The sequence below is a fragment of the Mytilus edulis genome, chromosome 11 (genome assembly GCF_963676685.1).
Source record: "Mytilus edulis chromosome 11, xbMytEdul2.2, whole genome shotgun sequence".
Taxonomy (NCBI): Eukaryota; Metazoa; Mollusca; class Bivalvia; order Mytilida; family Mytilidae; genus Mytilus; species Mytilus edulis.
Genome location: NC_092354.1, coordinates 14,475,153 through 14,619,331, shown reverse-complemented (window position 1 = coordinate 14,619,331; position 144,179 = coordinate 14,475,153). Strand labels below are relative to the sequence as shown.

Here is a 144,179-nt window from a genome sequence, read left to right as displayed (position 1 = left end):
AGTGAGGTCCAAAGGGGCCAACTGAATTAAACTATGTTTGGAAAAAAAATTCTTCGATGTATTGGTTTCTTATAGCACTACATGTGCATTAAGTGATAACCTTTGCGAGTCAGATATGTCTTCGGCGAAATTCAAAATATCAGCATCAATATCTACATTGTGCCATAAATTAGAACATTCATTTGTCTTACCGTAAAACCAACATGACCAATATTCCTGATAAAAAAACGTAGTCAAAATGGTAAAAAGTACATCCATCCAACGACAGAAAAAAACCAAATGTATAACTGTTTGTTGAAATATACTGATATAATAACGCTTTGAAATAACATAAACAAAATATTTATGCACCAGGGTTATCTAAAATTAAATGTTTTCTGAATATTGTCCTAATAACAACAATCTTCACCCTTTGATATACGTTGACACAACCTCATTCTTATGCCAGCAGAACATTTCTTCGTCATTTGTATCCAATGTCAAATAAAATTCCTTGTTTTTCTTAAAATAATAAATATTGAGAGACATAAATATGATGATTACACAATGAATATGTTTTATCATAAATTTATGATAAAATAGTGATTTTTGGAATACTTGAAATAAGTCAAAGTGTTTCACCATTTATTGATGAAAGTTACTGAACCATATTAATCTGTATAAGTAAGTAGTATGCTGACCTTAAGCTTCTATTTGAAAGGGTTGGATGTATTGATGTATGTTGTTTTTGCCTATATATAGTATTGTCATCAGTCAATTTCTTCCAGAGAAGATTGAAATCAATGCTTGTAAAAGGTGGCATATTTGATCAAACGGCATAATTAAGATTCCTTAAAAGGATTGGGAAAAGATGGCCGTGTTTACACACAAAAATTCTTCTATAAGCTCAAACAAACTCATTCCTTTGGGAAAGTTTTTCGACAATGTAGAACCTAGATATATTTTTTTTTTTATGTAGATGATGTTTCATGTAGTTTAAAAGAAGATTTTGATGTGCATTTTTTCAAGTCTGCAACATATAATCAAAGAAACAAGCAGTGACATTTGATACGGTTCATGCAGTTACACAGTATAAATAACGTTTTATTTGAAAATGTCTATTGTCCATATAATTCAACACTACTCGCAACATTAATTATAATAGGAGACTTTTTTAAACATTTTTCAAAACTTAGTTTATTTTTGGCATCTTCTGCAGGAATAAAAAAAAGAAAAGTAAAAATCACGAAAATTATATTTTTCTGAAAAAATAATATGCATTTAAAAGTTAATCCTCTAGTTCCTGCAATGCCTTAAAACTTTCAGGTGCACAGGTCTATCTGTACGGTGAGCAAAATTTTTGATGTAAATAAGGCCGTATTAGTCAAAAGGATATGATGAACCATTATGCAAATGCATTATTGGAACTATACATACGATATCATCTCTAAGTCCGAATTTCACAAAGTAATTTATGTAAAAGTTATCTTATCAATGTTTGCTTAAACAAATTTGTTTTACATATTTCAACCTCAATTTCTAGCAAACTCGTAAGATAGCAAGCAGTTCAATGTCTATATAAATATATAAACATACTTTAAAAACAGTAGAATTACATCTAATCCCGGCGAGGGAATAAAAAATTGGCTGCCACATTTTCCAAGCAGATTTTGGTGATGAGTAATTATGAATATAAATTGTGTTTTCAGTGCTGTACAACTTTGTAATTTTTTCGCTTTCGATCTTTTATATCTGGGCGTCACTGGTGAGTCTTGTGTGGACGAGGCGCGTTTTTGGCGTATTAAATTCATTAATCATGTGTTTCTTTGTCTAATACGTTTTCCTATTTATTTGTATTGTAGTCCTGTAATATTATGTTGTCATTTCTATGTTATATTTAACATTGCCATTAAAGTGCGAGGTTTGGCATGCCACAAAACCAGGTTCAACCCACCATTTTTTCCTTTAAAAATGTCCTGTACCAAGTCAGGAATATGGCCATTGTTATATTATGGTTCGTTTCTGTGTGTGTTACAGTTTAACGTTGCGTCGTATGTTTTCTCTTATTTTTGAGTGTAAATTGACATTGCGATAAGACGTGTCACGGTACTTGTCTATCTCAAATTCATGTATTTGGTTTTGATGTTATATTTGTTATTTTCGTGGGATTTTGTCTGATGCTTGGTCCTTTTCTGTGTGTGTTAGTTACATTGTAGTGTTGTGTCGTTGTTCGCCTCTTATATTTATGCGTTTCCGTCAGTTTTAGTTTGTTACCCCGATTTTGTTTTTTGTCCATGGATTTATGAGTTTGAACAGCGGTATACTACTGTTGCCTTTATTTCTCCGTTATTATAAGGTATATGCTTCGCTACTGACCCCATACAGATCCATACAGGGTTAGTAATATCCTATGGATTTGATACATCCTCTATGGTCCGGAGGGGGTCAGTAGTTAACTTTATTACGAATTAATCGTACGCTGGACTTTTTCTGCTGTGTTTTGTTGAAAATTTAACAATGAAACACATCAACATTAATTGGTGAAGTAACCATTAACAGAAGACGTCATTCACCCCCTACGGATGCATAGAGGGGTCACCACATGACGGCTTTTAACCAATCAACACGTGATCCTTGACCCGCAGAGCAATAACACCTTATATATTGATCCAATAGATGGACCTGTCGTAAAGTTATCAGAGTTTAGACGTACCTTTCGAATGACTATTTATGTGACTGCATCTTACAGACAGTTAATCTGCAATCCATTCCATCAAAATGCCAAATTTATCATAAACTATGATACAAATTTAGATGTTACTGACAGGGATGGGGTAAATAAAATTATCATGTTAATTAAGTGTAATGTATTACAGTTTTCCATGTAATTGAACGTAATGTGTAATTGAGCATTTGTTTTAATTACATGTAATGGTAATTCAATTAAATATAATGAAAAAAGCATGTAAAGCATACCAAAATTGTTTGCTTAATAGTCTTAAAACTTTTGAAAAATGTGAGAATCATACATTGGTGTTGTTTGGTTTTTATAGAAAAATAAAATTATCAGCTGTAAAAACAAACAACAATTAATAAGATTTAAACGTGAAATAACAGGCTTGGGACATGCCATGATTGCGTGTATTTTATTTAACTAGCAAAATATTGCTAATATCTAAACATTATACATTGTTTGACCTGAACATTATTGTCAATCTTGTGACAATAATATCTTTCAATATGTGAAGAAAAAAAACTAGGACACTGTTTTTTTTTATCTATATTTTCTTTATTTATATTCTGTTTAATCAAATGGCTTCATTTCTGAGTTGTCAAAATACCCCTTAATGTATTAGTAAGTTGATAGGAACAAATTCCCTCTACTATCAACAAATCGATCTTATGATTAAGCAATACCTGCAACATCAGATCCTGACGACACAGTGTTCAGACCAGAGAGATTCAGACTAAAAGGCAAAAAAAAAAAAAACTAATGATAATCAAATGCAATGCCAAAACTATGGTGTAAGCTTTGATGTATATTTTACACATGCTACATATACATGATATATATTGTTTTAAAAAAAGTTATGAAGAAATGTAATGTGTAACCTAATTAATTACTTTAGTAAAGTAATTGTGTTTTAATTAATTCCATTTCAAAAACTGTGTAATTAGAGTAAATGACCATTTTTGCAATGTTATGTGTAATTTAATTAATTACATTCCAATGTAATTGACCACAAGCCTGGTCACTGACGAGGGAAGGTAACACTAGGCCACCTAAAGCAGAATTTCTGTGCATTCTTGGGGTAGATATTTTTAATAGCGCTGGATACAGTTCAGGCGATATTGTCTCGACACCACTATAGCACATGTAGCCTGACTCGATTTCTGGCGAAGGAGGAACAAAAATTTTCTACCGCGATATTTAGAAAGTTTATGCATATAGATTTTAACTTATTTATCAAGTTTGGGCAACACTTTAGATTACAGTACCGATTTGAAAATTATATTTAAAACATGGTGAATAGTTATCAAAGGTACCAGAATTATACAATAATACGCCAGACGAGCGTTTCGTCTACATAAGACTCATCGGTGACGCTAAGATCAAAAACGTTATCAAGCCAACGAAGTACAAAATTGAGGAGCATTGAGGACCCCGAATTCCAAAAGGTGTGCCAAAGACGATCATACTAAAGAAAAACAAATATCTTTAACAAGATCTAACATGATTTAAAAAAACATGTTTGCATTATATTTTGTACAGAATTGAGACTGAATATAACATAAATCTCATCGGGTATATCCCGCGAGGGATCAATTTTCAAGTTACACAATGGGAAATGGATGAACGGATTGATGTATTAAACAACAATTTTTTTCCGGAGCAATTTATGTTGGCAACAGATTTATTACACATTCACGAACAAGGAACCCAAAACAGTCCATTAGATTGCAGCTTGTGGTCCGAGGGAGGAAGTATGATAGTTGAAGTGGTGCTTCTCCCCGTTTAAGGGGGCTCCTGGGTATAAATGAATTTTTTTTCCTAATATAGGATTTCCCTATATTTTTTCATAAATGAACTTTATCATATACTTAAAGGAAAAATGAAATAAAAAAATGGGGTCACCGTTCATTCAAGCTAAAATCTGCCTCTGGAAGAAGCATACATTTTTGTTAATGTCCTTTTTTTCTGTTGAACTAATAGGAGAAAAAGAGGAAATATCGAAATAAAAAAAGAACCTAATATAAGAAATCGCTTAAATTTTACAATTATTTAGTTTATGTACAGCTTATTTGAAAACAATAATAAAAAATATAGGTCACCGATGAGTTAAAAAAGATATTTCAAATTTAAGGCAAAAAAATGGCATTTTCGCACCAAAGGGAGATAATTTGGAGCTTTTTCAATTTTAAAAGTCATCTGGGGCCAAACCAAATCAATTTTTTGGGTTGTTTTTTTGTACCATATCATAAAGTGACAACTAATAGTGTATAAAAAATAAATTTGTAATGAAAAAATAAAGGTTTAATTTTTTGCTAAAATTTTTGTACCCATGAGCCACCTTAAGACATTGGTCATGAATATTTCCAGTACAAAGCAGGAGTCAGATTTCAAAACCAATGGAACTTCTTTGACATTGACATTGCATCGGTATGTTTTTTGTAAAGAATAACTAATTTTTAACTGTGAATTCATATGTTAATTATTGATAAATTCATACAGACGGTCCTTTGGGAAGACTCACCTAATACTTTTATTACTCAGGTAAAGCGCCAAATGTTGGGCAACATTAGTTCAATAAATGCAGTTAAAATCACTTTTATGACAATCTTTATGGCATTTAATGTGGAGTTTAATAGTCTAGTGGTTTAATACGAACTACTGTTACAGTATCACTATAAGGTCACCAAGATTATGTGACTTCTAACTTATTACGTGGCAGGTGTATTGAACCTTCTCTATCGTTCTTAATCACTGCATTCACACTACGTTAAAGATAAAATCGGTATAACCTACATTCCCGTAAAACTGTAAACATTTTGTAAATTCAAATAGAAATATTTTTTTAATTCATTTTGCAATGTTTTGTGTGTAGATACTGGAACAAACACTTGAAAAAAAAATAAAATCATTGTATCTCTTAAACATATTGAATCACAATAGGTTCAAATTGTAATGCTGGTAATCTGCAGTTTTCTTAAATTTTGAAATCAAAGATTGTAGCAAGGAAGTTACATCACAAATAAATACTGTGGATCCCGGAAAGAAGAGACAAAATTCGAGGCAAAGCATATTATTTTAGTTTGTTTTACTTGCCTGTTCATAGAGAAATGTTGTTAAAGGCCGTACCTTCAGTATAATGGTTTACTTTTTTAAATTGTTACTTGGATGGAGAGTTGTCTCATTGGCACTCATAACACATCTTCCTATCTTATCTATTAAACAACGAACTACCGATATATGTATATACAAGGATGTGTAGTTTGGCACCTAAACATACGCTTAAACTACTTTTGATTAAAGGGTACTAGATTCAAACGATCTTTGCGTTCACATTTAAAGTAAGATCGATTAATTTTTAATCGATTAAAACTAAACTACCTAATTGCACCTGTCCTAAGTCAGGAATCTGATGTACTGTAGTTGTCGTTTGTTTATGTAATTTATACGTGTTTCTCGTTTGTCGTTTTTTTTTATATAGATTAAACCGTTGGTTTTCCCGTTTGAATGGTTTTACACTAGTAATTTTGAGGCCCTTTATAGCTTGTTGTTCGGTGTGATCCAAGGCTTCGCGTTGAAGGCCGTACATTGACCTATAATGGTTCACTTTTATAAATTGTGATTTGGATGGAGAGTTGACTCATTGGCACTCACACCACATCTTCCTTTTTTTGTACCTATTTTGTTATTGTTTTTGTTTTAAAGGATTGAAGATCGATTCAAAGCGTTCCCGTTGACCCCTGAATCGATATGAAGTTAATCAATCTAATTCTAATCGATCTTAATGTCCTCGTGTGAACTGGGTCTTATTTGCTTCCTTTAATGCATTTTATACATTTGTTCCTTTCGATCAATAGATTGCACCAGTCTAACGGAGTTTTTATAAAAGTCAGACACAATCCGTCCGTTCAGATTAATGATTATGAGGAAACCAGTAAATTTAAACAGACATTCCTACGGGCAAAAAAGGATTGCATATTTATTGATATTTATTGATCCTATTCTAAACTCATTTTGTCACTAAATAAAATTTCCAGTTCAGTCACTTAATGGTGCTTATGAAGTTCATTTTATCTTGAAAATGATAAGTTCTTAAGACGAAACAAATGTGTGTTGTCTGTGAGTTTTGGGTTGATAATATCAGTTATATAATCAGCAACATGCTGGAATTATTAATCCACAAAATATTTGTTGATTTTTGTCTGATTCACAATTTATTGTTCTAACATTATCGTTATTGCATGAATGATATGTTTTTAAAAGGCTATTTTTTTATTTTATTTTTTATTTTTTATTTTTGTTAAACATCTCTTCCACGGCAATTTTCGCAATAATAAGTAACGTTGTAAACATTTATGGTGATAATGTATTCATTAAGTAAAACATCGATTACCAAAAAAATAAAAATTCAAACAAATCACTTTGAGCATGTTGATAAAGCAAATATTTAAATTGGATTTTCAAGTTAAAATTCTAAATTATGGCCATTTAGATTTAAGGGAGACCGCCATCTTGGATTTACAATCGCTGTTCAATTTCGGTCTAGTTATTTGCCCAAATCTGCAAATTTGAAAACAGATTTGCAATTTAATGGTAAGACTGTTTTATTATATAAAGAAAACTTGGTGATTTATTGTATTATTCAATAATATCATTATTTTTTGTTATTATAATATTTTTTTCCAATGAGTTATTTTAGGGGAGGTAACTCTTTTAGTAAAAAAATTATACTGGACTAATAGTTTTTTTTATGTTTATTTGTAGCAAGAAAACAAGTTCGGTGACACCTTTTTTTTTGTATTTTCTTAATACATATAATAAAACCTATCTTCTCACACTTTATTTCAAAATTCCATCTCATAGAAAAACAAATTATGCACAAAAATGGGTTTTTTCATGAAGAATCTAACCAAATTGAGGCAATTTTCAACGACTGATAGCTTGATAAACATCACCGTGACCCATACTTTTTATTATATTTTTGAAAAAAAGCAAAGTAAAATCTTCATTTTGGCAAATTATAAAAACATTCTGTCTCAAAAAATATATACTTATGATCTACATTATTAACGATGTCTGATGTAGAACTTGTATATTTAATATTTAAAAGGTTGTATTTTTTATGCCATATTCTGTCCATTTAGCTATTTTAATAGATGATTGGATGTATCCAAAACTATAAACAAGGTATATGGCTATTCAATGAAATTGGCAATACGACCGACACGAAAATATACAAAAAACATGTTTGGTTGAAAAGTGAAAAGTCTGAAATGACAATGAAGATTTGAATGACAATCGAGAAATTGATATATAAAGGCAATACCCGACAGGTAGGTTGCAGTCGGTCCTCAGTAAACCGTTCGGCTAACAAACATTTCGGTCACATCACTCTATTAAGCCCTATCAATGTGTTACTGTAAGTTGAAATTTAAATTTCAAAATGACTGAGTGATCTTTCTTCGACGTACTGGTCTCCACGGTAGCGAATCACATAATCATTTATATATTACTCGTAAATACGAGAAAATAATATAAGTAAAGAATAATGTCGCATTAAATATACGGAAATCGGCAAGATTAAGAAAATTTAGTCATTTACAGTCTTATTTTTTTTAAAGTGCAGGTAAAGGAGGATAAACATTGTAAAGAGATGTCAATAAAGCACATTCAGAATATAATTTCTTATTAATTCTTTATCAGCAAAGGAAGTCGAGTATTTGCATGCACGGACCAAAGAATAATGTCACAATTCAAGAACACGCTGACATGTTTGAACCCCAAACCTTTCATTTGTATTTTCAGTTATTAAAAGTAATACGTTGAATATAATTTAAATTGTAAAGATAATGAAACTGAAAACAAACAGTAAAACAAAAGATTGACGTTAAACAAATGGGTTAACATCTGTCAATAATAGATAGTTATCTTTCACGTAAAGGTAAATAAAGGGTTTTGCTACAATATTCAACTATAGCCTTAACAAAAAAAACGAATAACTCACACGAGATAACAGACTGGCAATAGTTATTCTAATGCAACAACGTTTGTAACGTTAATTTTGATTGGATAACATCACTTATTTACATGGCATCAATTGACAATTGATGCTATGTGACGTACGCGCAAGCGCAGACGGCATATGACAGAATATAAATACATGTTTTAACGTTGTTTTCTGTCAGTTTCATTAGAATTTGATAACAATATTGTATTTTATGCTCCGACGGCATCAATTGGGGATTTGATGGTCGCAAATACCCGTTTACTGTCTCCGCTAACGTGTCGCCAGTAACCTTAATTTGCTACCATCAAATCCCCAATTGATGCCGTCGGAGCTTAAAATACAATACAGTTATCTCCTAATTATGATATTCTACCTCAAAACTACTATTGCATTTATGTCCTTTTAATGGTTATTAATTACCAATCACCAGCCCAATGCTAATGACTTCTGTTTTCATATGAAGTATTATTAATATGTTCATAATAATAAACTACCTGACAACAAGATATATTCATTCAAAACTGTTACATTTGCGTTAAAACCAATTGCCGCTTTTTTGTCAATAACTAAACTGGTAAAAAAATTGTAGCTGTGGTTATGCCATTTATAACAATGTCCTCGTTTAATATAAAATTCACATCTGCATATGAAATCTAAACATGGTTCCCACATGAAGAAAGTCATAAATCCCTTTAATCAGATTTGATGACAAAATCTTGCTTTTCGGTAAAAACAAAACCTGATGTCTAAGTTCGTGACTTGCCCATCTATTTAGAACAAACCTTCAACATTTCTATTTATTTGCTTTCTACCTATTTATATCAAGTAGTTTCTGTTTACTCTGTTTTTTGCTGACCTTATTCTGTACCCCTTCCATTAGTTAACAGGTTTCTTTTTGCACATGTCTGTTTGTGACTGGGTTTTTTGGGGGGTTGTTTTTAACAGGATCTCGTTTAATTTCATTCTAAATTACAGAAACTTGGGTTTGTTTACTTCTGATATGTATCTCCAATTTGTCCTTCACGTTCTATCTGTATTATTACGTTGTCTTTGTTTTAGCAAAAAAACAAACTTATGCGTTTATGACATATGTTTATAATAACTGAATATTCTTGCTTGCGGAATGACGTGTAAAGTATGTTTCTCCTTGTGTTTCAGTCTCCTTGAAATCTCGTTCTGGAATTATTTCAAAAACATTTCACACAAGTGCAAATTATGAATTAATTTAGAAATGTTATAATCAAACTTAGCTCGGTGAAAATTTTGTGTATTTACATACAATTTAACGCAACTGAGACAGAAATGAAATTCAACTAAACGGTAACAACAGGCCACCGATACCTTTATATAGTTTTCGTGTTGTGTATTGTTTGTCTGTTTGTCTTTTTCATTTTTAGCCATGGCGTTGTCCCTCTTTCAGTCTATGTGGCCAAGTGGTTTAAAGCGATGGACACAATGCAGGCGATAGTGTCTCGAAATCCCAATAGAATGAGTTCGAATCCTGAGAGAGAAGAACATTACTGTGTTGATATTCAGTTTATTAATTCACACGAACAATTAGCTTGATCAGGCGCATACAGCTATCCGGGTTTGTTAATGTCCTTTAAATATATTTTTGCATCTTATTGTACATTGAGATTGATAGATTCAAAACAAATACTATTATTTTATACATTATAAATATATATGTGTATATAAATATTCATTTATTTAGGCATATCCAGCTAATACAAACAACATCAAACGAAATATAGATGTAAATGAAATTGGAATCTTTAAAATTTCAAACTGCCTATTTGAGTCTCACTTGGATTTCCAAGTCCCTGTTTCCGTTCAGTTACCTTTGGAATGGATAGATAGAAGGGACATAGAGGAAGAAAAATTGGAGTATTTGATTTTTAAAGTAAACGATGACTGGTCTATAGAATTTGTCGACACCAAGGTGGTAATGAAAAAAGATATAGCTACATTTACAATTAGTTCTTTCAGTGGGTAAGATTACTGTTTCTCAACCTAAATTTCTGTAATAATATGATCAAGGTGTTAAAACTGAAAAATAAACATTATGTATTGATATAGGTATGACTATTCCGCAAACATAAATCTTGAATGATACACCACCATTATAAAGGACACAAAGCAAATGACAGGTCACAACAACATAAACAGACACCCAAATCTTCAAAAACATAAATTGCAACAGTGAAAGAAAGAGAGACAGACATAGAACACTAAAGGGCCCCCTAAATTAATTAAGTCAAAAAAGAACTGACAACGTCATAACTGAAAAGAACGAACAAACAAATAAACAAAAACAAACAAAACACAATTAATAGAAAACCGGAAAATAAGCAACATGAACCAACCGGAAACAGGGGGTGATCCTGCTCAACATCCTGTACCCGTGACTTATTCTTGGTTTTGTAAGGATAACAGTACTAGTCGTTGTCCATAGCAAGCATACCATCAATTTATATATGAAACAGACCTATGAGAATGACAGCTATCTAATGATTAGCTCTTCCGTTACACATATCTAACAATACAAAATAATTTCACATTCAATATATTTCGTTTAGAATTACCAGAACTAAGAGGTAGTTTGACTTTGGCACTTTTTCTATGACTATATCTCGGATTGGCTTTTTGAAATCTGTATTATTAAAGTTGTAAATGGGGAACACTTAGGTTACAGCCAGAGAAATCAGCTTCAACATGCCATTTACTTTACTTTAATAGTTCTACTTAGATCTGGATGTGACTCAAGATTGATATACATACAAGTAAATATGTAAGCAGGTGTTGATTAGAACTACAATAGATGTTTGTAATTAAGTAAGAGTTTTTATGTACATATTGTGATGTTCAACGTTGTGAGTATGGAAACGCATTTCTGTCGCGTGCCAAGAGGTTTCAGTTTGTTATTTGCAGAAGTAAAAGGTAAATCCATGTTCAAGAGTTCTGTTTATGAATAAGTTGTTAACATGATTACACAAAACAAAACAGTGTTATTCTCCGTTTTGTAACACAAATAGAGAGGGAAGTTTGGACAGACATAGCCAGTAGCGCAACTAATTTTGTGTTTTGCATTCTTTATTTATTTCATTTCAAAGTGGTAAGTATGCCAACTCAATAAAATATTATTTGGCATCCTTATATTTTACATTATAATGCAAAGTTGTATAATAGCTTATAAATCATGGAAGAATTTAAAGTTATAGTTGATGGTAAATTTGTTAGAGGATGTCCATTATGCATGTCACTATATAGACATGTATCTAAACAAAGACTATTTTGTGCAGCCATTTCACCAATATATTTCGATCTGAGTGTCACTGATAAGTCATATGTATATGGAACGCGCGTCTGACGTAACAAATTAATTATAAGCAGGTTACCTTAATAACTATTGCCGTGGGAAAAAAATAATAAGCATTACTTAATGAAAAACTTGGTTTTTGAAATATAAAGTCGATAAATATACAATGTATATAAATAACCCAAAAGTCAGCTGTTTTGAATTGCCATGGTATATCATTGATCTGGTTTCTTCTGTAATTTTTCTATTTTCTTAAGGTTGAATCATGCGAAGCACTACAAGGTAGTGATTTCATTGAATTTATAACAGCAGTTTTGGAATTTGTCGGTTATACATGTTTTTCACTTTGCATTTTATTTTGACCCTTATTGATGTGATTAAAGCGGCACGTTTGCCTCTGGGCAAGACAAAAAAGAAAGAAGTCAAAATCACAACTCCGAGGAAAATTCAAACCATAAAATCCCTAATCAAATGGCAAAAACAAAACTTAAACCCATCAAACGAATGTATAACATCTGTCATATTCCTGACTTGGTGCAACCATTTCGAAATGAGCGTAGCTCCCGCGAAGTTATCGAAATCTTCTAATCCCTTAGCCGCAAAATATAACGACGTTTGCGGTCAAATAGATTTATCGAGTTCCAATAGTTGGAGAGCAAAAAACAAATCGTACAGAGAGGCAAAAATGCAAACAAAACATAATAAACAAACAGTTCATTTCAATTACATTTCTTATTTTTTGCAGTATTTGTTGTGTTGCCACAGCTCCATTACGTCGAAATGTGCAAACAACATTTCAAGCCACACACATGGCAAAGACGGTATGCAAAATTCTCTTTTTTGTTCAAAAACAAAAAGAGTCTAATACGCTGATGATTATGCTGGAGTGTGTTAAATTTGAGAAAGTAAATGAAGTTATTAGCAAGCGAAAAGAGAGTTACAATTTCGATGTTGTGAGAGAATGGACAAGCAAGGATGTATTTATGATTCCTGATAAGACCATCATTAAAGTTGACGTAGGAGGCATGTTTAGTATGCCTACGGGAGTTAAGAGCAGATCACCTGCAATATCGTTTAATCCAAACGTAAACGAAAACTTTAATACATTTCGAGTTCTTGTTTCTGGGAGATCTGGCGGTCCATTATTTGGAATTTTAAGTATGAGAAATACCAAAGGACTTATCTATGAAATTAGTTTTGACCCTACAACATATTTCCATCATAAATCACGAAGACAAACTGGTGGAGCTGACAAGAATAAACACAAAAAGAAACATTAGTTGTGAATAAAGTTTCAAGGAGATGAGGTAGAAAATTGGTACGTTTTCGTTTAAGTAACTCGATTGAAAAAAAGACACTTCAATTTATAATAAATATACAAACATTGTTTATTTGTCTTTTATAGCTGACTATACGGTATGGGCTTTGCTCATTGTTGAAGACCGTACAGTGACCTCAAGTTGTTAATATCTGTGTCGATCTCTTGTGTAAAGTTGCCTTTTTGGCAATCATACTACATCTTCTTCATCTTTTTTTTTAGTGTGACAACACATATTCATTTTTCTATAGCAAATACCATTTTCTTCTAATATTTCCATTTGATAATTTCATTGAAATGATTATATAGAATCCCTTATCAAAAATGTCAACTTTGATTGAATGACCTGTAGTTGAATGGTACGAAATTAAAACCAAGGGAAACACATCGACAATAAGATGAAAACAACAAAACAACAGAAACACTGAAGTGCGACAAAAACAAACGACATTGCAACACAAAAATAGAAACGAACTAAAGTCTCATCGATACCATATTCCTGACTTGGTACAGCACATTGTAAGTAAACATGGTTGATTGAAGCTGGTTTTGTGGCTAGCAAAACCTCGAGCTTTGTGGCAATTATCAATATACCGCTGAATTGACATTATTTCATGACAGGAATACAATACAACAAATGCAAGAACACTCAGGTAAGTTTTATTTTTCGATTTATTATTACAACTATTACTATAAGAATTAAACTCCGTATCTTACATTTTTTTTATTTAGTTTGTCGATTTCACCAGACGAGGAGCGAATTGCGTATAGGACCTAGCATTTGAAACAATAAATAACACAGGATGTAAATAAGCATTATGAGCAGCAACTAAACAAACATTTATGTTTTTATATAATGTATGAATGCAACAACCATATATTTAAATATGAAGAAGATATTATGATTTAAACTACTACTAACACATATTAACTTACATCAAATTATATCGAACAAATATATGTTGTATTGGTACAGGGACTGTCAAACTAATTAAAATAAATGGTGATAAGGCATAGATCAATGTGTGAATCATGATCGTCATTTCGAAAATCATCCACATGTTAACAAGCATGTACCTTAAAAATACATACATGTATTTGAAAATTATGACCAACACGTAGTCATATATTCAGTGAAAAAAGCTATTCATGTAATTGTTTTACGTTAACTTCAAATAGTTATATCAGCTGTAAATAAGCTACTGGTACAGCCATGTAAACAGTTCGGGACATTTTTTCTACTTGTTTGCCTTTGCTAGAAACATTGATGTAAAAATCTGTCTTCGAATGACTGTTTCTTACACGTCAATTATTTTTACAAGAAGTCCATATCTTTATTGTAAAAATCACTTAAATGGGTGTTTTCTCTTTGTTTATGTACGCTCCTAATTTTTGTAATTCTGGTTGTGATAGATTATTTTTTTACGCAGCCTAAAATCAGCTGAATGATAAAATCATATATTAATATTGATATTTTCTTACTATGTATTTTTTATGAATTACGATTATTGAAAAATTTATAACACATTTATAAAAACATTAATATGCTGATTACTAGAAAACCGCGTTTTACTTCTTGAAAAATCATTCGTAAATATAGCTCAACATGCAGACTTCTTATACGTTCAGGTATTTCACATCCAATTTTTTATGGAAATATTCTTTATAAAGCACAAAGGTGTCAGTATTCACCTCAGAAACTTAAAAAACCTTTGAATAGACTTATTAAGAAGGGATATAATTACGATACTGTTGTCAAGTCATTAAAGATTGCATATTGTGGCGTTAATATTGAGTCACTGATAAGGTCTTTGCGTCGGAACTAAACACATTTATTCTAAAAACAGTTGTTGGCATGACACGGGTTATGTTCTTCTCATATAAGTTATGATGGTATGATACTAAACCCCTAACGGGACGGATTGTGCCTGATGTACATATGATGAAATCATAATCTTTCAGTCAGTTTAATTGAAGTCTGGAGCTGGCATGTCAGTTAACTGCTAGTAGTCTGTTGTTATTTATGTATTATTGTCATTTTGTTTATTTTTTTTGGTTACATCTTCTGACATCAGACTCGGACTTCTCTTGAACTGAATTTTAATGTGCGTATTGTTATGCGTTTACTTTTCTACATTGGTTAGAGGTATAGGGGGAGGGTTGAGATCTCACAAACATGTTTAACCCCGCCGCATTTTTGCGCCTGTCCCAAGTCAGGAGCCTCTTACCTTTGTTAGTCTTGTATTATTTTAATTTTAGTTTCTTGTGTACAATTTGGAAATTAGTATGGCGTTCATTATCACTGAACTAGTATATATTTGTTTAGGGGCCAGCTGAAGGACGCCTCCGGGTGCGGGAATTTCTCGCTACATTGAAGACCTGTTGGTGACCTTCTGCTGTTGTTTTTTATTTGGTCGGGTTGTTGTCTCTTTGACACATTCCCCATTTCCATTCTCAATTTTATTCCAAGTTATTTAGAGTGCTTTAATAGTTAACTTTGTTTATTGTGATTTAATTGATTTTCTAATTATGCTTCATTTAACTTTGTTTATAGTTCTTTTATTAACAGCTAATAAATAGTTTGGAATAGTTTTTATGTTAAATTCGATATACTTTGAAATTACCTGATATTCCTAAAACACCAAGAATATGACAGTTGTTATCCATTCGATTGATGTGTTTGATGTGTTTGAGCTTGTGGTTTTACCACTTTATTAACATGATTAAGGACTTTCCGTTTTAATTTTCCTCGGATCTCTTTTGTGATTTTACTTTTTGGTACATATTAACGCCAAAGTGTACGATATGTTAGTGGTAAGAATCGGAAAGGTTGTCATTGTAATCATTATATTTGTGATAGATTCCTGATTATCCATCTGTATCACACGAAGTCAAATATCAAGATATGTGCAGCCAGTAAGAGTTGTTAGTGTCCGTAAACTATTTTTTCGTCACTGGTTCAGACGTATTAATGGTATATTAATTTCTGTGACTGCATCTTACATTAATTGTAGGATCCTTAACAATAGATAATTTAGCTGATATGTAATAATTCCCTCTGCATGGCTTGTATATCATGTACTGTGTTACTAGGCTAGATTGAAACTGACGAGGAAAGGTACCCACAGCCACCGAAAGCTTTATTTTAGCAGAGCCTAGTTTGTTGAGAGGTCTAGGGCGTTTGTACATAGTGCCAGACGATTTAGTGCCACGATATATCAGTACATGATTTCGACTGCCGGGAAGGGAAGAACAAAATATTTGCGAAAGCAAATTACCAGATCTAACAATGTTGAGCTGATGTTAGGACGAATTATATGGATATCAGATACAACTAGTCACTGAACTATTGGTTATAGATTAACAGGACATCATCAACATATGTGAAAAGTGAAATCAAAGAAATCCTCTGTATACTTTGGGTTTTTTTTTTTTTTTTATTATTATTTGATGAGGTCTATGTTTCAATTTTGCCTTTCAAGTACATAAAGCCAAGTCGGTCAGTAGGAACGCTAAATCACACCCAATAGAATTAAAATCTATCTGTTTATCAATCCAACGAAATCAAGATCTATGTAATCGTTAAAAAAAACAAAATGTCACTCAGCATGTGATAGAGTATATTAACACCCTCGTATTATCCCATCAAAATATTGCATTTTAACATGAAGTATAATAAATTAGAAACATATAACATATAAATAGTACAAATATTTCAAAAGCATGTCAGTCTAGTAAAACGGTATCTGAATGAAACTTCCGTGATCTGATGAATAATGTTTTAGCTCTAACTATTATGTTTCATTTCCACACCTTTCATGTTTGACCATCAGAATTGAGCAAGCCTTTTCATTGTTATGTGACACTTTGTATCATGTTTGTGTTATAATGAAACTGTAACCACATAAAGTATTTGGAAATGGAATAAAAACTAGAATAAAATTCTGCTAAACAAATAAAATAAAAAATGTGTCTTTTTTTCTGAAAAAATCACGTAAAAAGAAAAAAAAAGCTCGTGTAAATTTATACCATGTATACTGCAACTTTGAACTTTTAAATATGTTGATGTATGTTATGTATATATTTCTGAATGAGATTTGCTAGATAGTTTCGAATTCATTTCAATGACAATCAATACAACATATACAGAAACGTATTAATTAACAATAAAACTACCAGCTTTATGTATATGATGACATTACATTTCTATTATTATTATACTTATTTTGATAGACATATAGATTAATTTAAGAAATACATATATACTATAGCTATGGACTTTCCGATTTATCATCGGAGATCAGTATTTTTTGTTATTCTACTTTTCAAGTTTCTTCGTAAAAAAATGAAAGCGACGTAAAATGACTCAAATGGACATTGATATTACTAAGAATAATATTTCTAATATTAAACTCTTTCTTGTTAAAAATTTCTCAAAAGAATACATCATGTTAACTTTTTCGTTCATGCTGTTAGCCCAGACATAATTCCAATTTTGAGTTTTTAACACACCTCGCTCATAGCAACCATGGAGACATAAACATAAAAACAAAGGAACTTTATATTTCTAGGGAAAATATTTAGAAAGAATTTGAACTAGGTTACGATAGATGTTTCTACAACGGACAAATGCTTGGTAAGAGCAATATTTTGTTCACATACTTTTTCATCTACACACATCATGGAGACCTTTTCCAGTTGAATGCAAGTGTTGTATTTTATCAACCAGTGATCGTTGATCAGCTGAATTTAATGCATCTATCAACTTTTCATTTTTTTTGTCGTCTGGTTGCCGATCAAGTGAAGTTTAATTCAAAACATGTTTATTCAGAATCTTAAGCATTTGAAAAATTCCTAAAACTTTGATTCATTTTGAATTTATGAATCTCGGCATCATAAGACCTCACAAGAATCAAGTTTTTTTAATAAACAGGAAAAAACAAAACGTCACGAATATTCAAGTGAATTGAGTGAGTCTTTTTATAATATAAGTGTGTACATTTGAATGAAGCAAGAAAGCGCATTTTTATATACAAAAAAATCTAAACACGATCAACTTTTTAACAACCGCATATTATATCTACTATCATGTACAATAAAAAATTACACCCGGTATATATTTGTGGCCTTCGGCTGTTTTCTGCTCATTGGTCGGGTTATGGTATCTTTGCCACTTTCCCCATTTCCATTTACAATTTTACACTTACCCAGAAAAGGAATTTGCCGAAAAAGAAGCTGTATTGTTTAGTATGACTGGTCTTATATCAACAAATTCAAATGAGCCATCATCATCCCACTTAAAAACCCTGTAGTCAAAGTCATCCTCGAACGGTCTGGAACCATATTGTAGAGGCAGCTGTATTTCCAAAGACTTTTTGAACTTTCTATGTTTTGACGAAAGGCCATCTGTTATCGCGGAAATACAAACTTCGTCATCATTGACTTGCGTTTTTCTTTCTGATAAACATGTCATGTCAACCGGATGTATCTAAATAGAGAAAGGGGAGTAATATTATTAGATAAATACGAAATAAAGTTTTTATCCTACACACACAAAAGACTCATCAGTGACGTTAGAATCAAAACGTGAATAGGCAAAAACCAGTACGAAATTAAAAAGCATTGCGGACCCTAAAATTGAAATTAACATCGGAATAAAAGAGTGACGAAAGATACCAAAGGGACAGTCAAACACTTAAATCTAAAAAAAAAACTGACAACGCCATGGCTAAAAATGAAAAAGACAAACAAACAACAGCATACATGACACAACATAGAAAGTTAAAGAATAAACAACACGAATCCCACCAAAAAACTAGGGATGATCTCAGGTGCTCCGGAAGGGTAAGCAGATTTTGGTCCACATGAGGCACCCCTCGTGTTGCTTATGTGATAACAAATCCGGTAAATAGTCTAATTCGGTAGGTCACATACATGAAAGGGAAGGGGGTTGTAGTTAAGTGAATAAGATAATGTTGTACGTGCAGTTTTTCTAGAAGAAATGTATATACCATTAAAATTATTGAAGAGAAGTTACATATTAACTCAATATGAACAAAATATTAAATTTTTTTTTTTACAAATGAGCACGTAGTGTAAGCGTAAAATAGCAATATGAATAGATTACGTTAATGCTTACCTAACGTAACAAACGTGACAAGATTTTTGGCAAGTAAAACATATATCACTCCACCACAATATTTGAATGTACAATTGCATGTTATCTGAAATGTGTGTTGTTCGGTTGTTTTTTTTTTGTGCCTTTTGACAGAGGAGTCAGTTGTTGGTTGGTGTTTTCTGTTTTACTCTCAACTAATTAAATAAAGATGGTATTTTATCTTGTGTATTATCTATGTTCATAGTACCTGAAAACAAATCTTCTCCTCTTTGTCAACAACATTCGAAGGAAAGTCTACTTGTATTCCATTGTCGATTGGGCTGATAAACCGACTTCCGAAGGGAGAAATTGTATGTCTTTCTTCTGGTAGAATGGATATAACACAAAACGATTCAACGCCATCGACTTTAAAAGCAATATCTTTATCCTGATAAAATGAAGTTAATACAAATGTATATAATGTTATCCTGATATGTTTTAAACTTGTTCCAAATAATTTAAGGAGAAAAGATAACGGATATTGAAATTTAGAGAATAGACTTTAAACTTAAACACATGTCAATCCCGATAAAGCTGAAGCGATTTACCTGTTACGTATATCATTTATTTGCTTTCTTTTTTTGACGTGATTCTATAAATTCCATCAAGCAATGCAAAATTTGTCTGGATTAAATAATATAAAAAGATGAGGACATGAAGTGTTTTTGCTAAACTACCTTTCAAAGTTAAATTAGAAGTGAGTAATTGAAGGCCACCTTACGGTTTTCAAAAATGAGTAAAAATACATACAGTATAGTCAGCATACCTGATGCATTAACCTCTATTGCTACTTTGTACTCGAGACTTCAACATGTATGAGGAGTTATCCTTTTATCATGTTTGTTGTTATTTTGTTCTTACCTGAAGCGTTAACCTTTATTGCTGTTTTATACTTTATGCTTCAACATACCCTAGGCTCAAGCAATGTCCAGGTGTTATTAAATCTTACAGCACCTTTGTATTTATAATACACATTTGCATACGTTTTCCCTTTTGGTATTTTGGCTGTCAATAACATATTCCCAGCCGGAATTGTATTTCCATCCAATGGACCTCCAGTTTTTGAGTTTTTTACAAAGTAGAGGTCCGTTTCCAACGTAAATCCATCGGGGAAAACATTTGTGTTTATAATGTTCAACCGTTCATCTGAAGTCCAGGGTACAACTTCACATGTAAAATCTTTAGAAAATATTCCTTCAATGATAATTCCTTGCCCAGTATCAAACCTAAAAACAGAGCAAATGAATATAATACAACACTGAAAATTATTAAAAGAGTTACAAAAAGGTTGCTTTTGAAGAAATTACGGAAACACACACATGAATTCACCCAAGTTCATGTTGCTCAATTTTAAGCTTTCCTTCGGGTGAATTGTTGAAATTTGTTCTTTGTTTTGTTGCTCGGAACCTTTAACTTCTTTCATTTTTGAATTTCAGTACTATAAGGATTATAATGACTTTCATGTTTGTATTGTGATACTTTTGAGTATAATCAGGCATCTAATATAAATTTTAACAAGGGCCTAAATTTTATTTTCCCAATACAAATCGTAACATTCACAATGAAAACCTAGAAATAGTAATCTTTCTAACCTGAACTTCGGTTGTTGTCTAATATAAGAGTAGCTATAATTCAAAAAAAATAACATGAACGCTTGGAAACCAAATCAATTAAGGTGGTACCTAACACTATAGGGAGATAACTCTGTAAAATCAGCTAAACGTTTTTATTACGTTGCGTTGTAAAGGGAATATCAAGCTTCTCAATGATCAAACTTAGTGTTTGTCAAACTGCTATATAACCAGTGTAATTTTTCTGATAAATTGGTTGGTTCAAATGTTTTGAAATTTTGAAATTTTTATCAAAGGGTCAAAGTAAATACTTTGTCAAAACTTTATGAAAATTAAACGAGCCAAATACATTTTGGTACCACCTTAAGTAGATGTTATACGTTAAAAAAATATAATAAAAATGACCATCAGAATTGAGCAAGCCTTTTCATTGTTATGTGACACTTTGTATCATGTTTGTGTTATAATGAAACTGTAACCACATAAAGTATTTGAAAATGGAATAAAAACTAGAATAAAATTCTGCTAAACAAATAAAATAAAAAATGTGTCTTTTTTTCTGGAAATCACGTAAAAAGAAAAAAAAAGCTCGTGTAAATTTATACCATGTATACTGCAACTTTGAACTTTTAAATATGTTGATGTATGTTATGTATATATTTCTGAATGAGATTTGCTAGATAGTTTCGAATTCATTTCAATGACAATCAATACAACATATACAGAAACGTATTAATTAACAATAAAACTACCAGCTTTATGTATATGATGACATTACATTTCTATTATTATTATACTTATTTTGATATACATATAGATTAATTTAAGAAATACATATATATTATAGCTATGGACTTTCCGATTTATCATCGGAGATCAGTATTTTTTGTTATTCTACTTTTCAAGTTTCTTCGTAAAAAAATGAAAGCGACGTAAAATGAATCAAATGGACATTGATATTACTAAGAATAATATTTCTAATATTAAACTCTTTCTTGTTAAAAATTTCTCAAAAGAATACATCATGTTAACTTTTTCGTTCATGCTGTTAGCCCAGACATAATTCCAATTTTGAGTTTTTAACACACCTCGCTCATAGCAACCATGGAGACATAAACATAAAAACAAAGGAACTTTATATTTCTAGGGAAAATATTTAGAAAGAATTTGAACTAGGTTACGATAGATGTTTCTACAACGGACAAATGCTTGGTAAGAGCAATATTTTGTTCACATACTTTTTCATCTACACACATCATGGAGACCTTTTCCAGTTGAATGCAAGTGTTGTATTTTATCAACCAGTGATCGTTGATCAGCTGAATTTAATGCATCTATCAACTTTTCATTTTTTTTGTCGTCTGGTTGCCGATCAAGTGAAGTTTAATTCAAAACATGTTTATTCAGAATCTTAAGCATTTGAAAAATTCATAAAACTTTGATTCATTTTGAATTTATGAATCTCGGCATCATAAGACCTCACAAGAATCAAGTTTTTTTAATAAACAGGAAAAAACAAAACGTCACGAATATTCATGTGAATTGAGTGAGTCTTTTAATATAAGTGTGTACATTTGAATGAAGCAAGAAAGCGCATTTTCATATACAAAAAAATCTAAACACGATCAACTTTTTAACAACCGCATATTATATCTACTATCATGTACAATAAAAAATTACACCCGGTATATATTTGTGGCCTTCGGCTGTTTTCTGCTCATTGGTCGGGTTATGGTATCTTTGCCACTTTCCCCATTTCCATTTACAATTTTACACTTACCCAGAAAAGGAATTTGCCGAAAAAGAAGCTGTATTGTTTAGTATGACTGGTCTTATATCAACAAATTCAAATGAGCCATCATCATCCCACTTAAAAACCCTGTAGTCAAAGTCATCCTCGAACGGTCTGGAACCATATTGTAGAGGCAGCTGTATTTCCAAAGACTTTTTGAACTTTTTATGTTTTGACGAAAGGCCATCTGTTATCGCGGAAATACAAACTTCGTCATCATTGACTTGCGTTTTTCTTTCTGATAAACATGTCATGTCAACCGGATGTATCTAAATAGAGAAAGGGGAGTAATATTATTAGATAAATACGAAATAAAGTTGTTATCCTACACACACAAAAGACTCATCAGTGACGTTAGAATCAAAACGTGAATAGGCAAAAACCAGTACGAAATTAAAAAGCATTGCGGACCCTAAAATTTAAATTAACATCGGAATAAAAGAGTGACGAAAGATACCAAAGGGACAGTCAAACACTTAAATCTAAAAAAAAAAACTGACAACGCCATGGCTAAAAAAGAAAAAGACAAACAAACAACAGCACACATGACACAACATAGAAAACTAAAGAATAAACAACACGAATCCCACCAAAAAACTAGGGATGATCTCAGGTGCTCCGGAAGGGTAAGCAGATTTTGGTCCACATGAGGCACCCCTCGTGTTGCTTATGTGATAACAAATCCGGTAAATAGTCTAATTCGGTAGGTCACATACATGAAAGGGAAGGGGGTTGTAGTTAAGTGAATAAGATAATGTTGTACGTGCAGTTTTTCTAGAAGAAATGTATATACCATTAAAATTATTGAAGAGAAGTTACATATTAACTCAACATGAACAAAATATTAAATTTTTTTTTTACAAATGAGCACGTAGTGTAAGCGTAAAATAGCAATATGAATAGATTACGTTAATGCTTACCTAACGTAACAAACGTGACAAGATTTTTGGCAAGTAAAACATATATCACTCCACCACAATATTTGAATGTACAATTGCATGTTATCTGAAATGTGTGTTGTTCGGTTGTTTTTTTTTGTGCCTTTTGACAGAGGAGTCAGTTGTTGGTTGGTGTTTTCTGTTTTACTGTCAACTAATTAAATAAAGATGGTATTTTATCTTATGTATTATCTATGTTCATAGTACCTGAAAACAAATCTTCTCCTCTTTGTCAACAACATTCGTAGGAAAGTCTACTTGTATTCCATTGTCGATTGGGCTGATAAACCGACTTCCGAAGGGAGAAATTGTATGTCTTTCTTCTGGTAGAATGGATATAACACAAAACGATTCAACGCCATCGACTTTAAAAGCAATATCTTTATCCTGATAAGATGAAGTTAATACAAATGTATATAATGTTATCCTGATATGTTTTAAACTTGTTCCAAATAATTTAAGGAGAAAAGATAACGGATATTGAAATTTAGAGAATAGACTTTAAACTTAAACACATGTCAATCCCGATAAAGCTGAAGCGATTTACCTGTTACGTATATCATTTATTTGCTTTCTTTTTTTGACGTGATTCTATAAATTCCATCAAGCAATGCAAAATTTGTCTGGATTAAATAATATAAAAAGATGAGGACATGAAGTTTTTTTGCTAAACTACCTTTCAAAGTTAAATTAGAAGTGAGTAATTGAAGGCCACCTTACGGTTTTCAAAAATGAGTAAAAATACATACAGTATAGTCAGCATACCTGATGCATTAACCTCTATTGCTACTTTGTACGTGAGACTTCAACATATATGAGGAGTTATCCTTTTATCATGTTTGTTTTTATTTTGTTCTTACCTGAAGCGTTAACCTTTATTGCTGTTTTATACTTTATGCTTCAACATACCTTAGGCTCAAGCAATGTCCAGGTGTTATTAAATCTTACAGCACCTTTGTATTTATAATACACATTTGCATACGTTTTCTCTTTTGGTATTTTGGCTGTCAATAACATATTCCCAGCCGGAATTGTATTTCCATCCAATGGACCTCCAGTTTTTGAGTTTTTTACAAAGTAGAGGTCCGTTTCCAACGTAAATCCATCGGGGAAAACATTTGTGTTTATAATGTTCAACCGTTCATCTGAAGTCCAGGGTACAACTTCACATGTAAAATCTTTAGGAAATATTCCTTCAATGATAATTCCTTGCCCAGTATCAAACCTAAAAACAGAACAAATGAATATAATACAACACTGAAAATTATTAAAAGAGTTACAAAAAGGTTGCTTTTGAAGAAATTACGGAAACACACACATGAATTCACCCAAGTTCATGTTGCTCAATTTTAAGCTTTCCTTCGGGTGAATTGTTGAAATTTGTTCTTTGTTTTGTTGCTCGGAACCTTTAACTTCTTTCATTTTTGAATTTCAGTACTATAAGGATTATAATGACTTTCATGTTTGTATTGTGATACTTTTGAGTATAATCAGGCATCTAATATAAATTTTAACAAGGGCCTAAATTTTATTTTCCCAATACAAATCGTAACATTCACAATGAAAACCTAGAAATAGTAATCTTTCTAACCTGAACTTCGGTTGTTGTCTAATATAAGAGTAGCTATAATTCAAAAAAAATAACATGAACGCTTGGAAACCAAATCAATTAAGGTGGTACCTAACACTATAGGGAGATAACTCTGTAAAATCAGCTAAACGTTTTTATTACGTTGCGTTGTAAAGGGAATATCAAGCTTCTCAATGATCAAACTTAGTGTTTGTCAAACTGCTATATAACCAGTGTAATTTTTCTGATAAATTGGTTGGTTCAAATGTTTTGAAATTTTGAAATTTTTATCAAAGGGTCAAAGTAAATACTTTGTCAAAACTTTATGAAAATTAAACGAGCCAAATACATTTTGGTACCACCTTAAGTAGATGTTATACGTTAAAAAAATATAATAAAAATGTGGCATGTATATAATTCAGCTATACCTATAATATATAAAGACATTTATAAAAAAACAAAAAACAAAAGCACATTCAATTACCCACCTTTGTTGGCTTAACTCATGTTCTTGAGATCTCTTTGATTTCTTGTCGCGTTTAGCGTGTATTTTGAGACTGCTTGGATTAGAATATTTGACAGATTCCATTATTTGCTGTTGTGCGTCTTGAATATGGTCCTCTATAGTCTCTTTATTCGTAAAGCTTGGTAGAATGGTATAATAGAAAACGGAAAAAAAGTTATATTCTGAGGACAGACAAACCATGTTTTTTTTTAATAAATTGTGTTACAGTATTAACACACTTTTGTTGAAAAAGTATAAGTTTTGTTTAGGTTATTCACCGTTTTGTCAAATTCGATAATACGACTATGAAGCTGGATAGACTGTTATAATAGAAAACGGAGAAATAGTTATTTTCTGAGGAAAAACAAACCATGTGTTTTATAATAAATTGTGTTACAGTATTTACAAACTTTTGTTGAAAAAAAAAGTATAAGGTTTCTTTAGGTTATTCATCATTTTGTCAATATTGATGACAATTTGAGCGTCACTGATGAGTCTTATGTAGACGAAACGCGCGTCTGGCGTACTAAATTATAATCCTGGTAATTTTGATAACTATTTGTCAAACTCGATAATAGTTCATGAAGATGGATAGAATATTATAATAGAAAACGGAGAAACAGTTATTTGTTGAGTAAAGACAAACATTGCTTTAATAATTTGTGTTACAGTATTAACAAACTTTTGTTGAAAAAAGTATAAGTTTTGTTTATATAGGTTATTCACTGTTTTGTCAAACTCGATAAAAGATCCATATGGATTTTAACTAATTTTAACTTAAAACAAAATTTCTAATGATTAATATAATAATGGATGAACATTCATTTTTCCGATAGCAAAGTGTAATATTCCGTATTTTACAATACTTTTAACACCACTGAGTAGGTGCCACTGCTGGTGGACGTTTCGTCCCCGAGGGTATCACCAACGAACTAGCCACCACTTCTGTGCTGACATGAATATCAAAACTTTGAATTTTTCAGAAAATTTAGGATTTTCTTATCCCAGGAATAGATTACCTTAGCCGTATTTGGCACAACTTTTTGGGAATTTTGGGTCCTCAATACTCTTCAACTTTTTACTTGTTTGGCTTTGTAACTATTTGATCTGAGCGTCACTGATGAGTCTTATGTAGACGAAACGCGTGTCTGGTGTATTAAATTATAATCCTGGTTTCTTTTGATAACTTTTTACAAATGTTTACCTGCCTTGATGAAAGTCTCTCTTTAGTACTTCATCCTGTAGCATTTTCACAATTAGTGATTTTTGCACTATTTCAAACTCGATAGATTGAATCGATTGAATTACTTGATCTTTTATTCTTTGTTCTTTTAGAAGTCTAGTTTTGTCACCAACAAGCATTTCCATCTGAAATTTATCCTTTTTCAATATTTTTTTAATGAAATGCATAATTCTATTTTCAGAGATTTATTTTGTAGATGAAAATTAATCCAACCACTAATCAATTATAAAAAAACAAATATCTACCTAAATGTGAAAAATACCTTTCAAACATGTATATAACAATATAGATTACTAGATAGTTTGTTCATGAACTGCATTTATTCTTTTGAGGCAGCTTTTTATTTTTCTTATTTATTATAATTCATAAAAAGTAAAATCACAAAAATACTGAACTCATAGGAAAATCTAATCGGAAAGTCCATAATCACATGGCAAAATCAAATGACAAAAACACATCAAAAACGATGACAGTCTCATCAAGTTCCGTTATATTTACAATGATGCGTATAAAAAATTATAGGGGAAAAAATGAGCATTAAAATTAGAAAAAAAATCATACAAAAGTAGTTGTTAACGCACCTTTTCAGAAATTTCATTAATCTTCTTTTTGTTCTGCCTCCAAAGTTTTTTTAATTCTTCCAACTCTTTGACAGCATCATCCCTTTTACCTTCAATACTATAAGTTTCATACATAATGTTAGACTAGTTATGTTTTATGTTTCAATGTTAGAAGTCTGAAATGTCAATAGTGATTCAAAATTGTAAATCAATTATTTTTTTTATTAAAGAATACAAACAAAAATGCACATTGGTTACAAGAAATCACCAACAATATCTTACATTCAGAGAGACCGTTGCGATTTTTGTACACGAGGCATTTGATCTAACGTCCCCGTTCTATCTTGATGCAATTGCGTACTTGTGCATCCTGCGCAGCCAAATAGACAATGGCAATAGTTTTTCTACCGATCGAAAGAGGACATGTAGATATCTATTTAACAATGAAACAACACGAACCCCAACACAAACTTGTATTGTTTTTAAACGTGCGATAGTGGCAAGCAGATTTAGCAACACCCGTAGCGTTTCTAATAAAAACCATTCGTTGATTAGACAAAAACAAATAATAATTAATTGACATAAATCAGAAATGAAACAATACATGATTATTATGATTTATGTACCTTGAAAAATAGAGCGGTGACCCATATTTTTTATCATTTTTTTTTAAGAAAAAAAAGCATAGTAAAAACTTCATATTGGTAAATTCTGTCATTTTTTTTTCTATACCCCTGAACTACCTCAATCACAATTTAGATAAAAAGAAAAAATATATGTAAAATATATAACAACAGTCAATGCAGTAACATACTTAACTTTACTTTAAAATCATTGCTGTATCCAGTTACCTTTTATCTGTCCTAAAAAAACAAATGGAAAGTGGGTGGTTAAATTGTTGATTGATCTAGAATAGATACTTCAGTATATATTGTGCAGACAAAAAGTAGGAGGAAACTAGTCTGACTTGCTTTTTGAAGATAAACCGAATGTTATCTTTCGTGAAGAAATTTTGTAAAACATATAGTTTACATAATTCTAAATTGTTATACATTTTTTTTTTAAAAGGTTTTGGGTCATATAAACAGTTTCGTCGACGAATTTGTGTTGAAGTACGCCCTATAATCTTCCCAATGTGAACAATACACTAAAGTTCAACGATGAGCAGGAATATCAAATGAACAATTGAATGTAGAATATTTGATAAAGCTTCCCCTTATGGCTTATGCTAGAAGCTTTCCTAAAATATGTTTAAGCTATGTGTTCATACGAGTTCATACTCACCATGTAATATAAAAACTGGTGCAATTGTTTGAGCAGAACTTGCCACTCTTTTGGAGCACCAGAGATCGTCTCAGTTTATAGGTTGGTTCGTATTATTGAATTTATAGTTTTTTGAATTGTTTTGTGGACTTGTTTGTCGTTTTGTTATTTTCATATTCTTGAAATTTCAATTGTATTATTCGAATAATGTTTTTTTTTGTGTTTTTTTTTTCTTTTTTTCTCTATAGTAGCGTAGCCTCTACTCACATATATCTATACATATCTATACATAAACTATTGAGAAATATTTTTTATGTGCTTTATTTACTTCTCTAAGTAATCTGTATATTCTTTGTCAGTTTGTATAACAGATTCTAAATATCCAAAACTTTCTCTCATCGTTTTGATTTTTGATTTCCTTAACATCGCACTGTCTGCATTTCCGCTTATTCCTTGTGCTTCGTCACAGTCCCCATCTTTTGTTGAAAGATTGTCCATCTACAACATAATTGATTTGATGGTAAGCAGAAGTTTTGTATACACGCGTCTACACGATTGATACTTCGGTGAATATTAAAAGTCATGCTTTTCCTTAAAAATAGTATTTAACGATAATTGGAACCTCATCAATAATGAATCCACAGAATGAAATATATGAAAAATATCAATTATAATTTAATATGTATAGTGTATCCAGAAAATATGGATAAACTATGTACATAAAAAGTTAATGTGTTATGTAAAGTTTGACTTGTAGTTTTGTCAATCGCTTGAGACAACGTTATTTTTAGTTTATGTACATTTTACTTTAGATATCGATCAAAAGAAAATAAAGCATCAAGAGGTTATAAATTCAAGAGTCTCTTACGGCTTTTCTACCTCAGGAATAAATTACCTTAGCTGTATGCTCTTTAATTTCGTACTGTATTTGTCCTTTTTAACATGTTTTGACACTGATGAGTCTTTTGTAGACAAAACGCGCGTCTGGCGTAAATATAAAATTTCAATCCTGGTATCTACATGTATGATGAGTTTATTTACAAGTAAATACCTACGCAGTAAGTTTGTGTTGTTTTTTCTGTCCATTCCTTCTGGGCATGTTGCCAAATTTTTACGGTGTTAAAAGATTTTTTCATTCGATAAACAAACTTTAAATATATGGGTAATGTCAATAAATTAAATGTCGTAAAGTGTATTTTAAAAACGCGCGTCTGGCGTATCAAATTATAAGGCTATTTACACCACTGGATCGATGCAACTGTTGGTCGACTTTTTTCCCCGATGGTATCACCAGCCCAGAAGTCAGCACTTTGGTGTTGACATGAATATTAATTATATGGTCATTTAAATAAATTACTGTTGGCAAAAGAGTAAATAATTCGAAATACTATAAATTTTCTCATCCTAGGTAAAGATTACGTTAGTCGTATTTGGCACATCTTTTTGAAATTTTGGGTTCTCAATGCTTTTCAACTTTTACATGTTTGTCTTTCTAACAATTTTGATCTGAGCGTCACTGATGAGTCTTATGCCGACAAAACGGGCGTCTGGTGTATTAAATTATAACTTTGATAACTGTAAATCATTTCAGATAAAAAATAATAATACTAAGAGCAGATTATTATATTGAACTTCATACGAACATTAGTGTGTTTTTTTAGTCAGGAAAATGTGACCAGTGACCCCAATTTTAAAACTAAGAAAACCAATTATCTCATTGAAGTATAACTAATTTAATCGTTTAATGATACCGCAATAAATCGAAAACAAAACCTTTCCTCTGTATATCATATAAAAGAGGGGCAAAATATACCAGAAGAACAGTCAAACTCATAAATCAAAAATAAATTGACCAGGCCATGGCTAAAACAGACAAACAGACAAATAATAGTACACAAGAAACAAAATAGAAAACTAAAGGCTGAGCAATACGATACCCCCCCCCCCACCACCACCATCAAAAAAACTAGGGGTAATCTCAGGTGCTCCAGAAGGGTAGGCAGATCCTGCTCTACATGTGGCACCCGCATTAATTGACTGTAAATCTGTTAATTCCAGTGAATTGTAACGAAAGTAACAAGGATCGTGAACTTTAAAGTTTGAAAAAAAATGAATCTGTAGTTTATAAAATTTTGATCCTGGTATCTATGATGAGTTTTTTTGCAACCACTGGGTCGATGCCACTGCTGGTGGAGATTTATTTCCCCGCGGGTATCACCAGCCCAGCAGCCTGCACTTCTGTGTTGACTTGAGTTGTCATTGATATGTTCATAATTATAAATTAACTGTAAACAAAACTTTGAATTTTTCAAAAACTAAGGCATTTCTACTTCAGGAACAGATTACCTTAGCCGTATTAGGCATAACTTTTAGGAATTTATGGTCCTCAATGCTCTTCAACTTCGTACTTTATTTGACCTTTTAAACATTTTTTTATTCGAGCGTCACTGATGAGTCTTTTGTAGACGAAACGCGCGTCTGGCGTAAATATAAAATTTTGGTCCTGGTATCTATGATGAGTTTTTTTTAAAGATGTTTATTAAAGATCTATCGTCGAACATTTAAACTCCCAAGCTACCTTAACAATTATACATTTATAAAGAATTTTGAAATGTATGTGAACTTTACGAAATAAACCTTTAATACCTCAACAGATAACATAGCTAGCCAAAATATATTTTATTTGTATCGATTATTAATGTTTTGAACGACATAGATACTATCCCAAACATTTGGAAAAAGAGAAACTACATTACAAATTATAATTTTTATTATGAATACATATCTTGAAAGCTTTTGTAATCATATTGTTAATTACAATACTTGTTTAAAGGAAAACTCAATGTACTGTAAAGATCTTATTATTATTGCACTGTTCAATTGTTCTATTTCGAGAATGCGCAAACATAAACATTTGAAAGAGAGAGATTTATAGATTATCGTTGATCATCTCAACAAAATTGATTACACCTTTGATGACTAATAGCAAGGAAATCGACTCATTAAAATGGAAATGAGGATAGTGTCAAAGAAACAACAACGCGATCAAAGATCAGTAAAGGCAACAGTAGTATACCGATGTTCGAAATTAATAAATCGATAGAGAAAAAACAAATCCGAAAACTGAGGGAAACGCATCAAATATAAGAGAACTACAACACAACAGAAACACAACATTTAAATGTAACACACACAGAAACGAACTATAATATAACCATGGCCATTTCGCTGACTTGGTACAGGGCATTTTAAGATAAAAATGGTGGGATGAACCTGGTTTTGTGGCATGCCAAACCTCCCGCTTTAATGGCAGTGTTAATTATAACATTAAAATGACAACATTACATGACAAGACTACAATACAAATAAATGGGAGAAAATATAGGACAGAGAAACAAACGATAAATAGCTAACAACAAGTACCTGGTTAAAAATTTAATACGCCCCCAATGGGTTTTTAACATATAGCACCAGACACGCGTTTCGTCTACAAAAGACTCACCAGTGACGCTCGAATCAAAAAAGGTAAAAAAGCCAAATAAATTACGAAGTTGAAAAGCATTGAGGACCAAAAATTCCTGAAAGTTTTACCAAAAACAGCTAAGGTTATCTATTGCTGAGGTATTTCAAAAATGTAAAGTTTTGTAAAAGTGGGACGAAAGATACCAGAGGGACAGTCAAACTTATAGATTAAAAATAAATGGACAACGATATGGCTAAAAATAAAAAGACAAACAGACAAATAGTAGTACATAAGACACAACATAGAAAACTAAAGACTAAGCAACATGAACCCCACCAAAAACTATGGATTATCTCCTGAAGGGTTAGCAGATCCTGCTCTATATTTGGTATCCATCGTGTTGCTTATGTTATTACAAATATGGTAAATAGTCTAATTCGGTAGGTCACATTCATCAAAAGGGAAAGATATAAGGAACATAGTTTAGTTCAATCATATTTATTTAAAGCGGATTGGGAAACAAGTTTTGCAACTTATATTAATCCCTTTCCAATGTGCGGGTGCGAGTGCAGACATATCCTATATCATCTGTGAAACGTTTATTCCGTAACGGTCAACCATCTCGTGATAGCGTCCGTAGAATTTACGAAGGAATGATTTCAACTTCACCATTTGGAACTCTTGGTTTAATAGCGTCCTTGTGATTAGCTATTCTCTATCAAGGAAATCATGATAGGAAATACAAGCACGGGAATATCGTATCAATTGGAAGATTTATACTCCGTATGCAGGCGCTGCTGGATTGTTGCTACATAGAAAGGGAAAGTTTACAATTGGGAAGCTGAAATCATCTCTTTTGTCGTAAAGTTTTGTTTTCAACCGACCCTCATTGTCAATTTCTATATGTAAGTCAAGATATGAGGCAGACTTAACTGTATCTGTTGTAACTTTGTCTCCAGTTCGATGGGATAGATTCATTCAACATAGTAACCAAATTTTGTATTATTTAGTGAGAGAACATCATCTATATAGCGGAATGTAAAGTTAAAGGATATTGCTAACTTCTTATCTTTCTTCCTAAGAATTTCCTGTATGAAGTCAGTCTCATTATAATAAAGAAACAAGCCGGGAAGAAGAGGGACACAATTGGTTACCATTTGAACAGTTAGTTCAATTCATTATGAACATATCAATGATTATTCATGTAAACACCGAATTGCTGACTACTGGGCTGGAGATACTCTATGGGAAGAAAAACTCCACCAGCAGTGGCATCGACCCAGTGGTTTTAAATAAAAGTATCAAATTTTGAAGGGAATTTTGTTCATCAATGTAAATCTTTCTTTGTATTGTTTTGCAGATTGTAAATTCTATAGTTACTGAGTTTCTTATCAAATGTGTAGTTCTTCATTCTGCAATCTATGATTTAAGATTGGTAGTCTCTCAATTTGTTAAATAACGTTTTAATTTTTGGTTTTTGTTTTGTTTTTGGAGAATCAATCTTAAATTGACATGTACATACCTTATTATATAAACTTGGAATATTGTTCACCCCTTCTTACATACACATGATATAGACAATAAATCACATGACGAAAAAAAACAACAACACAATTCAACAGCACGCTTATCTATTAAATTTACACGTAAAAGAGGAAGTCATGATTTATATCGCAAATGAAGTTGCAATATAACTGTCAAGATCAATTGATTTTGGTATACCTATATGTCTATGATTTAAATCTTAAATAGAGTAAATACATACATTCCTCGTTCGATAAATCAATAATTGCCAATGTATATTTGTTAGGGGTAAAAGATGTATATCATTGGGATTGCAAGCCGAATAAATTTATCTATCTATATATAGATATAAGAAGGATGTGGCATAAGTGTCAATGAGACAACTCTCCTTCCAAGTCACAACCTGCAAAAGGTAAACCATTATAGGTCCTCAACACGGAGTCTTTACTCATACCGAACAGCAGGCAAAAAAGGCCCCCAAAAAGACAAATGTAAAACCAATTCAAGCAGGTAAACCAACGGTCTAATTTATATACATATTCTTTTTTTTTTTAATGTTTCTCATATGTTTATGCCCCACCTACGATAGTAGAAGGGCATTATGTTTTCTGGTCTGTGCGTCCGTCCGTTCGTTCGTTGTACCGTTCGTTCGTCTGTTCGTTCGTCCCTCAGTCTGTCCTGCTTCAGGTTAAAGTTTTTGGTCAAGGTAGTTTTTGATAAAGATGAAGTCCCATCAACTTGAAACTTAGTACACATGTTCCTTACGATATGATCTTTCTAATTTTAATGCTAAATTAGAGTTTTACCCCAATTTCACGGTCCACTGAACATAGAAAATGATAGTGCGCGTGGGGAATTCGTGTACTGGGGACACATTCTTGTTATATATCATTATACTACAGCAACAAAAATAGGAGAAGTCACCTTAGAATAATTCTCAAAGCTTTTTGTAACGGAAAGTTTTGCAATTGTTTTACAATATTTGAACAAATTTAAATGACGAATGACTTTGCTACTTAATCAATGACAATGCTGAAATCAGTTCTGCAGTAGACAAAAAAAAAGAGTAAAGGAAGTAAATAAGGATACGGCACAAAGAAAATCATATGTCTAAAACGGGTCAAGAAGTACAAGAGTTATAACAAGATCATATGAATTTAAAAAGAGGAGCCGAAATGATAGAACTTACAATGTAGAATGTTGCAGACATCAGAGTCATTGATGAGAAGTTAAGAAATGTACAAAAAAGGTCCGTTTTTTTGCATTACAGCCATGACCAAGCATATACACTTATGGGCGTTTTTCAATAAAAGCGTATATTTCAGACCTAAAAAAAATGGAAAATCAACTTGTCTAAAATTTAATTTCAAGAGTTATTTTAAATACCTCTATTATAGACCTGTTTGTAAACAAAAGGTGCAATCTTAAATACTCCTTAAAATGATATTTTTTTCAAAATTTGAGTACTGTTTCGTAGGGGTCTTTTGTCCCCTACAAAACTGCTTCTAAACACACATATGTTTGCAATTTTAAATGTTTCCTATAGACATTCAAGTTTGTTTACTTTATATACTAGGAAAATCTAATTTTTTTCTGAATTGGAGAACCATCTTTTATCGATAAAGATTAGACAGTACTTCACATATGAAGGTACAACTCGTGTTACGTAGTGGACATCTTGATGCGTTTCGTAGGTGACAAATCCGTTTCGTAGTGGACAAACAGTTTCGTAGTTGACATCAACCCTATTCTATGTTAATAAAAACATGATAAAAACTAGAATGTGTCCAAAGTACACGGATGCCCCACTTGCACTATCCTTTTCCATGTTCCATGGACTGTAAAAATTGGGTAATATTCTAATTTGGCATTAAAATTAGAAAGATTATATTATAGGGAACATCTGTACTAAGTTTCAAGTTGATTGGACTTCAATTTCATCAAAAACTACCTTGACCAAAAACTTTAACCTGAAACTCCCACTTTCATTTTCTATGTTTAGTTAACCATGAAATTGGGGTCAAAAGTCTAGTTTGGCTTAGGCATTAGAAACATCATATCATAAGCAACAAGTGTACTAAGTTTCAAGTTGATTGGACTTCAGCTTCATCAAAAACTACCTTGACCAAAAACTTTAACCTGAAACTCCCACTTTCATTTTCTATGTTCAGTGGACCTTGAAATTGGGGTCAAAAAACTAATTTGGCTTTAAAATTAGAAAGATGATATCATAAGCAACAAGTGTACTAAGTTTCAAGTTGATTGGACTTCAGCTTCATCAAAAACTACCTTGACCAAAAACTTTAACCTGAACGGACGAACGGACGCACGGACGCACAGACGGACGTAGGCACAGACCAGAAAACATAATGCCCCTCTACTATCGTAGGTGGGGCATAATTACATGAAACTAACCCTTGGTATTTGCTTTTCGCGAATATAATTGAAAAAAGAGTAAAAAAAGACTGCATGGAAGTGGTAGTGTCCCCTACGAAACGTTTTTCTCCCATACTTGTTTCGTAGGTGACCGTTTCGTAGGGGACGTATTCACATGTTTTATTTTTTTCCCACAATCCCTTTATTGCAAAAGTAACAAGACTGATTGTATTCATCAAAGCATGTATTAAGCTGTACGCTGATATTTTTTTCATAATTTCAAAACCAGATACTGATGGAGATTTGACCCGTTTCGTAGTGGACATTTACAAAAATACGGTATCACTCTGGTCCATTTGATGTGCTCAATTTTTTTTTACCAACAATTTAATTGCCGTTATAAAAGCATCACTTTTTTTGTAAGACCCTAATGTTTATATCTCTTGCAAACAAAAATTACATTGATTTTATAATACGGTTTATTAGCAAATTTTAATGACTTCGTTTCGTAGTGGACATTTTGTTAGGGACACACCTTCTGAAATTAAAAATCCTATGTTAAAAGCTGTTTATTATAATAATTATGTTGGCTCTAAACATACTTTTGCATTATTAAAGAACTTATATTAAGTAAAAATAACATTTATTTTTACATTTTTTTACGATATTTTAGAGTATGAATGTTGAACAGGCGGTCTAGGGACATGCCATTTTGGTTGTTTTGGACCATTCAGGAATCAATAATAAAATTAACGGTACCAATTTTCTTGCACCAGATGCGCATTTCGACAATACATGTCTCTTCAGTGATGCTCGTGGCCAAAATATTTGGAATCCAAAGCTTAAATAAAAGATGAAGAGCTATAATCCAAAAGGTCCAAAAAGTATAGCCAAATCCGTGAAAGGAATCAGAGCTTTGCATGAGGGAGATACATTCCTTAATTTATAATAATTTCTATCATTTTGTAACAGTAAATTTTAATAACACAAAAAATCCGTATTTTCATGCCAGTACCGAAGTACTGGCTACTGGGGTGGTGATACCCTCGGGGACTAATAGTCCACCAGCAGAGGCATCGACCCAGTGGTAGTAATAAAATTAACGGTACCAATTTTCTTGCACCAGATGCGCATTTCGACAATACATGTCTCTTCAGTGATGCTCGTGGCCAAAATATTTGAAATCCAAAGCTTAAATAAAAGATGAAGAGCTATAATCCAAAAGGTCCAAAAAGTATAGCCAAATCCGTGAAAGGAATCAGAGCTTTGCATGAGTAAATAAACTAGATATCATTGAGATGGGAGCCATCTCTGTGGGCCCCGCTGTCAATAACGTGGGGTAAATAAGTTGTATGGATAATCTGATATGAAGCATTATTTGAAGTTATTACATAGTCTCATGTGTGATTTTGATCTAAGATTTTAAGTTAAAACTGATAAATATTCTCATCTTACTTTCATAGTATAATAATGATATGACTGCATGATGTGAACTCATTGATTACTACTCTAAGGTGACTTCTGGATATATGGATTGATGTTTGAACAATATGTTTAAAGGTGCTGCCCAATTGATATTTGTCACATATTTTTAGAATTATGACTTCAATATATTATGACCCACCAAGTATAAAGTATGAAATATTAATGGTTCTCGAGAGGTAGAGCGGACACAATTTGTTAAGAACAACGAACAGATGGACAGACCGACAGACTGATCTTAGACCTAGGATGCATACATTATGACACATTCTCTTGTGTTGGTTAATATATATGTTAAGTTGAAAATGTTTGTCAGGTATAAAGTATGAAATAATAACAGCTGTCCTCTCAAAATATAATGTGGATCAAATTTGTTAGCGATGGACAGACCAACAGACAGACAGACCTTTGACCTAGGAAGTGGTACATATATCATGACACACCTTCTGGTGTTGTTTAAAATAGATGTCAAGTATAATATTTGAAATCATAACGGTTTTCAAGATATAGAGCGGACACAATTTTCACCACAGGACACAGGGTTGTCAACTGAAACCAAAGTTTTTTTGACGTTGACCTTTGACCTAGGAAGTTGTACATACATCATGACACGCCCCCTGGTGGTGGTTAAAATGTATGACAAGTATATACTTTGAAATCATAACGATTATCTAGATATGGAGCGGACACGATCTTCACCACAGGACACAGGATTGTCAACTTGAAACCAAAGTTTTTGACCTTGACCTTTGACCTAGGAAGTTGTACATACATCATGACACACCCTCTGGTGGTTGTTAAAATGGATGTCAAGTATAAACTTTGAAATCATAATGGTTATCTAGATATGGAGCGGACACGATCTTCACCACAGGACACGGGGTTGTCAACTGAAACCAAAGTTTTTGACCTTGACCTTTGACCTAGGAAGTTGTACATACAACATGACACACCCTCTGGTGTTGGTTAATAATCATGTTAAGTATTAAGTATGAAATCATAACGGTTCTCTAGATATGGAGCGGACACGAAAGTGTTACGGACGGACAGACGGACGGACGGACAGACTGATCACTATAGGGCGACCCGCCGTCGGCGGGGCCCTAATTAGCTATCCCTTTAAAAAATTAACTGTTTCTTTGCTTAAAAATGTTAAATCTAATTCAATGTACTGACTGCACAAAAAATTACTTGCAAAGACCAAACACATTTTTTTTAAAGTGGCTAGGACAAGAAAATACGTTTTTATTGAAAAACGCCCTTATAGAGTAAGGCGTGCAATAAGCGTGTTGACATTTTCAGGCAACGCCAAGTACTGAAAACCTTGCCGTCAACTTTTTAAAATAAGGCGAAACTTTTAGTAGAATAGTAAAAACACTCAGTATACTGGCTATGCAGAATCCAGTAGAAATAAAAAGCTCAAACCCGAGTATTGTCTGAGTTATGCATAATGCTGAAACATTTTTTTTCTTATCTTGTGGGTCAGGAACCAGGAATAAAATACTTGCCTCTATGACTGCAGGAAGCGCTACATGAACTTGCCAAACCCACAATGAAGATTAGTTCAAAAGAAAAACCAAAAACGCTTGCTTACTCACCATTCAGAATATTGTCTTGATCCAGCAGCACGCATTCGGTCAAGAAATAAGTATCAGAAAGTAAATCACAAAAGTACTTAACTCCGAGGAAAATTCAAAACGGAAAGTATCTAATCAATTGGCAAAATCAAAAGCTTAAACACATCAAACGAATAGATAACAACTTTCATATTGCTGATTTGGTAAAGGAGTTTGCTTATGTAGAAACTGGTGGAATGAACCAAGTTTAATAGCTAGCTTAACCTTTCACTTGTATGACAGCTAGTTGCATCAAATTCCAGGTTTCGAAAGAAATTTAGTTGTTTCTAACTGGGACATTGCCTATTCATTAATGTTCTGTAACATGGCTGACAACCTGATCTGATATCAATGTTTGCACAAATATATCTGCCGGATCCTAATTATTATCACATTTTACCAAATATGTCTGTTTTTGGTTGCTCGTCATTCTCAATATAACGGAACTGTTATACAAATGGAAGGTTCAGCTAGCTATAAAACCAGGTTAAACCCACCCGGTTTTTTTTCAAAATTAGTGTACCCAATCAGGAATATGACAATTGTTTTTCACTCGTTCATTTGATTGATAACGTTTGATTGTGTCAGTTTTTATGGACTTTCACTATTTTATTTTATACTATTGGGTATTTTTGTTTTATTTTTAAAGTCATAAGAAACCTCAAATCAAAAAAAATTAATGCATATGTTTTTTTATAACTCAATGGATAGTTTTCATTATAAAACGTATATACATATACTTTTTTCTGAAGAAAATTCTTTAATTTATTCATAATTAGAAGAAGTTTACTTTATTTTAATTGCTTCCTTCCAGGAAGCAATTTCCCCGACATATTTTCCGTATGCAAAGTGAACTCAGTGTGACCCATCTCGTAAAAATCCGGTGATCACAATACGCATGGATGTCCTTAAAATAAACTATTATCTGAATTTACATGTTAAACACGTGCTCAATTTCCATGCCTTTTTGTTGACTTTTTGTCGATTGTTGACAAACAGGTGACAATCGTTAAACTTCGGCTTCAAATTAGTTTCCAAACTGAAAGTTGGCCTATGACCACTCTTGTATTTTCCGCTGTGATATCTTTCCTTATTCCACCTTTTCGTTTCTCTTGAATGATCAGTCAAAATGAGTTATAATAATGACATAATTCTAATAAATACTCCGTATTGAAATTTAAGTAAGAATACACAGAGCTGATGTTGTGATATTGTGTACAATTAAATAGGCCGTAGACTTTTAAGCTTTTAAACAAATCTAGGTTTTTTTTATATATTTTTTTCAGTTTTAATGTATGCCTATGTGTATCGTGGATAATTAGCTATTTTACTTATACACCTCTTATTTCTTGTTTCTTCATGTGTTGACTTTTTTTTTGTGTTATTATTATCATGATTTGATGATTTAGCGCACATTTATCTTCGCTCTCAATCGTGACCGAACATCATTTATGAAAATATTTCTCATAGCTGGATTGATTAATTCTAAGATAGCTAAACAAAGATCAACAAAATACAATCATGATTCGTCTTATTTGAAATATCCGACTGCTAGTTTTGCTATTTTTTCTAAGCACATGTATTGTATCACCTTTACTGATTAAAAAAATTACACAAAATACACATATACATGTTATTACGTACACTCGCGTAGTTTTTAAAAATCCGGAAATTAACCCGTCATCGTTTTAATTTTAGATCAAACTGTTTACTTCCTTTGTTGCTTCCCTTTGTCAGAGGCTGATAGAAAAGCGTCGACATCACTTTCAAAAGCAAAATGCGTCCAAAAATACACAAAATAACATAATTTGGTATGTGCTTTTGATAAACTTATCATATATATTAGTGTCCTGTAACATTGCCAACGATGTTTTGACCAATCAATGATGCATATGGGCGGGATAACAGAAATGGGCTGTCCCATACACTAACTTTTTATAAAAATCACGCTAAAAACAAATTAAATGCATTGCGTTTGCATTGAAACAAACTCCCAAGCAAAATTGTTTATATTAAATACACTTTGACAACCATATGAGGTCAAATTACAGTTTTAAAAACTTCCTGTTTAGTAATTTGCATGTTGATAAAATGCATTTATATGATATTTGTCTAGTTTGGCAAGACCAATCAAACAGATAACCCTACACATAAAATAAATACTGCGGAACAAGAAGAGAAATCTACAGTATTCAACAGTTTAATTTTGGATTATTGTATTTGACTTCAAATGTTGTACATGTTGTACAGCATGTACAGTGATGTATTTTCACATTGCAAGGTTTTGGGTATTTGGATGAATTTTGTCTCAAAATGACACTTGATCTTTTTCCGCGTAACCTTGTGACAACAATCAACAACACTATTTAATTATGATGTCAAAAAACCTGATTTTTGAAATTGATGCCAAATTTTGCAAGAATTAGTGAAGAAATTTGTATACATTTTGTACAAGTGTAAGTCTTTGTGTAAATATGCGTTTTAACACTATTGGTATTATTAGTGTAGCTGAATTTTGACATCAAAGTTTTCAGGAACCTGACTGTGTGACTTTATGTACATTTGTAAATGTGGAAAAATTTGGATACCAGTGTAAATACTTCTATTATATGACATTGAGTTATTGTGCATGATAATCATGATAATAGAATCATTGTTCATATTTATGATTGAGAAAAATCTATACTTTATATTTGATTTTAATGTAATACATGTAATATAGGGTTTTGTAAATACCGATATCAAAACTTTAAAAATTGTATCAGTAGGTATAGTTAATGTAGTCTTTTTTTATGATGCAAAATCAGTTGTACATGTATTCTACTTTTAAATTAGAAATTATTGCTTTCATTTATTTTTGCGATTTTTCTCAATTTAACCTTAAATGCAATTTATTTTTTTGATATTGTCAGAGGAAACTCCTGTTTAAATCATTATAAAAAATTTCAAATGGTAGTTTCTATTATTGTGGTTTTAAATAAAGGCAACAGTAGTATACCGCTGTTAGAAACTCATAAATCCATAGAAAAAAACAAATCCGGGTTACAAACCAAAACTGAGGGAAACGCATCAAATATAAGAGGAGAACAACGACACAACAGAAACAAACAACATTAAAATGTAACACACAATAATTAAGCATTAGGCAAAATCTGATGAGAATAACAAATATAACATCAAAACTAAATACATCAATTTGTGATAGAAAAGTACCCTGACACGCCTTATAGTATGTATAGCAATGAAAGTTCACACTCAAATATAAGAGGAAACAAACAACACAACAGAAACACAACATTAAAATGTAAAACACACAGAAACGAACTGTAATCATGATAATATAACAATGGTCAAATTCCTGACTTGTACAGGACATTTTTTAAAAGAAATTTATAACCCTGGCTGTCACATTTTTTGCATTAATAAAAGCATCACAATAATTTCTGAATAGACAGTAATTTGATGAATCAACTGGATTTACCAACATTCTTGATAAACTGCTATTCATTTTTATCCCAGTTACATGTTTTTGAAAAGCCAATCGAACATGTTGAAGACAAAAAATATACTTTTTTAAATTTATGATATAGAAGAGATCTTTCTTTGAATGGAAAATTTAAAGGTTTGAAAGCTCTACCTTTGGCAAATATGAAATCTCTTGTTTAGGTCCCAAGTAAGAAAAAACAGTAAGTAAAAGCCGCTCTAACATGCTTAAGATATGACTCAATGTTCTCCCCAGGTAGTGGCACCAAGACTCTATATTTTTTTTGGCATGACAGTTAAATAATTTCTGTGACGCTACAATTATTTGGAGAAGGCACTTTTCTTGTCTCTACATCTCAAAACCATGTCCTAATTTTTGAACTTTCATCAAATTAGTGCTTGACATAAGGCCAATTAAAATTAATTGATAGATTTTCATCCCCGCCCGCCCCTCTGAAATCGTCCCGCCCCGATTTTTTTTATTTTGGAAAAATTACGATTTCCGGATTTTGTTCATGTCTGTTACCGGTAAACATCGATATGTTCGTTTCATTCAAAACTTCCTGTTTCATATTTCGGTTTTGTATTTCTTCGAGTTATCTAACGAAAATGATTAAGTCAACATATTCTGCAGCTCTATGATGTCAACATCATGTACCGAGAATAGATATAGTTTACGAGAAGGGCATGAAATATTCAGGTTTATACGAGTTGAACGCTGTGTCCAAGAACGCAAATCGCGATATGTCACATTAGAAAACCGTTTTTTTTTTATTTATGATCATTTATACAATGACTTTGTGTCAGGAAATTTGGACTATGAATTCAACGATATCGAAAGCGCAAGAATCGTTGAACACATGGGTACAAAAAACATGTCAGGATAATAGAAATTATAAGGAATTGACACCAGCACGAACTTGTTAGATTGATGACCGTATATTGAGCTAAAACAAGGGTCGACAAACATTAATATTATAGCAATTCCTTAGACTTTAATACCCATGGCTGTTGTTTTTTGTTGACAAACAGCAAACACCCTCTGTCCCAATACCCTCAATATAGTCATTAAACAACAACTTCTTTTTAGTTCAGTTCATGTTTTACATCATAATTGTATTTGCATCTTGCTTTAGCACCAACCCTATTGCTTTCAACATTGTTGGAGTTTTCATTTAATTCTGTACTCATAATACTTGTATTGCATATATTTGTACAAGTTTACTTAATTTTATGGGAACTTCAAACCATCGCTTAGAAAGCAAAATAAATTTGGTGTAGGAATAGTCCAACTGAAGAGAGCATTAATTTTCTCCATGTTTTTGATGTTTACTATAGATAGGTTTTTAAAGTAGCAATTACATGTAAAACCATGAAAACAGTCAATTGTGGTTGCCTATCAGAGATATTTATTTTTAAAGAGTTTGAAAATTTATGAACGATTCCTTATATATATACATGGATATACAATATACATGATATATTAGCTTATTTTACACTTGTTTATACCCCTACGGTATAAAGAACTCGTCACTAGAGGGTTTCTTATGAAATAAAATTTAAAAAATAAAATCCTCCCACCCGCCCCATTTTTTTCAAAAATTTGGATGAAAATCTACTAATTAATTTTAGTTGGCCTAAAAACAAATATATCATCTTTAATCCTGTTAATTGTAATCCCTACAAATAGGACAATATCTAATTAAGACTGATTTAATAGGTTTGGATACGAAAATTCAAAGCTGATAAAACGACAACACTAACTTATGGTCGATTTTGACAAATTTTGACAAAATGTAATCAGATAATTAATTTGAAATCTATGTTTGCACCAATGAAATTCAAAGATGTAAAAGATTTATTTTTTTAGAAAAGAGGTTTGGGGTATGTTTTTACAATTTTTAAAGAATTATTTTCTTTCCATTCTGCCATTCCGGTTCTTGTTGTAGAGTGTATATTAAGGAGTTTGATTTTTAGCAAAATAAGTTTGATATTTCTTTATAAAGTTATCATAATTGTCTTTAGGTAATGTTTCATCCATTTAAGGCATTAAAAGCAACATATTCATTCTGACATCCAATCTCATGTCGACTAAAACCTTGTTAATTTTAGTTATCTTTTCTTTGACCAGTCCACCATTTAAATATTTTTGTACGGATCATATGAGAGATTCATCGAAACTGGACCAGATATGACCAAAATCCTCATTTTTAAGATGATATCTACAGACACTTAAAAATGAAATCAAAATAGAAAATTACACATTAATTTTGATAAGAAACAACTGGGACTAGTATATTGTGTACCATGAAACAATGAATTTCATAGACATGATAAACAAAATATTTTTTAATGGAAATGTTATTGCGATGCGATCATGGTGATCATGGTTATACTTTCTTTTTCTCTTTTTTTTTATATAAAAACCTGGTATTTTTTGTACTGGATATCATATTAAGCACAGGCACTTGTCTCAGAATTTTTGTTTCTCTTAGTCTATATACCTTACACAAGGTACTTAATTGAAAATTTAGAAAAATTTCACCTGTAGTGAAATTCCGTTTTATTTCGATTTCTCAATTGCCAAATCTAATTTGATTTATCTACACAATGGTGTATGACACGACTATCATTGTCTCTTTGACACATTCCCCATTTCCATTCTCAATTTTATACTTTAGTCTATAAAAAAAACAAAAAACAAGAAACACTTTTGAACCACATCAACAAAAAACAGCCACTGAACTATAGGTTCATGACTTAGGACAGGTGCAAACAAATGCAGCAGTTTATAAATCAAGAAAATTAACATTTGATGTTGGCAAATCATTATCTCCCCTTAACTGGATTGTATGCACTTTAATACATATATATGTAGTTGTTGTTTTATCTATTTATAAAAGTACAACGTCATGGACAATGAAGCATCAAGAGAACAATTTATAAACGCAAAACACTTATTCTGACTCAGTAACATAGATCTAGAGCCTGTTTACAAGTAGATATTACATCATAAAGTATACAAAATTTCAAATATAATTTGTACTCCTGACAGTATTTATTTATAATCTCTATCATCATGCATGATCATGTTGCAAAAACTCATGTTTTTATTTTATTTTTCAGGATTCTTCAGGAAATTCAAGGATTTTCTCTAATGGTGGATCCATATTAAAATTGAACAATGTAAAACAACCATTCAGAATCATGTAGCTGATCAAAAGTTTGGATCAAAATGGATTAGAACATTTAAATTTTATTGGAGTATATTTTAACGATTTACGCAAAAACCCAACATGGAATCGCTGCAGTGTCAAATTTGTAGCAACTTTTTCCAAGACTTACAATTGTTGAACGATCATATTGAAACTCATACTAAAAAGGAGCTTTATCAATTCGGTGTGTCATTAAAAAACTACTTAGAGATTTTGATTCGTGAAAACACCGTGCTGAAGGCACAATTTAACCATTTAAAACAAAGTCAAATACTTTCCACAGAGGACCAGTTTTCGTTGTATAATTCATTTAATCTAACTCCTTCTTCCAAAGAGGACCAAACCGAGCTAGTTCATAATGACAAGGTACCAGTTTACACAATGGCTGAAGACCAGACAGTTCAGGATGATGGCCAGTACAGGCAACCAGAATATGTGCAAGAGGTCACAGTACAATCTGCTGAAAATACAGTAGAACCTCAAAATGAGCCTGAGAATGTGTCATTAATTGATCTCAGTCAGGAAGAAATGAATAAAAATGACGAATCATCACCAAAAGTTGTAGAATCGGAAGATGAAACAATAATTTGTTGTATTTGTAAAATAACTTTTCCGAGTTACAATTTATTGAACAACCATATACAGACACATATAGATAGTAATAGTTTCGCTTGTCCAGTTTGTCAAAAAGTTCTCAATTCCCGCAATAATCTGCTTGTTCATATCCGTATACACACTGGGGAAAAGCCGTATAAATGTCACGTATGTGGGAAACCATTTACTCAATATGGAACACTTTATCGTCACAAGAAGAAACACGAAGCAAATGGCGAGTATGAGAAACCCGGAACATCACCTAGAGGTGGCGATCAGAGTGATGCGAAGTCAAATCACTCTACAAAGAGCACCGAGACTGCTGATTCACCTGTTATTGTTGAAGATTCTCAAAAGTCAGGCTTTCCCACAATGCAACAGCAACAGTTATCGTATCCACCAAATGTTATGTTATCTCCAAACACCTCATTGGAAAGTATTCTTCCACAGCAGTTATTGGCACAGGAAGGAATTACCCCGGAACTGCTGGAACGTTATAATCAGTTGCTCTTCCAACGACCACATAATCCAATGCAGATTTACGGACAAGGTGGTGGTACCAAAGAAGGTTCATGGCCAAAAACCAGTGAAGCATCCGATGAACAAAAATCAGCAATACCAGTTCCGCAACCAAGACCCGAACATATATCTGTGAACTCGTTAGAAACGCTGCCATGGGCTATCAAAAAAGAGCATGAGAAGAATGAGAAAGAAATCGATTTGAGTACTATCACAGAAAGAGAATCAATCGACCAGCAACATCATCAGCACCAGCAATCACAGTATCAGTATATGTATCATGGAGAAAACAACACAGAATCACCTAGCTCTGAAACCACAACCAAACAACCAGAACCTGCACCTGAAAAAACAGAGACACATATACATAGTCCATTGAATATACCTCAAATTCCTCCACGAGTTCCTCCAAGCTTAGATGTAACGCACCCAGAGTATTCATTGAATTTATTAACATCACAGGCAGTTTTAGCTAATCCAAATTATATTTATCCTGGTCAGGAAGGAGCACCGCCACATACTAATGACGTTGCAGCCCTAGAAGAACAAGCTAAGAAGGAAAAGCAACTTGTAGAAGAATGGAATGCGGCAATGCAAGCACAGGCCCAAGCCAATGCATTAGCAGTTCAACAATTTCACCAAGGACTACCTCCAAACACAATAGCAGAAAATCAAAAAGATTCCAAATCAATGTCAAATAACCAAATACTGGAATCATTTACAAGTTTAACAAAAAACCTTCTTCAGAAATTAGCACACAAGAAAAGTGATGCCGGGGAAGATGATGGTTCTGTTGAAATGGGAGAAATTAAATGTTCCGTCTGTCAGGTTTCTGTCCCATCCTACGAAGAGATGAGAGCTCACATTAAAACTCATAATAAACACACTTGTGATGTTTGTCAGAAGAGTTTTTCAACACCTTTCGTTCTCCGTCGCCATAAAATGATACACACAGGTGAACGACCTCATGTTTGCTCCGTATGCGGAAAGAGTTTCATTGAGAAGCAACACCTTACCTGTCATATGAGAACACATACTGGAGATAAGCCTTATCGGTGTAAATTCTGTCCAAAAAAATTTGCCCAGAGGAGCAGCTTGCAAATTCACCAAAGAGTTCACCAAAGAGCAGATGGCGGCAAAAGATCTTCAACTGAGGAGGGAGAAATGAATGAAAGCTTGAATACTTCAGCTGAAATGGAATCATCCCCTGATGCTAAGTTAAGTTTGACAGAGGCAAATATTATGGAATTAAGGAGAAGATTGAGCTTTAATGAAGCAGATTTACTCAGATTTAACCAAAATCTCGCTGCACAAAGTATAGAAATGCTTCGTCCTAGAACAAAGAGTATGGAATATGGTCCAACTTCGGAACAAAAAGCTTACTGGGATCCTAATCTACACAATGTTTTTGTACCTCCAGCTGTAGCCAATCCCGATGAGAATAGAGATGCCCTTGATCTTACATTTCATAGTAGAGAGAGAGAAAGATCTCTGTCAATCAATTCTGAGGGAGCTCCTCCTACTTCGTCGCAAACTATAGATTTAAGTAAGACTGTGGATTCTGGTCAACCAATTGTCATTCCTAATCCAACAACAAGCGTGTCTTCACCAATCAGACTTGAAACAGCAAGATCTGCAGATGCTGAATTTGAACAGAAACTACAAGAACAGTTGCTTCGACATGCACATGGGCAGCAGCAAACCAAAGCACAAGTACAACAAGCACAGAATGAAGCAGTTTCACAGGCTGAAGCACAAGCCCAAGCTCAAGCCCAGGCCCAGGCTGTGGCAATAGCACAGGCACATTCTCAACAAATACAGGCACACTCTGCACAAGCACAGGTACATGCTGCACAAACACAGGCACATGCTGCACAAACACAGGCACATGCTGCACAAGCACAGGCACAACAAAATCATGAAAATGGAGATGATGAGGATGAGGAGGGGGAGAATCAAGAACCGACATCAGCTTCCTCTCAAGGAGAAGGGAACATGTTTTTACAGATGGCTAAAGCAGGAGAATCTCCGTTTACTTGTCATGTTTGTGGAAAGACTCTAAGCACATTGTATACACTGCGTAATCATATTCAGAACCATTATGGTCATAAACCATTCAGCTGTGATGAATGCGGTAAAACATTTAGTATTAAAACACATCTTATTACACATAAACGTGTGCACACTGGAGAAAAGCCATACATCTGCCAGTGTTGCGGAAAACATTTTCAACGTTATAGCGCTGTTCAACGTCATCTCCTCTTCGTTCATAAAGTTGAAAAGGGACTCAAAGGTAGAGATTATGTCATTGTCCACTCTGATTCTATGAAAGACGATATTTTACAGGAAATCAAAGACCATGAAGATGGACATGGAAGCGATCATGATCATGAACATCAAGAATCTGAAAATGAAACTGATATTGTAATGCCCCCTGCTTCAACCAGTCAATCGTCAATCAAAAGTGAGCCAGTGGTGGCTCCTCCCAGAAATGGACTTAATACTTCTTTAGATGAAAGTGAATCTGAATCTTCAGGTGGTAAAGAGGAGATAATAGAATGCCGTTGTACAATATGTAATATTTTGTTTATGGATCATGAAGCTTTAATAAAACATCTTGGGATCATGCACACAGGAGGAAATAATAGAACGTGTGAAATATGTGGCAAGAATTTTACCGTGCCTTTCTCACTGAAGAGACATTTAATGATTCATATGGGTATAAAACCCCATAAATGTAATGAGTGTGGCAAAAGATTTACCGAAAAACAACACCTAGAGTCACACCAACGTGTCCACACAGGTGAGCGACCTTTCAAATGTCACATTTGTCGTAAAGTCTTTTCGCAGTCTGGTACACTACAAAACCACCTTAAGAAACATGTTGAAGAGCCACAAGCACCAGGAGAACTGAGACAAACAGCCAGTCATGAACAATTTCTAAATAATATACAATATCAAATGATGCTGGCACGGGCTCAGATGGCACAAGCTCAGGGATTGGATAACCCTCTTGCATTGTCACAAATCATGTCTCCTGGAGTTGACATGCAGCATGTGTCTTCAGCCGGATTAGTTCAGATGAGGTCTTTAAGTGTTGATAGTTCTGTCGGAGTTGCACAACCTGCGAAATCACCGGGGCTTGATACAAATGTTGCAGCAGCATTAGCATCTAGATCAATAAGTGTCGATAGCGCCATTGCATTACAGCAGTTGCAAGAACAAATGCAAGCAGCTGCTACCATGGAACGACAGATGCAAGAGCATTTACAAGCAGTTGCTAACGCTGAAAGAGCTATGCAGGAGCAGATTCAAGCTACTGCTAATGCAGAACGTCAAGTTCAGGAACAACTGCAAGCAGAACGTGCAGTCCAAGAACAGTTACAAGCTTCAGCGAATGCTGAACGAGCTTTGCAAGAACAGATGCAAAATTCAGCCAATGTTGAACATGCTGTTCAGAATTCAACTAGAGATGAACATGTGTCCACAGAGCATGAAGAACAGGTGTCCAAGGAACTGAAGAATAGTCGTTCAAGGAATGAACATTTGCACAATAATACAGACACTATAGACAATTCAAATACTGGTTCCAAGTCCACAGTTGGAGAATCTCATCAGTCAATGGAGCTGGACAGGGAACCGGATAAATCAGGACAGGAAACAGTCATATCTAATGATGTTGAAATGACAGAAGTGTCACAAGCTTAAAACATGAAAAATTGTATAGGTTTTTTTGTATTATATAGTTAAGACGGCTCTGTATATTGTCATGACAGCACAAACAATATGGTACATATGAAAATTTGTTAATTGTTATTGTTAGTGCATCACTCTAATATTTTTCAATATGAATATTTTCAAAAGGTATAATATGAGCAATGATGGGAGTAAAGTTATGCATCAACCATTTATCTAATTTTATTTTTGAGGGGGAGGGAGGGGGAGACAAATGGGTTTTGTAATTGTGACAAAATTAAACAATTTTTCAAAAATTTTCAAAAGCAAATTATTGTTTTTAATATCATCAAGAAATATGTTTTGAAACACAATGTTATTTTTTTCATCATAATTTTTAATGGAAATACACTTATAAAAAATTCTCATGCCTTCTTTAACTTTTTCTTTCTTTTTCAAAATTTAGAACCAAAGAATTTATTGTTTTTTAAATCCCCATGCTGCCTCAGAATGGTCAGTGCTTTAATTAAGTTTTTATCTTATATAATGGTTCCCAAAAATGTTACCATTAATACAGAAAGAGTTGACCCCTTGTGGGAACTAATACATGTTTAAGCAGAAGCTACATTTATTCAAAAACTAATTAGTAGTTCAAATTAACATTGTTCAATTTTAAAAAAAAGTTCCCAGTATCTTTTTTATCAATTTTGATCAACTTGAATTCAATATGAACTTTAATATTAATTTTAAAAAAAGACATATCACCGGTTTTTTTTTAACACTTTCAAAACAATTTGAATAAATTTTAACTGTAATAAGTGGGATACATGTTGACAAGCCTTTGGTGATCGACATATTTCATGTATATTAGCCACAATCTGCCATGACTATTATAACTGTGTACCATTATTTTGAAATGATAGGTTTGTTCAAACACAAGTTTATGAAGTTTATGAATATAAATTTGCAATGCTGTGGATTCCTTACTTTTCGTGGGTACCAATTTTCGTGGATTAAGAAAACTTGCATGTTCGTGAAATTTAATTTCGTGGTTATGCAAAAGTCTGTGTACAAGCCTATATAAAATATGTCATTTTTTGAACATTTAATTTCAATGTTCATGTGTACCCATTAAATCCACGATTATTGGTATCCAACGAATTATAATGAATCCACAGTATATAAAGGGGTTGCTTTTCTTAAAAATAAGTTTTTAGACAAAACATGAAAAATGCTATAATAGCATTTTGGTTTTGATTTGCCATAAATGAACAGGTTATTTTTGTTAAACTTTCAGTTTTTTCTTGCACAATGAATATTACAAAAGTTGTGTTTAGACTTCCCCCAAACCTTACATACATTGAATTTTCCAAGGATAGGAAATAGGAAATGGCTCATATTCTTTTATTGTTACAAATTTCTTGAACTTTGCAAATTATGTCTACCAATTTTTGAATAGGGCCGTTTCAGAAAGTGCCATACATGCAGTTTTATTTTTCTGCTAAATATAGGTTGAAAAAGATAAGCTGGTTTTTAAAAATTCAAATGTCTTTTTCTTATTTAAACATTAGTTTACTAACCACAGTAGTCATGGAAACATGTCCCAATAACCAAGAGTATTTAATATAAAATATAATATCTATTCAAAAAGCGACCTGAAACTTACACTCTATGACATCAAATCATTTTGAAACCGATTGTGTTTCAATTTATAAATAGTTTTTCCTTACAGATCTGCATCTGTGCATGCAGTTATAAATTGGCAATACTTAGAATTAGTGTATTTTGATGAATTTGTAATTTTGTATAGAAATGTTCTTAGATTGATGTTGTTATTGTCGTGAATTGTATAATTTGTACAGCGTTTATCACTAATGAATTTCATGTCTTTTCCTGAAAACATTTTGCATTTATTTTTGATGAAATATACATGTAGTAAAATGACTTTGTAATGTATTTTTGTTATAAATTTCAATATTACGATGAATTTATCATGTCTTTAAAGTAATTCATAAAGTAAACTCATACATACATGAAGTGTATAAATAACATCGTCAATCTTTCATCATGATAAAAACAAAACCAATTATAAAAAATATTTTTGTCATTTATCAATCATATTTATTATTAATCATAATAATACTTGTATAATATATTTTATTCTAACCATGAATACTTAGAATATTTTCAATATTTCAATATAAATAACTATTTTATTTTAGTTTTAAGGGTTCATTCTCAAGTTTAAATATGATTATCTAAAGTTGTAAATATTTTTGACCGATAAGTTTTTTTTTGCTTAATATTGTTATATGCAGAGTACAATTGCTTTTGTAATATTATATCATTTTGTTGTCTGTTACACTGAATATTAAAATACCTTTGAAATTTAGTATCTTATAAAATCATCAAAATCTGTTTCTATAGAATAATAATAATAACTCAGACTGTATGATAAAGGACATTTGTATGGTCCAATTAAACATAGTTCATGTGTCAACACGAGGTGTTGCAAAAACTTTGAATAAAGATAGTTTTGCCCCTTTGACAAAATATAAAAAATTCAAAAAAAATTAAACCACATTCTAAATCAAAAAAATTAATTGGCTTAAAAGCAGTTTGACAAACACTTATTTTGATCATTGAGAAGCATAATATTTCTTTAACAATAGCTCGTGCTTAAAATATTCAACTGATTTATTTTTACAGAGTTATCTCCCTGTAGTGATATGTATCAACTTGAAAACAACCACTGGATTAAAAACATAGTAAAGCATTAAAAAAAGGTCTGATAGTCCTAAATTAGATTTATAACTTCAGTTGGCAATTTTAAACACAAGATGTATGTTTTAAAGATACAGTATTAAACCTTGATATGAGGCAACATAGAAGTGTTTGAAAAAAAATTCTTTAAAAAAAAATATCATGTTAGAATCTGGAAGGAAAATATAGTATGTGTTTACCTTTTTAAATGGCCTTGTATTTAAATGCCAGTTATGTTAATTTTTTTAAATAGAATATTTGTGATCCGACAATGTGAAGCTCACTGAGGCTATCATAAAAAAAATGTTTTTTGTTAATCTGTTTTATTTTATCTACGTCTGTTAGTTATTCTGTATGACAAATTGTTGAAAATTACAATATCTATTTCAAAGTCACAAATGACCAATTATTAAACAAGCAGCTGAAAATTCAAAAATGTAGTATTTTGAATATAAGAATATTGCAATGAATTACCTCCCTTTGATTTGAAACTTAATTCAAAATTTTCAACAAAGAAAAGGCAATTGAAAGATATTTTTTATTCTTCATCTGAATTTGTTAACATTTAACACAAGTACACAAAGCATACACCTTTTAAAAAAACATTTTCAAAATCTCCTCAAGCAACTTTTAAAATCAGATTTTGTTCTAACAATTTTCATAATTTTTGAAATATTTACATATTGTCGTTGAAAATATTTTTGGTAGGTTTTATTTCTTATGATTACCTATTGGTGCATTTATTTCAAGCTATTAATATTAACTTAAATAGAGTTAACTAGTTATCTAGTAAAAAAGGGGGAGAACTTTAAATTTGAAAACACCCATTAATATTTTCTCTCCAAGTGTGTGTGTATTTAAGTGCTTATGAAAATTGTTAATATCAATTCCCTGTATCTGCAAGCAAGTAGAATTGCCTCCCATCGAAAAGGAATCTATTTTCAAAGTTTAAAAAATTAGCGAAAGTTATTAAACCCCATCTGAAAGAGATGAGAATATTCTTAAAATTGCAGGCTTGTTTCTGATTACGCAAAAATAAAAAAGTCAACAATTTTGTGATATTGTTTTTTGTATTTAATGTATTAGTGCTTTCTATAAATATATTTTTTTAATCATTAGCTAACACATTTATACAGTTTCTGCTTTTAGGAAATTATTTTTCTGACAACCCTTATCTAGTGTTTTAATACATTTTGTACATTTCTTTTCATAAAATCACATAAACTCTCTGTAAATAATTATAATGAACATTACACTACATATATCTGTTACTGGTTTGATGAAAATATTTTTTTGTTTAATTATGTTATGTCATGTTTACCATGTTTACCAGTATTTTTTGTTAATGACCTAAGCTGCATTTCACAGTGGTCATGTGACTTACAAGCAGAAGGTAATTCCTAATCAGCTAGAAGTTACAACTGGTGGTGAATCATGTGACTTTTGTAAAATGCAGACTTGACCCTGATTAATTGTATATGTTATTCAGTGGTAGACATATTATGTATGTAGTTATATAAGGGTGACCATTACACTTTTCTTATGTTTGTAAGGGAAAAATTAGAATTTAACACCATTGCTGTTGTGAAACTTTTTTTTGGACTAAAAAATGATTTAATTGGTCCGGAGTTCAAAAAATATGCAGGGAAGACTTTTGATTGTTTAATAAAGAAAATTAGGAAAAATTTACATTAAAAAACAAAGTTTACTAAAGAATTGATTATAACACTGCATAGGAAAATACCACTGAAATTTAATATTGATTAAGAGATCATCATCAAGAATGAGATTGAATAGGGGTAATTGAAAAAAAGAGAATATTTCACCAAGAATTCTGCACTAGTTAAATTTTTGTGAATAGCCTAAAAAATGTGCCCGTGCCCTTCATGTTTTTCAAAAAAACGAAAGTTAAAAAAATGCATACTTATTATTTTGAACAGATATTTCAAAGTCTGTGAGATTAATGCAAAAGCAAAAATTAAAAATTTATTTGGATTTCTGTAACTTTTCACGAAAAAAATTATATATTTTGGAGCTTAATTGTAAATGAGACTGAAATGTTCATTACTTACAAGTATTTCTATACTTTTAAAAGATTTGTTGAGAAAAGAACCTCTGGACCCTTACAGTATCAATTATTATTCCCTATTTGTAACATAATATTAAAAGTTGAAAAAATTAAAATATGACTTTTTCTTTAAATTATGGTATACTTTAATAGACCATTTTTATATTACCGAATTTTGACTCCAGAATTATATTTCTTAAACAGGTTACCTTCTCTGTGGTTGGACATCCTGGTACTTGGTCAAGTAAGAGCAACCAAAATAAGTAAAATCAGACATATAATCGGTGTAATTTGAGGAGAAAGTCCACTGTTTTTCAATGATTTTGTTGTTAATAGAAAATATTAAGCAGTTAGTTTTCCCTGCAAATTGTACCAATTGAAAGCTTAATTTGACTCTTTTATCTTGCTCTTACTTGCATTGATACTAGGATGTCCAACAGTATAGGTGAGTAGTCGAAAAAATTATAAACTGATGAGTCAAAATTTAATTGGTAATAGGAAAAGAGTCTTTTAAATTTTGACTCCTTGATCATTATTTGTTTTTTATGTATAATATACTTGACAATGGATAAATTCTAACTTTTCCCAGAGATGATGAAACAGAAGTCAAGCCCTATAAAATTTCAATTTATGTCAGGGTTCTCGTTAAGGCGAGTCCATGAGTCCTGGACTCATCAAAATCTGTCTGGGCTCACCATCCACAGATGCATTAAGATTGAAATATTTTGTATAAACTGAACACAAATAAACATAAATATCATCATTTTATAGCAAAAGTTTAAAAGAAATCTTAATTTAATGTCATTTCATTGATCTGTTAGGCCCTGGAGACTAAAATATTACATTATATTGTAATAAAATATCTTCTACTTGCTATTGGACTCAACATGGCAAAAAATGACGAGTCCCTGGACTCGCCTTCAAAAATCCTTAGCGAGAACCCTGTTATGTTTCTAAATTCTATATAGATTTTTATTTTGGGAATAGACTTTTTTAGGGTTAAATTTCTTAGCATGCTATTTTCAAATCACATTTTGAATGAAAAAGATTAAATATATTACTTTTTACTCTTCCCATTTAGATAGGAAAGAAACATTTTGATGAAACTTTTGATGGTAAAAATCAATTGATTAATAAATTGAAATTATAAATTGCCTGTTTTTATAATTCTGAAAAAGTCTTATACACATTTTAACTATAAATAAAACAATATAAATTGAAGTTAAGGCTACTGTTTCATTGTGTGTGTGTGTGACGTAGATGTATGCAAATATTATAACTGCTTTGTGTCATTTGCCATGAAATGAAAAGTGGCGCCACCATGTGGTAAATGAATTAAAACTATATATGTATTGACTTTTGGCAGTTCTTTCCTATTTTCCAAGAGTACTTTCAAGAAAGATCAGGGTTTTTTTTATACAAGTAGAAAAATTACTTTTGTACTTATTGAAATGACTAAATAAACTACTGTTAATTCAGAAATTATTGCTTGCATTTATATTGTAATTTGTGATTTTTGACTAAAGTGCGAAATTTAATTTCTGCAGTATTATGAAAAATCCTGTATTATTCATATAAAAAATTTCAAAATGCAAGATTTAATTATTGTGATTATAATCCTTTCACATTTTGCAATAATAAAAACAGTGCAATAATTTCTGAATTTAAATTTTTTTCATTCATAACTTTTTTTACACTTATTGATTTCATAAGAATATTTGAGATGATCAAATAAATTGAAGTATTATAAGAAAAACATATTAAGAATCAAGATCTGACAAATTATTTTAACAAAGTGCATTTATTCATTTGCGCAAATTATTCATTACATCTGCTTCTGATAATTTTGGTTTATTTGAAATTGTATATCGTACTTGAAAAAAGCTGTATTGTGAAATATTGAAATATTTCTGTAATACTTAATTACTGCTGCATTTTTAGAAATATGTCATCCTTTTTATATTTGGATTAGAAATAATTCTTTTTAAAGGGAGACAATTTCACAACCATACTGTATTATCTCCCTTTCTTATATTTCTATTTTGTAAAGGGAGGTAACTAATATGTACTTTTCTTCAATGACATATGTACAAATGTGTTACAATAATCACAAGTTTATGTTGTTTGTTATATTATATCTTTGTTAGAATTGTGTAGTGCCAAAATAGTCACCTAGATAATAATATAACTTTAGGTTCGATTTTGTGTTGTTATTCGGCCCAATAAAAACCTGTGAATAGTGGTAATTCTATTAAGCTATAAAAAAGAAGATGTAGTATGATGCAAATGAGACAACTCTCCACAAGAGAGCAAAAGACACAGAAATTATCAAGAGAAAAAAAAAACAGAAATAAACAACTATAGGTCACAATACAGCCTTCAACAATGAGGAAAGCCCATACCACATAGTCATCTATAAAAGGTGCCGAAATGACAAATGTAAAACAATTCAAACTTGTATGTCCCAATAACAAAAAGACAGAAAGTATAGATCTGAGAGTACTCACAGTTACTTACAGCTAGTTTAAAGCTTCTAACAACTAATAAAAAGTAGAGTGCACACACTGAAATGTCTTGCATACTTTACTTATGATGATCATTGATATTATGTTGATAGTCCTAAATATACAGCTTTACTACGGCTATCATCTAAACTTAACATGATCCAAGAAAATGAGGTCAAGGTCATAAAAACCAAACAAGAAATACATGTACACCTTACAATCATTTAATACACTAAATATAATTGACCTATTATAAATTTACTGTTAACAAAACTTTGAATTTTTGAAAAACTAAGGCTTTTCTACCTCAAGAATAGATTACCGTAGCTATATTTGGCAAAACTTTTAGGAATGTTATAGTCCTCAATGTTATAATGAGTTTATTTGCCTATAGTTTCTAAGAAACAGACTTGAACAAGAAAACTAAACATTGACCAATGAACCATGAAAGTGAGGTCAAGATTAGTTGAACCACGCTAGGCAGACATGTACAGCTTACAATTCTCCAATACAACATATGTAGTTGACCTTACGGCTTATAGTTTGAGAAAAACAGATCAAAACACAAAAACTTATCACTGTGCAATTAACTGTGAAAATGAGGTCAATGTCAGATAAACCTGTGATACTGACATGTACATCATAAATATATCCGTACACCAGATGTAGTTGACCTATTGCATGTACATAAAATATATAGTATTGGATAAAAAGACCAAAACTCTTAACTTTGACCATTGAAGTCAAGATCAGATGACACCTATCAGACAGGCATGTACTCATTATAATCATTCCATACACTAAATTTGGAAGACCGATTGCATAAAGTATAAGAAAAACAGACCAAAACACAAAACTTAACTATAACCACTGAACCGTGAAAATGAGGTCAAGGTTAGATGACACCTGCCAGTTGGACATGTACACCTTACAGTCCTTCCATACACCAGATATACTAGACCTATTGCTTAGTATCTGAGATATGGACTTGACTACCGAATCTTAGCCTTGTTCACTAATCCATGAATTGTGGTAGAGGTCAAGTGACGGGCATGAGGACCTTGAAAGGTAGACACATACCAAATATAATTTCCATAGTGCTCATAATTATAGAGAAATTAATATTACAAAAAATCTTAACTTTTTTTTAAGTAGTCCCTGAACCAAGAAAATGAGGTTAAGAACAATGGACACGTGACAGACGGAAACTTCGTAACATCATGTGTAATGCAATTGCTAAAGGAATAACACGTGATGCATGTGCAGTTAGCCAATCAGAACAACGTATTATAATAAAACATACATCTAATGTAATTCTGTATATGTATAAACGTTATTTCTTCTGAACATTGAATATATGAAAAGGGAAAACAACGAAAATTTTATTAAACTTGATCATCGACTGATATGAAAAGCTACAACCGGTTTTGGAGTACTTTAGAACGTGACTATTAACTTTATGAAAACCGGACAAAACTTTAATAATAAACTATAGTCTATGATGCAATAATAAGATTAATGAAAAAAGAAGCTGCGCCATGAGCGCACGATCGCGTCAACAATGTATTATTAGTTTGATATTCGGTGTAGTTTATGGTAAACGGCAAGTGGTGTGTCAATCATATTTGGTATGCAGTTGTATAAGCATTGGCACATTTCATTTCCATGGAGATTATTTGGCCCTGCCTCCTCAGTCATAGTCCATTGACTTCGAAACGTTTTGTTATTTTACATGTATTAGTTTGTGATTAGGTCAGTTTATGGGGAACCACCGTTGAAGTGGTACGTAGGTCAATGATATTTGGTATGCAGTTGTATAAGCATTTGCATATCTCGTTTAAATGGAGATAATTTGGCTCCGCCGCCTTAGTCATGGTCTATTGACTTTGAAATTGTTTATGTTATGTCTTAGTTTGTGATAATGTCAGTTCAATGGGAACCACTAGTCAGTGATTAGTGGTAGGCCAATTTTAATCGGTATTCAGTTGTATAAACTTTGGCACATCTCATTTCCAGCATGGCCCTGAGAATATTTGGCCTTGCCCCTCAGTCACAGTCTAATGACTTTGAAACTTATTTTATAAAAAAGAAGATGTGGTATGATTTCCAATGATACAACTGTCCACAAGAGACCAAAATGACACAGGCATTAACAACTATAGGTCCGTACGGCCTTCAACAAAGCCCATAATGTCGGTTAAAAGCTCATTAGAGCTTATCGTTGTCTATGTTTTATATACCATGCCGACTCTAAATAAAGCTTATTTATTATTATTTATTATTATACCGCATAGTCAGCTATAAAAGGCCCCGATAAGACAATGTAAAACATTTCAAACAAGAAAACTATTAAACGGCCTTATTTATATAAAAAAAAAAATGAACGAAAAACAAATATGTAACACATAAACAAACGACAACCACTGAATTACAGGCTCCTGACTTGGGACAGGCACATACATAAATAATGTGGCGGGGTTAAACATGTTAGCGGGATCCCAACCCTCCCCCTAACCTGGGACAGTGGTATAACAGTACAACATGAGAACGAGCTACAAAAATCAGTTGAAAAAGGCTAATTAGTTTATGATTAGATCAGTTTAAGATTGACTGCTCATGTTAAGTCATTGATATTTGGTACGCAAATTTATTGGCATTTGCAAGTATTGTTTCCATGGAGATTATATAGCCCCACCCCTCTTCATGGTTCATTGACTTTGAAACTTTTACATACTCATAGTTTACAAGTTATCTTTTTCTTTAAATTTGGGAACGACTTATAATAAGTCAATGGTATTTGGTATGCAGTTGGTATGCAGTTGTATTAGCATTGACACATTTCATTTACATGGAGATTGTTTAGTCATATAACTTAGTCATGGTTCATTGACTTTGAATATTTGCATAACTTAATTGTGGAAGATGTCAGAGTATTGCTATTTGGATTTCAACGTTTGCATATATATAATCAAAATTCATAAAGGCAAGACATATCTCTGTGATAATATAACAGTTTATTAAAAGAATAAGGTTACAATAAAATCTGAAACGCTAAATCTCAAATTTATAAAAATCGAAAGGGAGCTTGCTTCAGTAGATATAAGCAATGAACCAAAGTTTCATGAAAACTAATGATTTTTTCCTAGTTATTGTCTGAAAAATGGAAAAAAAAACTTTATTTAATGAATAAAACCCCATAACTCGGAAACGTTAAATACGAAATTTATAAAAATCGAAATGAAGCTCACATCAATAGATATGAACAATTCACCAAAGTGTCATAGACATTGGTTCAAGCATATTTAAGTTATTGTCCGACATATTGACGACGGAAGGACCGTGAGTCTGACAATCGGACAACGGTATACCATAATACGTACCGGCAGTAAATAAATAAATAAATAAATAATCTTTATTTCAAGAGGATGATCCCATTAGTTAAAACTAATCTTCCTGAGAGTCCTCAAAATAATAATAACATATTTATAAGTACATAGAGTATTATAAAGTTATATTATACACAATATACAATTGTATTTAAATAATAATGAAAAAGCATATTAATTTGCACAATTGATGAAAAATTTGTAACATTTTGTTTTAAAAGATACAAGTGTATTACTCATTTTTATTTCATTTGGTAAACTGTTCCATATTTGAGAACCTGAATATGTAAATGTTTTCTTTAAAAAATTAGTTTTTGGTTTTGGAAGATTTAATACTTTTTCATCAGCTGAACGTAAGTTATAATTTTGATTATCAGTAAAATGAAAATTTTCTTGTAAATAGTTAGGAACCATACCATTTAATGATTTAAATACAAGTATTGCCTTTTGGTATTGAATGCGTTTTTCCACATTTAACCAGCGTAAACTATTAAACAATAAACTGGATGATGTCATTATGTCAGCTTCTACTATAACCCTAGCAGATTTCTTTAATAACTTATTAAGTTTATTTATTCCACTTTCACAACAGCTTCCCCATATATTGCAACAATAATCAAATAATGGCAGAATATAAGCATTAAAATAGATAATACGTATATGCATAGGTAAATATTTTCTTATCTTTTGTAATAAATTGATTCTGTTTGATATAGTACATGACATTTTATCTATCTGCTGATTCCAATTTAGGTTTTTGTCAATATATAAACCAAGAAGTTTTTCACAATCTACATTTTCTATTTGTTCATTTGAAATATTGATATCTAAACTGTTTCCAGTTGAACAAAGTCTTTGTTTTGAACCAACAATCATTGATTTACACTTTTTGGCATTTAATTTCATACAATTTTGCGCACACCAGTTTTCAATTACATGAATATCATTTTGAAGGTTAGAAGTTAACTGAAGTAAATTATTACCTTTACAATGTAATGTAGAATCATCTGCATATAAATCTATTAATGAATGTTCTATATTAAGTGGTAAATCATTGATATATAAAATAAATAACAAAGGGCCCAGGATAGAACCTTGTGGTACCCCAGTTTTTATGCATTTAGTATTAGACATGACGTTATTGACCTTAACTTGTTGGCTTCGTTCAAACAAGTATGACTTAAACCAGTCTAGTGTACAATTTGAAACATTATAATATTCAAGTTTTTTCAATAAAATTATATGATTAACCAGATCAAAAGCTTTCTTTAAATCTAAAAATATAACTCCGTTTATCTCTCCATTATCTATATTTGCCAACCATTCATCTACTAATTTAGTAAGTGCAGTAGTACACGAATGTTTAGGTCTGAAACCTGACTGTGTAGTATTAAGAAGGTCATTACTATTTAAAAATATATACAAACTATTAGCTATATGTCGTTCTATGATTTTTGAGAGACAAGGCAAAACTGCTATTGGTCTATAATTATCAGGATTACAGGCATCGCCACTTTTAAAAATTGGGCAAACTCTTGCAGTTTTAAAAATACTTGGAAATTTACCACTTTTGATGCTTAGATTAAATATATATGTCAAGGCTGGTGCAATGACATCGCTGCACATACTTAAAATATTTGGTCCGACATCATCTAAACCAGTTGCTTTAGACTTGTCAAGTTTTTTTTAAATACATGTTTACATCTAAAATACTCATTTCTGGTATAATGAATTTTTCACTACCCGTTTGTAACTTTGATTTTACAAATTTATTGAGTGCATCAAATCTGGCACCATCATCATTATTACATAACTTGTCATCAACTATACTTTCAGCAATATTTGTGAAATGCACATTAAATGTATTTGCTATATCAACATCATTTTGAATTACACTATTTTTATATTCTAAATGCGTGATATTATTATGTACTTTTTTAGGATTTAGACTTTTGACATACTTCCAAATAGTTTTACTATCTTTACAATTTGAAATAGCATTTTGGAAATATTTTTTCTTTGCCTGTTCTATTAAAAATGTAACCTTATTACGCCAAATTTTATAATTATATATATCACCAATTCTTTGAAAATAATCTCTTTGGTGTCTAGCGCTATTTATATCAGAAGTCCACCACTCTGGTTGTTGGGTATTTTTCACCCTTTTAATTTTCTTAGGAGCATGTTTGTCTAGGGTGCTCAGAAATAAATTATACCAATAATTAGCTGCTTCATCAACATCTCCAATCGATTCAATGAGATAAAAAGGAGTATTTGTTAAATTTTCAATAAATTTATTTTTATCAAATTGTTTGAATGATCTATATTCTATGGACAAATGCTCCATGTTTGTTATTTTGGGGTTAAGTTTTCTTGTTACGCAAACAGGATAATGATCACTGACAGCATAACTAGGCACCTTTACTTCTATAATATGGTCTACATCGGTCGTATATATATGGTCTATGGTAGTTGCACATTTATCTGTTACTCGTGTCGGTTTATGTACAATTTGTTGTAAACCATACAAATTAATACAGTCCTTCCATTTTTGATTTCCGACAACTGTATGATTTATATGTGAAAAGTTTATATTAAAATCTCCTAAGAGTATAATTTCTTTATTTTCTGCAGACGCTTTATCTATTTCTTTTTCAGCTGAATCAATCCAAGATTGAAATGAACTCGGTGGACGATAAAAAATGCCTATTAAAATAGAGTTTGTGTTTGGAAATTTAATTTCAATCCATAAAGATTCAATACTACTTATTTCTAAATCGATTCTTCTCTGATGACATACACTATTTCGTATGTACGCAATCACACCTCCGCCATAATTAATAGCTTTTCTATCTTTTCTTTCTATTTTGTAACCTTCAATTTGTAATGTTTCGGTACCAATTTCATCATTTAAAAATGTTTCTACCATACCAAATATATCAAATAATTGTTCATATTTTAATAGAAATTTTATTTCTTCAATTTTTGCATGTTTTGGTTGTAAATGTTGAATATTTAAACAACCTAGTTTAAACCCTTTTTTAAACAACCAACTTGCTTCATTATTTCTACTTTTATTTACAGAACTAGGTGTTTTATTTTGACTCTTTCTATGTCTCTTTTGAGATTTTCTCCAATTATTATTATTACTGTTGTTTATATTATTAATGTCTTTTATATTACATGAACATTGTATACTACTACATTTATCACATAACAGATTTAAAATATTATATCTGTTTGAAAAACTAGAACAAGCTAAATGCTACCTATGAACATAATCTGACTTACGTACAGAGTTTGGTGAATGATAGTTAAAAAATGGTGCTCTGTCTACATTTTGTCTATTTAGCTCATTATTGTTTTCCCACGAGTCCTAAACGGGCGTATAACAATATTGTACACACGATGCATATAAAAATATATCTATTGACAGCTTTTATAATCTTAGAAGGATTCGAATTGCTGCAGGCATACATACAGATTCTGGAGGTTTATCCCAGTAAGACAGTTAGAAAATTATATAATTTTATTATTTTTTTTGTTAGAAATATGTCATTGTATTTGTCTGAATAATAAACTATCTTTATTGCAAAATTACACCCATAAGGGTCAAGCAATACAAACAAACAATTATACATTTTTAAATGCAATGCAATACAATGAAATACAATATAATAGAACATATTTTAAGAGTTCAAATTATAAATTGATGTATAAAACACAATCATGAGCTTGTCTGACATGGGTCTGACCCCCTCAGTTCTAAAGACTGCTTAATGAAGACTCCAATATGACAAACAAGTTCTGGGATGGGGTTTAGAATGTTTAATGTGTATGTTTAAATTACCCCTAGTGCACCATGATGACATCATTTGTAATAGAACAAATAGAACAGTCTGCGAGCCTCAATTGAATAATTCCATTTTATATAATATATAAATCTTGCTTTAATTTGATAATTAATTTTTTGAATGCCGTCCCACTGTAAAGAATCTGATGCGTACAATTCTGCAAATGGTGTCTGTCTTAATTGATTTATGAGTAATAATTTGAAAGCATGCATTGCTGAATGTCCTTGTATTTGTTAGTGTTGATTTTAACACAATGGCGAAGACTCATCCGACTTAAAAGACAGCAGAGCATTCGTTAGTACTCGAGCATTCGTAGGACTGAAGTGGCATCGCTTTGTTTCATTAATTGTATTACTTATTATTAGTTATACGAGTCTCCAATAAAAGTTTCCGTCTAGTAAACATTTTTCGGAATTAATATAAGTCGGTTAAGAGCTCTACAGAGCTCATGTTTACCTTGTTGAATTGTACATATCATGCCCGACTCTAAATAAAATTTACTAATTGACTTACTTTCTTACTTACTTACTTATTTATTACTTAATTACTTCAGTAGTTTGGACAAAAATCCATAAATAGTGTCATGTAACGTATAACTGGGATTTTTTTTGCATTTCGTTTAGCTTCGACTTATTTGTCTTTAATGTTTTTAATTTTATTCTTTTAATTATCATTTTTATTTAAATGTGTTTTAATTCTCTATTTTATAATACCTGTTATAGGTACAGCTTCTTTTGTGGTCGGGACTGTACAGTTAACTTTTATACAAAAGGTTTAAATTTCCGCTTCTAACAATGCATTGTGGGAATTGTTTGTGAATGGCGGCGACTTTAAAATTGCAAAAGTTGTTTGCTAAAGTTAGTTAAATAAGACCTGACGATAGATAGAACATGATAATACACAAAACAAAAATAAAGCTTAATCAAAATCCTCCATTTTTTTCTTTTTTAGGAGACAAAAAGTCCCTTGTCCATCGCAATAAAACTGAGCGACCTGCATCTCGCATCAGAAAAACAAGTCAAAACACGACATACACCTTAGTTAAAAAGAGAACATTTAATCCTAGTCACACGTTGAATCATGATCACTGGAGTTGACTGGTAAAGCATGCTGTTGTGTGGAGTAAATCAATATCTTTAAAAAACTGTCTATTGTTTTCGGTGTTATTTGTACCATTATCTGATCATTATTTAGAAATTTTTCTTTCGGAAAATATGTAAATAAACATTTAAACTGAGTGGAATGGAGATTTAGATTGTCATAAACATGATACACATTTATAAGGTAAGATTGAACTTTCAAAGTAACTAACTACATGTTTTCATAAGTTTACATGCAAACCTAAAAACTTTGATGACTTTATTTTTGGAAAAGTTTTTATTTACATTTTGTAAGTAAAGCATGTTGATAGAGACACGTTCATCATTTAGTACATTAGTATATCATTGTAGAACAAATCATTAAGTAAGGGTTAAGTTCTGTTATGTTTTGAATCAAGATTTTATGAAGCTTTTTAGCCAAGTCCGAAAGTGCCAAAACAATATTAGTAGAAACTTAGCCTAGGTCTTGGGTGGCCTTAGATGATACATCTTTTTTGATGTCATATATGAGTGGGGTAGGACCTTTATTGGAACTCCAGGATAAGGTGTTTTACGCTCGGGATATTCAGGTTTGATCCTTTCAGGATCTGGGAATTCTTTTTTTCAAATTTAGTGATGTTCATGTGATTTAGATAACTTTAAATTCAGGACCTCACGATTTCATGTTTTTAATCCCGGGATCAGGCACCCTCTTACCCCCCTCATATATACAACAATCTGTTCCATTGTGTTGTGAGATATTTTCTATTATGAAGTCAAAATTTTACGGGAACTTTTGTGATGTCCAGTAATGGCAGACAAAACGATAAGATGCATTAATTCTACATGTTCTACCCCTTATGAGAAGGTTGGGGACCTTATCAAGTAAAGTTTCAGGTCATTCCAGAAATAGACATACCCCTGTCTATTTAAATTTAACCCCAGACTGTGAGGAAAAAATTTGAATACTATTTGTCTTAAAAAAACATCTACATTTTTTGTACATGTAGAGGCCAACATTCGCTCTCAGGGTTAGAACTTAAGGTTTTGGCAATGGTAGCCCACAGCTTAAATTTTGTTGCTCAAATATATAGTCCTATACAAGAAAAGCAGAAATTTGAGTAACCCACACCAAATTTGGAGGCCATTGGCCTGTGGGCCTCTGCTAATTTATTTTCATACCCTGGCTCTGCAACAATAGACAGAGGTATCACTATCATAATCTATATATATATCCTTAAGTCTGGTAATTTTCTTTTATAGTTTATTGATTAATATTACCACACAAGATAATACATGAAAACTGTGATGTCAAGTTCTCAAACACCGTATAAAACAAAACATAATTAAAGATACATATAGATATAGGAAGATGTGGTGTGAGTGCCAATGAGACAACTCTTCATCCAAATAACAATTTAAAAAAGTAAACCATTATAGGTCAATGTATGGCCTTCAACACAGAGCCTTGGCTCACACCGAACAACAAGCTACAAAGGGCCCCAAAATTACTAGTGTAAAACCATTCAAACGGGAAAACTAACGGTCTAATGTACATTTGTACAAAATGGTTACTCATAAAAATGTCTTATTGAGATTATTAGTCATGAAAAATTAACGCCTTAGAACCAATTTTATCATCATGATACCGCTTAGGTCCTTTGACCAATTTCTCATAACTTTTCATCCTATTTAAATTAAAAAAAATCATACATATTTTTTGAAGGAATGTACATTAATGAAATGAACCATGAGTAACATGAGCGGAACCAGCATCAACTTTGACGGACAAGCTCTACAGAACATCCAGGAGGCTGAGTACAGGAAAGAGGAAGAGGAACAAGAACATGAGGTAGGTCACAAGGTCAGAGATCATGTAAATTACAGAACATGCAGTAGGGTAACAACTCACTTGCAGATGAAAAGGTCATAGCACTTTATGGTACATTTGTGAACATTGTAGGTCAGAGTTCACACAGTTTGTTATGAAAAGAGATGAGGGTGCAGTGTTTCAGGATTTCAAAAGGGCAGGGAGCCAATCATGAAAAGGGCACTTTAGCAGAATGATTTATATGGGGACGAAGTCCCCAATTACGGTAGAAAAATCAATAAAAAAAAAAAAAAATCGGGAAAATTTCACGAATTTTTCATTCTACTAATGAACTCAAAATCGTTAACTTTTTTTTCAGATCTACTTCCTGTTCCGGTTTTCTCCGCTTTTGCGCAGATATCTGTCTTGTTTACATGAGACTTTGAAAAAAATTATATTTATCAGTCTAGTAAAATATAAGATTGGATCTCAATACAAATTCAATTTTAATAATTGTTTGATATGAAAAAAAACGTTACCTGATGAAAGCGTTTCTTTTGTTTACATCGAATATGACGTCATAACTTAAAGAACGTCACAGCTAATTCCCCAACAACAGAATCAAAATCGGGAACGTTACGTACGGTATTTCGGTTTCTTTTATCAACGTGATTGAATTAAAAAAATAATACATACAGACTTCGTCCCCATTCACAGGTTATGCCTGCCTCATATTATTTCAAAAAGGTCATGTTAATCTTTGTCTTATGTAAACTGCAAAGGTTTCAGCTAGGAGTTTTGAGGGGGTTTAGTCACAAAAATGGACTTGATTTTTGTTGCTTTTTTCACAGATTTAACACAGCAGATCAGCAGAAATACATTGTAGTACAAATGTATCTGATTTATTTTTTAAATAACTCTTAAAAACTTTTTTTTGGTAATTCTTTTGTTTTGTCAATAAAATGTTTTACATGTTTTAGGCACAGGAAACGTTTTTTGGTTTTCCCTTCAACAAAAATTGACCAAACATCAAAGAAATTATAAAGAAAAGATTAACCATTGATTTGTATTTCTTGTATATATATACATGATCATTGGTGGATCCAGTGGGGGTCTTGGGGGCCTGCCCCCCTTTTTGTGCGAAATATTTGGTTGATTAGATAGGGAATCACCAAAGCAAGTCTGGAGCACCCCCTCCCCCCCCCTTAAGGTCATGCAGCTGGCCCACCCCTAAGGTCAGTCAGCGCCCCCATCCCCCCTTATGAAAAGTTCTGGATATGCCACTGATGATATAGGGAAAGGTATAGGATTTTTAAATTTGAAAGGTCCTCCATAAGCATTTTGATAAGAAATCAATGGTCATGCATAAAGTATCAGTGTTAAAAATGGTAGGTCCTTCCCTTTTGTAGATTAAAAATGAAAAGTCCTCTCCTAGAAAAGACAGGTCCCAGACCTCGGACCCACATTAGTTTAAACCCTATGTTGCTGTACTGCAACTAAAAGCAGTCGTTATACATAGTATTTGTAAAAATTCCAAATTTTACTGATAATATAATCCCATATTGGCATGATTGATATGTTAAGATAATCAAATTACTATTAAAATTCCTTCTATTGTATATAGGTAGCATGTTACTTATTGTTAAGTTAAACTGTTCAATGAGGAATTTGGAAGTTGCCAAATATGTGTATTATAAGTACATATAATTATGCTGATTTTTTTTATGTTTGATCAATTAGAGAACTCAATAAAATTCAACACAAATTAAAAATATGTCAAACTATTATAGTAATTAATGAAATATGATAACTTAAAATTTTGTAGAGGTCATTTTAATTGGATTTTGTCACATACATGTAAGCAAAAGTAATGGTTTTATTATGTTCATGGGGATATGTTATTGTTTACAGTTAAGGGTAAAAATGAAAATTGTTAATAATAATACATTTGTAATAAAAGGAAGAAATATAAGAAGCATTTGACATGATTGACAAGTTTAAAATTGCATAAAATCATATATTTAATGAACAAAAAAGATATTGTTAAAGGAGTAGGGGCATTAAGGCGTGGTTTTGGCCCAAGAAAATAAAAAGTTTGATACCTTTTTCAAATTGGAACATAATCTTTAGAAATGCATAGGGTCAAGAAATATAAATGAAAAACATTAAGATTCTTGTGAGATGACGTCACAATTACGTCATAATATATACTGTCTTCACAAAAACAATGAAAATTCAGAATTTATGCAGTTTTCTATCTTTATTTCTGTTGTGGAAACATCGTGCGCAGCCAAGAAACAACAAAATAATTTAACTGAAGCTTTATCATTACTATTGACAAAACCTCACCAAATATAAAGTTGTTTCTTGGGTGCGCACATACTTTTCCAATCGAAAATATACTTAAAAATTTGATGAAAAACAAGGAAAATCACAAAATTTTACAAAATATGCAAATTAAGGCATGATTTGTTGCCATGGTAACTTGTTTAATGTCCAAAATTATTTTGTTTTTCTGAATACCTTCTACCTGAGATACTTTTCAGTAATTTTAAAATATGTATGATAACTTTTAAATTTGCAGTAATTTTTGGGCCAAATAAGGGCCTTATTGCCCCTACTCCTTTGTACCCCAAATTATAGATTGACCCCATAATCATGATAATGGTTTTATTTTTTTACTTTCTCTGTATTGGTATGGACCTGCTGCTTTCATTATCACTCACACTGATTGTGATTTTGAAAAATATTATAAATATCTGAAGAAAAAACTTTACGGAGCAATTTGGATATATACATGTATGTATATTGTTTGTGAATGTGAAAACCTTAGTCTAGCAGATTCTAAGCACTAGTTTGAGGCATAACTGGGATATATTGTCTCTTCATACCTGTAGCCAGGTGGGGTTTGGGGGTTTTGGACGAACCCCCCCCCCCCTTGAAAACAAATAAGCACTGTTAAAGTCAATGTTTTGTTCGAATTGTGACTGTTAAAGTCGAGTTTGTGAGTCCAAATACCCCCCCTTGGAAAGTCCTGGCTACGGGCCTGCTCTTCTGTACAATGTAATATTTAGAGGCATTCAACAGCCATGATGATAACTTCCGTGTGGATGCTGTTTATTGAGGTATATCATCTTTGTGCTTTACAGGGAATACAGTACTGGGACTCAGTAGCCAATGCAGACTTCATTTTTACTGGGTCCTAAATTGTTACGGAATATTCCAATATATATATGTCGAGTAAATACAAAATTTTCATGTGACTGTCACATGGATGAAATTTTTCTGGAATATCTTTGAATTCCAGATTTTATCATTTTTGCTCCTGTATACAATGATATATTGCTGTAAATACAAAATATTGAATGTTTGGCTCATTCTCTTATCATGTAACAGTATGAATGAGACATCGAAAAATATTGTATATATGTTTTTACAAGTGCATACTGTCATGACTAGAGAAATGTATACATTGTATATATAAACAAGTATAAATTGAAAACAACATTCAAACCTATGATTGCATAGGATAAAAACCGCAATTTTTATACATACATGTGCATGTAACAAACGCTGTTGTAGAGGGATCTAAATACAGCACAAACAACATTTCCCTAAAGACCAAAAGAGTGAAAAAATATAATGTATATATATATTTATATAATCATTTGCATTGAACAAACTAATTCTACTATAAAAGTCTATACATGTATATTGAAATTATTAACTTGTGAAGGTCTATTGTTTTCAAGGTTTTTTTGGTCTTGCCTTTTCATTTCATAATTCATAAATCCAAGTTAAGTTTTAATTAGGCTAGTTTGAACTTTAAATAGGTCATGTGGATTAAAATTCATGATTTACATTCATGAATGCTTTTGAAGTTAGTCAACTAAATAAACTGTTTACCAACTTTTTAAAGGAATACTATCATGTATATTGAGTTATTTAACTGTGATAATGATAAATGGGATTTATAAAATAATCATAAATTTTAAATGATAACGTTTAAAGTTCTTTTTATATGCAAAATATTATAGCTTTAAGTATGGCTGTTTAATTTGATTTACAATTGAATATAACTGTATTGCATACATATACAGCATTTGTACAGTATATAAAAATATACCAATGTCCTTCCTATGAGTACATGTAATTGACAGAATTAGATAATATATTCAGAAATTGCATTGTACAAGTATTGTATATTGTTACTGTTGAGATTCATAATCAGCAGTAAATAAATATTAATTAAAGCAATTTAAGAAAAAAATGCTGTGCTGTATATATTGAAGTAATGTGATTTGAATAAAATTTACCATTCCAATTTACCTTCCAGAACTTGTCTTCCAGTTAAAAAAATAATTTTATTTTGAAAAAATCATAAAACGTCTCCCTCTGAATTAATATATATATTGATGGAGATTTTGCTATATGAGGGAAAGATGGGCAGGCAATATATTACACTGAATGTATCAAATGACTCTTAAATCAAAGTATCTGTTAATTGTAGACTTGTATTTCTACACTATCTGACATGTCTGAAGTGAATTTTAAATGAATATGGGTTATGTGCTTAACATACATATTAAAAAGAAAAATCTAAAATAGTGAAAATTGTTGAAATTCTTCCAATCAAGAACATGAAAACAATATATTTAATTCAGATAATGATTGTTTATCTAAGAGCTGGCAAAATTGTGGAAATATAAATGAAGGAGATGTGGTATAATTGCCAATAAGACAAAATGACACAGAAATTAAGAACAATATGTCACTGTATGGCCTTCAACGATGAGCACAGCCCATACCACATAGTCATTTATAAAAGGCCCTGACATGATAAATGTTAAACAATCCAAGCAAGAAAACTAGTTTAATTTCTGCATAAAACAACAATTCTAATGCAACGTTCATTTTCATTGGATAACGTCACTTTCTTACATGGCATCAATTGACAATTGATGCTATGGGACGTACGCGCAAGCGCAGACGGCATATGACAGATTTTAAATACATGTTTTAACGTTGTTTTCTGTCAGTTTCATTAGAATGGAGATAACAATATTGTATTTTAAGCTCTGACGGCATCAATTTGGGATTTGATGGTCGCAAATACCCGTTTACTGTCTCTGCTAACGTGTCGCCAGTAAACTTAATTTGCGACCATCAAATCCCCAATTGATGCCGTCGGAGCTTAAAATACAATACATTTATCTCCTAAAAGAAAAACAAACATGTTACACTGCAAAGCCCATACTGTTCTTCTACCCTATAATTTTTCTCCCACTTTTAGGTAATAATTTACACTTTACAAAAGCCTACACTAACCACGCTTGATTATAATACAAGTTAGTATAGTTTAAATGAGTATAGTTTAAATGTCATTTAAACTTATTTTGACTTTTTGTAAACACTTGTAATTTGTCTTAGCTTTCAAACCCCAAAGGTAAATACATATATAAATATGTACAAGGTATTTTAACCTGTTCTGACCAGACTTAGGATTAAAATCAGTTAATAAGTAGACTATAATGTACTATAGCCTAAAGGATTACTTAATCTTTGTAAACACTGATTTTTTGAACCTCAGCTTGATTTCAATTTTTTTTTCCGATGATCATGAAAATTATAACATTGATAAATTCATTGCAATGTATCAGAAGCACTAACTGGTATTTACACTTTTGAGGAACTTTAAAAGCTGAAAATTTGAAAGGCAAAACTTAACTGTTATTTTTGAGAACTTGAATTTGTTTACAGTCATATATGACTAAATGGATCAAAAAGAATAGCCAGATCAATTTCGGTCAGATTTTCTTATGGAGATTTGAATCAAAATTTCTAATAATAATTTTTAAATTGGTGAACCATGAATTCACTTTAAGGGTTTTATATTATAAATATTTTAATATCAAAGCTAACATACGATTTCACTGTATAATTATCTACTTTCGAACCAGAATTTAACTACATGACTTCATTTTAAGGTTTGAAAGAATTTGTAATTTGTCATATTGTGCCAAAATTGTATCGAATAATCAGTGCTAAATAAATCCCCTTAATCCTGTAGTGTAGATCCTTTGTTTATTAAGTTCTTAAGGAAAAACTATCATGGGTCTTTATAGCGAGGAATGGTTTGATAAATTCATGAAATGGCTTTGGATGGATATGTTTAGTTAGTTTTGAGTGGATATGTTTAGTAGAGTATGGGCTGTGCTCATTGTTGAGGGCCTGTATTTAGCTGCGTGACACTTGAGGCCAAGGAAGGAGGTTGCATGACATCATCATGAAATTAAACAGTCGACAACAGTTGAAAAAACAAGTACTTTATAATACATCTTCATTTAAGGATCAAAATTTTAAAAAGATTAATGGTATATGAAATAACAAGGCAAAAATAAACATCTTGTAAAGCAATAACATCATGTACATGTACACACCATTTTTTATTCATCAGGACTTTAACATATATTTTGTGATCAATCTTTAGTTACTAAATGTATATGTAGGTCTAAAATTGAAAAGTGAATTCTCCATGTTCAGAATGTTTCTTAATGTAGAACTATTAGTGTGAAGTAAGCTGATAAAAACAACTGCTTTTATCATGTTTATATCTTTTTGATGTCTTAAAATGCTTCTAAGCAAATAGTTATACTATAAAATGAAATATATAGTAAAATATGAAGAGAACATCTAACATCTCGAAACATGTAAAGAAATTCGAGGCTATCTAGAAATAATATATTTAAATCTGAATCAACATTCAACATACCAATACATAGGTACAACGTAGTATCAGAATTTTCTGTAATGCAAATACAGCTTGACATGTTAGCAAATATTTAACAATGTTATTGTACAATTAAGAGATAATTTATCTAATTTACAATTGTAAAACTTAGTAAGATTTATTTGCTTAAACTAAATACTGGTTTCGCTGTTTCTGGGTGACAAGCTACTGTTCTTTGTGTTAAATCCGTAGACAAATATATATAATAAGAAAGTCTGATTGAAGTGTTGAAAAACAATTGGAAAATATTTTATCAAGTTGTAAAAATGAAACCCTGCTGAGTTTTAATGTTTTACATTGCATATAAAAAAAGCATTGAAAATGTTTAAAATAATTAAGTTGTGAAAATAAATATAGCTGAGAGTTAATGTTTTAAACTGAATGTCATTATAGCATTGAAAGTTCATTTGTTTATAATTATTTACAGATGTTCTTATTCGTCAGTGAAGGATCTTTTAGTTCAATTTATTATCTTCAAGGTTACCATGGTTACAGACTTACAGTGTTTGAGATAATGGGGGTGTAATGGTAACAATGGTGCAGGTCAATTTGATTTGCTGATTAAATGATCTAACAATTTTTTTTTCAAAGGGGGTGGGACTTTCGTCCTATTACAACAGACGGGATAGAAATATATTGAATCTAACAGTCATGACTAAAGCTAGAGAGTGGGGCAAGAAAAAAATTGTTCCACACAAAATATCATCATATGTATCATGTTTAAGGACATAATTTGTTATTCTTTTATGGTCTGGGTCACTGCATAGATTACCTTAGCCGTATTTGGCACAATTTTTGGGAATTTTAGATCCACAATGCTCTTCAACTTCGTGTTTGTTTGGCTTTATAAATATTTTGATATGAGCGTCACTGATGAGTTTAATGTACACGAACCGCGCATCTGGTGTATTAAATCTTATGTAGACGAAACACGCATCTCACATACTAAATTATAATCCTGGTACCTTTGATAACTATCAGTAAGTGGTCTTGATCTTTAGTTAAAATTCTGTACACTGAAGGACTGAGTTTGAACACCCCATGTGGCAGTTGTGTTTAAATCCAATTTTGATTGACTCAGTTTGCTAATTTTCCTGCAGAATGTCATCTTGGTTTTTTCCAGCCACTCCATCTATAAAAACTGACCACCATGAAATAACTAATTGTGCCAAAAGGGGCATCAAACACCAATTTTTCAATCAATCATAATTAACTGACTACTGTGTTTTTTCATTCAGTTACGACAGTTGCTGACCAATGCTTTTGATGATTTGATGGAAGATGATGAGTTTTCTGTGACATCCGATGAAGGAAATGATTCCAGAAACTCCAGTATACATATTAAAAATAATCGACAGGAAGAGTAAGTCCATTTATAGTTCAAAATATAATCAGTTTTTAAAATTTGAGACAACAATATTTACAACTACTGATTGTTTAAAATGTTTATTCATACAATATATATCTCTGCTAAGGACAATTCAATTTTCAAATTAATTACTGTCTGAAGCATGGGAAAGACTTGGGGTAATATGGAGACAATTGCTGAGGACAATCAACAGTGCCAGTGGAGAGACCTCAAGTATCAGCCTTTTACATGTTATATGCCAGCTGGCATGAAGAGGATTAGTTAGTTAGTTAGAATGAAGAAATGTTGAAATTAGCACCAAATAAGGTTGTGGAATCTGTTTATCTAATGATCGGTAAAAAAATGTGTTCTTTCTATGTGACATCATCAGGAATCATGGCCTCTTTCTGTAACATCACAATAGCTGAAAAGCAAGAAAATTTGATAGTGAATTGTAAAAAAAAATCATGAAAATTGATACTTAATTATTTACAATAGAGGTTTGGGTTTCAGTTATGCACTTACACATATGTTAAGCTATATATATAAAAGTCTAGTTTCAACCTTGATAGAATGTTTATTTTGATATATATTTTTACAACATACATGACATATTGATTTATCAATTGTAGAGACAAAGAAACTGAACAGACTCCAGGTTTTAATGGTGCTAATGGATGGGGAAGGAGATACTTCCCTGGATCCACTTCTACACCCCTCCCCACACATCAGGAAGTAGATTCCCCCACTCCATATGACACAGTCCCACCTGTCAGACAGTCAAAAGAACTGCCCACAATATCTACACGCCAATCACAGGATTTACTCAGACAGTCACAAGAAATGGTGGCATCCTCTTTACGACGTTCACAAGAATCTGTGCGGCAGTCTCAAGAAATGTTACGTCGTTCTCAGGAAGGAATACTTGATGGACATGATGGGGGAACTACCAGTGATGGTTACCATAGCAACAGTGAAGGAAGTGCAATTGGTCATGTGATTCAACATGACAAAGGTTCTGATTGGCTGGGTAAAGATGCATATAACATGCATCACCATGGTAACCAAATGAATTTCATTCCCACTAGTCAGATTCCACCAAGTCAGCAGAATGCTTATTCAGATCTTGGTCAAGGGTATGGACAATATTATGGTCAGCAATTTGGTGCTATACCAGAAAGACAGGAAGCAGAAGGCGGGAATACAGACACTGGGCATGCTCACACAGATCATTATGCCACACCCATTTATGCCCATCAGCAGCATCAGTTCCATCCAGGTTTTTACAGAGACACCTATCAGGAAGAGGATCAGCCAAGGACAGGTAACTTTGAAATATGTGCAGAAATACCAAATGAGAAACCTGTCATCAAAATGTTTTTAAAGTACAGCACATATATTTATAAGTGTAGTCATAACAAATCACCCTCATTAAGTGATAATATCTCAGTAATTGTAGATTATCTAAATTTGAATAACACAGGTTCATGATGGTGTATACTGTGAATTCATTATTATTCAATGGAAACTAATTTTCATAGTTTTCATAGATGCAGGTGAACCACATGTTTAAACGATTCTATCAGGTTGTATGCAGACTTGGCAAAACCATAAAATCAAAATACCCATCAAAAGTAAGTTTTCTGCAATCGTCAAAAATTGGTACCCAGGAAAATAAATGAATCCACAATAAATGTAGTCATAACAAATCACTTTTGTTTCATTTGCCGTTTCAGAATCTAATGCATTCTGGGTAATATTTTCAAAAGCGTACACCAAAACGTCGTGATTGGTTAAAAAAGTCCTAAAGAATGGAAATTCAACCAATGACGTGACGTTATTTTCATTTTGGGGTACGAACAATGAAATTACCCATAGTCCTTTAGATTCTGAAACGGTCAATTGTAGATGATCTAAATATGAATAACAATTGTTGCATAATTAGAGTAATTTCAGAGTAATTGACTTGAAAGTTCCTGCATTCATTGCTATCTTTCTGGACCACACATTGATGGCACTGATATACATATTATTAAACATGTTAAGGAATAAAGATATGTTGGATATATCTTAACGAGAAAGCAACACTAGACTATTTTGACAGAAAAAGCTACATACACAACCATATTATAAACAGAAGTCATTTGCTTATGTTAAAATTCTATATTTGTACCAATTCAGGCCAACTCAATTTATGTATCATTTCTTCTTCTAAAGTTGATTATGATTAATCATGTTATTACAGCAAGAATGTATTTTTTATGTCCATAAAACATAATTTTGTTATCTTTTTTTACAGGTGTAACACCATATCAGAGTACCCCGTATTCTCAGGGATACCAAACTATGCCTTCCAATGACCTTGGATACCACACAGTGACCTCAATGACCACAGGAATCACTCCACAAAGTCATAATCTTGACCTATACGGCTTACAGCAGACCCAAAGTCAAGATGAACCACCCAGCAAACCCTTGTCACCAAGGAAACAAGATTTTACTGAAGACTACAAAGTACAATATAAACATGGGAAGGACAAAGAGAATGAAGATAGGAAGGGAGATAACCTGGCTAGAATGTCAAAGGGAGATAATTTGTCAAGGCAACCTAAGGAAAATTTTGCAGCAGAAAGAAATTATTACTCGGGTATGGATATGCATTAACATTATAGCAATGTTTTTACATTTCTGGGGTCACATGAATTTATAATAATAAGATAACAAATATTCTACATTTTAGCAAGTTAATAATGGCATATTTTTTAGGGGAATATGCTGATTTTATAAATGTTGTTGATTGTTTGCAAACTCAAATTTTTTGGCAAGAGTCTTCTGAAGGTTTGTGTCTTTTGAGTAAGCTAAGAATCCTATTTTCATTTAATCATTCAGTCAATCAAATGTGTAATAAGATAAATTAAAATCGAGTTGTCAGAACTTTGAAAATTACAAATGTGTATCATGGTTCATGGCACTGCATGCCTGAAGTACCGGATGTTTATGTAAATTATACAATTTTCCTAAATTTGTTCTAATATCAATTTTGTTTTAAAGAAAATAAATATATAAGAATACCAACCAACAGAAGACAGGACCAGACATTTATACTTTAATTTTGCTAAGCTTTTTACGATTGATTAAAAATGTCCACCATTTAAATAAGTCATAATTTGTTTTTTAGACACAGATAGTTCTGACAATAGACAGTACCAGCAACTGCAGGCCTTGTACAAAGCTAGAGGTAGAAAACTGGAGGAAATCACAGAAGATTTGGATACATTTAAGGCTCAGAAAGAAAGGGAACACAGAATACTCAAACATCAGCTCTCAATAGCTCAAGGTATGGCTCTTATGCTTAAGGTATGACTCATTTGGTCAAGATAGGAGTTTGGTGGATTTGGGGAAACCAAAAATTTAAATATTCATCAAAGTGCGAAGTTTCCATAGGCCTGCATACAAAAAAAATCCACAATTTATTTTAACTGTTAACTTTCAGCCAATGAAATGTCTGCCTTCCAAATTTTGAAAGTGTGTACATTGGAAAAAAACCTGAGGATCCTGAAAGGTTGTTAAAACATAAAGTAAAAAGAAGCTTTATCACATAATAGTAAGCAAAGCTTAGACACATATAAATAAAAAGATGTGGTTATAGGTCAAAGTACGGCCTTCATCACAGAGCCTTGACTCGAACTGAACAACAAGCTTTAAATGACTGGTGTAATAATCAGTATTTTGATCAGATTGATATTTCAAATTTTCAATTAATAAAACTTGTATCAAGAAAAAACCAACAAATCAACAGTATTATTTTTTGCTCTATCCAATCTCATCTTTTAATAAGCAACACGACGTGTGCCAAATGTGGAGCAGGATCTGCTTACCCTTCCGAAGCACCTGAGATCACCCCATGTTTTTTGGTGGGGTTCGTGTTGTTTATTCTTTAGTTTTCTATGTTGTCTCATGTGTGCTGTTGTTTGTTTGTCTTTTTCATTTTTAGCCATGGCGTTATCAGTTTGTTTTAGATTTATGAGTTTGACTGTCCCTCTGGTATCTTTCGTCCCTTTTTTATAGGAGAAAAAGCAGGAGCCTCTACTAATATGGAACAGCTACAAAATCTTCTGGTTGACTCTAAAGGTGAAGTCTCCCAGCTAACAGGAAAACTGAGATCTGCTGAAAATCAAGTGGAAAGTCTTCAGAAATCTAAAGATGAGGTAAGCCATAAGTATCAGCAATGTGAAATTATTCTGATAGATACATACTAAATGCAGTGTCATCACCTTTTCATTTCTGGATTTTAACTCTTTTAGGAATTCATGCACAAACCAGTTGGCCATGAAAAAATCTATATACCGTAGATACTCGCTTATAAGTCGGAAGTTTGGGAGTAAAATTCAGAATCCAGAGAGGGGTACCGACTTATAAGCGAGATCCCGCGACCAGAGGAAAAATCCAAGCTTGAGAAAAGTGGTCAGGAGTGAATTTCCTGGTCAAAACTACGTTGGTGATTGCCGAACCTACATAAATCCTTGAATACAAAGTTTTTGTTGAAAATAAATGACTACAATACTGTCTTTGTGTTTTATTTGTTCTTTGTTAACTTTTTTTCTGTCAATTTGTGTTGAATTTCCGACTGTTTCCGGTTTGTGTAATGATTTTCATGGTCAAATGGTTTGTGCATAAACCCAAAAGAAAGAGCCAAGAACAAAAAATGAAAACGAGATAACAATGTACCAACTATGTAAAGGGATGTATTCAGCGGAGTTATTGTGTCATTATTGTGATATCATGATATCAATTTAATACTTATAAATCATACAATAATTAAAAATAATTTTAAGATTCATTCCCAAGATCAAAATATTATTCATTAAAATGTCTCAGGTAAACAAAAAGATTACAAAATTGATTGGCAAGCTAATATAATCCATTGATAACCCCTAATTAAGAGACAAAGAGTTGTATTCACTAAAGGTGTGAAAAATATCAGTGATAGGTGAACAGATGACACTAATGAGATGGAAGTTATTTTAATATAAAGTTGATTAGCTTCACTTAATTTTTTTAATCCTTTAATCATCACAATATAATAAGAATTATGAAGTGTACATGCTCTTTTAACACTGAGTTATGTGTGCTGTGAAAAATATTGATCGACTTTAAATTTTTTCAGGTTCTTATTGGATTATGTTCGCTTTCTCAAACAATAGGTTGTTAGTCATACCCTACAAAATCATTGATGCATTACGTAAACAACACATGGCTAATCTGTAATCAAACAGTGAACAAAACAACAGGAATAAATACATCTTTATTATTAACAGCTATATAAATTATCATAATCAACATCAACTGAATTCAAACCAAACAAACATTCATGCAGAAAATGAATATAATTCCTGGATTTGCATTGGTTTTACCGGCGTTCAGTAACTGTCAGCTGCATAAAAATGTCCAAATTTTGTCCGACTTATACGATGGGTCAAGACTAAATCCTCAGAATTTGAAGCTGAAAAGGGCATCCGACTTATAGTCGGATCGACTAATAGGCGGGTATCTACGGTACCACAAGAACATGAAGAAACAGTCTGAAATTCAATATAAAAGGACAGAAGCTAGCTATTGTTTAAAGATAGACAAACAAAATGAGTAAATTAAAATCTCGGTAGTGTCACTTTTACTCTTCTTCAGTTATGTCCCTTTATAATGTAATATGCAAGCATGTGTCCCATGAACATATTCTCCATTTATTCTTTTATATTTGTAGTTGATGAGGAAGCTACAGGCAACAGAATCAACGATAGAGTCCATGTCACAACAGCTGACAGAGATGGGTAACTCCGACAGCCTAGCGAGGGCGAGACATGAACACGAAAGAGTGATTGCCTGTGTACAGCAGAAGTATGACAAAGAAATCAAAGTTCAGAATGAAAAGATTGATGAATTAAATGGAAAAATCAATGATCTTGTAAGTGACCTGAAGAAACAAATCATATAAATACAATCTACATACCACAAGAACATGAAGAAACAGTCTGAAATTCAATGTAAAAGGACAGAAACTAGCTATTGTTTAAAGATAAACAAACAAAATGAGTAAATTAAAATCTGGGTAGTGTCACTTTTACCCTTCTCCAGTTATGCCCCTTTATAATGTAATATGCAAGCATGTGTCCCATGAACATATTGTCATTTATTTAAACTGATGAAAGTAGTCTGTGATTATGTGATTTAAGTTTAGTAACCTGAACGAGTAACTCCCCTCTGATTATCACCAACTGTACCCATTTCCTACTTTCTTTTAAAATGTGAAATGTAAATAAAACTTTTGATTAAAAGGACAATAAAACTGATAATGAAAATGGGGAATGTGTCAATGAAACAAAACAACCTGACAGTTCATTTTATCAGTAATACATGTTCTCCCTCTGACAGGAACTATCTAGTTGAAAAATCAAATTTACTGATTTTGCAGTCTTTAATAAACTTTGAAATTTTCAAATTATAGATGAAACAATACATGCATAAGTTTTAATTCAAATTCAAATTCAAATATTTATTGTCATATAAACTCTGAACAATAAGTTTGTGACAAATAATATAAACATACACAAAATACATTTAACAAACAAAACCATGAAAACAAAAAAGCAAAAAAGCAAAACAATCTATCTATATGATATATAAATATGTTTTATAAATAAATCAAGAGTCCCCTGTCCTCAGTTATAATGCCAACTAAATGTTCTGTAAGAAGTTCTCACACAATGAAATGAAAATTTAAGAATGAAGTTTTCTTAGATTGAAAATAATTTAGAATAATATATAATTGAGAAAAAAATATTGATTAGAAATGTTTGTTGCTGTCTTATATCCAATAACTTCTTATATTCAAATATGTAAGGAATGACTGTAATTTTTTTTCTGTCGGTGAAAAAATAAAATAAAAAAAATGTGGTGCACACTGAATTACCTGCTATTTCACAGTCATGTGACATTGTAATATCTACGAGCTGATAGACAAAGCACTGTTGGCCAATCAGAAGATGTGTTACATCCAAAATTGAATTATTTATATATGTATTTTATATTTTACAGAATTGTGAGAATGAGACATTGAGGTTAAAACTTGACCAGAGTTATAAGGCAGCAGAGAACGCTCAGATATCCAGGGCTGAAACTATAAATAGACTGACCAGAAGTCTGGAGGACTCACAGAAACAATGTCAGGCCTTGCTGGAATCAAGTATGTCTTTTATCTTCTAAATAAACTCATCAAAGATACCAGGACTAAATTTTATATATACGCCAGACGCGCGTTTCGTCTACAAAAGACTCATCAGTGACGCTCGAATCCAAAAAAGTTAAAAATGCCAAATAAAGTACAAACTCTCTGTTGATGAAGAAAGATAAGGGCACACATTATTATAAACCAATCCTAAATTACTTTCATACTATTTGCAAAGATGTAATATATAGTTATAGGTATACTTTTTTTTAGATATTTGAATCCTTCCCAACGTTCAATGAATATTTTGTAGTTAAAAAAGTCTCACAAATCACTTTCTGCATCAAATTTGCTAACCAGTAAGACATCTGGACCTATCAAATGCATTAATTGGTTATGCAAGATGGTTCATGTAGTAGCCTACCATACTACCTTAACAAAAATTATAAAGATTACAAAATGTAAATGTAAATAGTTCAAATTAGCAGGGTTCTTTTGTTAAAAAATATTATGATAACAAATTAATTGCAAGTTAAACCCAAGTGTTCATAACTTACGCAAGAGTTTTGTCTTGTAATTTTTTTGCATTATTTCCCATGAAGGATGGCAGGGATTGCATCAAAAATTAAATCAGAGTTTTAATTGATTTCTGTTTAATTTTTCAGCATCATCACATGAATTAAGTCAAGTGAAGATACAGTTACAGCAGGCCTTAGCTTCTAGGAAGATTGGTGACGAGATGTGTCAGACGTACCAAGATGAAGTTAAAGACCTGAAGGAACAACTCAATATGTTTGAGGCAGCGTCAGCTCTGGGCGTCCTTAGTTCTAACACATTGCAAGTTGATAGTTGTAACGATTCACTGTCAGACCTTGGAATCAGGAAAACTCTGGACTTCCAGACTCCAGATACTTCAGTCAGGTAAGGGATTAAGATATGACTGAAATGACTATGTGAAATTATAAAAATAAGAAGATGTGGTATAATTGCCAATGAGACTAAGGACAGAGAAGTTATAATTAAGAACAATAGGTCACTCTGCAGCCTTCAACAATGATAAAAACCATCACAGCAAGACCACAATCTGGATTAAAAACAAATTATTTGTCCATGCTTTTCTTACATGGATCTGATTATGCTAAGTTCTACTTAGATTTAGGTTTTAGATACCTTTCAGGATCCTCTCGTTTTGTCAAATGATAGACACCTCAAAATTTTATTTGCTGATGTAACAATTAAAAGAACTAAAAGTAGATTGGATGTTTTCAGATCATTGAAGCTGAGGTTGGACAAAGTGCCAATATTTTAGTCTTAAAGACCATTTATTATGATTATTTCCAATGTAAATTAACCTTCAAAAAGTTTGTAAGAAATAAGAAACATTAAAAGTTTTGTAATAAAAAATTATTTTTATTTGGTATAGACTTTAGAACATTGACCCTTCACAACATGTGTACTATAATGTATCTATCATATATCTCATTTGATAAATAAAATTACTATGACACTAATGCTAATACATCTTCACTTTATTTTAGAACTGGTGCTAATGCCTCTGCAGCTGATGATGGGACCGTCCACAGTCTGAGGTGTGAGCTAGAGAGGTGTCTACTCAGTAACAAGGAGAAGAGGATCCAAGTCTCCAATCAGCAGGAAGAACTACGAAAACTTAAGAGGGAGATGGGAGAATACAGGATACGGTGTGAGAGAGCCGAGAAAACTGCTGAGGAGTATAAGGTAACATCAGGAATAAAAAACCAGTCATATTAATCATTGAAATCAGTCAAATTTTTCATGGAAAACAGTCATGTTTATCATGGAAAACAGTCATGTTTATCATTGAAAACAGTCATGTTAACATTGAAAATGGTCATATTATCATTGAAAATGGTCATATTTAACATTGAAAACAGTTAATTTATCATTGAAAACAGTCATATTTATCATTGAAAACAGTCATGTTTATCATTGAAAACAGTCATATTTATCATTGAAAACAGTCATGTTTATCATTGAAAACAGTCATATTTATCATTGAAAACAGTCACATTTATCATTGAACATGTTGAAAACAGTCATATTTATCATGGAAAACATTCATGTTCATCATTGAAAACAGTCACATTTATCATTGAAAAAAAGTCATATTTATCAAGGAAAAATCATTACATTTTTTTTTCTGTTTGAAAATTGGGCATAAACTTCATCATATGTCTTTCAGAGTGAAAATTGAAAATAGCTGGCATTTATTGTTATTGGTAATAAGATATTTTAACTGATATTTAGAAAAAATAAAACACTTGTAAACTATCATCCAATGTAGAAGTATAAAAACAAATGAAAAATTATTATACCAATGTATGTTTACATATTTTTCTTTATAAAATGACTTCTTTTTCTGTTGTCCAGGGCAAAGTACAAGAGTGGGAAGATTTGCTGAGGACAGGGGACAAGTCCAATGCTATAGAAACCAGATTGAAAAAGGAGGCAGAAAATTTGAGGAGAGAGAAAGTCATTCTTAATGAAGACATAGATGTAAGTCGTCTGTGTGTTTTCTCAAGTTAAACAGATATAAGAAGATGTGGTATGAGTACCAATGAGACGACTCTCCATTCAAGTCACAATTAGTAAAAACGTAAACCATTTTAGCTCTAAGTATGGCCTTCAACACAGAGCTTTGGTTCCCACTTAACAGCAAACTAGGAAGGTCTCCAAATAGGACTAGTGTAAAACCATTTAAACAGGAAAACAAACAATCTATTTATTTACAAATTGAGAAACATTATGTTTTCCTGAAAATTTTAGATTAATTTATTTCTATTCTTTTATTTATGAAGAGTCTAATATTTCATTATCTTAAAAAAGAATTCTAGAAGGAAAATTCTGTGAGGTCAGAGGATAAAATGTTAAGTGTTGTTAAATGACTCTTAGATTTTATTCTTAATTCTTTTGAATTTTTCCAACGTTTTCAGGAACTAAAGAAAAGATTGAATGAAGCTGTTGTGAATGAGGAGAAATTGACTGAAATAAACAATCATCTGAATCAACAAATATCACAAATGGTCAAAGATTATGATCAAGACAAACGAGAGGCTCTAGACAGGTTAGTTTTTTGTTTGTTTGATTGAAATACTGATTTATAACGAGTAAAATCAGGATTAATAGGCTTATCCCTTTCTTCCCTTGTCATTTGTCCAATCAAAGAATCAAAGAAATGGATTTCATTTGCACTAACCATTCTGATAGTAGACCCTTGAAGTGAAATTTTATTTTTGAAGAAAAACCTTTGACCCATTCCAGAATGCAATTTCCCTACTGTAGTGTCAATGTTAATAGTTAAATTTTATGAATAACCTTTAACCTTTACCAGATTTTTATTTCATTTTCAAGGCACATATATCGCCTCTCAGCTTTTGTACCCTCAATGTTAACTATTAAATTTTATTTAAATACCTAGCCTTTTTCCTGAATTTTGATTATATTTGCAAGGCATATATATTTTGTTGCAGCAACGGTAGCCTCAATGTTGAATTTTCAATTTTATGGATAACCTTTGACATTTTCCAGAAATTGATTTCATTTGCAAGGCCTTTTATATTGTTATTTTGGTTTTGTAACCTCAATGTTAAATGTTCCATCCTTTTGCAGGTGTCAGAAGGCCAGTGACTCTGTACATGAGAAGACTAGGGATAACTTAAGAAAGGAACTTTCAGAAGAATTCTCTTCAGAGAAGGCTAATCTTATAAAGAAATATGAAACTGAATGTAATAAACTTAGGTGAGATATGTGTATGGTAGAAGTGTGCCAACATTTGAATAATAGAGTAATTCAAAATACTGTGAGTTAAGTATTGTTTGTGTGTAGGTAACTTCTTTCTGCGGATTTTAAAGATTTAAATATCCAATTGAACTATCAATTACAACTACCACAGTTTCATCTGAAGAATTGGCAAAATCCTGAAATAAAGTATCAGTTAAGGGTAATTTTGTTAGCTAGTAACATAAATGTATTGCTGCTTACCTTATCATTTAAAAGAAACAATACATAATGTCCCCAGAAAGCATTGGACAGAGAAATATACCAAACACAAAAATTTCAAATTCATTGTTCAGGACACCTAAAGCATGAACGATGAATAAGGGGAATATTTTTATATCCTCACTATGTCCTAAAATCTTCACAAAAGCTGACAGTATAATAAGCCAATATGAAGTAATTGTATTATATTAATTACAGAAATGATTTGAACAATGCCCTACAAGAAGTGGATGATTGTAAAACGTTGTATGTCAAAGTCTGTGAAGAGAAAGACAAATTAGAACAGAAACTGAAGGAAGAGATGGATGAGTCTCTCTCTGAAAAACTTAAAACAGTAAGTCTATTTATAGAAACAGAAAGTACAAAGTACAAAACATACATTGATTGTGATCTTGGTTAGTGAAATTACAGAATGATAACATGGAAAATATAAATTCAGTCATTTGCAACTTAATATAGATTTTTTTAGATAAAAAAAAATCATTTTGTACTTTTAAGAAACAAAGTATAATTTCTACTTTAAAAGGATTAATAATTTTTACCCATGAATTCTGCAAGAATATAAAGGTTCAAATGATAATTTGTATTATGGGTGGATGGATCTGAAAAAAAGTGCCTTCATGTTTCCAAAATGCATTTATACTTACCGTGAAATCGACGAAGCAGCTGAGTGTGATGTCAGACTCTTAATATGGCGCTTAATATCACGTCAGAAAAACCGTAAAACCAACCAAATTTCAGAAATACTACATCACAACCAAAAATGTAAATCTCCAGAAGATATTTCAAATGCTTTTGCTGACTTTTATGCAGACGTTTATACACCAACTGAAAACTCAAAATTTGACAATGATTTCAAGGTTCGTGTGACTGAATTCGTAGATCGCACACCCGAGTCATGTGCAACAAATAATGGCCTCCTCCCAGGAGGTGAAATAACTGTGTACGAAATCGAAAGGCACCAGGATATGACAAGCTGCAAAACGAACATGTGAGATACAGCGGTAAAAAACTACATACAGTCATTCTCCGTATTTTTAATGCAGTGATTAGATTCGGTCGTATTCCGTTGTGTTGGAAGCATGGCTTATTGATTCCATTGTTTAAAGGTAATGGAAAGTCCAAACAAGCGCCCGAAAACTACCGTCCTATATCGCTATTGCCAATAATGTATAAGCTGTTCGAATCTATATTAAAGAAGCGACTATTAACCTCTTTGCAAAATGATTTGTTTCCAAATTTACAACAACAAGGTTTTCTTAATGGACTTAGCTGTATCACTGCCTCCTTCAACTTCCAAGAAACTATATATTACCTTTTAGAATTAGGATGCAAATTGTATGTTGCGTTTTTGGACAGTTCCCGTGCGTTTGATACGGTGTGGCATAGCGGCCTAATTTATAAATTGTACCAACTTGGGATAAATAGTAAAGCTTTACAAGTGATTTCTGATTGCTATAGTGATATAACAAGTGCCGTTTACGTCAATGAACACGTATCAGTACCCTTCAAAGTCCGACAGGGCGTCAGACAAGGCGGTGTACTATCGACCATCCTGTACTTGGTGTACATTAATGACCTTTTAAATGAATTAGAATTAGTTGGAACCGCAAATATTTCAAATATTCGTACAAGTAATCCATCATTTGCTGACGATGTAGTTTGCATTGGTACTTCGCCACAAAGACTCCAAAATATGTTGAATTGTGCGTACGATTATTCACTTAAATGGAGATTTGAGTTTAATCCTCTGAAATCTGTTATCTTAGGCTACAGAACTGAACTAGATCTTGTATTCAATCTAGGTGATAAAAGTGTTAACATTTCAACTGAGACCAAGCATCTTGGAATATTAAGGACGGTTGACTTATCACCGAGCACAGATATTCAGCATTCATGTAGGAAGGGTCGCAATGCTTATTTTGCTATAGCCGGTACTGGATCTTGTTTGTTAAATCTGTTAACTGTATGTGGCCTCTACAACAAAATTGTTATACCTGCGGTACTTTACGGATGTGAGCTATGGAACGGGATAAAACCAAAAGACTTAAGGTGTCTTGAAACTTTCCAACATTTCATTGTTAAACATATTCAAGGCTTTCCGAAACGAACACGGTCAGATATGTGTGAATCTATGACCAACCTCGAGAGACTACCTATACTAGTAGAAAAACGGAAATTGATGTTCCTGTATAAACTTTGTGAAATGAAGGCCCAATCACTTACCAAACAAATTTTCATTTATAGACTTTTTCAGTATTTCGGAGATACCAGTAGGAAACAACATGGATTCATCCCAGATGTAACTAACATTTTATCAAAATATTCACTTTTGAATTTTTTGAATAGCTATATGTTTACCGGCTGTTTCCCAACCAAATTACAGTGGAAAAACATTGTCAATGGTGCGATTAACCAGCATGAGAAACATCGAAAGGAAGAGCGAATGCGTAGTGACAACGATTTTACACGATTTCTAAGATTGTCTGAGAACAATGGCTATGATTTTATATGGCAATATGCAAAATATACTGGCAGACTTCGAACCGCTAAACATGTAGCTAAACTTTGGTCTACTCCCCCGACTAGCGGAAACTGCAACTTGTGTGGACACTTTGTTCAAGATACACTTTACCATCAAATTACAATGTGCACAGAACTTCAAACACAAAGACACTTGCTATATAAAAGATTATCAGAAATGACTAGTGACAATTTCTTATACACACTGCTTTCAAAATCAGACGAGTACGTGTCCTGTTTTCTGCTTGGCAATCACGAAGAAGCTCTATTGAACTTTTTAACACCAGAGCATTGTTTAGATGTCCTTAACGAAGGATTTTCCTATCTTACATACTGTAGACTGTAAATACTTTTGAATTCAAAATATTTAGTGACATTAATTCTATTACCTAATTTCAAAACTTTGTAATTGTACATAATTTATATGCATTTTGTCAATCTCCTTTAGGAGGAAATAAAGTATGATGATGATGATACTTAGATTAATGGAATGGGTTCATAAGTATTATCAAAGTCTTGTGCTTTAAATAGTCAATGATAGTGTTTCGTTTTTAATCTAAAATGGATCTTACTGAATGATAATAATATGTATTTTACTTTTCATTTGCCCTGAACAACCATTCATCAACTGAATAATATCAATAAAACATTTGTTTTACAGCTAAAAGAAAGCATGGAGAAGGAGAAAGAAACAGAAGTCAGTAAATTGAGAGAAGAGGTGAAGGACGAATGTACTAAAGCTAATGATATACTGAATGGTAAAATAAGGGAACAATTAAAGAAAGAGTTTGAAGTGGAGACAAAGAAAACTGTGGAGACTGAGGTAGGTAGTATTGGGGAATGTTTCCTTATTTGTGTGTTTACTACTCTGTTTCAAAATAACAAGCTTTTTAAAAGACTGTTATAAACTGATAGTAAAAAGATAAAGTAACCATGGTAACTTAAAAAGCAGAAATAAATTAATGGTCATGTACTTGTTTTCAAGATATAAACCATTGAAAATTTTATGGGGAAATATTACAAGGATTTTATAGGATTTCAAGTTTGACTTTTTAAACTTTATATTGTAAAATTATGATAAACAAAGTAGGGTTTAAAGGGGATTTTTTTTTAATGGCTCTTCATGGATAAAACCAGAGGATTCAGAATATCTGGAAAAATATTCCAAACAAGAGGAGTGGTTATATATCCTTATTATATCTTTCCTCATTATACTCCATGTTTGATGGAGGTTATATATTGTTTAAACTGTTGGTTCTTGTTTGCATCTATCCATCAGACTTTAACTTGACAGTATTACATAAAAAGTCATCTTAAGGTGGTACCCAACACTTTAACTAAAATTAATAATGCTCGTTTAATTTTCATAAAAATTTTTTTTTAAGTATTTACTTTGACCCTTTAACAAAAATATAAAAATTTCAAAAACTTTGAACCAACCGTTTTGTCAGAAAAATTACACTGGTTATATAGCAGTTTGACAAACACTAATTTTGATCATTGAGAAGCTTAATATTCCTTTTACAACACAATGTAATTAAAAAGTTTAGCTGACTTTACAGAGTTATCTCCCTGTAGTGTTGGATACCACTTTAAGAGGCCTCATCATAAAAAAAAAAAAAAGGAAATTTCTATACAGAAACACTAAACCTAACTGTAGTTAAAACTTACTTCTTATGGTATCACAAAGTAATTTTGGGAAAGGAAATGGGGAATGTGTCAAAGTGACAACATCCCGACCATAGAACAGTCAACAGCAGAATGCCACCAATGGGTCTTCAATGTAGTGAGAAACTCCTGCACCCGGATCGTCCTTCAACCTACCCATTGAAATATGTATATAAAGCAATGTTTTAAAGTTAAATACTTAAAACTTATTAAAAAATTTCATCAGATTTTTCAAATTGATCATGGAATATTTGGTTTAGTCCAGATAATTGTATTGTTTACATTAAAAATGTTCTCATAGAGAAAATTCTCACCAGTAAATATTGTAAAGATTTGAAAAAATCAATGTAAGTAATTCAAAATTGCTCTTGTCAGTACATTTTGCAGTATAAACTAATGAACATTTTCTCGAAGATCTTCTGGTAACTTTAAAAGTACCAAATCTGAAGAGACTTTTTGTTTTTTAAGGGCCAAAAAACTTTTTTTCATGAAATTTTTCTTCCACAGTGTAAGATTGGGAAGTATCAAGGATCAGCCAGTTAATAGCAAAGAAAAATTCTTTAAACTTCAATTCCAGTAACAAAAACATATTCAGCATATAAAAAATTGTAAACAAAAAAGACATGAAATAAGAGCTTTGCATTTAATAGACTAGTGTTGTGTCACCTTGACCTTAGTTTAAATACCTTGCGAAATTTGATATTGTTGACTATATGTGTCAAAATTGAAATTTGAACCCCATACAAAATTCTTATCAGCACTATTTAAATTGGTGTGTGATTTATTCATTAAAAAGCATTTAAAAGGTTACAATTATCAGTTTTAATACTTTTTTTGTTTTTGATGGACAAATAACAGAATTACCAGTTTATACATGAGTAACAATACACTTGTTTTTCCTTATGTAAACTTTTGAAAGAATTTAAGGGCTTTTTCATTAAAACATGCATGGTACCTAATGAGGTCACTGTAAAAAATACCCAAAGAAGCAAATTTTATAGACATTTATATGTACTTTTAAGCTGTACAAAATAATATTTGACATCAACTGATTATCAAACTTATTTTACTAAATTTAAGTCACCTGGTCTGTGTCCCATGCATTTTTTTCGCAATAATAAAAACATTGAAATATTTCCGAATTGCTATACTTTTTTGGAACTTTTGGATTATAGCTCTACATCTTTTATATAAGCTTTGGATTTTACATATTTTGGCCTTGAGCATCACTGAAGAGACATTATTTGTTGAAATGCGCATCTGGTGCAGAAAAATTGGTACCGTTAATGTTATTACAGTATATTGAATAGTAATTGCATTCAGTTCTACACAGCTACTTTTGCATAGGTACTATTTCTGTATTAAAATTTGTAGTACTGGATATCTACTTTTAATATTCAGTACTATTTTGTTACTCTAAAATTATTGTAATATTGAGGTACCTGTATTTTACAGTACTTTATTTGTACTTGAAATTGAGGTACTACAGATTTTTGGTTACTACCGTTACATTTTCAGCATTTTGAAAGTTTTTCTATTTCAAATCTCTTCAAGTTATGATTTTCAAACATGGAATATTGTATTATTTCTGTACCAAAATATTTAGTACAAATCAAGTACAGTAAAATACAAATACCGAAATATTACAATAGTTTTAAAGTATAGAAATAGTACTAAATATTAAAAGTAAAATTTCCAGTACTGCATTTTTTTAGTACCTTTGGTCCGAGTACACAGTTATTTCGTAGTGCATTTCCTTTAGACAATAAATGGAAATAAAAAAAATCCCACCTGCGCTTTCTCCATAATATTTTTACAGTGTGTTGTACTACTTTTGGGACAAATTATATCAAAATTATAGAAAACTTCATCAGCTCTAACTCAAAATATGGACAATTTTATGTGAAGGGGGGCTTGAAATCTTTTGACAGCTTCCGAAATGCTAATTTTTGACCTTTTTCAACTGGACCAAATCACTACTTTACATTATAATTCATGAATCAAATTTTTTTACAGTGTAATTTTATCCCCCTTCTTGCTACTTGAGGCATAAAACATAAATAAATAAATTTGGAAGGGGTATAAAAAAAATTGACAAGTAACACACTGTCCACAGTAGGGACTATATTCGTGGACAACGAAAATCAAGGGACGATAACTGTGTACTCGGACCTAATAGGATAGAAAAAATTGACCAATCTTAATAAAACTTGGTATGACCTAAGCTTAATAAACTATGAGACTGCTTACAAAGTTTCATGGCAATAGGATATATTTTATAGACAGTATGATAAATTCTATATTCAACATTGCGTGTAAAAATTTGACGTTAAAATTGAAAAATTTTAACTATCAACATTTGGGGCTTTAAAAATCAAAATATTGCCAAAAAAACACTTTTTAAATGCCTTAATATATATTATATCATGTATCAAAAGCAATAGAATACTCATTTAATTTATCAGACTTAGCATAATTATTCAAAAGTCAAATTTATATGAGCCTGTGCCTAAAAATGGAGGTTTTCCAATGAAGGGGAGCCTTACATGAAGATGTAATATTTTCCAGCAATTTTAAATTTGTGATGTTTTTTGGTTATAAATAATCCTTACATATGTATTTATTGTACTTTAAATGGAAAGAAAAATTACAAATAGCATATCATATTAGTTTAAAAGGGTCTTAGGCCAAGTAAGTCTGAAAATAGTTTAGGGTCAATTTAGGCCGTAGCACATATTTACATTTAAAAATGCATACTAAAGCTATAGGAAATAAAAATTTGTGTCTTATTCATCATTTCTATACTCAAGTTACATGATACAATAAATCTGAGCACAAAAGGACTCTTTAGTTCAACTTTTTGTGCATACAGTATGGTCAAATGCAAAGATTTTTCAATTTTTAGTGAAAAACTTGCATGCAATTTTAGCCCAAACAGGCTTATATTTGAACCACTTGCTATCCTACAGAAGAAAAGAGAGATATTATGTGAAATGAGACAGGTACAAAAGACATTATAAAGTGCTTTTTATACAAATTTAGTGAAATCTTCAATATGGACTTCAACTTTTATGTACCAAGCTCCTCACATTTAACTTGATCCAAACAGGGCTTTACCCCGGGGTCATTTATACAGCACATTTTGCACACATTATCTGAGATAATCTTCTTTTCTGTAGATTCAGAGTTCACAAATGAGTTATACAACTGCATTAAAGCATAGAAACACAAATATTAAAACATGAAAACCTGTCAGATAGCAAGTCAGAATGCCACTTATGCATCAAAATTGAAAAAGCTTTGAAATGCTCAATTTCCCCATGTAATGCCAAAATGGGAAATTTTTGCAGATTTCTATCAAATAAAAGTTTAAATCCTTTAGTTTTATTCTTTTTGACAAATTGACACCATTAAATCATTCAGGGAAGTTGCTCAAGTACAGATTCTATATTTCATGATTTCACCTCTTAGGTCCGAGTACACAGTTATTTCGTAGTGCATTTCCTTTAGACAATAAATGGAAATAAAAAAAATCCCACCTGCGCTTTCTCCATAATATTTTTACAGTGTGTTGTACTACTTTTGGGACAAATTATATCAAAATTATAGAAAACTTCATCAGCTCTAACTCAAAATATGGACAATTTTATGTGAAGGGGGGCTTGAAATCTTTTGACAGCTTCCGAAATGCTAATTTTTGACCTTTTTCAACTGGACCAAATCACTACTTTACATTATAATTCATGAATCAAATTTTTTTACAGTGTAATTTTATCCCCCTTCTTGCTACTTGAGGCATAAAACATAAATAAATAAATTTGGAAGGGGTATAAAAAAAATTGACAAGTAACACACTGTCCACAGTAGGGACTATATTCGTGGACAACGAAAATCAAGGGACGATAACTGTGTACTCGGACCTATAGTACCTATGAAAAAGTAGCTGTGTAATGGATTTGTCATTTTCAATTCAAGACTAATATCCAACTGTTAATATTGGGACAGTTGTCTATATTTTATCCTATCACATAAAATTAAGTATTTTAACATCTTCAACCTACACTTAGTAATGTTTAAAGATATACAATGTAATTTTAATTATGAATATCTTTAATATTGATAATATACAATTGACTCGTAATCAGTTCATTATATTTAAAGGGATCATACCTTTGATAAATATAGATTTAAATAATTCATTGCATACCACAATACATGCTTGAGTGATTTTTAAATAGCCCTCTTAATTAAAAGCTTTTGTTTTGGAAAATTAGATCTCTGCAATGAATTTTGATATTGTAGCCAGGGTGAAAAATTTGTCTACAAAATTTTAAATTATGTCAGTTTGCAAACCACAAGGGTATATTATTTCTATAGAAAAAGGATAGTAGAATTTTACTCAATATTGAACTTGAAAGGATAGTTGTGAATATGGATTTAAATGCATTTAAATTGGACATAGCAGGTAAAAACTTAAAGCCTTAATTTGGGGATTTAAATAGTGTTATTATTGTGTCAAATCAAGTAATTATTTAAGAATATTTTTTTGGTTAGACTAAACAATTGAATAGTCTGTATATCATGTATATACTGCTGTATGCATGATGACATCTCCATTTATTTCTTTCATGGTTAGCAATGATTTAAAGTCTGGAAATTTAAGGGGGGGAGGATAAATTGCATTGGTCTTGTTGGTTCTTCCTTCTGTTAGTCCTTTTATCCAAAACTGAGGTTCTGAGTTTAAATCTTGCATCTTGAATTTGTCCTTGACTCCAATTTTAATTGACTAGGATTGTCAGTGTTCTTACCGAAGATAGGCTGTTCTCTTATGGTTTCCTCCACCAACAAATACTGGCTGCTACAAATTTCACAGTAGTGCTGAATGTGGCATTAAACACCAATAAATCAATCATTCAACATTTCTGTCACATTTTTCAAAACAGAATGACTATATCTTATGAAATGCTTGACATTGATAAGTTTCTTAAAAACTCCTGAACAGAACAATTCCTAATTTGTCAGCAGCTTGGCAGTTTTTCAGATCTAACTACTTTCTTTTTTTTTATGCCCCGCCTACGATAGTATAGGGGCATTATGTTTTCTGGTCTGTGCGCCCGTTCGTCCATCCGTTTCGTTCGTCTGTCCCGCTTCAGGCTAAAGTTTTTGATCCAGGTTGTTTTTGATGAAGTTGAAGTCCAATCAACCTGAAACTTGGAATACAAGTTCCAGATGATATGATCTTTCTAATGTTAATGCCAAATTAGTCTTCTGAACCAAATTTCACAGTCCACTGAACATAGAAAATGATAGTGCGAGTGGGGCATCCGTGTACTTGTGACATATTCTTGTTTAACCATAATTTGAGTTACAAACAGGAGTATGCAAAGCAATACATTCATTTTGATTTTATGTAAATCATTTTTGCGTCATAATGTCATATGAATATCTTGATCTTCTATTACAGATTGCTATGGCCAAAGTGAAATGGTTTGAAGAACAGAAAGTTGCCAAACAGACAGCTGTAGAAAATGCTGTGAAACTTGCTGAGTCTGAGTGGCAATCTAAACTGGAAACAGCTCTTGAAACAGAAGTTGACATTCGTGTGACAGAAGGTAAGGTTAGGTTACAGGTCACTGAATAGAAAAAAAGGACCTTTATTTCTTTGGTTCAAGTTTTCATGGATTCTGTGGTCATTCAAAATTATTACTGACATTAGGAATTTTGGATAAAAGGAGATATTGTAGACTCATTATTTGTTGGATACCAATTTCTGGGATTTTATGAGTACAGGTCAATCACAAAATTAAATGTTCAATAGATGGCAAATTTTCTATAGATTGAATGCAAACCTCCACATAACTTTAAACTTGAATACCAACCAACATATAAGTTTTCTTTAATTCACAAAAAATGGTACCCACAAAAAAATGAATCTACATTATTGGATATATATTGTCAAAGAGATAGCTGTTAATAATGAAAATAAGGACGACAACACAAACTAGATGATTTAAAAAATGGCTCTGAATTTAACTTATTTGTTCCTCGCCTTTCCAAGTCTTGGAAGGTAAACTTATTGTTGCTTTTCCAGCTGGGTGATAGTTGGGTTATGATGAACCCCTGATTGATACTGTTCTAAAGACACCTTTGTAAAGTAAAAATTCTTTAATGACATGTACAAGTGTTGGTTTTTTTTCAGCAAATATAATATTTTCAAATTTTTAACTTTATAAATTACAGCAAAAGAACAGTGGACAAAAGAAAGACAAACCTCATTTGACAAAGAACTTCAGAGTAAACTGACCAAAGAAAAAGAGAATATCAAAATAGTAATGGAGACGGAATTTGAAAAGACATTGGAGAAGGTCAAAGAGGAGATTGAGAATGAGAAGGATTCAGAAGTCAGAAAGGCTGTAGAGAAAGAGAGAGTGAGAGCTACCAATAGGGCAGAGGTCGATAGAGAAGTGGCTGTACAGAAGGAGGAGGAGAAATGGAAATTAAAGATGGAGAAGGATCTGGAGATCAGACTGGAGAAGGAGAAGACAGATTGGGAGGAGAACAATGAAATTGATGTTTTACAGGTATTTTAAAAATAAACACCTTATTATAGTTTTGCAATACTGTGGATTCATTAATTTTAGTTGGATACCAATTTCGTGAATTTCAGGAAAGCCACAAATTTAAATGTTCATCGAATTGGAAATTTTCAATCGGCTTGTATACGAATTTTGACAAAACCACAAAATTAAATATCCTCGAAAATGTATGTTTTCCTCAATACAGGAAAATTGGTACCCATGAAATTAAATGAATCCATGGTATATTTTTGCCTTATCCACCTCTCTCATCCTATAAATGCATAGGTATTGGCTTCTCCTGCAGCTTTTTCCCTGATTGATTTTTTTTTGGCAAAAAATATTCAAGCATTATGACAACAGTCAGAAAATAATCTATTAAATAAATGAGAACTTTGTAACTTATTGAAAATTGCTTTACTTGAAACTCACATACATGACAATGATGACATGCATGACATAGATTTTTTGCCAGTAAACTTGTAATAACATACAGAATGTTGCATTTTTTTTGCATTATTTGAATATTAAAGTTTGCATTTCAAAATGTACAAAATAATTTTTAGATTTATCAAAGATATCAAATATTTGGTGATTCAGGGATACACAAAACATGGGGAAAAAAAGCAAAAAAAAAATACTAGATGATTGATAACACTTAAATTGAAATAATTTAGCAAGTGTTTTTATTTTTTTCATTTTAGAAAATTCATGAAGAGAAGTTGAAATGGAACAGAAAGAAAGATATAGAAATTAAAGAACTTTTGGAGGAAGAAAGGACAAAATGGCAAAATAATCTGGACAAACAGACAAGGGAAAGACAGGAAAAGGATAAACTCACAGCCGAGCAGAGAGAGGTGGAGCAGAAAAAGGATTTGAAACAGGCAATAGAGCATGCTCGAAGGGAATGGGAGGACTCGCATGAGTACAGTGTAGAACAGATAAAGAATTCTATGGAAGAACAAATTCAGGAGAGAATATCTGCTGAGGTTAGTCAGAGGGCATCAGAGCATTCCAAATGAGAGTACAAATACTGGCATTGTGCAGAGTTAAACATATAAAAATCTCTATGAAGGAAACAATTCAGGGGAGATTACTGTTGATGTTTATAATTAAAAACCATTAAATCTGTTGGATAGTTGTCTCATGAGCAGTAATACTACATCTCCTTATTTTATATAGAGAGTAGAAGGCTTGAGTTGGAGAAATCCTTTGATAAAAAAAATGCAAGATTAATTACGGCGATTTTGTGTTATTTAATTTACTGTTACAAAATATTACAAATTATTATAAATTAAGGAATGTATCTCCCTCATGCAAAGCTCTGATTCCTTTCACGGATTTGGCTATACTTTTTGGAACTTTTGGATTATAGCTCTTCATCTTTTATATGATAAGCTTTGGATTTTACATATTTTGGCCACGAGCATCACTGAAGAGACATGTATTGTCGAAATGCGCATCTGGTGCAGAAAAATTTGTACCATTAATGTTATTATAGAAAAATCTTTGTACAAATGATTGTATCAGATATTAAAATGTGAGTTCTTTTTATTGCAATATACTCACCTAGTTACATTTTTGGCATTAATAAAAACCTAGCAATTACATGTATAACTTAATTACCAGTATTTTGATTGATAGCTCTTTCTTGCAATTTTTTGCAATGATTTGTATTCTCATGAAAGTTGTGAAAAAAAATTCTTGCCACAATTTGTTGGTAAACAGTATAATCTTATTTATATTCTTTGAATTTCATTCAGTTTATTGTTGTATAACATATTGTTTATTTTCTTTAAGGTTTCCATAGCAATAGATGAGGCTAGAAAGGAATGGTTACAAGAGAAACAAAAGGAAAGGTCTGCTAGTGAGGAACTCAGCCTGTCTGTTATAAAAGAGGTAATTAAAGGGAGACAATTTCAAGTTATCTTATTCAGGTGACAGTCTTCTACAGTCTGATTTTCCTACTATAGGGTTACTGCTTATTTATATCGACACTATTTCTTTTTGGAAAATTACATGACTAAGCACTTAAGAATATTAGGTAAAGAAGATTGCATTAGATAAAATATTATTCCACAAATGTTCATTAGATACTTCTTAGATCATTTAATTTGGCATATATTTATGGAACTTGTTATCATATTGATGTGTGAGAAAATTGCATTTGATGTAAGCAAATAGATATGTTTTCATTCTCTTCACTTCTAAGATTTTTTTTTATCTTCTAATTTTATTTCGAATTTTATTGAAAATCTTAAAAAAATTCTCCATAGTATAGAAGAACTTATATTTTTAATGTCTTACAATTGTAAAAAAATCTAGATATTTTGTTGTTTATATTTTGGTTGCACATTTGATAAATTCCTAATGATAAAAACTAAATTATTTTTATTTGTTATGTTAATTTGCTAATTTTATATTTTAGAATAATCTCAAATATGAGGTAAACAACACGTTAAACTGTCACAAAAATAATAAATTCTTCAGGCTTGCCACAATTTATTTTATATGGTTTACTTAAGTAGACATATTTATACATTTAGATTTTATATTTTTTTATATTTGCATATGTATTTTTCACTACAAAAAAATCTGACACACACCAAGAGTTGAGATTTATTCTGATCTAAAACTTTTTTTAAGGAGAGGATAAAACTTAAACAGAGTGTAAGTGGTTGTAAGGCTAACATTTCACCAGCAAACAATATAAACTGTTCTTCATTAGAGAATCCAAAGCATTCTGTCAAATATTTTCATCAAATACAGTCAAACCTGCATATAAGGTAGAACTCAGGACAAAAGAGAACTGACCTTATCAAAGAGGTGAATTTTAAATGAGGTTCAAAATACATAGAAAATACTTCAGCAGGATGTAATGGAAAAAAAGTTTTCACTGAATAGTGGTGACCCTCAAAGCAGGTTTGACTGTTTTGAATATGTACATTTATATTTATTTTGGTGAAATGTAGTCTTATTTTAGGTAAAGAAAACAATCATTCAAATGTCATAACTTGTAATAATTAATTTTGTGTGAATAGCAGACACAGTTTTAACACATTCTAAAGAAACAAAAGTAGTGTTTTTTCTTCTTTCTACAGTTCTTTCCATCTTTCCTGTGTTTAATACAAGTTTTTGTCCAAATCATTGATTTTTGTAGAGGCAGTGTCACATACATTATATAAATAAGCATTGAAGATTTTAACCTAAATATTTCCTAAAAAAAGGAAAAAATATTCCCTGGTCGTTTACTTTAGTTTTAATACAAACTAATATGGATCAAATAATCGCTCTGTCAAAAAATTTAAATATCTCCTTAAAACTAACCAATGCTGTACAAGAAGTATGTTATTTCCCTGACACTAGACAAAGCTCTATAGGGAACAAAACTTTCCTTACACTAGAGAAAACTTTACAAAGAAAATTATCTCCCTTACATTAGCAGGGTTTAAGCTAGGATTTTGAGGGCTTTAGTCACTTTTACGCGCTATTAAAATCAACCTTATTTTGTGTAAAAGCAAGGGGCCAATGATGTATATTACTAGCTTCATCTTTTGACTTTGTCAGATTTTAAGGGATTGAGGCACCAGCATGATTGGCAGTTATTGTATGATTTGACTGTATTGGCCATTATTATGAAAGATTCTGACATGGAATCCAGAAATTTAGTTCACAATTTCTCTTCAGTTTGTTCCAGGGGTCATTCCTGATCAACAAAAGTTGGAATCACAGCAGAAATTAACTTGCAATGATTATTTCAATGCATAATCATTATCCATATAAAAGGTCTAAATCGATATTTGGAATCATTTCTTTCAAGTTGGAAATGTGTAAAATCCTTTTTGGAACTATAATAATGACTGAAAGTAGGTTGTAAACAAATCAACAATAGATCACGTTTACTACTTTCGGTTTTAAAATGAAATGAAAACGGGAAGTGACACGTGGATAATAAATTCAAAACGAGTCCGGATTCATCAGGAAATTATCATTTTTTGATTTAAATTCCTTTAGTGAGAGATATTTGTCTCTCTCGTTTAATTGATTCTAAATTAAATGATTTCGTATTTTACGTTTTTTATACGACCGCAAATTTTGAAAAAATTTTCGTCGTATATTGCTATCACGTTGGCGTCGGCGTCGTCGTCGTCGTCGTCGTCGTCGTCGTCGTCCGGCGTCCGAATACTTTTAGTTTTCGCACTCTAACTTTAGTAAAAGTGAATGGAAATCTATGAAATTTTAACACAAGGTTTATGACCACAAAAGGAAGGTTGGTATTGATTTTGGGAGTTTTGGTCCCAACATTTTAGGAATTAGGGGCCAAAAAGGGCCCAAATAAGCATTTTCTTGGTTTTCGCACTATAACTTTAGTTTAAGTTAATAGAAATCTATGAAATTTAAACACAATGTTAATGACTACAAAAGGAAGGTTGGTATTGATTTTGGGAGGTTAGGTCCCAACAGTTTAGGAATTAGGGGCCAAAAAGGGACCCAAATAAGCATTTTTCTTGGTTTTCGCACCATAACGTTAGTATAAGTAAATAGAAATCTATGAAATTTAAACACAAGGTTTATGACCATAAAAGGAAGGTTGGGTTTGATTTTGGGAGTTTTGGTCCCAACAGAATAAGGGGCCCAAAGGGTCCAAAATTAAACTTTGTTTGATTTCATCAAAATTGAATAATTGGGGTTCTTTGATATGCCGAATCTAACTGTCATGACTGTGTATGTAGATTCTTAACTTTTGGTCTGTTTTCAAATTGGTCTACATTAAGGTCCAAAGGGTCCAAAATTAAACTTAGTTTGATTTTGACAAAAAATCAATCAGTTAGGTTCTTTGATATGCTGAATCTAAAAATGTACTTAGATTCTTGATTATTGGCCCAGTTTTCAAGTTGGTCCAAATCGGGGTCCAAAATTAAACTTTGTTTGATTTCATCAAAAATTGAATAAATGGGGTTCTTTGATATACCAAATCTAACTGTGTATGTAGATTCTTCATTTTTGGTACTGTTTTCAAATTGGTCTACACTAAAGTCCAAAGGGTCCAAAATTAAACTAAGTCTGATTTTAACAAAAATTGAAATCTTGGGGTTCTTTGATATGCTGAATCCAAAAATGTACTTAGATTTTTTATTATGGGCCCAGTTTTCAAGTTGGTCCAAATCAGGATCTAAAATTATTATATTCAGTATTGTGCAATAGCAAGTCTTTTCAATTGCACAGTATTGCGCAATGGCAAGAAATATCTAATTGCACAATATTGTGAAATAGCAAATTTTTTTTTAATTAGAGTTACCTTTCTTTGTCCAGAATAGTAAGCAAGAAATATCTAATTGCAAAATATTGTGCAATAGCAAGATTTTTTTTTAATTGGAGTTATCTTTCTTTGTCCAGAATCAACTTAAATCTTTGTTATATACAATATACAATGTATATTCACTTTTTACTACCAACTGATAAATTAAAATAATCTTTACCATTCAGTGATAACAAGCAGTTTTTTTACATCTTATTTCCTTATCTTATCTAAAATGTTTTTAGATAATGTATGTTGGACATTTGCCAGACATGACTATGATGTCATTTTCTATTTTTATTTGCCCATTACTTTATGTAAATAACTTCATTGGAAATTTGCCAATATAAAATGTTGCTGATGAAGTTTTTTTTATTGTTTTATACAATAAACAATGTATATTCACTTTTACTACCAACCAATCTTTACCATTCAGTGATAACAAGCACTTTATTTTACATTTTAATATTTTATGATGTATTTAAAAGAGTAGTTATTGTTGCAAACTCCATTAGAAATTTGAATTGATATCAGTTTTGGAAAAAAGGAAACGGGGATGTGAAAAAAGGGGGGGGGGGTTAAATTTTTCTCATTTCAGATTTCATAAATAAAAAGAAAATTTCTTCAAACATTTTTTTGAGAGGATTAATATTCAACAGCATAGTGAATTGCTAAAAGGCAAAAACAAACTTTTAAGTTCATTAGACCACATTCATTCTGTGTCAGAAACCTATGCTGTGCCAACTATTTAATTTTAGATTTAAAAAGTTTGAAGAAGAAATCTTTAATTGTAAAATTTGTAAAATCTTGACATTTGTTTTGTGTAAAAAAAAACCATGTAATGTCAAAAATTTGATCACAATCCAAATTCAGAGCTGTATCACGCTAGAATGTTTTGTCCATACTTGCCCCAACTGTTCAGGGTTCGACCTCTGCGGTCGTATAAAGCTGCGCCCTGCGGAGCACCTGGTTTAAAGTCTATAAATAGTCAAAGGAATACTTTCACGCATGCGTAGAACACAATACAGGAAGCACCTGTTTAACTCGTGAAAGTTTTGAATAAACACATTAAAGTTCTTTATTTTAAATGGAAATTGTCGAAAGTTTTTTGATGAAAATTTAAATCAAATATGACGAAAATGCCTTCGAATGACGAATCTACGACAAATGAACTTCAGATCGTTGGAAAAATATTGAAATTCAAATGCGAACTGACCGGGTTGTTACATTTTTGATAAATTGACGAAACTAAACTCCTGGTTGTTGAAATGACTTGCCGACTGACTGATTTTCCTGGGGAAATAATTATGATGGTCATTCAATTATGGGGTTTAATAATAATTAACGGATTAGTGACCCATCCGATGGCGATAAACGGATTAGTTGTAATCACAACTTGTAACACCTGTTAAAAATGTTAATTACCTGGAGGTCATAAACTTGTCAAAAACATGAAGACAGGTAGATTTATAGGTTTTATTGCGAATTTTTTTTTACACTTTCAAAATTAAAGTGACGAAATTGATTTGAAATACTTTCGTCAATGAGAAAACCCTTTCCTAAAATACGAAAGTGACGAGCGCTAGCAAAATCACTGCATTAGACAGTGCTTTAGTGCAAATGTGCTAATCTGACGTAAAGCAAACAACAACCAATAATTAACAAGAAATATTTTCTTTCCCTGACACTAGACAAAGACCATAGGAAACACAATTATCTCCCTTATACTAACCAATGCTTTACAAGACATATGTTATTTCTCTTACACTAGACAAAGATCAATAAGGAAATATAATTATCTCCCTTACAATAGACAAAACTCTAGGAAGATATATGTAATTATCTCCCTTACAATAGACAAAACATGAGGGAAAAAACATTAATTATCTCCCTTTATGGTTTCCAAAGTATTTAGACGACAAAAGAGTGAGTATATTGTGTCATGTTGTTTTCAATTAGATGCTTTTTATTAAATTTTTCTTTTGCCAATATTTTTTTATCTATCTTTGAAAAATTGAGCACCAAAAATAAGAAAAAAAAAACCACCAAAATATAAATTTAATTTCATGTAGCATTTTCTTGTTTTCTTTTCATAGCTGCAGCATGAACTTCATGATTTGTTTTGCTAGGAAAAGCCTTATTGATGACACAACACACAATTCAGGAATACTTAAATGAAATTAAAACTTGCTAAAATTAAAATTTTAAATGCTAGAGATACTTGTTAGAATAGTTGATTTATTTGGCCTTTGACCTATTTGACCTGGTTTACCATACTTAAAAGCTTTTTCTGTTCTTGATTTCTCACTTTTATTAGATCACAGTAATTAAGCAGCATGTTTATGTTACTCAATCCACAGAGTGTTTAATATTTTTAGTATTTCATATTTTTAGCTTATATATAATTTTAATTGCAAATTTTACACACTACTAGATTTTTAAAATCAACATCACAACACTTAACAACAGTAAAAATACACCCTTGAAAGTAATAAATAATTGATTGATTGTTAATGTTTTAAGCCACTTTAAGTCCTCTTGGCTATACTGTGGTAGCCAGGATATTCGTGGTGAAACAAATCTGACCTTTGTGAGTTATCTGGCAAATCATGACGTTTGAGATCAGAGTTGAACACACTTTGCAATGAGCATAAGAGCAAAGTTGAGATCTTTCAATCATTAAATAAAAACCAAATCAAAGCGAAATATTCCTAGAAGTCTTTATTTTTCTAGACAAAGTAACAATGGGATACTTTATAAAATCAATCTCATCTGAAATTAAAATACATTTCCCTAAATAATAATGTATAATGCATTATATTTTGGATAAAAGTGATAATATTCTTTAATATTTTAGGAGATAGAAACTTTGAAAGATGAGAACAGTGAATTGATTGACAAGTTGAAACAAAGGGAGGAGCAATGGAAGGCAGAGAAAGAGGCGGTGACTAAGCAGAAGGAGGCGGAGTTTAAGAAGAAATTAGAACTGGAGATATCAGAGTTACAAGACCAACATGACAAACTGGTCAAGGAGAACCACGAGACATTGACTGAGGCTTTGAAACAGGCCAGAGAAAAATTCTTCAAAGAAGTGGTAAGATACTTAAACTTTATATAAACAAGGAAAAGAGGTCACTGACAACATACATATCAAAGGAAAAATACAATATGACCTATGGTAGATGTGGGGGCATTATGTTTTCTGGTCTCTGTGGCATTCTTCTGTAAGGGCTATTTCAGAAAAAACTGTATGGGGTTGGGGTTGGAAGGCACATTATATTAATAATACATGGGTGATGGGTATCAGAGCAACTTTTTACACTATAATGCACTATAATTCTCAATTACAATTGTCTGGGTGGCTGGTGCTGACAAAAACTGCCTTCCAACTCCTCCCCCCCCCCCCCCCCCCAATAGCCCTAATGTAAAGTTTTTAAAGTACTGTAAATTTAGAAATGATTGTGAGTTTTTTTAATGTGAATACTGCGACTTGGTAAGTATCGAAATAGTAAGAACTAGCATTATGATATCTGATACATAGATATCTGTATGCAGATTAACCAGAAAATACAATGATCAATCTCACATTTTTGTTCATTTTTCAAAAATACTAATAATTAGTGCACTCAATAATTTTGGATTTTGCAGAAGTATACCATGATGTTGTGGTCACATCAACAGGAAACTTAGAATACTTGTTCATTATGTCAATTTTGTTTAATAGTAAATTATATGGCAAATTAAGGCTTTGGTCCATGATTTAACTGTTCGAATCATTTGCTTAAGGTGGTACCTAACACTTTCACTAAAATTAATTTGGCTCGTTTAATTTTCATAAAATTTTGACGGAGTATTTACTTTGACCTTTTAACAAAAATATAAAAATTTCAAAAAATTTGAACCAACCATTTTGTCAGAAATATTACACTGGTTATTTAGCAATTTGACAAACACTGATTTTGATCATTAAGAAGCTCAATATTCCCTTAACAATACAACGTAATTAAAACGTTCAGCTGATTTTACAGAGTTATCTCCCTGTAGTGTTAGGTACCACCTTAACACCTAAAAGTAAAAAAATCACATACCATTAAAACTTTTGGATGTAGCCTTTAAACAATTTGAATTTATGGAAAAAACTGCAAAATTTTCAATATTTTTAGATCTATTTATTCATAATGTTTTATTTAGAGCAAGTGCAAATGATATTTTGTCGCAATATGTTCAAATGAAGCCAATTTGATATATTTCTTATTTATAGTGCTTGCATCAATTTTAAAACAATATTAATGTATGAAACATTTAATTGTGATTTCAGAATGAGTTGAAGAAAAGTCATGAGGAAGAAATCCAGAAGTACAGAGAACTCTTACAGAAAGAAGATGACACTGTATGTTATTTAGTTTTTAAATTTCAAATTTAGATATTCATACCCTACAGTCATAGAAATTTAGGTTTGGACACCAAGTGGACAGCAACCCAATTAAAACAATACCAAAACCAATAGACATCTACACGTTATCTGGAGTCAACATTGAATAGATGTCTACACCATTATCTAAATTACTAAAAGTTATAAAAGGTGTTGATGATTTTAACATACTAATAATTTCTACAAAGTTAGTAGAGAATATAAGCTATTCAGGTATACTCCTAACACATTGTTTGCAAGTATCCTGAAATTATACGCAAAATGTTTAATAAAGGCAACGTTCAAAGTCAGTGTTTTATAAGGGCCTAACTTCACGTTGATTTTATGATATCATTCAAAACATAATCTACTTATTTTAATTTTCAGGTAAATGATTCCTTCAGAAGAAATATGGAATCTCAGAGAAAGAAGTGGGAGGAGGAGAAAAGCAATCTGGAACAGGAAGTGCAGGAAAGAGATGCATTGTTGGAAAAAGCTGACAGCCATTTGTCTCATGAAATAGAAAAATTGACTGCAGAAATTGAAAAAGCTTATCAGACAAAGCTTGAGACTGAAATCAACACAGCAAGGCAGAAATTTGATCATGAGTCAAATAAATTGAAACTTCAGGACCCCAATGTGGAAAAGTTGAAAAAGAGAAATAAAGATTTGGAGGAAGAAAATAAAATGGTGCTCTCAAAATATGAAATGTTGAAAACAGACACTGAAAAGTTTAGGTCAGAGGTTGATAAGGTCGTGAGAGAAAATCAAAAGGTCAAGTTCGAAAATCAAAAAGTTCAGTTAGACAATCAAAAAGCTAAAGCTGATAGCCTTAGATTTAAAGAAGAAAATCAGAAAAATACTGAAGAAATTAAGAATTTAAAAAATGACCTTGACACTTTAAAAGAAGAAAATAAATTTGTCAAATCTTCTTTAGAGGAAGTTTCCCAGAATTCAGCTGAAGCAGCGGAAAATTATAAAAAGTCAATTAATGAACTGAATGAAAAATTACGTAGCCAGTCCGACCAAATGAAAGAACTCGATTCTTTGAAACAGGAAGTTGAAACTTTACGACAGGCGTCAGAACAAATTAAACTTGAACAAGAGGCTGTCGAAGAACAGAGGAAAAATCAAGGTGAAAAGTATGAGAAATGTCGATCGGAACTGTTGAATATTATCACAGAGAAGGAGAAACTAGTTGACAATATTCGTAACTTGGAGACTGCTTACAAAAAAGATCTTGCTGCACAGAAACAAAAACAGGATGAGGTTAACGAAAAGTTGAGAAAGACTGAAAAAGCATATCATGAGACTAAACGTTACTATAGAAATGAAATGGAGAAAATCAAAAGGGGTCTTGAAACAGAAAATAATAGCGCCATGGATACGATGAAATCCAAAATGGTTGATATGCAACACAGCCATAAGAAAACATTGGAAAGCATGAAAAGACAGTTTCAGTTAGAGTATACAAGGATAAACAATGAAGTGAAAGATCTGAGAGAGAGAAGTCTCAATTCAACAGAAGTACAGGTAAATGTTTCTAGAAGAAAAAAAAGGTATCTTTTGATAAGATAATTATGTAACCACAGTTGTTTTTCTATAGGCATGTTAGAAAGAGCAATTTTAAGAAGATGTGAGATATTTGTCAATGAAACAGTACATAATAAGTTTTAAAAGACAATCAACAAACAGTCTTCAATTGTCAAAACAACATGTCAAACTGGAAATTACACCTTCTCCACAACCCTTCATAATAAAATAAATTGGCATGAAAAAATTCAAAAAATATGATATATAAGTGTAATGTGTCATTCCAAATTATCTGCTGTCTCCCATTTTCAGAAAACCATGCCATTTTTATTTCATCAATATACAAGTATACTGTACATGATATATAGTCCAAACAGGTGTGTGTCATAAATAAAGAAAATTGTAAAAACGTTTCGTTGAGAAATTTTAACCAAAGTTGACATGTACATGCTAACAGTATCATATGCCATTCAGAATTCATTTTAGATGTCAAAGGAGTAAGTGTGGTAAGGGCCATAATTGGCCCCAATTATAAAATTGAATGGTACAAGATAAAATATGTTTTAAGTTGTCTTTAAGACATGCAAGAAAGTAAAATAGAATTATTTGTATCAAAGTTTTATTCTAATGCGTTGATTTCTACATCCAAAATAGGTCAAAATAAAAGGTTTTGACGAAATTTGACTAAATTGGCCGGATTTCAACCAAATTTAGGACCAGGAAACATAAACCGCAGGCGTCGACAAACTTAATATTCAAGATAAACATGCAAAATGTCATAACAAACATTGTGTTCAAAAATATTTTTTGTCGACGTATGCGCTCAATGTTTCCTGTCCAAAAATCAATGCAAAATTTACAAATTTTCATTGATTTTTCGTGGAAAATAAAAATGAGTACTGTATGTGTCGTCATCAGTAGAACGCAGGAACGTTAATTTTCAACAAAAAGGCTCATTTGCTATCTAATCAATGTATTAGCTATGATTCATTGTGATATTGGTCAATTTATCCTAATTTGAAATTTAAATAAAAAAAGAGGGCCGTTTTAGGGCCTTATTGAACCTACTCCTTTGTGACACAAACATTAATTAACAAAAATCAAATTTTTGAAAGCATCAATTTTTGTGGAATATGGTTTCTTTGTGAGACCACAATAGTATTCTGTTTGTTATATGTTCATTTTCATTGTTTTATGAACACTTACTAACATGACAATTTTTGGTTTTACTTAAAAACAATATTCAAGAACTAATTATGTGAGAATTCTGTTTGTTATATTCATTTTAATCATTGAATACATTGTATAATTATAGACTGATTCTGAAGATTTGGATGAAGAAAATGTGATGCAGATCAGAGGACAATACTTGGACACTGTTACTAAAATTAAAGGTAAAACTATATAAATATAATGAATTAAACTGATCCCCCCACTTTGAAAGGGGTGTACAAAATTGAACTTCAGTAAGAAGTACACATCACATAACTACGAACGCAATTAGACAGGACAAAGAAAAATCGTGTATACAGTATGCAAAAACCAAACTAAAACTTTACTAACAATAAAAGAATAGCCTTCCCTGGTTCCCCTGTAAGTTAACTGATTTAGGATACTGTGGATTCATTATTTTCGTGGCTGTAAACGTGCATACAGGTGAACCACCAAATTAAATGTTAAATCGAATAACAAATTTTTTATAGGCTTGGATGCAGACCTTTGAAAACCATGAAATTAAATATCCATGAACTTGCTAGTGTTCAGTTATCCATGAAAATTGCTACCCATGAAAATAAATGAATCCACAGTATTGTACATAGTAAACTTTTGGTTGTCCCTAATTAAGATATTTGTATTTTTGCAGAGGATGTTATGAAACACATCACAGAGACCAACATGAGGGCAGCAGAAACAGTTAGATGTGAAATGTTAAAGGAAAGAAATGCTACTCTCAAACAATTGAAACAGATCTATATGGATAATGTTAGGAAAGTCTTACAAAATGAAATCATTGGGTAAGTTTAGGTTCTTGTAAAAAAGAAATGAAGATAGAAATTAGAGTTGATCTCAAGGTTAAAGTTGACCAGGAATTTAAAAGTTCAGAGATTTACAAATATCATATTGGCTTGTATGTAGAATACAAAATATTGTATTATTTAGAAATATGTTGAACACCTAAATTCAAAATATTAATTCAAAGCATCATGAGGGAAAATTTGCTACCTTTTACAGCTTTCAAGTTCTTCCTTGGAGTTTTGATTTCAGTCATTTTTATATTTGCTTTAACACATTGTAGATAATTATTATGCAATTTATAACAGTCTTTTTTATCATTTATTGTTCAGAAACAGTGCATTTAATGTGTCTCTGGATTAGAGAGGTTTTGGAAGGGGTAAACATTGTGTACCTCTTATCCATTCCACCTTGATGTCCAGCCTCGTCCTCATATATTAATTTGTGAATCATACTTTTATACATTTTCATGAATTTAACCATAACATTACATTAATTTAACCATTGAATTCCATCAATCTAAGTATTAAATTTCATTAATTTTAACCATTAGTTTTAGTTCAACAGAAAAAATTACAATAGCCCAGTCCATTACTTTTGTGAATTTAACCATTGAATTGCATTAATTTAACCAAATTACTTAACTATGATTTAAGGTGATTCAATTAACTTCAGTTCTAAATTTGTAATTTGCATATCTATCAAACATTCCTGACAAGGTAAATCCGTTTCGCATTGATTTTATCTTGTGTGATCAACCTTCCCAAAGTTAACATTTGTGAGTAGAAGGAGGTGCAGGAACACAAATTCACAAATAAGATTATATTTGAGGTAATCAATACAATAATTGGATTTCTAATGAGATAACTTTCCGCCAGAGACCAAATGACCTATAAATAAGCATCTATAGGTCACCATACTGACTTCAACAATGATCAAAACTCCTACAATATACATTATAACAAGCTATAAAAGTCCCAAAAATGACAAATTTAATACAATTCAATGAAAAAAGTAATTGCCTCAATTGTGTAAAAAGAATTAAAATAAATTTGATATTCAGGATAACATGTGAATCTTGATGTACATAATGTTTATGAAATCAGTGAATATAATTATGATAAACTTGATATTAACCAGTCAACATAATCACGATAAACTTGATAGTATTCAGGGAACATAATCATGATTAACTAACCAGTATTCAGTGAACATTATCAGTGTAATAATGATAAAACAGTAGCGTAAAATGTGTTTAATCATGATATTCAGGATACCATTTGAATGTTGATGTACATAATATTTATGAAATCAGTGAATATAATCATGATAAACTTGATATTAACCAGTCAACATAATCATGATAAACTTGATAGTATTCAGGGAACAAAATCTTGTCAGTGTTAAGTGAACATAATCATGATAAATCTTAATAGCATATAATAAACTTAATCATGATAATCAGGTTACCATTTGAATCTTGATGTACATAGTATTTATGAATTTTATAGCTTTCAGTGAACATGATCATGATAAAATTGATATTATTCAGTGAACATAATCATGATTAACATTTTATATGACCTTTACAGTTTATTAAATGGAATATCAGAGGATGGGAAAACTAAATACATTACAGTGGAAGAGTACCGGTATAATTCACAGCCTGTGTGTCGTGTCACTCATTATTTTGATTTGATTTGCCACTCCCCCTTTTTACCTTTCACCTTGCATATATAACCATGTACTTTTTTTTCCGTATCATTAATTTAATAAGTGGTAGATGATATTATTTAAAGGCCAGTCACTCATTTTTGAAAGATTGTAAAATCCTTTACTGATTAAGAATGAATTTAAAATGATGTTTGTGCAATGTAATGTGATGCCTTGGGTAAAAATCTTTACACAAGAATATTTAAGAATGGATATTATCTCTGGCATTCAGTAAAGTAGGATTTAAAAAAAAAAAAATGATTAACTAAAAGTTGTCAGTTTGACGTATTTCTTGGCCATCTGAAAACTGAACACAATTTTCTGAACTAGTTCGAAATTGCCAAATTAATAATTATATTAACTGGTTCAAAAATATTTGAAAGAAAATAAAGATTTAAAAAAAAGTTTTGACAATACATGGTTATATATGCCTGCTTTACAGATTTTTTTTACCAGAACCTGTGTGCTCAAATGTAACAGATCCCCCTTTTATTTTCAGTTTAGTTTTTGGGTTGCTGTCAGCTTTAGTTGTAATCACAGTATTTTTTCACTTTTTTCTCAGTATTTCAGCATTTATTTCTAGGATAGTAATATTTCACTTCTTCACTGCTTGTACTGATATTGAAAGGATTTGAAAACTCTAGAGAAAAACACCTTTTCTTATGCAGTTTTAACTTGCTTGATATTATTTTTTTCTTGTCTTTATTTATGAATAAGAAATAAATTTTAAAATAAAATAAATGTGTAAGATATTATTTTCAAGATACTTTCTAAATAAAATACTTCAAGGGTGTACATATATACATGTATAAGAAGAGCGCCAATGAGACAACTCTCCATCCAACTCACAATTTGCAAAAGTAAACCATACAAAAAGTAAAATCACAAAAATACTGAACTTAGAGGAAGATTAATTGGGAAAGTCCATAATCACATGGCAAAATCAAATAACAAAACGCGTACAAACAATTTAAAAATTTTCATGGGAATGTTAGCATACGGGGTTAAAAAATCAAAAGTATGTAAGAATAAATTTAAGAAATAGACCGAGATTTAAACTAGTCCAAAAGTTATATATAGAATTTATAAGAATCCAAAAATAGTTAATTCCACTACGCGATTGAATGAACAAAGTATGTTAAAAAATATTCGTTTGAAGTCATTTATATACATTACAGTTGTCCAATCCATTTGGCCACTGTGAGAATGTGTAATGAATGTGGATAACTTCAATAATTATATCAACTCTATAGATTAGACATGCCATTATCTTTCTTTCAATAACATACATAAAACAACTTGAACTTTAATTTTGAATTAACAATTTGAAAAAGTTTAAAGTTGAATTTTATGAATGTGACCGTCCACCAAGGCAAGTGTTGTTTTTTTAGGTTTCAATTTTATTCTGGCATTCTGTATAAAATACACATCTGGTATTAGAATTTACATATGGATTAAACAAAAACTACATTGTTATAACACTATATTTGTTTTAACAAAATGTTTATTGCATGTTAATCTGCTTATGTTTTGCTAAAATTTGTGTTTTTTGTTTCGCAATATATTAATTTGTTTTTGTTTACTTTCAGTGCAAACATTGAATCTAAGCTGTCAGACATAGAGCAAGCTCTGGAAATGATATCAGTCAACAGTTCAAGGTCACATACTCCTAGAGAAGATATTTCAAGAACAAATACCCCGACCCCTAGATCTTCTTCAATAGCAGGATCATGTGAGCGTTTTCCTGTTGGGTCAGGTTACAGGGTTTCTGACATAAACATTGACGATGAGAAAGAAAACGGCTTCAAATTCAAACCTAACATTTTATCCAATATAAAATCTGGTGACCATTCCCCAGCTGAAGCTAATATTACGGTGCGAGAAAGAAACCAAAGGGAGACAAATCTTGGAAGAAAGTCCCCAAGGGAGCTTACTAGTCAGTCCTCACCTAGAGATGTGTTGTACAGCGTCCAGGAGAAATTGTCTAGAAGTGGTATTGTGGAAAGTGATACGGACAAAGAAAGTTATGAACATAGACCCACAAGTAGTTCCTCACGAAGAAGTGAAAGCGATTATGATCGTCCTGTTAGTAGTTCTTCGCAAAGAAGTGAAGGGAAGGATAATGTATATAGTAGTTCTTCACGAAGAAATGAAGGAAAGGAAAATTTATATGTAATGAATGAGAATAATGAGAAGAGGTCAACAAGTGGGTCATCACGAAGAAGTCGACATGAAGATCTAACGAGAGTAGACCGTCATGAAAGGAAGTCATCAAGACACGAACCCAGTTCCACAGCTAGAAAAAGTTCAAAAAATGTACATTTTACTCCTACAAAGGATTTAAGTAAAAATCTTTCAAGACATGAAAATGGTCATAGTTCACGTACAAACAACCTTCAGCATTTTGATTCCATTCATTCCGGTGACCATGCTTCAAGAGAATATTTGTCTTCCTTGGAAGCACAGAATGATGCAGAAGAAAAATTCTCCGCACTTGATCCCCGCCCAAACCAAACAAGTAAGAAGTCACCACCAGAAATTCAGCCTGTATTTACATCAAATCGTACTCCTCGTGATTATTTGTCACCAAGGGACACAACTCCATCAATAAGTCATCAGCAAAGTTCACTGTTCAAAGCTCGTTCACAACCTGAGTTAGGTTTTGGATTCGAACAGCCATTTTCATTGAGAGAATCTGGCCTTGGTAGTTATAAATACACGTCCTTGAGAGATGCCCTTGGGAAAACCCCTGTCTCTACCTCACCAGCTAAAAATAGCAGCATATCCCAAGAAGACTTGAGAGCTTATCCGATAAACAATACTGCCTTCAGAAATCAAAAGGCTTTGAGTGTAGACATTGGTCTCCATCATCTTGGTCTGGAAAGGTCACCAAGAAAATTTAATCCGTCCCCTGAAAAATTAGCCCATGATGCAGGGGAATCCCCAATGGGAACCCCAAGGCTGAGAAGGAAGATAGCACCATTGAGTTTAGAGAGAGAGGGAAATATGTCCAGCCAGGAAAGAGTCAACAGAGATTTTAACAGATATCATGGGGGAACAAAGACAAAACCAGTTAGGAATCTAGTAGAACAATTTTCTGGTGTTGTTTAGTTCTATTGTTGATGACATTTTGAATTTGGACCACATATTTGAAAACCATAGCCACCGACATTTTATGATTTAGGTAAAATTTTATTTAAAGAAAAGAAATATTAAGATAAGTTTTATTTAGAAATGTGAAATTTTGATTTAAGAATTCACTGAAATAATGTCAACATTTTAACGAAAAAATCACAATTTGATTATTTTTTCACAACCTCTTTTGTTAAAAAGATGAAAAAGAAAATTTAAACTCAGGAAAGCTACAGATGGTTTGATTACATTTGTAAAAATAAATTAAGTGTAAATGTTTTATTGTGAAATTAAATTTGAGTACTTTTTAACAGTCAATGAAATTGTGGGTCCAAGTTAACAAATATCTGTGATAAAAACATAAAATTATGTAAAGAAAGGGTTATTGTCTCTCTTGTGTGACTAAACTAAGAAAGATAACTCTTGTTTGAACCAGTCTGTTTATTAAATATGAGGCTTCCATGGAACTGTAGATGCTGCTAATGTTTTGAAAGATTGCTTATTATTGTGTTATGCCAGTACAAGTATATTGATATAGTTATAAAAACTTCTGTTTTATCTACAACTAATGTTCAGTCTATAAATCTATTCAAAATTTTGTAAAAAAAAATTTGAAACAGCTAAACCTTCTTGTGTCCAAAACAGGGTTTTTTGTCAATCATCATCCATTTTATTTTCAGTTCAAAGTTCAAGAAATTTTGAGGAATTGAAATTATTCAAATGTTGTAAAGATTTTTAATGGCTCTTTTTTTTTACATTCAATGTAATGCTAATAAGAAAAATGAAAAGCAGTTTACTAGCCAAGAATCAATTCAACACTTTTTTGGAAGGTTTCTAAATATCAGTTTCAGGTGAGGTCTCTTTACAGGAAATAAAATGAAATTCAATAAAATTTTATGCCAAAAGTTTAATCCCTGACAATATTATTTCTTAAAAACACTTTTTGCTTTTACAAAAGAAGTTGCAGGCAATTTGCAGTTTTGAAAATGAATTAGGACAAACAAATTGTTGTAGATATTGCAGATTGTAAAATTATGCATTTAAATGGACATATTTTATGTTGACTTTAGGATCATGTAATGTTAATAGTTTTATCCGTCCGTTATATTTTTATTTTCATTTATGATACAGATCACATGCTAATTACATAATTTCATCATAAATTCAGCTCATCTTTTATATTAAATGGTTTAGATTTAGATATTTTGGATTAAGATATTATTCTCTCTAGAAATTTAGCACTATTGATATTTCCCTTGAAAACATAGGGTTTACATGGTTTATTTCATTTGTAATTTTGTTTTTCTTTCCCTTCTTTCTTTTATTACAATTCCATGTTTGAAATCTCAGATTTTGGCATTTGTGTATGGTATATTTACATCTTACTTGCTATTTTTGTTATTGAAAATTAAGAAAAATGAAAGTAGATCAAATATCTAAAAAAATCACCTCATAACATAATGGTCATTTATATTGCTACCAAAGTCATGTAAAGGATAGTTTAGGGTGTTGTGTTTAATACATCATTGAAAGTGTGCATATTTAAGGATGCAAAATACATTTGAAAAGTTCAATTTCCATTGAAATAATAATTTTCTGAAAACAATTTTCTTTTTTAAAGACCACCACTAAAATTGATTCCAAAACTTTGTATTTTAGTAAAAGAGAAAAGTGTTAAAACAGGTCATTTATCTTGGAAGAACATTTTAGAATTAAATTTGTTTTAATGTCAAGATTTTTTTATAAAAGCAAATTAGAAAATCTTGTCAACTTGAATTCAAGTACAATTTCATATCAATCATCATTTGCACGACAGACAAGGAAGAATGACCCTAGAGTCCTGTTGACTTTGGTAGCTTCATTTCGTTTTTCGCAGATCATACATGTTAAATAGGATACTAATCTTATTCACTTGTTATTTGAACATTTATACATGCACTTGTTTTATGCACATCAATCTTATTTAACTTTTCAGATAGTAGGTATTGAATATTCATGAATAGCTTTGAAGTTTTTAAATATTCAAGGGGAAAGAATTACATCTGTTGCTCTTAAGATATTTAATACTTCCCTTTCCATTTTCTGTGAACATTATTCTTGATATCATTGTTTCAGCAAATGATTTTTTTTCTTCAAATTATTAAGATTAAAAATTTCCTTTTTCCTTTTTTCTTCTACAAATTTCAAAAACAGAACATTTCATCTTTTCATTTTAATTGTTAATTGATTTGTTTTATCTTAAAATGAAAAAAATTCCATAAAAATTTTAATGATATTCCATAAGCTTAGAGTTAGAGAGGCATTTTACTTTTAAAGATCTGTAATTTTCTTTGTTTTTTGTTTTATTTCATGTTAAAGTGTTTTTACTTGTGAATCAAATATACTTTTATGTTTTTAATTTATAATATTTATTTGTAAATATTTATACCTCAAAATATTTATGAGAGAAAAATAAAAAATATTAATAAATTGGTATTTATTTTTAAACATTTGTTCAAGAACAAACAGTTCATCAGCTCTTTGAATGCTGGGACCAAGAATTTCATAATTATAACAGCTATTATGACGATATTGGTATTCATTATTATTTTTTCCAACATCCAGCGGTAAATCGGGAATGATTAATTTTTTACTAATATAAAAATAAGAAGATGTGGTATGATTGTTAATGAGACAATTCTCAAAAAAGACCAAATTACATAGAAATTGACATCTGTAGATCACAGTATAGCCTTCAACAAAGAACCAAGCCCATATCACATAATCAGCTATTAAATTCTATGTTATGTTAAATGTATAATTATTCAAAGCCTAATTTATGTACTAATTAATGAACGAAAAAATATGTTACACAGCAACAAACGACAACCACTGAAATACAGGCTCCTGTTGAACAAGTTTGAAGGCACCAAGATTGTTACAGTTAGATTGATTTGATAACTATCCTATATCGTGCATGAGCTAATTGACACATTTTATCAAACAATAGTCAAACTCTACTGGGTAAGTAGAGATGCTTGACAGAAGTTCTGTCAAGACCTCCAATCTACTGTTATTTGTTGATCTGTCATGTAGGATTATTTGATATTTGGTTATTATTGTAGTATGTCAATAAAAGATTTTAAAATAGCAATATGAAAGGCAAATATCTTGAGCAAGAAAGATATATGCCAGATAATTAAGAATTAAAGGGGACAGAACATGTAGCCTGGTTGATAAATATCTGGTGTTTAACGCTTTCTTTCTTTAGCTTTTCAGGTTTTGTACATCCTTGGCTTTCAAATATTGGACTTAAAGCGTTTCTAAAATCCAGAAAATGGTTTTGGATACATTTTTAATGGTTCTTGGCTGTATTAGGGTTGCCATTTTTTATTGGCAGAGAAAGCCAAAGTGCCTGCAATGTACCACCTAGTTTTCGCAGTCTTTGTCAATCTAGAGCTGAGTTAATTCAAAACCTAAGAAAAAGAGTACAAGAAACTCCCAAACCGCTGTCCACAAAACACTCCACAAAAAACTGAAGTTTGAGCTAAATAAAGGGAACACAATAAAATTGTTGGTGTTATAAACAAAAATCATGATTCCTGAGGCCATGTTGACAATATAACTTTCTGTATTATATTAGTCGCGTCAGTGGTCCATTGGTAGCGTGCTAGCTTTAAGAATGGGAGTTGTGGTTTGAACCATGGCCAAAACTTAGAGACTTCATAATTGGTATTTGCTCCTCCCCTTAGTACACGTCCTAAAGGAGAAAAGACTTGTCAGCTAGGCTTTATATGATAGACTTCAAGTTTTTTTGCATTCTGAGAAAAAAAAACCAAGAGTAGTTAGAGAGAAATTGTAAACAGCAAGAAATACCAGAAACACTAGATAATTTTTTCTCATTAATAATATGTAAGTACATCGAGATTATCTACACTTACTTACTTACTTAATCCTCTTCATGTTCTTCAACACAAGGCATCAACAAGGGACCTCCAACTCGTTCTATCATTCGCGATTTTGTCTTTTTGATTCCAGGTGTAACCATGTCTCTTTATCTCTGCTGCTATATCTCTTCTCCATGTGCATTTCGGTCTTCCAGGCTTTCTTGTCCCTAATGGTGTCCATGTCAATATCTTTTTCACATGTCGGTTGTTATCCATTCGCAGTATATGTCCAATATATTGCCACTGCCTTCTTATGATCTCGTTCAATATATTCTTCACACCTGTTCTTTCTGATAGTTCACTGTTTGAAATTACACTTGGCCATCTGATGTTAATTATTCTTCTCAAACAGCGTCCTTCGAATCCTCTAATTCTTTCTACGTTTTTGGTTGTTCTCCATGTTTCTGAACCGTACAACAGAACTGATTTAACATTGCTCACATACAATCTGATCTTTGTCTTTCTGGACATTTTGTTATTTTCCATATGTTATTCAGGTTTTTGAATGCAGAAGCTGCTTTGCCAATACGGATGTTAACTTCTACTTCAATATTTCCTGCTGTATTAACTCTACTACCAAGACAGTTGAATGAGTTTCCAGTTTTTTCCATTCACTGTTATTGCTTTATTGTTCTTTATATCTATCTTCATCACCTTAGTTTTCTTTGCATTTATCTTTAGTCCTAGTTTTGCTGCCTCTGATGTAATCTGTCTTTTTCTGCATGTGTTCATGTGTATTAGAAAGAGGCTGACATTATCAGCAAAGTCCATGTCCTCTAAAATGTTGTTAGTCCCCACTGTATACCAAGATTTTCAGTTGTTGTCTTCTTCATTACCCAGTCAAACACCAATATAAAGAGAAAATGAGATATTATGCATATCTGTCTTACCCCATATGTTATTACAAACCAATCTGATAGTTTTCCATCATGTCTGACTGCACATCTAAAACCATCATACATTTCCATAATAGGTATCCATTCAATATCTAAATTAATAGAATTCTTTACACAACTAGAATATATTGACATCGTCAAAGGCTGCATTCCTGCAGAGGTTTCCATCTGTCTACACCGAACTAATTGATTTTCCCTTGTTTCTGTTTCTGTAGCATAAGTTTTCCATCATGTCTGACTGCACATCTAAAACTATCATACATTTCCATTATAGTTATCCATTCAATATCTAAATTAATAGAATTCTTTACACAACTAGAACATATTGACATCGTCAAAGGCTGCATTCCTGCAGAGGTTTCCATCTGTCTACACCGAACTAATTGATTTTCCCTTGTTTCTGTTTCTGTAGCATAAGTTTTCCATCATGTCTGACTGCACATCTAAAACCATCATACATTATCATTATAGTTATCCATTCAATATCTAAATCAATAGAATTCTTTACACAACTAGAACATATATGTAGTTGCGTATTTACCCCTACCTGACTCCACCATTCTACAACAGACTTGTTTGCTCTCTTTCTCAATAGAATAGCTACTCCTTCCTGGTGTCTACCATCTCTACGTCCTGAAAAGTAAATGTCTGTACCTAAATTTTGTTTAAATTTTCCTGAATCAGTCCATCTGCATTCACTTACACCAATATATCAAGCTTAAATCCCTACATTTCCTTAGTTGTTTTAGCAGTTCTGCTTGTTTCGTTCATAGTTCAAACATTCCAACAACCAAATTTTAACGTTTGTTTAGGAGACAGAATAGAGTTTCTCGGAGTTTTGTCGCTCGTCATAGGCTGCATTCCTGCAGAGGTTTCAATATGTCTACACCGAACTAATTGATTTTCCCTTGTTTCTGTTTCTGCAGCATAAGTTTCTTTCCGAGGCTGAGTAGCTAGCCAAGCGCACAACCCCTTACCAGGAGGACCAGGGATTTATTCATCAAGGTCTCCTTCCTCTAGGTGAGCCGCTAACCAAAGCTTATGACTCCCATCTTGCCATTGGTTTTGTATCGATTTTTCCTTCTCTTAGATGAACTGCTTAAACAGAGCTATGATCTTCATCTGACCAACTATTTACCCATAGCTGGGGCTGGGGCAAGGACGAGTGCTAGGGCATGTCCACACGCCGGTGGGCCTACACTCTGCATCTCTGGGGCCCTTGCTGCTCCGAGATCCTCTACAATTTTACCTGGGATGCTAGACCCTAGTTACCGTGGCTGTCGCGACGAGGCATTGTAGAAGTTTGGAATAATGCAGAGGCTATGTACTGGGGAAAAGACTTACTCACTCGGCTTTCTCTTCACCTGCAAAAGAAGCCTAGCCAGGGGTGATAGATAGCCTACTACATTAGACGCATGCACAATCCTGTGGATAAACCACCAACACACGGACAACTTATACTCTTTATCTGTCAAATAAGTTCTTCAATATTTGTTTGGAAGTTTCCAATATATTGTCCTCGTGCATCATTTAAGATACATTATTTTTCTAAATGCGAATCTGGTTTATTCAAATTTGTAACGTCGTATCATTTAATCCCAATAGCATTAGCTCCTCTCGGCATTTACTGTCTAGCCAGGTCCCCGTGATGAATATCACATGTCTTTTCGTCTGTGCATCACTTCGCTTTCAATTTTTTTGATTTTTTTTCCAATAATGGAATAAAATCTGATAGTATCACTTATTTTGAGTATAGATTTTGTTTAAGATATCAATGCAGGTGCTTCAATATACTAGTATTGAAATTTAAATCATTTTAGTGGTTAAGTCAGTAGTTAGATGCATAGGTCAACTATAGATGATGAATGAAACTAACCTTGGTTATAATTTCAAGTTTCATGGATCAAGGTAGAGTTCTTGTAGTATGTCCGATACGCTGATACTACGCGTAACATGTATAAAAAATATTTGGTGTATATGCTACAGGCATTTTCTAAGTCTAGTCATTTTGTAAAAATATTTGGTTTTTGAAATCTGGTGAATTAATGAAACAGTGATTAACTGTGGTTAAAATCTCGAAAATCTATCAAGAGGAGACAAATAAGCGTCTCCTGTTATAGATGTATCACCCGTGCATGATGCAAACTTTTTCGTCCCCTAAAAACTATAAAAGAAGCAAACGTTCTAAACATAATATTTTCATGCTGAACTGAACTTACAAATATTGTGAAGTTGTTTTTTGTTTTGTTTTTAAAAGATAAAATAAGTGAAATTCACAACGGAAATCCCTCATCAAACGACACAACTAAAAGCCCAAACATATGAATAATAATCTCCTGTCTTGTAACGTTATCATTGAAAGCACGTGCAGCTTGAATGTTGTATTTATTTTTAAAACAAAACATCCACTCATAACACGCGTGATTTTGTCAATCGTTCAAAAGGACAGAAAACATATGTGTACTGTTTAGGCAACCATTTGATTTTCTGGGGGGGGGGGGGGGAGGGGGGGGGCTATGGTTTTTTTTTGAAAAAAAAGTTTGTTTCCAGTTTTTGGAGAAAAAAATTGTTTTTGATTCTGAGAAAAAAAAATGTTTGTTTCACCCTCAGCTGCCACTATATTTAATGCTAAAATTGAAAGAAAAAAATTTGTTTTCGTCTTGTCGCGAAAAAAATAGATTGTTTTTCGCCGCAGGCGAAAAAAAAAAGTTTGTCCAGAAAAAAAACCATAGCCCCTCCCAGAAAATCAAATGGTTGCTGCCTTAATTATTTTGCATTACATTGCAGTTTCGAAAGAATGTCCCAAGATTAAATCATCATTCTTTGTTTTAAATGCACGGTTTAGATGCGTAATATAATGACAAAGAATAAAGAATTGTCTATTTTATTAGTTACATGGTGTGATAGTGACCTAATACGAAATATATGGGGTGAGAGCGAAACTCGGATCCCCATATGGAATTTACTTACCCCATATATCTCGTATTAGGTTACTAGCACATCGTGTAACGAATTTACCTTACCGACTATCTACACATGTGGTATTCTGACTAGCGGACTGTCAAAGTGATCAAGTCTTCATTATTTAGTATAAAGATCCTATAGAAAACGAATGCCAACTTTTTGGCTTTACATTTATTGCATTTCAATCGTGTATTACATGTATTTATTTCTTCGTCTGTTGAATCCTTTTAGATTTCTTTTTGTTTTTGTTTTGAAAGGGAAGTTAATCCGTTATGCCAACAGTAACAACTTATTTGTTTTAATTATGTTTTATGAACTTATTTCAACCTTTCATCGTCAATTTCGTCGTTTGTTAAATCCTTTCAGATTTTTTCTCAACACCGTGTTGTTTTTATGAAGGGTTGTGTCATCTTTTTTGTTTTGAAAGGGAAGTAACTCCTTACCTACCCAAAATGGTTGCTAACCCTATATGGTAACTAACCATGTGACACCATATATCAATTATACATAGTCACTACGTGTAGTCCATTAACAAATTATATCCCCATAAATCTATTGGAGGTAAGATAACATCTGATATATCCGTTGTCTTGTGTTAAATTGCTCAAAGTTTATTTATAATATGCAAAATGTAACACGTTGTTAAATAGTAGTTATGATATAATATTTGCTTTGTTTTGTAATGTATGGCATTACTGATATAAAAAAAAATCTATAAACTTATGACACTTGCTCAAGCTCGAGAAGTTAAAGAGGTACAGTATGAAGGCTTCTCAGTACAGTGCTATTGTCAAAAAAGTTCGATATTGTCCATTTCTATTTTGCATCTATAAATTTTAGTTTTGATTATTATTTGAATATCATCATTTCATTTTTGTGTTTGATATTCAACCAATTTTCAACGTTTAATATATTGGTTGACTGCATGATGTACCCCTATTTTTAACATTTTCAACATTATTAAAATAGTTGTTTATAAACAAGGACTCTTTTCACCAAACAATCCTACAACTAAAACAATGCGTAAGTTAAATTAAAATATTCATGACTTACACAGGGAAATTTCACTGACATGAATTTCACGTGAATTTTAACACGTGAGAATCTCAAACGATTAAACATGCTTATACATGAAACATACGTGAAATCAATTGATATGCTTTTTTTCACATGAAACTCACATATTTGAAAAATAAGGTTTTTAAATAACATCTAACTTTTCAATTTTAATTTCAATTTTGAAAAATTCTATTTGTTTCCAGCATTAATGGAACTGAACGTAAAAGATTTCACTTGAGATTCATGTGAAATGCATGTTAGCAAAAGTTTTTTCCAGGTAATTATAAAAGAAGCAATTAATGAAAACAGTATTTATTACAAATGGTCCGGGTTTTTTTTATAAAGAAAATGTAAATAAGAAATAAGACATTCTTGACCTTTGAAAATTTACTTTATCATGTTTATCTTGTCTATATCTGTAATCAAGTGAAGAACACTATCATAAATTCCTATCAATTCACAAAAAAAAAAACCAACCCCAACATATGTTGATTAATTGGAATATTTTTCAATTAAGATATATTTCTGTTCTGCCAACATTTTATCATAACCAAGCAGTATTACGATAAATAAGAAATACAGTGGTCCGTTTATACCAGACTAAAGGATCGAGTACCATTGCAGCTGCAAGCTTCCTTTGTTCTTGCAGTTGAAAATATGACTGAAATATATTACAGTGAAAAAAAAAACAAATAAACAAGAAAACCAACGAAAAGTAGTAAATAAAGGCAAAAGTAGTATACTGCTCAATAGGAAAAAAAAAATCAATATAAACACAAATTTTGTACTAATTGAGAAGCCCCTCCCCAATAATAATCAACAAATTACAAAATTATTTTTTATTGAATGGAAAAAACAATGAAAATAAGACTTCACAATTACATGCTCTATGACCATGATGACCAAAAGGACTGAAAAAGTAGCAAAAATCCTTTGCCTAATGGCGTTGAAACCTTACCGTCTTTAAAAAAAAGAAAACTTTTGAATTTATAAACAGACAAACTCTGGTGCTTTGTTACGGTTTGACGAGGCTCAGACTCCTCCTTACAGTAGGAGCAATTAACATTTTTATTCATGTCCATTTTCTAAAACGACAAAACATGAAATCTAATGAAACAAGAATCTTGCAATCTGATTGGTTAATTACCTTGATGTAAATAACACCCCATCTTAGTTCACAAGGGAACATCAAAATGTGCCAAATTTCCAAAACAAATAAATATTTGCCAAAACTATGACAATTGAAATTCTGGAATAAGCAATAATTTTTTACTTAGAAAAAAAAATAATGTTTCGAAGTATTTTGCCAAAAAAAGAGGATCTAAGCGAAGATAAAATATACTACCCAAACAACCAAATTTACAAATTTTGCACCAATAAATAAAATAAAATATATGAAATTTGATAAAAAGCACAGCCACGGCGGTGTTAAAAAATGACTAGTGGAATAAAAAACCAAACTAACACTAAATAAGATACAATTTGGTTTTCCCTTTTTTATGGTCCTTTTGGTGTTCACACTACGGTGTTTACATACATTTTTACAAGACAAGTAAATGACATATATGACATTGTTATAATTTTTACTATGCGAATGAAAAATAATAAAAAAATCTACGATGTGAATACACAGTGTATGATTCATCTTAAGAATACTTTGGTGTTCATTTAATATGATCATAATCAAAACAAATTAAGAAATAAATTAAATATATTTCATTACCCCTTTTCAGAACCTTTCTTAAAATATTTCATATTCTTAAATATCTAGACGTCTTTTCAAAAATTTAAGGAAAGCTTGAACAGATATTAACAGTCTGTTTACACAATTAATGCAATTAATTGCATATAGGATATAATAATTCAAATCTAAGTTATCAGAATTATAACACCAGAAATGACACTGTCTTAACACAAAAAAAATATCTTACTCCAAAAACAAAATACCACCAATAAGAAAATTCTCTCCAAAACATTTTTATTTCGGTACATTAAAAAACACTGGGTCGATGCCCAGAAGTCAGCACTTCGGTGTTGACATGGATATTAATGATATGGTCATTTTTATAAATTTACTGTTTGCATACGTATGCATTATTCGAAATTTTAAGGATGTTCTTATCCCAGACATAGATTACTTTAGTCGTATTTGGCACGACGTTTCGGATTTATGAGTCCTTAATGCTCTTCAATATCATACTAGTTTAGCTTTCTAATTGTTTTGATATGAGCGTCGCTAAATGGTCTTATATAGACGAAACACGCGTCTGTCGTATCAAATTATAAACCTGGTACCTTTGATATCTGTAGTCTCTATATCTTTATAACAGGCTAATTCACTAGTAGTTCATATATCGTTTGAATGGTTTCACATTATTAATTTTAGGGCCTTTTATATCTTGCTGTTAAGTGTGAGCCAAGGCTCCGTGTTAAAGACCGTACTTTGACCTTAAATTGTAACTTTTATAAATATTGACTTGGATGGAGAGTTGTCTCATTAACACTCATACCACATCTTAATTATGTCCGTTCAGTCCCCCTTTGCTAGGAGACTTTTGAATAAACTTCCTATTTTACTTTTCATTCCACCATTCCGTATAAAACTGTTAACACACGTTCTATTCTTATAACATAAGATTTTGGCACGTGAGTAGATGAAATAGCATAAATAAGCTTCGATATTGCAATGATTTCAGAATAACAATTTCCCCGATCAAGAAAAGGTTTCTGATCTTCGGCATTGTAATCATTGATTCCATTATTTCTATTCTTGTATCAGCATTATAACTAACCATTTCTTCAAAAGCATAAAAAGGTAAACCTAATTTTTTAAAACCATCTGTCCATTTAATGGAAAAGATACATCCTTTGCTAAATTTATTTCTTCCAATTCATGTTGCTTCGGTTTTAGAAAATTAAATTTGAACATTATACACTTCTCCAAATCTTTAACGGGATCAAAAAAAATTTGCGCAGAAAATGTTTTTCTCTTTATTATTGCTAATTATAATAGTAAATTTGTTTATTAAAGTGTCACCTATTGATTGTTATAAAACATATACAATATATATAATAATAACACATAAAACAATCAATATCATGCCAGGAATACTGACACGAACAGTATACAAGTTTATAAAATAATGATCAAAGTAAAACAACTAATTACACCATTACTTATCAAAATTGTTTCTTATAATTGTACAAATTTCTTATAACATATTATTGATATATCAGATATCTGATGTTCTTACAAATACTTTTTGCCAGCAGTTCCTTGGCAAAAATAAACAACAAAGGAGACACAGGACATCGTTTTTTCGGTGCTAGAGCTCTGTCAAACTAGTCAAATTGGTAATTTTAGGGAATTGTTGTAGTTTTTGGTTATTATCTTGAATATTATTGAAGATAGAGATAAACCGTTCACTACAAAAATGTTCTGCAAAGTAAGATCTACAAAATATTTGATATGACCGAAAGTGTCAATTGACCCCTTAAGCAGTTATTGTCCTTTAACGACAATTTTACACAATTTGTATATCATCTTTGCTTACATTTAAAAATCTTCTCCTCCGAAACTACTGGGCCAAATACTTCCAAACTTTAAGTTAATGTTCCTAAGGGTATCTAGTTTATAAATTATGTCCGAAATTTTTATCCATAAATAAACATGGCCGCCATTGCTAAAAATAGAACATACGGGTCAAATGCAGTTTTGGGCTTATATCCCCAAAACTGTAGCAGTTAGAGTAAATCTGATAAGAAGTTAAAGTATGCATGATGTCAAGCTCTACCTTCCCTCAATTTTTCATCAGAATTGAACAACTAATTGTTGAATTGCTGCCACAAAATTGGTACTTTTAAAGAAATTTTGCAGTTTTTGGTTATTATCTTAAATAATATTGAAGATATTAAAGATAAACTATAAATAGCAAATATGTTCAGCAAAAAAGACCTACAAAAAAGTCATGCAATCATGAACAAAATTGTCAATTGATCTCTTAAAGAGTTATTGTCCTTTAAAGACAATTTTAAACAGTTTATCATGTTTGCTAACATTTATAAAACTTCTCTTCTGAAACTACTGGGCCATATACTCCCAAGTTTAAGTGAATGTTCTTTAGGGTATCTTGTTTGTAAACTATATCCAAAGTTTTGATCCATCAACAAACATTGCCGCCATGGCTAAAAATATAACATAGGGGTCAAAATGCTGTTTTGGCTTATCACTTAAAAACTATAGCATTTAGAGCAAATCAGACAAGGAGTTAAAGTATGCATTTTTTGCTATTTTTGATGTTATTATTTCAAAAATATTCTTCTCTGAAACTACTATTCAATATCAAATGAAACTTATTAAGATTGTACCTTAGGGTATTCTGCAAAAAGTTTATGCTTGGATTTTTGATTGGTCGAAAAACATGTCCGCCATTACTAAAACCACTTTCTTTGAGCGATTATGATAAAAAAAAATGTAAACAAACAAACGTCCTTACTGATAAGACGAGATACAGACGCCTGAGTTAAACATACAAAACATATAAAGGTGTGTTAGTATATAAGATAAAAATATATCATCAATCCGATATTATTTTTTGTTAAAAAATTTGAATTTAGCCTTACAATGCTTTTATTCTAAAAAATAGAATAAAGCCAATTTTGTACACAGACCAATGCAAATGTGATGGAAATGCATCCATGGAATCTTCATATCATCAGATATACAGACACTTCACAAAAATTATTGTCTCTGCATTGAAAACGACATTTTAATACTAAATTAATTTCTATGTGTTCGTTCTTTTTCGAGTGCAGTCTGGGCTTTTTCGACATGTTCGAGTGCGTCCGTGTTTTATCGAGTGATTATACAAATTTCCTATAGCTTAAAATGATAAATGTCAGTGTATTAACGTTGAAAAACAATAGGAAAGAGTTCAAATTATGCACTGTTTAAGGCACGAAACCAATGCACTCATCAGTATGAAAACGGTGTACTACGATTAAACTTTATAAACAAGCATCGTTCATTTGTATATGTTGTTGTTTGTCACTTCTTATAAATTACATGTTCATTATATATTCATGATGACAAATATCTAAAGTAATCAGAAACAATATGGATTGAGACGTACGTAAATATAGTATGTTAAGCTGGTGAACTATTAATTCCATTGTTACGACATCTCATTGGCTATTCGTTAGGTCATTCATGACCTTCCAAGGTTACAACGATGTGTATTTCGTGTGAAAAATATTAAACCAAGGATTTGCGTAATTATTGATTTAACACAATGAGAGTATTGACAATATTAAGACATATAGGTTACAACAACTTGTGAGAATGGGTGGGATACAGTTTGTTATCAACTCTCATTATTTTTTTCTAATAGAATAAACTCCCCGTATTACATTCAAATTAAAAAAACAAAAACTGATATCAAGTGATAACCGTTCTCACTTGTTATGAAACTTATAAATAATTTATATTAAATAAATGTAATACTAAAACTTTATGAAAAACTAAAGGGAAGTTACCTTAATCTATGTAAACCAGTCACCAAAGTTTCATGAAAACTTCTAAAATCACTAACAAATATTGTCTGAAAACTGTAAAATCACCCCTTTTTAGCTCATCTGGCCCAAAAGGGTCAATTGAGATTTTCCCATCACTTAGCGTTCGTCGCTGTCCGTCTTCGTCGTTCGTTAACTTTTACAAAAATCTTTCCTCTGAATCTACTGGACCAAGTTTATTATAGTTAAAGATAACTGTAAACAGCAAAAATGTTTATTAAAGTAAGAATTACAAGCAAGTCACCATCACCAAAACAGAGAATTTTGTCATGAATTCAATTCGTGTCTTCAATGTTGAAGAGTGAACGCGACACAGGCTCTTTATGGCCTTTAGTTTGTTTTATAAAATCCAGCAACTCGGAAATGTAAAATCTAAACTTTATAAAATCCGAAACGGAGGATACCTAATAGATATAAAAATGATAAACAATTCTCCGAAGTTTTGTGTAAATTGGTTACAGCGATTTTTGAGTTATTTCCGACATACGGACAACGGTATACCATAAAACGTCCCTTACCCGTATAAAAACTCTTGGGTTCACCACGATAAATAGTATTAGCTATGACAACAAAAGAACCATGGTTTGAAGTTGAAAAGATTATGAGTCCCCTCACTGTGTTCTAAAGACCATTTTATAAAGGATCCAATAATTTCTAATATTATACTAAAAAGTTGAAGTAGAACGATTTCCGTACAGAATTAAATTGAAAAAGGTTAATTTTGATCACCGTATGTTTTTGTGATTTGTTGGGAAGATATGATATTGTTCTTCACTTGATTACAGTTATAAACTAGTAAAAGTTATTGTTTCAAGTGAAAAATACCTTTTTTATTCACAATTTTCTTTGAAATAAAACGGACCATTTGTTAAAAATCCCGGACGATTTCACAGTTGCTCTCGAAAAAGCCCGGACAATAATAAATACTATTTTTTTTTTGTTAGATACAAGGAAATTGTGTTACTTTGATGATAATAACATGTAAAGTAATCAAAATAAGTTGGGTAGTAATAAAAAAAATCTCTTATAATTACGAATTAGCAGTTAATTGACATATCGCAAGTTTTTTTCACTAGAAAAAGCCCGAACGACACTCGAAAAAACGGACCGAATTACTCGGAAAATCACAATCCTAGCCGGACATTATACCTACCCTGAGTTTAAACGCTTTACACACTATTTGTACATATATATGTCTGAGTTCAAACAAAGATTGTTTACATTCCGAAATATTAACTGCACCGTTACACTAACACAATGATTAAAGAATGCCAATGAAGCATGACTTTTTATGAAATGTACATGTTGATAAAGTATTATTAAACTGGCTAATGCATCGTTTCGTGCTATGAAAAGTACCTTATTTGACCTTTTTTTTTCAAAAGGGAGTACACTTGCATATTATATTTTAAGCCATATGAATAAAAATTTTCACTCGAGAAAACAAGGATACTCTCGAAAATACATGGAATGCTCTGGAAAAAACTAGGAAATATGAAAATTAATTTACATCATCAAAATGTCCTTTTCCATGCAAAAACAAATGTTTTTTAACGTGTCTGTAAATCAAAGTATACATACATCCAATGTGCACATTTTTGTTGAAATTAGCATTGGTATGTGTATAATAACTTTTATCAAATTTATTTATTTACCTTCTATAATTTTGTATATCATGTATATATAAGGTTCTAGCATAGTTTTAAACAAGTTTTACATAGAAAGGGATGCCGGTTGTTTACATTAACATTTTTTTCTTTATCCTTTTTTTACTAAAAGAAAAGTGGCCAAACTCAAATTAATCCGATCAAATAACTCGAAAGACACGATCCTAACTGGACATTATACATACCGTGTTAAAACAGTACAACAAAACTAATGTTCCAGAGAAAAGCTAGATGAATAATGATAAAAATGATATTGTTTTCTATAAACACAATGAAAAAATGTATGTTACAGCAATTTTTAATTTAAATAGCATCATATGTTTGCAAAATGAAATTGATAACATTTAAAAAAACATTTTATATCAGATAAAGACGTTGCTGAGAAAGTTTGCAATATTGCATTACACGTTAAACAAAGATAGATACGATAAATTATACACAATTGAAATTAGTAACAGTTTGCTAATATTATGCCAGTAATAATAAAATCTTGAAAAAAGTCTAAAAATGTTCCCTGTCTCTATGCTAGGCAACTAAGTTGTAAGTTACCATCCGTATCATTTCCAATCGGTAAAGATTTTAATAACTTCATTAATTTATTCATGTCTAATGTTTTCTGTAGCTATTTGTAGTATTGACGGTATATCACTTTTTTGTAGCGCATATTTTAAACTGCTGACATATGTTATTACCGTTGCCCTCAAACCTGGGTTGACTGTTTGATCTAAACCCTTATCATGATTTAATTTTGTCTGAAGAAGATGAAGAATTTCTGATGGTGGTTTACAGTTTGTAATACACGTTTCAACATCTGCATTCCATTTAATTAATAGTTTTACAATTTCAATACTCCTTGTCTCAAAATTTTCTAATCCTTGCACACGCTCGACAAAGGATATTACATCTTGTATGATGGAATATTGTGATCGCTCAGGATCACAAACAACACGTAAGGGTGACCAACCGTTTATTTTTTCACATTGTGAGACATCTGCATTGCTCTCTAGTAACAGACGCACTATGTTTACATGTCTTTGTTTACATGCCACATACAATGGAGACTCTCCATTACTGTTACACTGACAGACATTAGCCTTGTTCTGCAGTAACAGTTGAACTGTATCGATGTGACCTCCTTTACAGGCCAAGTACAATGGAGATTCATCATCATTGTTACTGTGAGATACATCAGCATTGTTCAGAAGTAGCAGTTTCACTATATTTGTGTGTCCTTTTTTACCAGCTGCATGTAATGGGGACCACCCATACCTGTTTAACTGAAATTTATCTGCATTTTTCCGCAGCAACAGTTTCGCTGTGTCTTTATGGCCGCCGCCACAGGCTACATAAAATGGAGACTGCCCATCCATATCACACTGTGAAACATCAGCATTATTCTGAAGTAACACTTTCACTGTATTTGTATGTCCTGTTTCACTAGCCACATATAATGGAGACTGCCCTGTTCGATCACACTGCAATATATCAGCATTATTCTCGAGTAACAATTGAACTGTATCTGTATGTCCTCCGTTACTGGCTAGATACAGAGGGGACTTTCCCTCGTTGTCACACTGAGACAAATCAGCACCGTTCTCAAGCAACAACTTCACTGTGTCTGTTTTTCCTGTTTCACAAGCCACATATAATGGTGACTCCCCTGTTTGATTACACTGCAATACATCAGCATTATTCTTGAGTAACAATTGAACTGTGTCTGTATGTCCTCCTTTACATGCCACAAAGAAGGGAGACTGTCCATTATTGTTACGCTGAACAACAAGAGCATTGTTTTGTAGGAGCAGTTTAACCGTATTTGTATGTCCTTCCTCACAGGCTACAAACAATGGAGACTCTCCAAATGTGGTACACTTGACTACATCCGCCTTGTTTTGAAGTAATAAGTTCGCTGTATCTGTGTATCCCCCTTTACATGCCGCATACAATGGAGACTCCCCCTTAGTGTTACACTGAGAGACATCGGCTTTGTTTTCAAGTAAAAATTTCACTATTTCTGTATATCCTCCCTGACATGCCAGGAACAATGGGGACGCTCCTAATTTGGTACAACAAACAACATCAGCATTTATATTAAGAAGCAATTTAGCAATGACTATATAACCTCCAGCACATGCGACATGCAACGGAGATTGTCCTTTATTGTCACACCGAGAGGCATCAGCCTTGTTCTGAAGTAACACTTTCACAGTATTAATGTGTCCTCCTTTACAGGCCACATACAATGGAGACTCTCCTTTGCTGTTACACCGATAGACATCAGCATTGTTCTCGATTAACATGTTTACTATGTCTGCATATCCTCCTTCACAGGCCACAAACAACGATGACATTGCAAAACGATTACATATACAGACATCGCAACTATTATCTAACAAGAGTTTAACTACATTGGTTTTTCCTCCTTTACATGCCTTGTACAAAGGGGAACACCCAAATATATCTGTTCTATTCACATTGCATTTAAGGGATACCACCATAAATTTAACTAAACGAAAGTTGCCAACAAATGCTGCCTCTGTAAGGGGTGTTGTAAATAGCAAGTCAATGTGTTTTTTTTCTTCATTCATCCTCTTCAATAACTCTTTTGTCTCATAACTCCTTTCAAAATACCTTATTAACCTATCTATAAATAACTGAGATCTTAACTGTTTATTATGGAATGTACTAGTAATGCTATACTTTCTTAAATCGCTGAGCAACCTTTTGAAATACTCTTCTTCGTTGTCTCCAGACAGAATAATATTATCTTCGCCTACTGTCTTGCAAAATTCAAAACAGAAATGGTCACGAACAAAAATGGAAGAAGCATGTTTAATAAAACATTCTGTTAGGTGATGGCCACAAATTAGGGCTGCCATTGTATAAATCTTGTCATGGATTATTCTATACTCTGTTCCTATTTGTTTTAAATAGGTACCATCTAATGTGATAAAACCAGATTTTAAAGCATTTCTGGACATTTCTCTGCGTAAGTCTATTTCAAATTCCATAACAATATCTTGAATTTTGCATTTCATTCCCTCTGGAACTGTTTTTAAATTAAGCCAATCTGTATTAAATTTATCAGACAAGATACACAGAACAAGAGCACAAAATTGGTTCTTGTTTGAAGATATGATGTGGTTAATATTTGTTCGAATACTTTCCACTGGAGTTGCGAAAAGTTTGATGACCTCTTCTTTTTCTTTTTCTTTTGACAATCTGCAGAGCAATGGAAAAAAGTCAACATACCCATGGGGCTGCATAATACATTTAATGATGTCCTCATGAATGTATTTCTTCATAATACGCAGTCTTTCTTTTGGCAACAGACAAAACTCTAGTGATAATAAGTTGCAGTGCTTTCTTGTGAATAACGTTAAAAGTTGAAAACGTGCTTCTTTATAAATATGTAATCGACAGGATATAAGTAATTTTGGACCCAACACACGGTCTTCATCGTTATTCTCTACCTTATTTTCTAAAATTTTAAATTTTTTCTGTAGTTGGGAGGAAAATAAATCCCAGTTTTGAAATGACTGTTCATTGAAAGTTTCTTTTCCGCAAATATCATCAACCACAAAAACTTGTCTTTTATTCATATCGTAAAAATGCAAGATATCCAACGGTCCTTCTAAAACAGGTATTATCTCATAATCATATCGGTGGTGTAAGCGGAGGGCAATATGGTGTATATTTGCAGACTTACCACAACCTGAGCTACCTGAAACAACAATACAGCTACTGGATAATAAAGATCTCAGAATGTGACGTGTTGCTCTGGTTGTAACAAAAGTATTTTGGTCTTGCTCCCATTCGCTGATTTCTTGTACATGTTGAGCTGAAAATAGAGGTAACAATAACCACTAATGTAATGTTTTGAATTTTAATCATTATCGTTTTGCAATATTTTGAACAGAAATCGGGACAACTACTTTCAAAAGTAATTTATTTCTTTTCAATTTACTCGTACAGGTTCTTATTACTAAAACAGTGATTTTAAACGTAGCAACTCTTAATTGTCTTAGTTCATCAAAATTTGAAATGTCAATACCTTTTCAGTTCTTCAGTACAAATACAAATAGAGATGTGGTATGATTGCCAAATGAGACAAATTTCAACCAAATTTCAAATGAAGTTTTTGTATGCAATCAAAGACAACCTTTAAACCTTTAACAATGAGAAAAACTATACCGTATGATCGGGATATAATAGCCTCGACATGTAAATATGAAACAATTCAATTAAGAAAACTAACGGCCTAATCTAACAATGATTATAGATTAATATTCAAGGAATTGTCAGTCTGTAAAATATATATTTTTGATACTATATTATATAAAAATAATAAGATGTGATATTGTTGTCAAAGAGACAACTATACATCAGAGTTTCGATAAAGCACACATAGCCATTACAAGTCGGCCTAGGGTCCTCAAAATACAAAAACGTCACAATAAGCTATAAAGCCCCGACATGAATGATATTTATGTGTTTTCAAGAATAAAGTTTAAAAATAGTTTTATGACAAGAAAAAACTTAAAATATGTATTAACTATAACATAAAAACCTTTTCCGACTTTTAAAATAATATGCTGCTACAGTATTTACTCAGCCGTACATAACGAAATTAATCATTTAAATCTGATCATTTTTCTTTTAATGCTACTGCAACTGATTAGACTATTGGTTAAAACGGATCTTGATTTATTAGAATAAGGATTGAACATTTAGTCCATGCAAGAAAAAAACATTATTCGTTGTAACTATTTAAGAAACATTAGAGAAAGTAAAAGAATCTTATTGAAAAACACGACGGGTGCCACATGTGGAGCAGGATATGCTTACCCTTCCGGAGCACCTGAGATCCCCCTAGTTTTATTCGTTAGTTTTCTCTGTTGTGTACTATTGTAAGACGAAGCAACCTGTTACAGGTAAAATATATAAAATTAGCGAATATAAACGGAGACTTTAATGGTAATTTATAAACGAATATCTTTCCATCGAAGTTTTAAATCATAACTGATGACAAGCAATTGCGTAACACACTGTCCTCTGTTAATCCCTACGGAATGTTCAATTGAACAAACTGTCTAAAAGGAAATACTTAAGGAATGATTATAATATTTTACTTGTCTATTAAGAAATAACATAAAAAATGTGATGCACATTTAAGAACCCGCATATTCGAATTATTTGAAGTGTACACCACATTTTTTATGTTATTTCGAATAGACAGAAAAAATATTACAGTTATTTCTTGTAATTTAAACCGTAGTAAACCATGAAAAAACGTTGGTGACGTCACGTTCACATGACTAAATTATGTCTATGAGCTGATAAACAAATAAAATAAAAGCCAAGAAGACGCGTTACATCCAAAATTAATTATTGTGTGTATAAGCTGCAAATATGTAACCTTTGTACTGGCATGGTTTTATGAGAATAAACTATCTATCTACCTATTATGAAAAAAAAAAAATCCTGTGCAATACCGCTTCTAAAGAACTGCCAAAATCCATTGGAGAAGATTTGCTCACATGTTTCTTGAATACTTTTTTTTCAACTCTAAATAGTAATGATATGAATTAAAAAGTCAATTGTTCATGAACAATTGAAAGGTCTTTCATTTTTTCCTGTATTGATAGCTTTCTTAGTTTAAAATTTTATGGTTGCTAGGGACTTATATGTCGTTGCTAAGGACAAAAATGTCATTTCCAGTATTAAAAATTTCATATTTATATAATTCATAGCCTTCTAAATTAAAAAAATATATGGTTGCTAAGGTGTTTTATTTCGTTGTTAGGAACATAGACCTCTGAACAACTCTGTAGATCTTATTATGCTGAACATTTTTGTTATTCAAAGTTTCTTTCTATCTCTTACCTCTTATGAGTTATAAACAAAAAAATCATCATTTCGGACCCGAAAAACAGTTTGGTTTCCTGGGTCCATAATAGTTGGTCCGAAAAGTTTGAATTCACATAGCAAATGTAGATCTGAACTCGACAGATATTTTCGCTATAACATTTTATCAGCCATCTTTTACGGTTATTGAGTAAATTAGATAACAAGCTACATTAAAAATCTAGGTCATGACCTTGACCTTTAACCGTAGGTCAATTTTCATAGTCACGTAAATTAATGATCATTGGGGAAGATTCTAGTTGGCTACAACTTATGGTTCTTAAGTTTAATTGCCAACCGACATCGAATAATTTTCGAAGGGGCATTATTCTTCCAATAAGTCGTTGAATCTTATCAACTATATTTAACGAAGAACCAGGGTCTGGTCCTGAACAAACTCCACCCTTTGTTTTTTTTCTACCTATTTTGCATGTTATGGTTACGGAGTTAAAATGATAACAAGGTTTACGGATAACCGATATAAAGGAAATGTTACGGGGTCGTGCTCTCACCACAAGATAGCTTTTGGTCAACAAATACTAGATACCAACTATCATTTTAACATGTCGCTTACTTTTTTTGAGAAATGTCGTTAAAGTTTGGCGGAAAGAATAATTATAATAACCAGAAGAAATACAGTAAGGTCTTTCTTATAGTTAAAGGTAAGACCTTAATAATAATCATACTTCTAAGAAAATAACTATACGATTGTTCACCAAGTATTATCTTAAACAAGAGATGCATTAGTTTTTCATATTTTTTGCAATAATTATTTAAAAGTACCTAGCAATGATTCAGTTAAAGCGGCTTCGAATTAAAACGAAACTGAAATACCCAGCTATGCATACGAAACTTTACTACTGTGATTCATTTTTATTCGTGGGATAATAAATTCCGTCGCATTTGTGGGTATATTTGAACATACTCGATAATGCAAATTTTATCCAATCTACGAAAATGTGTATCCACAAAAAGAAATGAATCAACAGTATTTCAAATCACTGACCAGTACTGGATATTGATTATATCGATGAGCTGACACAACGTTAGTTGATCGAACGCAAGGCAATTTTTCTCAAGTACCTGAGCTTTCTTATCAAACACGAATTTCAGATAGGTAAAAAGAATTTATATTATTTTCTGGACAAATGATTTAAAAAAAAAGTTTAATATGTACTACTCGGTATGTCTTTAAACTAATGAACGAAGCATGAAATGCATGTCAATAGTACTGTAGTGTGTATATCAATTTTGTAAGTGTAGGTAATTTAATATCTGAAAAATTTAACTGAAATAAATCAAACCCGTTATTGCAATGTTATATCATCGTTGACATATTTGATTAAAACATTAAGTTATGTCAGCAGTTGAGATATTTTTTGGTAAAATTCATACCTCGAATATTTTGTGGAATATGACTCTCATCTTGTTTCTTCTTTTCTTCCTTCAATTTTTCTAAAAATAGAATCAGTTACTCAACCAAACTTTTGACGTAAAGCATGCAACAAAACAATCAATCATATTATTATTATTATAATTATATTATTATTGCCCAACTACAGGAAGAACGAAAAATAATCATCCGACCACTGAGTAAACATGTGAGTACACATTTTTGGTAGATTTGATCGATGAATTGGATTGTTTTACTACATTTATGTAAAATTAATGAAAGTGTATATGGTTCTTCATTTACTTTATTTAATCAAACGTATGACAAATTTGGAAGCTTAAATATTTTGGATAGCCAAATATAACATTACATTCTTCCAAATATCTGTGATTTGGTTTATATTTCATTACTATTAACCATTGAACATTTTCGTCTTTGAAAGAAAGCACCAAACTGTCATTTTCATATACATGTAATTTATGGTGATTAATCCTAGATGTTGTCAACATCAAGATTAGCTAGGAATAAATAGACAATTGTTTGATTACTGCTTTGCATAAATCTTCAGAAAAAACTTCTCATCTTTTAATATGCGGATTTTTTTTAAGGCGAAGTATACGTACAACCTTTTTCAACTTTTGATCTTCAGTGCTGTACAACTTTGTACTTTTTTTCGCTTTCGATCTTTTATATCTGGGCGTCACTGGTGAGTCTTGTGTGGACGAGGCGCGTTTTTGGCGTATTAAATTTTAAACCTGATGCTTTTTGTTATTCATTAATCATGTGTTTCTTTGTCTAATACGTTTGCCTATTTATTTGTATTGTAGTCCTGTAATATTATGTTGTCATTTCTATGTTATATTTAACATTGCCATTAAAGTGCGAGGTTTGATATGCCACAAAACCAGGTTCAACCCACCATTTTTTCCTTTACCAAGTCAGGAATATGGCCATTGTTATATTATAGTTCGTTTCTGTGTGTGTTTTAATTTAACGCTGCGTCGTTTGTTTTCTCTTATTTTTGAGTGTAAATTGACATTGCGATAAGACGTGTCACGGTACTTGTCTATCCCAAATTCATGTATTTTGTTTTGATGTTATATTTGTTATTCTCGTGGGATTTTGTCTGATGCTTGGTCCGTTTCTGTGTGTGTTAGTTACATTGTAGTGTTGTGTCGTTGTTCTCCTCTTATATTTATGCGTTTCCGTCAGTTTTAGTTTGTTATCCCGATTTTGTTTTTTGTCCATGGATTTATGAGTTTGAACATCGGTATACTACTGTTGCCTTTATCTAGCGGAAATCGGGATACAAAACGTGCGTCGCAAGTTATCGCCCTTACTCCAAGAACGGGAAATTGGCACATGGAAGAGAAATCCGGGGAGAAACCGTCATTTCATTGTCTTTGTGTGGTCTATCATCAACACAAACACAAGTTTTCCTGTGCTATCTCAAAATTTCAAAGAAATTATCGGAATAGAGACTAATGGGCAAAATGTACAAAAAAATGAATAAGAAACAAATTTATAACCCAGTAACAAACGAAAACCACTGGAAAACAGGCTCGTGACTAAGGACAGGCACATACATACATAATGTGTCGGGGTTACACATGTTAGCAGGATCCCAATACCCCTAACCTAGGATAGTGGCGTAACAGTACAACATAAGAACGAACTATAAAAATCAATTGAATAATTCTTAACTGATCAGATGGTTACAAATAGAAATACAATTAAAAAAGAGTGGACGTAGACGTGGCCGGGTACTTGTTTATTCAAACATCAAAAAGACACTAAATAAAGAGAGAGTTCTCGCAGTTACTGACAACAGCTAGTTCAAATAGTTATCAAAGGTACCAGGATTATAACTAAGTACGCCAGACGCTCGTTTCGTCAAAGCCATTAACAACTAATCATGCATATAAGACTAAATTATCAATCAGTACACATCCAACATCCAATGGATTAAGTGAAAAGACAATAAACAGTCAGACAAAAACACGATCTTGATCAATTTTAAGATACAGGTATCGACAGATTGTAGATCCATAAATGTGCATATGTATCTAACAAGAATATCAAGTTTTCTTTTAATTTACTGATAACAAAATCAATATCAATACCAATAAAACAATATTCAAAGATATAGTTACAGTGTTGAATTGGTAACCTTTTTTAGAATAAGTTTATTGAAAGGATCAATTAGTTTACCAAGATCAATTCACAATTTATAGTATACATAAGCGTGTAAGCGTTTTATGGTTATACAAGTTTTGTTTATGTTACTCACGCTTTCTAAATATCTGATCCTTTTCTGTAAACTATCTTCGATATCTTTCAATTCATTTCGAACTTTGATAAACTGATCATCTGTCTTCGTACACAAAATCTGTACATATTCACTAAGAACATGTGTCTGTTGGCGAATATCATCCACTATCTCCAACCCTGATATTGTTCCATTCAGAAAATTCTGACCTATAAAATCGAGGTCATATTTTTTTTTAATATTCGCGATTGCATTCGAGTTTATTTTACAGTTAATTGTTTTTTAGCCAAGAAAGAGATGATCTTATCTGTATTTTGCAAAACCCTTTGAAATTTTTGGTCCTCAGTGGTCTTCAATTTCGAACTTTTCTGACTTTGTCACACTTAGGAATATTGAGCGTCACAAATGAGTTTTTTGAAGACGAAAAACGAGTCTGGTGTTCATAATTCAGGCGGAAACCCAGTTGAAATAGAACAAAATAATCGAATCTCTTTGTTAGAGAAGGCGATAAATGCTTTCTGTAAAGTTTACTATAGTAACAAAATGTTTAAAAGTTAATAGAAACAAATAAAACGACAATTTTCTTCTCAATTACGAAGTCTTTTATTTTAAAAACACCATTTTCATAAGTTTTCAATTTATCTATTATATAGTAATGCAGAACAATTATATATCAAGTCGACGACATGGGTATCTATCAAGTTGGATGTAGAAAATGCATAACCTCCGATTTATAAAAAATATACCACTGGCGAGGAACAATCTATTAGTTCAGTAATTGTCGTGTCTGCCCTTCCATTATGTGACTCAAGAAAAAAAAACAAAATGGGTAACAATTGTCTCAAAAAGAGAAAATCGAGTGCACCTTTTTGTGTTAGGGCGTGTTTAAAGTGTATATTTTGACTTGAAAACGTACAAAGCAAGAGTATTTTATATATAATCTCGCTTCAGATTTTATCATTTTTATATATCAAAGCTACAGGTTGACTTGATAACATAAAAAAAATCACAGTACGAAAAGATGAAATATATGGGTGAAGTGAAATACCTATCGAATGAATCACAAAAACAGAGTATGTGTGTACGAATAGCTATTTATTTTTACTAAAAGTACTTTACGACAGTCTTTTAAGTAGGATGATGAAAATGCATATCTTCGAAAAATATATTTTTGTGTGTGTGATAACTAGGGTATATAATCTTCAATCACTGAAAATGTTTAGCCTGACCTTCATCGAAATATCTAATTAGAATTTTTTAAATGTTTAAGAATTTTCAAAAATTCCACCTGACAACCGATTATACAATAGTTTTACGTTGAATCAATGCAGACAAGATAATTAACTGATGTCCATTAGCTAGTAGATACATTTGTCTTTTAAAATATAACTGACATATAAGGATCGTAATGGTGCTATGTGGATAAATTTATCGGTTTTCAAGAGCAAAATTGTCAGCGCGTCATCTCTAGAATGGCTTCCATTTCTTCGATCATTGTGAAAATGAACTGCCGTAAGTGGGAGATAATTTTGACGAAGAAGAAACCTGACTGAATTTAAATCCCAAATCACTGTTTTGATTTAATGTACTATAACAAATTGTCGGAAAATTTGTTAAATTGTGTGTTGTCAGTAATTTGACAAGGATACTTCTTGTATTTGGACCAAAACAATATAGTTTATGTTATCTCTTTTGGACATTGATATCTGTCAGAATACTATGTTTTGTATATTATTTTTTGCAGTTCAGGTAATGGCATCATATTTTGACGCAACAGTAAGAAATATGATTGAGTTTTCCCGTTAAACAGGTTATACACCAGTTTGTGAATTCCATGATTGTGGTCCAATCAAGTAATTTCTTTTATACTGAAACTAGTTGTGTGTTTATTTCCTAAA

General features: G+C 31.7%; 6 protein-coding genes across 12 annotated transcripts in view; 3 read left to right on the top strand and 3 right to left on the bottom strand.

The window, feature by feature from the left end:
• Positions 1–41,124: 41,124 nt before the first annotated feature.
• On the top strand, positions 41,125–53,473 carry LOC139495196 (zinc finger protein 91-like). The gene is made up of 2 exons (XM_071283404.1): positions 41,125–41,225; positions 46,024–53,473. The coding sequence occupies exon 2, from the start codon at positions 46,194–46,196 to the stop codon at positions 50,931–50,933; it is 4,740 nt and encodes a 1,579-aa protein (XP_071139505.1). The 5' UTR covers positions 41,125–41,225; positions 46,024–46,193; the 3' UTR covers positions 50,934–53,473.
• A 9,823-nt stretch (positions 53,474–63,296) lies between these two features.
• On the bottom strand, positions 63,297–64,550 carry LOC139494005 (uncharacterized). Its single transcript, XM_071282172.1, has one exon. The coding sequence runs from the start codon at positions 64,548–64,550 to the stop codon at positions 63,297–63,299; it is 1,254 nt and encodes a 417-aa protein (XP_071138273.1).
• Positions 64,551–66,225: 1,675 nt separating this feature from the next.
• Positions 66,226–119,098, top strand: LOC139495194 (centrosomal protein of 152 kDa-like). Of its 7 annotated transcripts, none has more exons than XM_071283395.1 (28): positions 66,226–66,332; positions 68,281–68,406; positions 76,393–76,517; positions 77,135–77,826; positions 78,802–79,149; positions 79,681–79,839; positions 80,571–80,710; positions 82,264–82,464; positions 83,595–83,742; positions 84,390–84,645; positions 85,263–85,461; positions 86,134–86,259; positions 86,697–86,827; positions 87,373–87,501; positions 87,961–88,096; positions 90,947–91,108; positions 97,418–97,565; positions 98,194–98,534; positions 99,233–99,517; positions 100,329–100,427; positions 101,175–101,198; positions 106,685–106,921; positions 108,146–108,217; positions 108,626–109,771; positions 111,087–111,165; positions 111,636–111,786; positions 113,377–113,436; positions 115,087–116,703. In XM_071283395.1, the coding sequence occupies exons 2-28, from the start codon at positions 68,305–68,307 to the stop codon at positions 116,606–116,608; spliced, it is 7,218 nt and encodes a 2,405-aa protein (XP_071139496.1). In that variant the 5' UTR covers positions 66,226–66,332; positions 68,281–68,304; the 3' UTR covers positions 116,609–116,703. The 7 variants fall into 7 exon arrangements, with proteins under 7 accessions (XP_071139496.1, XP_071139500.1, XP_071139503.1 ...); XM_071283394.1 differs by having other exon boundaries at positions 66,286–66,759; XM_071283398.1 differs by lacking the exon at positions 101,175–101,198 and adding an exon at positions 100,957–100,974 and having other exon boundaries at positions 66,286–66,759.
• On the top strand, positions 88,764–90,759 carry LOC139495195 (uncharacterized). Its single transcript, XM_071283403.1, has 2 exons — positions 88,764–88,863; positions 89,398–90,759. Exon 2 carries the CDS (start codon positions 89,459–89,461, stop codon positions 90,629–90,631), a length of 1,173 nt encoding a protein of 390 aa, XP_071139504.1. The 5' UTR covers positions 88,764–88,863; positions 89,398–89,458; the 3' UTR covers positions 90,632–90,759.
• Positions 119,099–120,576: 1,478 nt separating the features above from the next.
• On the bottom strand, positions 120,577–121,026 carry LOC139494004 (uncharacterized). Its single transcript, XM_071282171.1, has one exon. It carries the CDS (start codon positions 121,024–121,026, stop codon positions 120,577–120,579), a length of 450 nt encoding a protein of 149 aa, XP_071138272.1.
• A 12,164-nt stretch (positions 121,027–133,190) lies between these two features.
• Positions 133,191–144,179, bottom strand: part of LOC139494003 (uncharacterized) — a 14,777-nt gene continuing 3,788 nt past the window's right edge. The window contains exons 4-6 of the mRNA XM_071282170.1: positions 142,299–142,490; positions 140,015–140,074; positions 133,191–136,553 (exon numbers count right to left, since the gene is read on the bottom strand). Of these exons, the coding sequence (XP_071138271.1) occupies positions 133,309–136,553; positions 140,015–140,074; positions 142,299–142,490 (3,497 nt within the window). The 3' untranslated portion in view covers positions 133,191–133,308. The remainder of the gene's footprint in view (positions 136,554–140,014; positions 140,075–142,298; positions 142,491–144,179) is intronic.

Bases quoted from the DNA above. Each gene is read 5' to 3' on its own strand.
- LOC139495195 (XM_071283403.1), top strand. From the start codon at position 89,459: ATGTTGAATTGTGCGTACGATTATTCACTTAAATGGAGATTTGAGTTT.
- LOC139494005 (XM_071282172.1), bottom strand. From the start codon at position 64,550: ATGGTAGAAACATTTTTAAATGATGAAATTGGTACCGAAACATTACAA.
- LOC139495194 (XM_071283395.1), top strand. From the start codon at position 68,305: ATGAGTAACATGAGCGGAACCAGCATCAACTTTGACGGACAAGCTCTA. The intron at 77,827-78,801 runs GTAACTTTGAAA...CTTTTTTTACAG, and splicing joins AGAGGATCAGCCAAGGACAG to GTGTAACACCATATCAGAGT. The intron at 79,150-79,680 runs GTATGGATATGC...TTTGTTTTTTAG, and splicing joins AGAAAGAAATTATTACTCGG to ACACAGATAGTTCTGACAAT.
- LOC139495196 (XM_071283404.1), top strand. From the start codon at position 46,194: ATGGAATCGCTGCAGTGTCAAATTTGTAGCAACTTTTTCCAAGACTTA.
- LOC139494004 (XM_071282171.1), bottom strand. From the start codon at position 121,026: ATGTCCAGAAAGACAAAGATCAGATTGTATGTGAGCAATGTTAAATCA.